This window comes from Notechis scutatus, chromosome 1 (assembly GCF_049901735.1).
Source record: "Notechis scutatus isolate UNSWTSFEM ecotype Mainland chromosome 1, rNotScu1.2, whole genome shotgun sequence".
Taxonomy (NCBI): domain Eukaryota; kingdom Metazoa; phylum Chordata; class Lepidosauria; order Squamata; family Elapidae; genus Notechis; species Notechis scutatus.
In genome coordinates, this window is record NC_142009.1 from 324,079,570 (window position 1) to 324,223,748 (window position 144,179).

The following is a 144,179-nucleotide window of genomic DNA, read 5'->3' on the forward strand; positions in this document are numbered from 1 at the left end:
GCAAGGAATACAAGTAGTCTTCAATTTACAATCTTTTACCTAGCGACCATTCAAACTTTTAAGGGCACTGAAAAGAGTGATTTGCAAAGTTGCAACCAGTTGCAATTATCACAACTTCCCCATGGTCAAAATTCGGGCATTTGGCAACCAGTGTATATTTATGACAGATGCAGTGTCCCAGGGTCATGTGATCACTGTTTGCAACCTTCCCAGCTGGCTTCCAACAAGCAAAATCAATGGAGGAATCTAGATTCACTTAATGACCGCATGGTTCACTTAACAACTGCAATAATTTATTTAACAACCATGCAAAAATGTCATAACATCATACACAACTCACTTAACAAGTGTCTTGCTTAACAATGGAAATTCTGGTCCTAGTTATGGTCATAAATTGAAGACTGTAATTAAAATGTAATTCTTAATTTTATTTTCTGTTTGGATTAAAAAAAAAATGTGACTCGGTATGTCAGATGAGTCTACTGGATATATATATATATATATATATAGCACAGAAGCTATATGAACTATCCAACTGCCTGACAGAAGGATGAAAGCATACTTTAGTTTCACAGCCCAGAGTTATTGTTACCAAGGTCCAGGAATTAATTAAGGCTTGAGGTGGTTTTATGTGGAAGGAAGGAAGGAAGGAAGGAAGGAAGGAAGGAAGGAAGGAAGGAAGGAAGGAAGGAAGGAAGGAAGGAAGGAAGGAAGGAAGGAAGGAAGGGAGTTAGAGGGTGATGGGATATTAAAAAGTTCAGTTGAAATGATACTCTGGAAAAATCCATAAGCAAATCAATGGGCTGGATCTGGGTATTTTCACACAAATGCAAAATGTGTGGAATGTGTGTCTCCAAGAGGTAGCATTAGTTACTTATTAAACACACTAAACATGAATGAGGGCTATATCAATAATTCAAAATAAATAAAGCCTCCAGGTTGGGGAAAGTCTACCTCTAAGTACTGGCAGGTGGAACAAATATATAATGGCTTCGCACAATATATCCTGTAAATGGGGTTCCATGTTGGACAATCTGACCCCCTTTGGAATCAGCACGCTCATCTATCTGGGCACTTTTCTTTCTTCCCGCAGTTTAGCTTATATTCTTAGGAACTTCACACCTCTGCTGGCTTTTCCCATAAAGTTGCAAACTTTTCTTTTCACCAGTTCTGCTCATGTGATTTTCACAAACAGCCTAGTATGTACCACCATTTCTCCAAAGATGTTTTCTTGCTCTTTTGTCTGGGTACCGGGAAAAATCAGCACCCAACTATGGGCTGTGTTCAGATGGAACACAGATGCTGCTGGGCTAGAATCAAGAACTGGGTTCAATGCTTGACATTCCGTTTTGGAGAATCCCAACAAAAATAGCAATTTGCTGTTTATCTTTCCTACAAGTCAGTGCTTCCCAAACTTTTTCCTTCATTACCCCAAAGTGCTTATCAACAAGTCATTTTTACTGCTTAACAGATTGTCCTCATTTCAATGTTCCTGTTGTGATTGGGTAATGGGTTTGTGCAAATTTTGCCCAATTTGGGGTAATTTATCCAAGTTTGGGAAACACTGCTCTAAAGTAATCCTACCATAACAAACTCAGGGGGGATCCAAGTGCCAACATTGTTTTGCTAATTTTTCAACCCAAGACACATACATATTACCAACCTTCTCCCTTTCCAGTTTCCCAAATGGACTTACACTTCGGCAGGATAGAGAAGCACAAGGACCCTCCGGGCTCCTGGAGTGAGGAGGTGCTGTTTACTAAACCCGAGTGCAGCTCAGCAGGAAACCTCTACCTTGTGGAAATTCATTGGACTTCTCCTTCCCTCCCTCTCTCTTTTCAAACAGGCATGTAACCCTTCCCTGTCCAGGTGCAAGCAAATCAGAGAGGGAAAAAGTGAAAGGAAAAATGCCATCCTGTTTTTGGCAATGTGTCTCCAGTCTCATGGTGGGTCTCACAGTCAGCCAGACTGGATTGGGCATTTTTCTCCATCTACCAAATCCTTTCCATGGCTCTGGGATAGGCAGAATTAGTTGTTTAATAATAAAGATATTGTTTCAGGATGTAGGCTGTTCCAAGTAAACCTGCCTTTTTCAATTCACAGGTGGTGATTTTTGTCAATGCCAATAGTGTTCAAGTGGTAGTCCATATGTTTTGGTATTGCATCCAAGGCGCTGATTACTATTGGTGCTATTTTTGCTTTCTTTGCCACATTCTAGTTCTATTATTATTATGGCTGCTTGCACAGTCAGCCTGATGTTTAGACTGAAGTACTCGGGTTGGTCACACAGTCAGCCAGATGTTTATATTGGATTTGGCATTTTTCTCAACCTATCAAATCATGCCCAATAACCTGGGAAAGGTAGATGTACATGACTGGAATCCTCTCCTCTTTCCATTATTCCTCTTTGGCGAGTTTTAGTTAAACTGCCAGCCTGCACAAGCACAGGTGTTGATATGGCATTGCTGATTCAACTAAGACCTGTTAAATTAAATGGATGCTTTTCTGTTCATCTGATTTTGCTCCATCTCTCCTTGCCGTTCGTGTGAATGTCACATGAATGGCTTCAGTGAAAACAAGAAAAAGGTATCAGTCCATAGATCACATCTGTAATCCTACCCAGCAAGTCTGATCTCTCTTCAACAGTTGCTCAACAAGCAAAACTGCAGGAAGATGAGGGTTTCTTCAGGGCTGCATCATCTCCATATTTCTGGAGAAGGTTGGTGGATTGTTCTATTGGGAATCGGAGTTCTTATCTGCTCTACCACAGTGTTTCTCAACTTTTGCACCTTTAAAATGTGTGAACGTCAACTCCCAGAACTCCCCAATTAGCCATCACTGCCTAGTTCTCATTTCTTTATTTTAAAAGTTATGCATATAATGTAACAGTGGAGCAAAGGGGCAAGAATAAACTCTTTCATCAGCTTTAGTGCTGGGTGAATTGTTTTCTGTCTACTTGACCCACCAGTCTTTAAGAGTTATTGTTGTTCTGTGCCTAAGAAAATTGGCAGTTTGCATGAATTGGAGGCTATTTTCTTTTTTTCTTTTTTCTTTTGATGATGATGATCTGATTTGATTTCTTGGTTGTCTACATTTTTCTCCAATTCTAGAATTGAAAAGCATAAATACTCTTCCTATCCTATTTCCAGGGTTATAGAGCAAGTTGTAGAAGAGGCTATTATATATACCTGCAGATAAGCTGAGATTTTTAGGTGCCAAAATGCACACAAAAATTGAGTTCTGCTTATCTTCATATAGGCTTATTCGGAATTATATATATTTAAAGTAATGCGTATCTGTATATACTCTGTATATACAGATAAGCCCATCTGCAGACAAAAAGGCCTTCCTATTTTTAACCAAAATACCATGAAAGATGCAGGTTGACTGCATGCACAGGTAGCACATGTTTCATGGTAAGTTGGTTGAAATGTGAGGATTGGTTTATCCACAGATGGGCTTATCTGTGAGTTTATACAGTATATATAGATACAGCAACTCTGAAAACATTTTCATTGGTTGCTACTTTTTCCCATCTAAAGAGTCACAATTAAATAATGAAATATCACCCCATTATTATCCTTGCTTATTATGTTGTATAAAGCAGCGGTTGCCAACCAGTGGGCCAGGGAGCACTGGTGGTCTGCAGAGAAATGTCACCCCCAAAGCAATTAATCCAGGCTGCGTGGGAACACAAGGCTGCGCCGCCCACATGGCCCATGGGAACACAAGGCTTGCGTTGGTTGCATTGCGAATAACATGAGGTAGTGAGAGGAGGGGGGAAAGGGTGGAGGGGGGGAACTTGCCCCACTCACCCCACTCACCTCGCCTGGCCACTGGGCTGCTTCTTTCCGCCTCTTTCTTCTTCTGCTTTTGGTTGCATGCAAGGAAAGCAGCAAAAGTCTTTCTTTCTCTCCCCCAAACTCTGCCAGAAATGAGTCTTTGGGACTCTGCAAGGCCTCCTACTCCAAGAGGCTGCGATGGCAAAGACTCATTTCTGGCAGAGTTTGGGGGAGAGAAAGAAAGACTTCTGCTGCTTCTGCTGCTTTCCTTGCATGAAGCCAAAAGTCTCTCTCTCTCTCCCCCTGAGAATGGAGCTGGAGACGGTATCCTGCGATCCCAAGTAAAGAATCATCAATCGGTAGGAAAACAGGCTGGGGAATTTTCCTGCAGACTTTTTTGGGATTTTCCCAGGGTCTCTGGTCTGTGGGATTTAAAATTATGAGTTTGGTGGTCCCTGAGGTCCAAAAGGTTGGCAATCCCTGGTATAAAGCAACATGTTGATTAAATTAGTTCCTTAACATAATCAAGGACAGCTTTGTTGGTGCTTCCTCTTGTCAACCTTTATTTCTTCAGTTTGTAAACTATTTTTTATGGGATATGTTTCTTTCTTTAAACTTTCTTCTTTCAAATTTTCTTTCTTCTTTGCAAACTTTTTTCATGTGATATTTTGCTGATTGTAGCCATCCACCTTTTTATCTCCATGCATGATTTTGGACCCCAAGAATCCCATAAGCTCTCTTTGAAATTTAAAAAAAGGGCTATGTAATTTCACCTTTTCAGAAAAAGAAAACAGAGTCAACTGATTAGAAGGGAGCATCCTTAAATTAGAAGACAAATTTAGAAGAAGTGATACAACATCACTTCTTGATTTTAATGGGAAACAACTGCTTTAATTATGTTCCTTTAGCAATCTTTTCATAAAGTGCCAAAAATATGCCCTAAACATTCCAGATGTTTTCACCACTACCAAAAGTGTGGAGCCTTGGGTCACCAACAAGTAGCACTTGAATGTGCAAAAATGATCTTTGAATATTTGAATATTACAAATTAAAAAAGATAACTTATTTCATCACTTCTGCAATCAGCGCACAAATTATGACTGGATCACAAGGATATTTCAGATAAAAGCTGACTATGCCTAAAAAAATCCTTATTGGTATATTATTGGTATATTAAATTGGTATATTAAAAAAAAATCCTACCCATCTTCTCCCCACAGATTTGGCAAATTTGTAACAGGAATCGCAGGTCATGGGGTGCTAGAAGTAGAAAGTTAATTTTCCAACCCCCAAAATTAATCATTTATTGAGAAAACACCTTGGAACAGACTTGGTGCTGCATGGTGGGCAGCAGGAATGCAAACAAACTAAAGCCAGAAAGAAGAAAGATTCCATTTTGGTGGCTGGCTATTCTTCTAGAGGTTCTGAGATCCTTTAAGGAAGAAAATTTGAATCAGGGGTTGGAAACTCAAGATCTGTTTCCTCTACTTTTCTACAGGGTCCTACAATAAGAGAGAAATATTGGATGGTCATCTAAAGCAGTGGTTCTTAACCTTTTTGAAAGAATTGCCCCCGTGAGCCATTGAAGAAGTTATCATCATCCCCCCTCCCCCAACATAACCTCTCAATCACAACACAGGGAAATAATTCTTCAATTTAAGGATTGGAAAAACGATACCGGTTTGTCAGCTTTATCCGAATGAATTCTTACCAAATGGTCTTTCAGTCGGGAAGGCTTCATTGCTTCATTTGAAAATGTTTCCTCACAAAGAAGACAACACAGAAGCTGTACGTTGGAAGGAGATGGAATGAATCCCAATGTCAGGTATTCCGTCGAATATTGGCGACACTTCCTCTTCTTGGCCATGTTGAGAGGTCTTCGAAATGAAAGGCACTAACTGCAAATTAAATTTTTGACTGCACTGGAACACTATAAAACACACGTGGACATCAATAAACCTAGTTTCAACAGTTAACGTTGACATCACAGGGGACAGCCACTCAGCATGCGATGTTTCGAAAGAAGCGCTCACCCCTCCATCACTGCCCTTTCTGCCCAATGGCGCGCCACTGTATGGGTAGAGTGATAGAGGCTGCTGCGCAACGCGCATGAAGATGAGCGATGCGTATTCACATATGTATGGTGTTCTGTACTGAAGCTAGCTGGAGGAACTTTTTAAAACACAGTTCAATCCACTAATGGTGAGCGATCTGATGTTTTTTGTATAACAGATATACAGTGGTTCACTGTATGAAAAAAGTCTCAAAAGTGTCCCCAAAACTTCTCGCTCCATCGCCCCCCTTCCATTTCTTTGCTCCCGCATTGCCCCTTTTTGTTCCATTGCCCCCCTGAAAAACAAAATTGCCCCCTAGAGGGGCGATATTGCCCAGGTTACAAAACACTGATCTAAAGCACGATGTAGAAGGAATAAATCTTTCCATCCCATACCTGGAGCATGGTGCACCAACCTCTGAAGGTAGATGAATGTTCAATTTTTGTTCCTCAAAGTAAAACTATATAGCTTTAGCTATTCTCAAAAAGACACCAGATTACTGGAGTCTGCAAATATTTATTCAGATCTGGGTTGCATCTTCATCTGCCAGGTCAGTTGACAATCCATATAGGATCTCCTCTGGAAATGCATTCACTTACGCTAACTAACTAAACCATAGTTTACTGACCTTAGTCAATGTAATAAATGTAAGGCCCAATAGGGAGTCCATACTAAAAAATCAACTCCAGAGGAAGGCTAAAACTACATTTTAACTAAAACAAGAAAACCTCGTAAGCCTATTTGTGCTATTCCATCTGTTATTACTCCTATTCTTGTAAATTGGGGAGGGATCTGTTTGATCTGCTTCCAAATATTATCTGTTGTGACTTAAAATATATTTCACCCTATTCACCCTAGCAATGGATCTTCATTAAATTCATCTTCCTTACTGTCAAAAATAAACCACAACTATATGTATAAAACACTAAATCATAATCCATGTTTTGAAATCATGCTACAATCACACAAAACACAAACCGATTAGTATATCACCAATGGCATTGGACTTCAACTGGGAAGATCCCTGGGGCAAGTCCCCCTTTGACAGTAGAGTCCAGTGGTGGGATTCATTTTTTTTTACTACTGGTTCTGTGGGCGTGGCTTGGTGGGCATGGCAGGGGAAGGATACTGTAAAATCTCCATTCCCTCCCCACTCCTGGGGGAAGGTTACTGCAAAATCCCCATTCCCTTAAAGAAACAGCAGGATGTAAATGCAAGAAGTTCTTTTAAAATCAAAACTGCTTAGCCTTTTAGGGGAATAACACATTAAAAATCAACCAGGGAAGAGAACCGTCCTTCAGAAGATGGAGGACGGGTTATTGGCTAAAGATGGTTTTAGAAATTTGTGGCAGGATTATCATCCAAGAGATCAATCAATGGCAATGAAAGAGAAGCTGACACCATATTCCTTGAGCACAAACTTCTTGAGATGTTGGGTTCCTGCCATCTCTTTATTTCTTCTGAGGTACCTTGTCAGTTGCTATGAAAATTAGAAGGCCAGGTGAGGCAAACACATCTTAGACCAGGGGTGGGCAAACTACGGCCCGTGGGCCACATCCGGCCCGTTGGTCTGTCCAATCCGGCCCGCCCCTGAAAAAAAATCGCTGGGCGTGGCGTATTGCCCTGCGCCGCATGGCCCCCAAAGCTGCAAAACAGTGCGGAGCGCTCTCGGGGTAGGAAAGAAAAGAAGAACTTTGCAAAGGCCTCAGCTGGGAGTTCGAAATCACCTTCGAGTACGACCTCTCCGAAGGTGAGTCCCCGCCGATCCCCCCCTTTTTTCCGGGGCTTCCAGGCTTAAACTTTGCAAAGGCAAAGTTTGCAGGCGGGACCGTCTTCCGGCCGAGGAGCGGGAAGGGTTCCGCCCGGCGGGCGGGCGGGCTGCTTGGAGCAGGCTGCTTGGAGCCACCTAAAGCTAGGCCGCTGCTGGTGGAGCCTTGCCCTGCCTTGGTGCCCCGTTTCCCAGCTCGGTCCTGCTCGGGCGGCACTTTAAAAGCCTGCTCCCAGCACTCGAGCAACTTCCCAGCAACATGCGGCTTCCTTTTTCCTCGCGGGCGCTCGTGCCTCGCCCCGAGCCGTGCGGCGGAGGGGAAACCCGCAGCACCGCCGGGTCGCCTCCTCCAAGCAGCCCGCCCGCCCACCCACCGGGCGGAACCCTTCCCGCTCCTCGGCGGGAAGACGCTCCCGCCTGCAAACTTTGCCTGTGCAAAGTTTAAGCCTGGAAGCCCCGGAAACCCGAGCAACTTCCCAGCAACTTTCGGCTTCCTTTTAACTCGCGGGCGCTCGCGCCTGGCCCCGAGCCGCACAGCGGAGGGGAAGCCCGGCGGGCGGGCTGCTTGGAGGAGGCGACCCGGTGGTGCTCCGGCAGCAGCAACAGGCAGTTCCGCCCGGGCTCCGCTCAGGTGTCCGGCTGGGGCTGTCAGGAGTTGCTACCGCCGGCGCAGCTCGGCGGCTCCAGTCCCGCGTTGCCTTGGGAAGGAAAAGGCAAAACCAGGAGCCGCTGAGCCTGAGCCTCCGGTGCCGCTGCTGCCGTTGCAAAGCACCGCCGCGGCTCTTCCTTTTTGCCTTTCCTTCCCGAGGCAACGCGGGACTGGAGCCGCGCGAGCGCGCCGGCGGTAGCAACTCCTGACTCAGGGGCCTCCGAGGGGAGGGGAAGGAGAAGGGGAGGGAAGGGTGGGGGCGATTCCCAAAAAATCTTGTGCTGACCCGGCCCGTCTGTCAAATTTTAAAAGTCAATGCGGCCCCCGAGCCAAAAAGTTTGCCCACCCCTGTCTTAGACAGTTTGATTCATTACCGATTAGCTGCAGTTTGATTAATTACAGATCTGTGGGTTTGATTAATTACTGATTAGCTGCAGCTGAGAAAAAAAATGAAAGTATATTCAGAAGTACTATAAGACTTTAGACTGCCAATTGCTGGAAAGCAAGGACCAGTGAAGAACTGTGGCTTTTCTGGCATGCTTGGGAATTTACTAAAATATTTGTTGGAAATTCAATGCCAAATGCTTCAAGGCATTTTTAAAATCTTATAAATATATATGCATAGCCACAGCAGTTAAACAGAATTATGAACACAGTTCATTCTTGATTACAGATAGTCCTTGACATGACTGCTATTACCAAAATTTGCTAAGCAAGGCATTTGTCAAGTGAGTTTTGCCCTGTTTTATGACTTTTCTTGCCACAATCATTAAGTGAACCACTGCAGTTGTTAAGTTAGTAACACTTAAGTTCCTAAGTGAACCTCACTTCCCTGTTGACTTTGCTTGTCTGAAGGTCACAAAAGGTGATCACATAACATGGGGATACTGAAACGGTCATAAACATGAGTCATGGCGATGTTGTAATGGTCATAAGTGTGAAAAATAGTCATAAGTCACCTTTTCAGTGCTGTTGGAACTTTGAACAGTCACTAAATGAATGATTGTAAATCAAGGACTAACTTTACTAGTTTCTGGAGGATAAATGGTTGTTGCTCTGTCTAAGAGGCATCCAAAGGAAAGTTTTTAAAAAGTCCAAGATGGCAGCCATGACCATTTATTTGTTTATTGGGAATGGGGGAGAGTTGAGATTCCCCATCCATGGATGCCTCTACTGTCCCAGTCTTATTTATGGCATTCCCTGACACAGCTAACCAGCTCCGTTTTGCAAGGCTATTGCTATGCTCTAATTGAGAACAAATCTTGCTGTCAATATTACTCAAATGACTTAAATAAAGCTTCCACATATAGAACTTGTCTACCTTTTGTTACAGAGTTTTTCAACCTTGTCAACTTGAAGATGGGTGGACTTCAACTCCCAGAATTCCCCATAGCTGGCTGAGGAATTCTGGCAGTTGAAGTCCACACATCTTCAAGTTGGCAAGGTTGAAAAGTACTGTCTTATTACAGCATGAATGGTCTATTGCCCTTATGCTTCACCTATGGGTTTCTTGGCAGCCTCTGTAAAAAGCAGAACATCACTTTAGGGGGAAAAAAAAAGGCACATCAGTCCAATTCTCTGGAGATGCGGCTGGCAGGTATATTTTCTGCTGGTCGATCTCCTGTCTTTGGGCTGTTTAAAAACAACTCCCCCAGCCATGAGGCAGGATTAAAAGAAAGTATATTGGATCCTCTCCAATTGCCAACTGTCTGTGCCCAGAATACCAGGGTCTGTCAGTCACCACGTTTTTCCACTAGAACGTTCTCTGTGTATAGAAATGCCAGTGTTCACCGCAGGGATTTTTGCTTTTGAGAAGTGGAAAGAGTTCTGCCTGTCATTTGTCTTTCGATGTCGCCACAAACGGATATTCTTAGCTCCCACCACATGCCAACACCGATGCCAAGGAGAACTGCTGAGGGCCCAACAATTAGTATGACTAATTAACTCCCTGCTCATGTTATTCATTAGCCTGGCAGATGCATTTCTAGAAAGTTAATTTGGGAAGTGTCAAGCAAGATGGTTGAGGGAGGCAGCAATCAGGATTCCCTGGTGTCACAAATAGTGTTTCACATTTATTTAGAGCTTTTTGAGGATATGAAGTATCTGTTCGTTCTTCGGACCAATAACACTGTAAAAGCATTGTATTTATGCAGAACAAAAGTGGAATGGCCAGAAATTTTTATTTATTTATTTATTTATTTATTTAGATTTGTCAATCACTTACAAGATAATAGATATAAGTATATACATAGTTATGAATACATAAAATGGGTACATATAAGAAAAATAAAAGAAACAATAGGACAGGGACGGTAGGCACGTTGGTGCGCTTATGCACGCCCCCTACAGACCTCTTAGGAAAGGGGTGAGGTCAATAGTAGACAGTCTAAGGTTAAAGTTTTTGGGGTTTGGGGAAGAAACTACAGAGTCAGGTAGAGTATTCCAGACATTGACCACTCTGTTGCTGAAGTCGTATTTCCTGCAATCAAATTTGGTGCGGTTAACCTTGAGTTTCTATCTATTGTGTGCTCTTGTGTTGATATGGTTGAAGCTGAAGAATTCATTGACAGGTAAGTCATTGCAATGTATAATTTTATATGCCATACTTAGATCAGACCGTAGAGAGGCGTAATTCAAGGTTTTCTAAGTCTAGAATTTCAAGTCTGGTGGCATAAGGTATTCTACAACGAGTAGAGGAGTGGAGTACTCTTCTTGTGAAATATTTCTGGACTTTCTCAACTGTGTTAATATCAGATACGTAATGTGGGTTCCAGACTGATGAGCTGTATTCGAGTATTGGTCTAGCAAATGTTTTGTATGCTCTAGTTAGTAGTGTGATATTACCAGAGAAAAAGCTACATAGGATTAGGTTAACAATTCTTAATGCCTTTTTGGCTATGTAGTTACAGTGGGCTCTAGCACTTAGATCATTAGAGATGAGTATTCCAAGGTCCTTTACAGAGCTTGATCATCAACAAGGTCTTGACTATTCAGCTTGTATTTTATTTTCTGATATTTTTTTGCCAATATGTAAGACAGAGCATTTATTTGTTGAGATTTGAAGTCGCCATTTGTTTGACCATTCTGATACATAGTCAAGATCTTTTTGAAGGGTAGCAGTATTGTCTGTGGTGTTGAATAGCTTTACATCGTCAGCGAAGAGAACGCAGTTGCTCTTAATATGATCACAGAGGTCATTTATGTAGAGTATGAAGAGAGTTGGTCCTAGAACACTGCCTTGGGTAGACACCACTATTGACAGGTACAGAATTTGATAGGACACTCCCAATTTTGACCATTTGTTGTCTGTTTGACAGGAATGCTTCTATCCAGTTATGCAGTTGTCCAGAGATACCATTTTAGTTTTAGGAGTAGTTTGTCGTGTACCACTGAATCAAAGGCTTTACGGAAGTCTATGTAGATTGCGTCTATTGTTTTGCCCTGATCAAGTTGTGTAGTCCATATGTTTTTGCAGTGTAAGAGTTGCAGATTACAGGATCGTTTTTTTCTGAAACCAAATTGTTTATTGGAGAGTAGGTTGTTTGTCTCTCAGTGGAGGATAATGGATTGGTTAATAATTGATTCCATGACTTTACAGGTGATGCAGCATAAGGAGATTGGTCTGTAATTTTCAACTAGGCTGGGGTCTCCCTTTTTGAAGATGGGGATGACTGTGGCTTGTGACCATAGATGACTGTGGCTTGTGACCAAGGAGCTGGACCTGAAAGATTTTTCAAAGATTATGCTTAGAGGTTCATCTATGGCAGTGGATAACTTTTTTAAGAAGTAGGCACATATTCCATCTGGTCCAATAGATAGAGATGGTTTTAGATTGCATAGTGCTTTTTCAACATTGTCTTCTGTAAAATCAATATGTATTAGATCATTGTAGTTTTCTGTGGTTCGGCTAGGAAATACTGGGCATGATCCATTGCTGAGCCAAAGAATGTGTTAAAGATGTTGGCTTTAATGGTGTCGTCGTTGCAGTCTTTACCATTAGCTCCTATCAGGGGTGGGATGGACCTTGAGTCTTTTAGTTTGTTGTTTACAAAATTGTAAAAAGTGCGGGTGGAATTTGTGCGTAGAAGGTTTTCCTCTTGTTTCATGTGATAATTGGTGCATTCAGTCTTTATCTGGTGGCATAAATTTTTGTATCGGCTTTTGAAATTGGCAACGTGACCAGATTTGTTTTTCCACCAGAGTGATCTCTTTTTGGATTGAAGTTTCCTTATTGTTATGGGTAATCTGTTTTTTTGGGGGGGGGGGGTTGTTGTTGGTACATATAGTTTGATGACTCTTTTGACTTCAAGTAAAAATATGTTGTAATGATCTTCAACAGTATTGCATCCAGTGAATAGAGATTGCCAATCAAGGGATGAGAGATCGTTGTCTATAAGATCATAGTTGCCTTTTTTGAAGTTATAATTGGGGATTACGTCATTATGATGATTTTTGTGTGGGCGTATGTTGAGACAAAAGTCAATCATATTGTGGTCACTGCTGGAAAAGGGCTCTTTAGTTTGTATTCCATAAATTAAATTCAAACTATTGCAGAAGATGAGATCGAGGCAGTTGTTTAGTCTAGTATTGTTGGTTACTAGTTGTTCCAGTCCCAGATTTGTAACAGCATTGTAGAAGGTTGCATGCATGGGTTTAGTTGTACATTCGTTTAGGGTCCAGTCAATATGAGGTAGATTGAAGTCACCAAGAAAGATAAAAGCATGTGGGCAGGATGTTGCCCATGTTAGTAGTAAATTTAGCTTATTTATATGTTTGATGTCATAATCAGGTGCTCTGTAACATAGTAAGAATTGAAATGTGATATTTAAGGATAGTTCACAGATGATGGTCTCAGGAAGAGCAAGCTCCTGGGTAACTTGGATGTTTTTTAGATGTAAGGACTTTTTATAGAAGATAGAAACACCACCTCCTCTACGAATTTCATGATCTGATCAGTAAACATGATAGTCTCTTACTGTGGTAATGGAGTCAGGGAGAGATGCGTTGAGCCATGTTTCACAGACAAATATGATGTCGAATTTAGCCATATTTAGTAAGAGGAGAAATTCAGGTATTTTATTCACAAGGCTTCTTGCATTGAGTAGCTTGCATTTAAGGCCAGCAGTAGTTGGAATTGAGGTAGTTAGGGGCCTGCCAGGCTCTGCAGAAATTAACGGCAAATTTCTTACCTCAGAGAGGTAGTTTTCCTTTAATTTTTTTTTATAATGATGATGTTTCCTTTGGAGAAAAGAACTCAGTAAATATTCTGCGCTTCCCTTTTTTATGAATGACTTCATGAACTACTGTGATAAATAATTGTTGTGCTTCTGACATATCTTATAGACTTTGTTTTACTCTCTGATATCAATCATTAATACTTTTTAAAATGGTTTTACAGGTGGTCCTTGTTGTATGACCAAAATTGCGCCTAAAATTTATGTTGCTAAATGGGACAGATGTTAAATGAGCTTTGCTCAAAAATGGGGCAAAGCTCATTTAACATCTGTCTCACTTAGCAACATAAATTTTAGGCTCAGTTGTGGTTGTACGTCAAGGACCACCTATAAAACCATTTTTAGGCTCAATTTTATGACATTTCTTGCCACACTTGTTAAGTGAGTCACTGCATTGTTAAGTTAGTAACATGGTTGTTAAATTAATCTGGCTTTCCCATTGACTTTGCTTGTCAGAAGGTCATAAAAGGTGATCACATGACCCCGGGACATGGCAACCGTCATAAATATGAGTCAGTTGCCAAGCCTCTGGATTTTGATCACATGACCTTGGGGGTGGTCCAATGGCAATAAGTGTGAAAAACAGTCATAAGTCACTTTTTCAGTGCTGTTGTAACTTCAAACTGTCACTATACAAATGAATGTAAGTTGAGGACTTACCTGTATTGTATGGTGGATGTTTTAAATTTTTTAAGCGGTGTAAGCTGCCTGTGTATAACTTGGATATCTATATAAACTTGTTAATAAATACATAAATAATAAACAAACAACAAACAACAAACATTTCAGGTATAGGGGAGCTTGGCAGTGGTGGGATTCAAAAATTTTTACTAACTGTTCTGTGGGTGTGGCTTGGTGGGCATGACAGGGGAAGGTTACTGCAAAATCCCATTCCCTCCCCACCCCACTAACCTGCTTTCCAGCTCCATTCTCCTGTGCAGGACAACAAAAGAAGACCCAGCCAATCAGCTGGGACTCGTGAGGCAGAGAATAGATAGGGGTGGGGCCAGTCAGAGGTGGGATTTGCAGGTTCTCTGAAGTACTCAAAATTTCCGCTACGGTTCTCCAGAACTGATCAGAACCTGCTGAATACCATCTCTGGAGCTAGGTTATGCAAAAGATGAGCTGCAGCATCCAATTAGAATAGTGTTTCTCAATCTTGGCAACTTGAAGAAGCGTGGACTTCAAGTCCCAGAATTCCCCAACCAACTGTGCTGGCTGGGGAATTCTGGGAACTGAAGTCCACACATCTTCAAAGCTGCCAAGGTTGAGAAACACTGCTCTAATTGGATGCTGCATAATCATCTTTTGCATAACCTAGCTCCCCTAACAAAATTAGAGCATTGCTCAAGAGCTCAGTAGCTGTGCAAAGATTCTTAAAGTTTAGGAAGGCATCTGCAAAATCGATATTTACCTAAACTGACACATAAATGAATACATCACACACACACCAGAGGAGCCAAATGACACAAAACAGTAATTGTCACTCATGCAACTAGAACAAGTTTATTTCACACAGAAAGTCTCTCATGGGAGTAAACATTCTTGATGCTTGTTTAAAATATCCATGAAACAAGAGTCCAGAAGATGAGTTGGAAAGGTTATTTCGGAGGGTATCGGGCAAAGGGAGAATCTTCTGCAACTTTTCCCTGTTAAGGAAAATGGAGAGAGGACAAAGATGAAATGGAGCCTTCTCAAATGCCACAGCTATCCAGTTTGTCAACATTTGAAGCCAAGAACAGATTATGAACCCTGAATTTTAGGAAACAGCCTTTTCAACCTTTGTCTCATACCCCACCCTGGAGTACATACCATCGGCACCTCGTCCAGCTTCTTAAAGGCTGGTTCCTTCCGACGGCAGCATTTTATTAAGACTACAACTGTCCCAATGACTAGGACAATGACGAAGAGGCAGATCACAACCACCAGGCCTGGTTTTGTTGAAAATGCTGGTTCTGGGCTAAGCTGTCCTGTGAGAGAGAGAGAAAAGGGATGAAACCCTAGGATTATCAGGTTTTTTTCGAATCCAAACCTGGCTTTAGGGGAGAACCACAGTCAGGAAGGAGGAACATGCAGTCACAATTCCAATCTCAGAAAAGGTGCAGATCGTGTTATCCAGGGGTGGGATTCAATTTTTTTAAACAACTGGTTCTGTGGGCGTGGCTTAGGTGGTGGGTGTGGCTTAGTTGGTGGGTATGGCTTGGTGGTCCTGTGACTGGCTGGGCTTGGCCAACTCAACATCACTCACATTGAGGCACGCTTCTCCTTGCCTGGCCTCTCGTGACTGTGGGGATGCTGCAACCATCGTAAGTGTGAAAAATGATCATAAGTCACTTTTTTCAGTGCCATTGTAACTTTGAATGGTCACTCCACACAAGCAAAGTATCAGCAAAGCAGGACAAAAAACTCCAGAGATGTTCCTGAGACAGGAAGTCTAGTCCTGCCAAGAATGTAATAAGGGTTAACGGAGAGGCAGTTTCTTTAAGCAACACCAGAATGTTTCCTTCCTGCCTTCCTTACAGGATTAGGCCAGTAATTTCTTCTAACAACCAGTTCTCCGAACTGCTTAGAATGTTAACAACCGGTTCTAGCAAATAGGTGTGAACCTGTAGAATCCCACCCCTGGTGTTATCAAATTCTACTTTTCTTTACAAAAATCATCACCATCATCTAGCTTCCAGACCAGTGTTTCTCAATCTCAGCAACTTTAAGATGTGTAGACTTTAACTCCCAAAATCTATAAAGCCTTCGTAAAGCCACACCTAGAGTACTGCATCCAGTTTTGGTCATCATACTATAAAAAAGATGTTGAGACTCTAGAAAGAGTGCAGAGAAAAGCAACCAAGATGATTAGGAGACTGGAGGCTAAAACCATACAAAGAACGGTTACAGGAACTGGGCATGGCTAGTCTAGTGAAGAGAAGGACCAGGGGAGACATGATAGCAGTGTTCCAATATTTGAGGGGCTGCCACAGGGAGGAGGGTAGCAAGCTATTTTCCAAGGCACCTGAAGGGCCAGACAAGGAATAATGGATGGAAACTGATCAAGGAGAGATTCAACTTGGAAATAAGGAGAAATTTTCTGACAGTGAGAACAATCAATCAATGGAACCGCTTGCCTTCAGAAGTTGTGGGAACTTTATCACTGGAAGCTTTCAAGAAGAGACTGGACTTCCATGTGTCAAAAATGGTGTAGGTGGGGTCTGCTTGGGCAGGAGGTTGGACTAGATGGCCTACAAAATCCCTTCCAACTCCGTTAATCTGTATCTATCTATCTATCTATCTATCTATCTATCATCTATATATATATATATATATATATATATATATATATATATATATATATATATATATATATATATATATATATATATATATATATGTTGTTGCTTGGTTCGGTATTTTCCCACGTCATTATAGTTGTGCTTTTAAAGTTGTAGCAACGTTTCAGCAGAATCTCATCTGCCATCATCAGGCTTCTGTATTGTGTCCGTCTGTGAGTCAGACTTTTACAGTGGTTTCAGATTTAAATTTGGGGCAGCCTATTGCTGTGCCAGAATGGTTTTTTCTTCATCCTGATTGGTTGGGAGTCTTGGTCTGTGTTTATTGGTCTCGGAGTTTGCTGTGTTCTGCTTGATTGGTGTCTCTAATATCTTCTGTCTGTTTTTTTGGCTCTTTTTGTATCTTGATTGGCTGGCAGCATTGTGTTGCTTTAATGGAGGCCTTTAGTGCAGCTTGGCTTCGGGTAAATGGACGGCTATCATTAGTTAGGAAGCTGGGTTTCATCTGGGTGCCTGGTTGGGATGTGTTTGAGCTGGAGGTATCAGGGGGATCTGTTTGTGCCCAGGTGTTTGCCTGGCTTGTGGTGTGGAGATTTTTTTGTTTGTGAGTGCAGGCTTCCAAATGATTGACAGCCTGGTGGAATCATCTCTTCTATGTGCATCATGCCCGGCCACATACATTGGACAGACCAATAGAAGAATAAGCACCCGCCTGGATGAACACAAAAATGCAGTCAAAAAGCTGGAACACACTTCCTCACTAGTCCAACACATGGAAGCCACAGGTCATAGCATCAACTTCAATGGCACCAAAACCCTGGCCACTATAGAAAACCCTAATCACAGAATCATCAGAGAAGCCATAGAGATTGAAAAAAGACCAGAAAGCATGAATAGAAGAGATGATTCCACCAGGCTGTCAATCATTTGGAAGCCTGCACTCACAAACAAAAAAATCTCCACACCACAAGCCAGGCAAACACCTGGGCACAAACAGATCCCCCTGATACCTCCAGCTCAAACACATCCCAACCAGGCACCCAGATGAAACCCAGCTTCCTAACTAATGATAGCCGTCCATTTACCCGAAGCCAAGCTGCACTAAAGGCCTCCATTAAAGCAACACAATGCTGCCAGCCAATCAAGATACAAAAAGAGCCAAAAAACAGACAGAAGATATTAGAGACACCAATCAAGCAGAACACAGCAAACTCCGAGACCAATAAACACAGACCAAGACTCCCAACCAATCAGGATGAAGAAAAAACCATTCTGGCACAGCAATAGGCTGCCCCAAATTTAAATCTGAAACCACTGTAAAAGTCTGACTCACAGACGGACACAATACAGAAGCCTGATGATGGCAGATGAGATTCTGCTGAAACGTTGCTACAACTTTAAAAGAACAACTACAATGACGGGGAAAATACCAACCAAGCCGAACACCATACATGTAAGTACCCAACTTAAGAAAACAAATATATATATATATATATATATATATATATATATATATATATATATATATATATATATATATATATATATATATATATATATATATATATATTATATGCAATCAAAATTGGAAAGAGGAGAAAAGCAGACAAAATATACAGCAATGGTAAAAGATGCAATATTTATATAAGGCATAGCCTACAGCTTCTACACATGGCACCAAACCGAGATGACAGAATACAATTTTTATTCTTTGTTATATGATCTGCACAATGCATAGCTTCCTTGTATGTCCATTATTCATGGATTTATCTGTACAAATCTCTTACCAGCACCATGCATTTAGCAAAAAGATGGGGCGCAGATTCAGTGATTTATACTGGTATTCCAAGTGACTCCAGAAAACATTCCTGGATTTAGCTAGTTCATCTGGATTCCCAAAACCTGGATCACATCAGAAGGCAGTGGAGCTGCAATTTTCTGTATTTGCCCCCTACCCCCAATGTTTCAAGACAGTATGGTAGCTCTACCTCATCCTTGCAAACAGAGTCTGTGACTTTTCTTGATTTAACACTTTGGAAAGATGCTTCTTCCATTTCTTCTTTATCCTTTGGATTGGAAAAACTGACATGCTTTTTGCAAAAAAGGCTATTGTCAGACTGCAGTGCCACCTAATGGTTACTTCAATCAGCTTGTTTATATTTCTGCCTTCCATTTGTATAACTATAGCGCAGCCCAAAATTCAGTATGACAGAATCGATTGTGGATCTCCATTACAGGAGAAAATAACTCTATAGGTTGAATTTCTTCAACCATAGCAATAGTAATAGCACTTAGACTTATATGCTGCTTCATAGTGGTATACAGCAGGGGTCCCCAACCACCGGTCCGCGGACCGGTCCCGGTCCGTGGAACAAGTCCTACCGGGCCGCTGGCTTGCTGGCGCCGCCATCTTTTTGATGAAAAGTGCTTCCGGTGAGCTTTTCCGGGTAGAAAGCTCACCGGAAGCACTTTTCATCAAAAAGATGGCGGCGCCAGCTAATGCCGGTACCGGGCCGCGCCATAAAAAGGTTGGGGATACCGGGCCGCGGCATAAAAAAGGTTGGGGATCACTGGTATACAGCACTCTTTAAACAGTTTACAGAGTCAACCTATTGTCCCCAACAATCTGGGTCTTCATTTTACCATCTCGGAAGGATGAAAGGCTGAGTCAATCTTTAACCATTGTTAAAGGCTTATTTTGTGGGTCTATTAAATATTTTATTCAGAGAGAGAGAGTTTTCTATAGTTATATTTTATGCATTTTACACCATTTTAACTAGATGCTAGTTTGGAGATGATAGATAGATAGATAGATAGATAGATAGATAGATAGATAGATAGATAGATAGATAGATAGATAGATAGATAGATAGATAATGATAGCTTGCTATTTAGATAGATAGATAGATAGATAGATAGATAGATAGATAGACAGACAGACAGATGATAGATAGATAGATAGATAGATAGATAGATAGATAGATAGATAATTTGCCCCTTACCGACATACTGATCCATATATCAATCAAATATCAAGTAGAACTTCAAAAGAAATTAGTGCTAGCATTGCTAAGTGGCAAAAATCCACATCCACTGCTACAGGCATTATAGAGGATTTTCCCCCTTTACTGCTGTTGGAAGTAAAATCTGGTCCAGTTCCAAGCTGGGAGAAAGATGTAGGAGAAAATGAATTTGGAGGCAAGCTACAGGAAAGGAGGTCTCAATTTTGTAGGAATCAGAAGCGAGGTGAAACAGCATTAGTTCTGGGACAGCTGATAAAACAGTCTGGTGAGTAGATGGTTTTTTTTTATATGATTCTAGGGCTTTATGGCAGGTTCCTTGTGAAATATACTTTAACCCGTGCTTGTGTGTGCCCTTTAAGTATTCTAATTATTGTTACCTGACTCCCATTGTGGCTGGGAGGTCACAACCCTAACCCTAACTCTAACCCTAACCCCGTCCTTGGAGCTGGGTGGGGAATGTAGATTTTAGGTGACTTTGTCTCTCTGCTTTGTTAATCTGCTCAATCCCAGCCTTCTGTGGAGGCTGTAGCTGAAGGCATTTTGTTTATGAATGGAATAATTTGTGAAACTAAATATCCATTCACAGGGGCTGGCCCACTTGAGTGGTTTTACTTCAGGGAAGACTTTTCTCTTCTGAGGGGTGGGGGCATTTCTTCGCTAATATGGGGACTTCCTTACATTAAAAGGGGGGAATTCTCCCTACACTGCAACTATCTAGTGACCATCCAGATGTTTGCAGTTTAAATATGTTAGCCCTACTGAACTGGAACGAAATAAACGTTTGACATGATGGGAAATTTTGATAAATATAAGGAAGCTAGTTGGAAAGAAAGTTAGTAATTACATATAGTATGTACCATATAGGTGTGTTTCTGGTAGTACTCAAATGAGCATGAGTAGTGCTATTTGCTAAGATGTGCTGTGGTCACGCCCAGTGCTTTGTCTCTCTGTAAAAAAAACAGGGTGGGGTTTTAAGGCACAGGTGAGAAACCAGGAGACCGTCCCACATTAGTCATGAAAGCCAGCTGAGTGAACTCTGAGCCAATTACCAGGGGAATATGAGTTCGAGTTCCCTCCTTAGGCATGAAAAGTGGCTGGGTGACTTTGGACCAATCACTAGAAGACTGTGAGTTCTAATCCTGTCTTAAGCATGAAAGCTGGCTGGGTGACTTTGAGGCAATTATCAAGAGACTGTAAGTTCTGTTCCTGCCTTATACATGAAAGCCAGTAAAGTGACTTCGGGCCAGTCACTGTCTCTTAGTCCAAGCCACCACACAGGGTTCTTGTTGTGGGGAAAATAGAAGGAGAAAGGAAGCATGTTCACTGCCTTGAGTTATTCATAAAAATAAATAAAATAAACAAATGGTTGTGGCCTCCATTTTGACTTTTTTGATGTATGTGAAATGAGAAACCATTTCTCCCCGGTTATTTCAGCCTGTCTCAATAGGTCTGGCAGAGAAGGCCTGCTGTGGGTACCATCAGGTAGGGTTCTATATTTGGTGGGTCCCAGGAGATGGGCCTTCTCTGCCATGGCACCTGCCTTGTGGAACATCCTTCCCTCCAAAAGTAGATTAGTTCCATCCCTTTTGTTATTTTTGGAAGGCCCCCAAACCTGGTTATATTATCAGGCCTTGCAGGATCTTGCAGGAAATGGAAGATTTGCTCCATTGTTGAGGTAGCCATTTTTCCCCTTTGTAGGAAGCAAAATCTGCTCCGGTTCCAAGCTGGGAGAAAGATGGTGGGAATAAAATGGAGGCTGGCAGGTTGGAAAGAAGGTCTCTTCGGATGCCAGAAACTTTAGTGACAGAAGCATATTTCTGGGGTGGCTGATAAAATGGCTGAGTGAGCGGATGGATTTTTATAGGTTTCTGGGGTTTTGTGTTTGAGATGCTCCAGGGTTAGGGTTAGTGCATTGTAGTGAGCTTTGTGTCTTTTGCTATTCTAATGGTGGTGGGTAAATCCTATTATGTCCTAAAGGTCTGTCCTGTCCTTGGAGGAATGTAAATTCTTAATCCCATCAATTCTGAGAGAGCCGGGTTGAAGGCATTTTGTTCAGGAATAGGCTAGCCTGGATTTCTTAATGGACCACAAAATATCCAACTCTAAAGACTTGAGGTTTCTGCTTGAGGAAACTAGGGTTGTTTTCTGCCTTTGTTAAGAATTTTTTCTCTCCATTCTAGGAAAATATAAGATTCTGCCACTTTTAATATTCCCCATAATATTTCATTCTCTAGGAGTGGGAAGGCTTCCCTCACCTTTCTTCACCTAGGGGTTTTTATATTTGTTTTTCATACTATTTATTTAGTAAGTAAGTAAGTAAGCAAGCAAGTAAGCAAGTAAGTACGTAAGTAAGTAAAGGATAGGGCTTCCATCTTAATATAACTTAACTGCTTTGACCCTCTCCCTACAGATACCCCCAGATCTAATCCAACTGACCAGTGGTGGGATTCAAAAATTTTTTACTACCAGTTCTGTGGTGTGGCTTGGTGGGTGTGGCAGGGGAAGGATAGTATAAAATCTCCAGTCAGAGGTGGTATTTGCCGGTTCTCCAAACTACTCAAAATTTCTGGTACCAGTTCTCTAGAACTGGTCAGAACCTGCTGAATACCACCTCTGCAACTGACCCATGATCAGGTTAATAGGGTGATAGGATTACTGGCATTTAGGGAAGATGCTACCACTGTACCATCTTTGTTTTGGGGGGTTTTGTCTCTATTTTTGTTGATATTATCACATTTTCACATTTATGATTTTTATTGTCAGCTGCCCACTTTGCAGAATGAGATGGGTGGCATAGGAATTTAATTAATTAATTAAATGGGTTACAAAATTTCCTCTTACCTGCCTGAGTGCTGCCGTTGATGGACACAGCCATTTGGCTAGTGAGAGGCTCTTTGGATCCAGTAGGAGAAGTGATGTGCCCCCGTGGTGGTGGTGGAGTCATTTGATTTTGTGGTGCTCCCGGTGTCTCCGGTGGATTGGGGCGTAAGTGAGCTGGCTGCCTTTGAGGTGACATCTGTTCTGCTCCCGGTTGTATCTGAGACTGTTAGAGCTGCTGTAATTGATGTAATTGTTGTTGATGTCTCCAGGGGAGTGGGTGTGCTTCTGTCATTTGAAGCAGAAAGGCTGTCTGCAGAAAGACTGAAGAATCAGACACAGTGTACCCAAATCAGTTTCATCACCCGTTCTTACCTGTTATAACAGATTTAACAGATAATCAGTTGGAAGGGACCTTGTAGGTCATCTAGTCCAACCCCCCACCCAAGTGGGAGACCCTACACCATTTCTGACAAATGGCAGTTCACTCTCTTCTTGAAGGTCTCAAGTGATGGCGCTCCCACAACTTCTGAGGGAAACTTCTGTTCCATTGGTTGATTGTTCTCACTGTCAGGCAATTTCTCCTTATTTCCAGGTTGAATCTCTCCTTGGTCAGTTTCCAACCATTATTCCTTGTCTGGCCTTCAGGTGCTTTAGAAAACAGCTTGACCCCGTCCTTTCTGTGGCAACCCCTCAGATATTGGAAGACTGTTATCACGTCTCCCCTGGTCCTTCTTTTCACTAGACTAGCCATGCCCAGTTCCTGCAACCGTTCTTCATATGTTTTAGCCGCCAGTCCCCTAATCCTCCTGGTTGCTCTTCTCTGTACTTTTTCTAGAGCCTCAACATCTTTTCTAGTTTAATGGAGCCTCCAGTCTCAACCACAGTCTATCTTCAATTATTAACTACTGAAGGAGACATTGTTTATTGCCTTTCCCACCTGCTGGTTGGCTTTTTGAAACGTATTATATCTTTACCCTGCTTCAGCTATCTGTTGTAAAGCACTTGTAAGCCACCTCAGTTATCAACTCTGTGCCAGTTATAGCGATAAAACCCTGTCCCGTCCATCAAGTGCATGGTAAAAAACAGTAAAACAGTCTGCAAGCAAAACAAATAGGGCCATCCAAACACCAATGTATGTTTCTTTGGCTCAGTGGAAGAAGTTTAGTTTTCACCTCTTCTTTTAAGCATATTAGGGAGGCTCTTAGAAACGCAGGTAGTCCTCGACTTATGATCACAACTGAGCCCAAAGTTTCTGTTGCTAAGGAAGAGCAGTGAAACGTTAAGTGAGTTTTTGCCCCATTTTATGGCCTTACTTGCCACAAATGTTAAGTAAATCACTGCAGTTGTTAGTAACCCAGTTGTTAAGTGAATCTGACTTCCCCATTGGCTTTGCTTGTCAGAAGGACGCAAAAAAGTGATCACTTGACCCCGGGACACTGCAACCATCATAAGTATGAGTCAGTTGTCAGTTGTCTGAATTTTGATCATGTGACCATGGGGGTGCTGAAACGCAATGGTCATAACCGTGAAAAACTGTCACACTGTTTTTTCAGCACCATTGTAGCTTTGAATGGTCACTAAATGAACTGTTGTAAATGGAGGACCACCTGCATATAAAGGCAGCGACTTGATCATGTGCATTCAAAGTAATAGAACCTTCCTGTGGAGAGGCATGCAGACACTAAGGACAAATAATTGTTTTCTTATTGCTTTCCTTGACTTTTGGGTTTCCTGGTAGTCTTAGCTACTAGAGTCCAAATCCATTCAAATCTTCTTACATAACAACATAAATAAACATATTTGTACCCTTCAGAGCTTTTTAAAAGTATCACATTTCCTTTCCTACAAAAGGCGCCTGGGCTGGTTTTAAAGTGTTTCTCAAGAATAAACAATAGCTTGACGCTAAAATGTGAGGCTTGTTTTGCCGCTGGAAAGAGTGTTTCCAGTTGTGGTGTGGGTCTGTGAACATTGGTTTTCAGTGGGTAGGGTCTTGTACATCAGAATATCACAAAAGGAGGGCTGTGTTAGTCTAGGGTTGCAAAAAATTAAAAAGTAGCTGTCAGCTTTGAAATCCAGCTGCCACATATTTTAGAGAGTTAGAGGAGTTGAAAAGTTCAAGGTTATTCTGTGAGTCGTATTAAGAATTTCCAGTTGCAGTTTATTGGTTCTCGTGATTTATGAAGTGTAGAAGTGGGAGGAAAGAAGGGAGGAGAGAAGGTGGATTCTGTGTAACGCATGAAAAAGCTTTCACTTGGGAAATTGCTTTTGAACATGCTAGATCTGTTCCTAATAAATCAATTGGAGAGATAACGTCTCGGAGTGATTGATATCATGGATACTGTCTGGATGCTTGAAAGTAGCTTCTTTTCTGACAATACTTTTTTAAAAAGATGTAGGCAACTTACGACACATGGAAAAAAAATGGTGAGGCTTCAGACACATGGCTGACATCCCAATTTTTGTGGCAGACATCCTAATTTTTTTTTTTTAACCCTCACCTCATAAACACTCCTGGATTAATTCGGGGAATCACTGTTTAATTAACCATAGCATGTCATGTGAAACACTATATCAGTGTTTTTCAAACTTGGCAACTTTTAAGTTGCATGGATTTCAACTCCCAGAATTCCCCAGGTAGCATGCTGGCTGAGGAATTCTGGGAGTTGAAGTCCACACATCTTAAAGTTGTCAAGTTTGAGAAGCATTGATCTATATGCTTTCTGTCCTGCGGGAAATCCATCCATCCAGAAGGCCTCTTCCTTTCCTAACTAGCTATATTCCAAAGAGCTCTGGTTGAATACATGGATTGGGAAGAGGGTGACGAAAATGCTAGCAAACAGTCCAGTATAAGGCACAATTAAATTCAATGGGACTGGAGAATACCAGCCCCAGGCTTACCAGCCTGGAAGCCATCAGCATACATCTAAATTAACATTAATTAGCATGTTAGTGGCACAAGATAGGGCTTTGAATGTCAGCATAACGAATAAGTGCAGCAATAGTCTGTGACCTTTAACCCTATGATGCAAAAGCTGGCCCATAAGGTCACTCAGTTTTCTTTGTAATGTTGGAGCCTGCAGTTTTTTCTCCAGTGCCCTGCAGTGCAAGAAGCAGGGGAAATGAAAGTTAAAAGTGTGCATTGCGTTAGGGTAGAATGTACCTACTAAGGGCTGCTTTCCTTAGTGCCCTTACTGTACAAATAATACATTTATGCTGGAGATCAAATAGAAGCGCTCTGATTTCCAAGCATGAAGAAAGCACAGTTTAATTAGAGTCTATAGAGATTCTCAGTCATTCAAGACATGGTTGCCCCAAAAGTGCTTTTTTTCAAGAGGCAACTGGACTTTCGTTGCTTTCCTTGAAGGCGTTTTACTTCTCATCCAAGACGCTTCTTCAGTTCTTTAGGACACAGTTTAATTTGCTCCCCAAAGCTTGCTTTCTGCCAAGCGGAAAGCTTTGCTAAAACCAGGTAGATGAATATAATACGATTTGGAAAATATGCTGTACACTTGTACAAAACACCCCTGGTATAACTCAGAAACTGCCTGGTAGTCCTTCTATTGTAGGGCTGTAAAACTCAAGGCCCATGGGCCAGATTCGGCCTGCGAGGTGCTTAGAACTGTCCCACAGGCTCCCAGCCTGGAAACAGCAAAGGATCAGCCTGTGGTGCCTCTACATGGCCCTCCCAAGCTCCGTTTTTGCTGGCAGAGGGTTGCAAGAGGCTGTCACAGCAGAAAATGGAGCCCGGGACCCTGTTTTCACTGGCAAAGTGCTCGGGCCACCACAGGCGCCTCCGACACAAATGAGATCGAGCTGCCCACGCCCACTCTGGCCACACCCACACCAGCCCCCTGAGGTCAAACACAACTCTGATGCGGCCCTCAATGAAATCAAGTTTGACACCCTTGTTCTACAGGATCAGTATATAGTTAGTCCGCTAGTTGTTTTTACTAGTTCCAAGCTCAAAATCCTGAAAATTCCATGAACCAACTGACCAACATTCTGACTGATCAATGTATTATACAGGTAGCCCTTGACTTACAATCACAATGGAGTCCAAAATTTCTGTTGTTAAACAAGACAGTTGTTATGTGAGTTTCCCCCCACCCCATTTTACAACCTTTCTTGCCACAGTTGTTAAGTGAATCACTGGAGTTGTTAAATTAGTAACATGATTGTTAAATGAATCTGGCTTCTCTATTGACTTTGCTTTGTCGGAAGTCACAAAAGGAGATCACATGACCCCAGTACACTGCAACCATTATAAATACATGCCAGTTGCCAAGCATCTGAATTTGGGATCATGGGACCATGAGGATGCTGCAGTGGTGTTAAGTGTGAAAAATGGTTGTAAGTCACTTTTTTCAGTGCCATTGTAACTTCGAATGATCATTAAACAAATGGTTGTAAGTCAAGAACTACCTGTGTTTGAAGCAGGTATATTCTATTGATATGATGAGTTTTTTGAATTTTTGTATGAGTTACATTAATTTTATTACTGTACAAGAAGCAATGGAAGGAAACTAATCAAGGAAAGAACCAACTTACAACTAAGGAGAAATCTTCTAACAGTTAGAACAATTAATCAGTGGAATGACTTGCCTCTAGAAGTTGTGGGTGCTCCAACACTGAGTTTTTTAAAAAGAGCAGGGGGTTGGACTAGAAGACCTCCAAAGTCCCTTTGAATAAAGGGACTTTGGAGGTTCTGTTATTCATTCTTTAAACTCCAGTTTGAATTTTAAAGAAGGATTCAGTGATGCTTATTGCTGTGTAAGGGTATTTTCCAATATGGCGTTTTCTGTACTCTTGGAGAACCATTCATAGGGTGCTTATCCAACAAATATAGATTTATCCAAATGAATATATTTATCCAGATTGTAGCCTCACCTGTAAGTCTACAAATATATATCTGATAGAAGATTACAGCCTAAAGCACATTAGAACTTATCTACATTAAAATTTATCTATTGGTGTTAGTTAAATAATTAACTAAAATAGTCCCATTAGAATTCCAGTTAAGAGCTGAGGGAGACGCCTTTGGCGTAGATCAAACAAAACGTTTCATGCCTAAGGCTATACTATCCTAATGCTTATTGCAGATCATTGTGCATAACAGAGAGAAATGGTCAGCCAGACTTCTATTTATTATCCAAGCCTTTGAGAATTATTTTCTAGTTCCTCCAAGCTCCTATTTCTGCCTCTCCTGCAAACAGGAACAGAATTGTTTACTTCCTCATCTTTCTGAGCAACAGGAAACAAAATCTTACATCCCCTTTTTCACCAGGTGTTGTGGCAGCCGGTTGATTATCAAAAGAAACCAGTCTATTATTGAGTTAAAACTCAGCACTGAAACAGCAGCCACAGTTAATGCTGTGAAAAACCTTCGTCTTCCTAGAAGTATTTTTACAAATCTCAGGAAAGGGGGAAAGTTTTCAGAGCATTCGGATAAACCTTAGCCATTCTTTGAATGCTTTGCTAAAAGCCACAATTACTGCAGTGTGTTGTAAAACTGGCCACTCAACTAACCTTGGCAGGTTAAACTGGCTTTCCTGCAGAATTTAGATCCTCTTGACTTGGGGGTCTCCAACCCCCTGCCGTGGCACAGTACTGGGCCTGCCAGGCCTGTTCAAAACCGGGCTGCAGAAGTGGCGGACATGCAGCTCCATTTGTGTGAGTGGTGTGTGCGTGGGTGTCCACTACTCACACAAATGGAGCTACATGAGCTCACCCACTGCTCACATGCAATCATCCCCTCTACCAATCTGCTGGTCTGCAAAACTGAAAAGTTTGGAGACCGCTGCTCTAGACTAGCAGCCCAATATTCCAGATTATTTCTTGAACAGCCATAAGTGGACAACCATCAGTCATGCTGATTTTTGCCCTGTGCAGCTTCTCCAGGAATCCAAAATCCCAGGAGCATCTTCCTGCTCTTGTTACCTACCTTGGGTAAATGCCACCAGTAAGAACAGCACCTGGAGGGCCATGCTAGCTGGCTCCATTTCTCCTGAAAGGATTGGAGGAAAAGAGCTGCTGGAAAAAGCTTGTCTCGACTACAAACAGGATACAATCCATCTGTGCCAACTCCCAAAGGGGCTGGCATTTAGGCAAAAGTCCAAGCCTGATTTTCTAGACTTAGCAAAATCTTGTTAACAAGATCCATGGCACACCACTACCCTCCCCAGGACAGGTGAGGGAAAGCAAGGACGAGACTTGCCTTATAAAAGCCCTTCTATCACTTTCAGTAGTTCTAATTCAGGTCATCAAATGATTTCCTATCAAGAAAAAAGAAAAAGGAATTTGAATGCCCGAAGCACTTTGATTCTGAGAATGGTCTTTGGTCATAACAAATAACATCTGAGAACAAAGCCATCTGCTCTTCAGAGAGTCTTGTAAAGAATCGATTTCACAGAGAAATGTTATCCTGGAGTGTGTATCACTACAATGTACATGCCCTCTGAACTGGTGGATATGGGGAATGGTATGTTAGCTTGCAAGAAGATTTCTAGATTGGAGTTTTTAACTTGCATAGAATTGGGGAAGCACGCCTGGGCTAAAATTGGGCTATTCGTGTGCCTATGGCCCACTGGCCAAAATGTGCCCAAAATAACTGATAATAGAATGGAGTGGAGTGGAGTGGAGTGGAGTGGAGTGGAATAGAATAGAATAGAATAGAATAGAATAGAATAGAATAGAATAGAATAGAATAGAATAGAATAGAATAGAATAGAATAGAATAGAATAGCTTTATTGTCACTTTGAATGTACATTAATCGGCATATATTAAAATGAAATCACGTTGCATATACCCTGTTTCTCCAACAATACGGCCTCCCCCAAGAGGAAGTCCCAGCATGTTTTATAGGCATGAAATGAAATTAAGCCCCTCCCCCCAAATTAAGGCCTATATTTGCAGGGGGTGGGGGAATTAAGTCACCCCCAAAAAGACAACCTAGCCATTTTTTCAGGGCTCAAAAAAAAATAAGACCCGGCCTTATTATATGAGAAACACGGTAGCTCTCAAAGGGAATATAGTCCTTACTGTGGAAGTTCCTAGTGTTTATACATAGGTATTCAGGTCTTTTTGTTCCTTGTTAGCTTTTTCCTTGTTTCTTTTGAACAGTGTAAAAAGTTGTTTATCTCTAGGTGCCATCAGAATGTCAGCAACCAGCAAATGTAAACATTTACACACCACTAATAACATTTACACAGCATTCAAAAGAGACAAGGAAAAAGCTAAGCAGGAAGCAAAAACAAAAAAAACCAGGCTAGGACACCTCCTTGCCATCAATCAACACACAGATAAGCAGGGATTAACACTAGGATTAATACCAGACATACAATCAAGCAGTAAACAACTTCCAAATCAGGGAACTACCAACACGGACAATTCAATAGTAAACTAATCAAGGATCTATCCAAAGTAAGCAAAAATCCCACCAACACTGATAGGGCAAACTACTATATATAAACAGAGAGCAAATCCCACTTTCCTTTAGCAAAGAAGTTTTTACCAAGTTGGGTAATGAAACATCTGAAAGTAAGTAACCTGGCCTAAGAATTCCAGAGTTCAAACCTGAGTTATAAATATTCTCATCTACCAATAAACTTTATCATTAGTGGGGAGTGTTCTACTGGTAGTCCTGGACTTATGACCACAACTCAGCCCAAAATTTCTATTGCTAAGCGAGACAATTGTTAAGTGAATTTTGTCCCGTTTTACAACCTTTCTTGCCGCAGTTCTGAAGTTAGTAACAGTTCTGAAGTGAATCTGGTTTCCCCCATTGGACGTTGCTTGTCAGAAGGTCCCAAAAGGAGCTCACATGACCCCAGGACACTGCAACTGTCATAATAAATATGAGTCAGTTGCCAAGCAGCCGAATTTTGATCACATGACCATGGGGATGCTGCAACGGCCATAAGTGTGAAAATAGTCACAAGTCACTTTTTCTCCAAAGACATTGCAACTTTGAACAGTCGCAAAATGAACTGTTGTAAGCCCAGGATTGCCTGCATGTGGTATGGGTGCAACAGAGGCACAGCCAGATTAAAATCATATGCTCCAGTCTGAGCTGGCACATAAGTATGTTACTCTTACTCTGGCCTCACAGCAGAGTAACAAGCCAGGGAATGGTGCTGCCCTTACTCTTTTAAATGAGGGACAAATTTAGGGGGCTCCCTGGCATCATTTCCCCTCCTTAGTGAGCGTCATCTACTAGCAGGAAGAACAGCCATCAATCACTGTCTTTAATTTGGAGTGGGATAGGAATGGGCAAGAGGAGAAGGGTACTTAGAATGGCCGGCTTAGCCATCAGTCAAGTTGTCCAAGTAAATTGCTTCTGAATGTTTTAAAGTTATGTCCAAAAATAGCCACGATGACAGGGCACAAACATAGAAGAGGAATGTGCGAGGAAGAAGGGACAACTGTATACCATAGAACAGTGTTTCTCAATGCCAGCAGCTTTAAGATGTGTGGACTTCAATTCCCAGAATTCCCCAGCCAGCACAGCACCAATAATCAATGTCAGTTTTAAAATCACACTCAGCTCTATGATTCTGCGATTCCTTCTAACTCAGCTTTTTTCAATATATATTCAGCATACAGATAAGGGAAGAGTATTAGAGCCTCCTCGCACTCCTTTGCTGGCCTGGAGCCAGCCTGTTTCACTTTCTTCTATCCAGACTGTGGCTTCCTACCCTGTGTGTAGGTTTTTGCATGAGGATAATCAGGTTTTGTTTCGGCAATGTGAAGTTGAAGAGCTGGATAAGAATAAACGGAAGGCTTATGGTGACATTAGAGGGGCGTTGGATGGGGAGGTAAAACCCGTGTACTTTTGTACGCAGGTTATGTCATGTTGCTGAGACCTGCTGGATCGGGGTGTCAAACTCAAGGCCCGCAGGCCAGAGCTTAAATCTGGGGAGCTTAAATCTGGCCTGCGGGGCCAGCCTGGAAATACAAAGGACCGGTCTGCAGTATCTCTGGCAGCCAAAACAAGGGCTGTGCGGGAGTATTTGTGTATTCCACACCCCATTTTTGACCTGAATGGCCTTCTGTAGCACTCTGCCAGGCAAAAATGGGGCAAGGGGGGTTGCGGGGCCCCATTTTGGCTGGCAGGATGCCACAGGAGGCATCCGTCCCATCTCCCCTGCTTCCCACACCCCATTCCGGCCAGCCTGTTGAGAACTGCAATGCTGATCTGGCCATCAAATAAATCCAGTTTGACACCCCTGTGCTAGATAGATCCTGTGAGCAGTACAGGTAGTCCTCAGTTTACGACAGTGGCCCCCACCCTTTGGGACACCAGGGACCGGTTCCATTGAGAAAAGGTTTTTCCTCTGGATCGGAAGGTTTTGCATGCTGCCTAAATCCCATGGATAGAGCTTTGCTTGTTTTTGCAGCCCAGTTTCTGGCATGCCGCAGCCCGGGGCTGATCCACAGACCTGGGGTTGGGGACCCTTCGTTTTCCACCACCTTTTGGCCCACAATTTCCATTGCTAAGCAAGGTGGTTGCTAAGTAAGTCATGCCCAATTTTACAATCTCGTTTGCCACGATTATTCAGCAAATCACTGTAGTTGTTAGGTGAATCATATTTCATTAAGTGATTCTAGCTTGCCCCATTGGCTTCGCTTGCCAGAAGCTGACTGGGAAAGTTGCAGATAGCAATGACCATGGCCCTGGGATGCTGCAATCCCTGCAGGTTGCCAAACACCCAAATTTTGACCACATAATTATGGGGATGATATATATTTATATATAAATACAAACACACAAACACAAACACAGAGAGGGGGAGGGGAGTGCAGTAGTCTCACGATCAGGAGGCTGTGAGTTCAATCCGAGGTAGCAGCAGATATTTCTCTCTCTGGACACAATGAGTTATTATCTGCTGTGAACTCTGCATTGGCGAAAGGAAGGGCATCCAGCCAGTAAACACTCAGCTCCATTCAGTTGTCCCGACTCCACCCCAATGTAAGGGATTATGGGGTCATTAAAAGACAAAAAAATATTATGGGGATGCTAGGAGAGTTATAAATACCAGTTATTAGTAAGGACCAGTTATTAGTCTTTTTTTTCAGAGCCATTGTAACTTTGAACAATTGCTAAATGAATGGTTGTAAGTCAAGGACTACCTATATGGACATCACAATTAATGTCTCAAGGACCTCAAGTCTGTTGCGGCAGAAACGTAAAAGAGAATGAATGATTGTTCATTTAAACTTTAACTGATTCCTTTTCTTTTTCTTGTCTTAGGAATTTTTTATATTTAATAATTTAAAAATTATTATTTTTATTTAGGAATATTTTAAAATTATTTCTTACTCATTTTCTGAGCTTTGTATGGTTGGAAGGTGGAATGTTCTGAGTGTGAGCATTCCTAGCAGCGGGAATCTCACTTGAGCAAAGAATACAGAAACAAATGTTATAATAATAGCAGAAAGGAGATTTATTTACATTATGAAGGTAGACTACACCTAGCATTTGGCTTAACCTCATTTTATCAGGAAGAGAATCAGAAGGACGACTATAACTGCCTGCCTGTGAACAAAGGTAGAAGGATATGACCTCAGTTTTGCAATTTCTTAAACAAAGAACAGGGAAAGTGATGGCCAAAAATATACATTAGGTAAACTTCACATCCTACAGCCTCGGTATGGCCAACAGATCCTCAAGTGCAGAAGAATGAGGGTAATTTCAACACCGATTTCCTGAAAAGGGAGCAGCACAATGGGTATGTTTTCTATGCACGCAGAATGTTGATAGGAAATTTGCCTTGTTTATCAAAGATTATCCAGATAATCTGAATCATGTTTTTAGTTGATAAAATAAATGTTTAAAAAGTTAACCAACTTATTATTGCAACCCTAGATAGGATGAGTTAGACAATGGAAAACATCACCTTTCACATATGTACAGTTCTCAATGGAACAACATCTTGAAAACTCTTGGACAACTAGTAAGGTTCCAGACAACTGGAAAAGAGCAAGCATCATTGCAGTACTCATATATGAGAAGAAGGACTGGAGAATGACAAAACATTTACCTTAATCTGTGTAAGAGAAGAAAACAGATTGGAGTACTTAGGAAAAAATGTTATCATTATTGGGAGCTAGTTTGGATTGACAAGAAGTCATATCAAACTAACCTTATCTCTTTTTCAACCTTAATAGATAGAGGGTACTTGGAAATCAGCAAAGTGTTTGACAAGGTTCTTAGATAAGATGGATAAACATGGACTAGACAGTAGGGGACGACAGAGAATGAGGTGGCTGGATGGAGTCACTGAAGCAGCAGGCATGAGCTTAAATGGACTCAGAAGATGGCAGAGGACAGGAAGGCCTGGAGGAATGTTGTCCAGGGGGTCTCAGTGGGTTGGACACAACTTTGCAACTAACAACAGACAGTACTATGGTTAAATGAATTTCAATCTGTTTCAGACATTGCATCCAAACAGCGCCTGCTTGAGAGTCTAAATTGTCTGGAAGGAAAATATGCAGGGTTCCCCAGGGTTCTAGCCTAGTGCTGTTCAATGTTTTTTAATGAATGATCTACAGCATGGGTGTCAAACTTGATCACGTCACGTGACATATTGTGACAATTTTTGCCTTTGCGGAGCCAGGGTGGGTGTGGCCTGCACATGATGCATCTGGCCCACGAGCCGCCATTTTAGCAGATCTGATTGTATGACAACAGTTTTGGCGGCCCAGCTGGGGGGAGGGGCTTGGCAGCCCAGGCAGGGGGAAGGGATGGTTCTATGTGAGTGGCAGGTGTGCACACAAGAGTGCGCAGGTCCATTTGCACAAATGGTGGGTGGGTGTGCCTGCCACTCTCACAAATGGAGCTTTGCACATGCTTGCTCACCCACCACTCATGCAGTCTGGTTCTGAACAGGCCAAGGCCTGGCAGTGGGCTGCAGCCTGGGGTTTGGGGACCCCTGATCTAGAGAATGTAATAAAAAGAATGTCTAACGATCAGTCCTTCTCTATCTTGGCAACTAGATGTCTGGACTTCAACTCCCAGAACTGGAGATATGATGGGGGTCTACAAATATCTAAGGACTATTATGTGCAAGAGGGGCTCACTGTCAAAACCAAGAAAAAAAAGCATTGTAGGATCAAAGAATGGAGATTAAAAGAAAGGAGATTTGGACTGAATATTAGGAAGAATTTCCTGACAATCAGAAGTGCCAAACGGTGTAACCACCTAGAATAGTGATAGATTCCCCTTTGATAGAAGTTTCCAAAAGAGAGATGGGTTGCTACCTATGAAGATGGTTTACTGGATTCCTACACTGAGCATCAGATTGGACTAGATAGCCTATACTGGGTTCACTATCATTCATTCTGTGGTGCGAGTTATCCATTGGGAATCATGGGAGAAAATGTTGAAAATCTATGAAATTCCCAAGCCTCCCAAACTCAGATGATTTGAAAATTACAGTATAATAGATATTGTTTATTTCAAATTGGAGGTTACAAAGGTTTGCCCCGGCTCCAAATCATGCTGTTGACAATTATGCCTATAATCAAGGTAATATATCAATGTCTCCCAACCCTGGCAAATTTTTACAATGCACAGACTTTTCAATTTCATTGTACACATGTTGTGCATTGACAATAAATGTTTGATTGATTGACTTCAACTCCAGGATGCTGGCTAGGGAATTCTGGGAATAGTAGTCTACACATCTTAAAATTGCTGAGGTTGGGAAATACTGCAATAGATCTTTGGCCATTATGCTAGGAGGTGATTATGGGTGTTGAAGTCCAATTCATCAGGAGTCAATGGAGAGAAGCTGATTTTGATAGGGGTAAGAGGCCAAAAATTATTTCTATCCTTTTATGATCTTAGCCTTTGGTTTCTTGTGCCTGCATGTAAATAAAACTCATACCTCCTTCTTGAATTAGAACATGGAAGGAAATTGTTTGATATCTTTTTTTAAAAAATGTAGATGGATGAAGGCTTCTTAAGCATTGTAAACATTGGCAATTGTGCCTCTGCATTTTTTTCCTCCTAACATCTTTCATGTCATTCTTCTAATTTAATTTTTGGAAAAGTCGATTTCCAGAAGAGGGACTGCAAGCCAACAACTAAATCTGCAATAGGAAATCAGTAAAGTCAAAAAATAAACTGCAGCTATGGAGCTTGTCACTGGCATACTAAAGGTTTTAGGGATTTTTAGTCCATATGCGTTTGGAGAAATAGAAAATGAGCAATAGCTATATTTGGAGTAACGTTTGCAATGTAGAAATAGAAAGTCAGGTGGTGACTCCCATACAAGGAAAGTTGATGGCTTTAACATTCTAAAGCTCACCAGAAAGTGAAGCAAGTGAAAACCCAACAGAGGCACTTTTTTATGAGGAAAAATGAATCCTAGTAATGTTTTCATACCAAATGGCCTTCTTTGCCGTCCACTACAGTGATGTAATGATAAATATAAATGTATTTATATTTATCATTAATAACTTTATATTTATCATTAATAACTATTATAGTTATATTAATAACTATAAATGTAATGTAAGAAAGAGTGCAGAGAAGAGCAACAAAGATGATTAGGAGGCTGGAGGCTATCTGAGCGGCTGTGACAAAGTAGGGGGGGGGGTCAAACTATTTCCCAAAGCACCTGAGGGCAGGACAAGAAGCAATGGATGGAAACTAATCAAAGAGAGAAGTAACCTAGAACTAATGAGAAATTTCCTGACAGAACAATTAACCAGTGGAACAGCTTGCCTTCAGAAGTTGTAGTGCTTCATCACTGGAAGTTTTTAAGGAGACCGGAAATTCACTTGTCTGGAACGATATAGTGTCTCCTGTTTGAGCAGGGGGTTGGACTAGAAGACCACCAAGGTCCCCTCCAACTCTGATATTCCGTTAATCTGATCCCCATTTGTAATTCCCCTGCCATTCCCCACCATTTCCCCCTCTTATAAAAGGATTCTATTAGGATGGCTCCATTGGAAGCATGGAGGTGGTCAGTCATCAAGCAATGTTGGCCACAATTAAGGCCGCGGCTAAGATTCAAGGCCTTTGGTATGCAAATGGTACTGAGACAGACTACTAATGACTATAGATGTTCAATTTAGCTGTGATAATTAAAAATAGATCTCTCCTATTCCACAAATGCATTTCATGCTCTTCAAATCTTCAGCCATCATCACATCTTGGAGAGATTAAATTCCACACATAAATCCTGCCTTGTGAGAAGAGGGACTTCCTTTTTCAAATCCTGAATCAATGATGACCATTTAGATAGGGCTGAAAAGCACCGTGAAGCGGTATATAAGCCTAAGTGCTAATGCTATTGTGTGGGATGGAATCTTGCATTCCATCCTTTCCCTCTGCACAGCCCATTCCACAAATTCTAAAAGAGCTAATGAGCCCTCACCCATCAACTCCCACGTCTTCCATTATACCTTGGATGGGTTTACCCAGGGCTCTGATTTTCCAATTCTCTGATCTTGATTTTTCCCCATCCCAACAGAAGAGCGTCTCAGTGATTTAAATATCTCAAGCTTCTTAGCAGCAAAATAAAAAATAAAAAAAAATCCTTTGTTTGGCTTCCCTTCCCTTCCTTGTTTTTGGCCAATGTCCTTGTCCCCTCTCCTCAAGAAATTGGCAGTCTCTCCCTCTGGTCTTGTTTTAAGACTTGGTCTGGGCAGAGTAAAGCTTTGTTAGTGTCCAGTGAAGGCAATCAGGCCAATGGTGGGGTTGAACTCTCTAGGCCTCGGCAGATTTCAGATGTCCCCTTCCTAGTTTCCATACACGTCTAAAAAGGGGTACCACTTTTCCTCCTTACAGATGCTGTCTACTATAGGGGAGTCTAACCTTGGCATATTGAAGAAGTGTGGACTTTTAACTCTCAGAATTCTCTTCAACTCCATGCTGGCTAGGTTTAAGTCCACCAGTCTTAAAGTTTGCCAAAACCTACTTTAATAGGAGGGAGGGAGGATAATAGCCATTATCAAGAATTCTAGGAATTCACCTATCCTCAAGTTGCTGAGGTTGAGAAACACTGGGATAAATTGACATGGTCAATTCAATACTTGATGGCAGGGGTATCGATTTCATTGAGGGCCGCATCCACATTGTATTTGACCTCCGGGGGCCAGGGTGGGTGGGGCCAACTCAATGTCACTCGTGTCAGGGGCACCTGTGGTGGCCTGATTGTTCTGCCAGCGAAAACGGGCTCCCGAGCTCCGTTTTCGGCTGCCACGGCCTCCTGCAACCCTTTGCCAGTGATGTGGCCTTCCCAAGCTCCGTTTTCACTGGCAGAAGGTTGCAGGAGGCCGTGGCAGACGAAAACGGAGCTCGGGAGCCTGTTTTTGCTGGCAGAAGCACTGTGGGGCAGGCCTCTGCCATTTCCAGGCTGGCCCCGGGCCAGATCTAACTACACCACGGGCCACATCCTGGCCCCCGAGCCTTGAGTTTCACACCCCTGCTTTATGGGTTTGGTGTTCACAGCCCCAAGTCACATTTTAGCCTAGCATGTAATTATTTTAATTCAGTGTGCCATGTGAACTCAAGACATTGGATTAATTCACATCACACAGAGCTTCTTTAACCAACTATGCCCATTTCTGGAAGTAGATCATCACATGTCTGGCTGTGGCATTCTTAAATTAGGTCTCACCTGGAAGAGCAAAATGTGCTGTGTGACGTGTCTGTCCTTGAGCAATAAGCAGGAAATGGCTCAAAGTTTGCAGAGTTACGACTGCTATTGAGCAAGCGAGTTCTTAAGTGAGTTTTGCTTGCCACAGTTGTTCTGTGAATCTGGCTTCCCCGTTGACTTTGCTCTTCAGAAGATTCCAAAAGGGATTCTGGGACACTGCAGCTGTCATTAATCCATGCCACTTATCAAGGGTCCTAATTTTGACCGCATGGCCAAGGGGATGCTACAATGGTTGTAAGTCTGAAAACTGGTCCTAGGTCACTTTTTCCAGTGCCGTTGTAAATTCAAACCATCACTAAACAAATGTAAGCAGAGAACTACCTATACATACCGCTGAGGAAATAGTTAATGCACTGATGAGCTTTGAACTTTTCTTCCCTAGTAATCTTAAAATACTTCCAGCTTTATTCCGATGAACGCTGCTTAACTAACCTCAATCTCTACCAGTTATTAGTAACTTAATGTTTAAGGATTGCTTGACACATTGACTCATAAGCCAGCCATGTCAGCTAGGTTCACCTAGCATGCACACTAAGAGATGCCTGGGTAGCTTATCCAGTGTGATATACAATTACAGCCTGAGATTTTACAAACATGGGAAATAGTTTTTAATTTTAAACTGCTAGATTGTATAATTCCAAATATGGGGACCTACCACTGTTCTCTTGTTTCCCTCTTTCTAACAAGCTTCAGGGAATCTTTTGCAGAAGCAAATATTTCTGTATTTAAGCTTCCAACTGTTAATACATAGAACAGGAGTGTACAGGTAATCCCTGACTAATGACCACAATTGAATCCAAAATTTCCATTGCTAAGCAAGACAGTTAAGTGTGCTGTACCCCGTTTTATGACCTTTTGTGGCAATTAAGTTAATCATGCTGTTGTTAAGCGAGCTGGCTTCCCGCCTTGACTTTGATGCCAGCTGGGAAGTGACCCCGGGACAATGCAACTGTCATAAATACATGTCAGTTGCCAAGTGCCCAAATTCTGATCACATGACCATGGGGATGTTGCAATGGTTGTAAGTGTGAAAACTGTTCAAGTCACTTTTTTCATGCTGTTGTAACTTTGAACCGTCACTAAACAATTGTTGTAACTTGAGGACTACCTGTACCATACCAAGTTATTGCAGTGTCACAGGGGCCTTATTCACAAAATCTTCAGTGCAATGAAAGTTCCTCTAGATAACTGCTATCAAACAGTAACTTACAACCGGCAAAGGTGAAATTAATAAACACAAGAGGATCAAATGTACTAACTGCATTAATTAGCTTGAATTCAAGTTTTTTCTAGCTCCACCCATTTCTTTGGTGCTGGGTCTCTGGTGCGTCACTTAAAATTAAAATAAACCCCTGAAAGTCCCTAAAAGATTGGGGGGGTTTGTAAGCCTTTAAAAATTTCTCTTATCTAAAAATGAAACTTGTTCAAGTCATTCTATTCCATCAGCCATGTCTTTCCTCCTAACTTTTCTGATTAAGAGTTCTTGAGAATTCCTGATGCCTGCCAGAGGTTATTTTTTATATCTCAGTTATTCTAATAGAATAATTCACTTGAAAGCTTGGGAGCTTGTTCACAGTCGAATTAATTTACATTGGGTTTTCATGCCAATAGTTTGAAACAAAATACCGATCAAGATTTCCTCTGTGGCTCTTAAAAGATTTTTGTACCCAATTGTGTCTTTTTTTTTTTTTGCCTTTGAAATTTGCATATGGTTATTACTAAATTTCAGGATTTTTTGTTTTGTTTTTTGGCAAGCCACTTAGACAGATTGGGATCAGAAAAACAGCCTAGTAATCAAATTACATGTGCATAAGAGAAAAAAAAAATCCTGCCACCAACTTTATATTCTGAAAGAGAAAGTTAAACGATGGGACAAAAACAGGAAGAGGTTAACGGTAATTTTTCTTCTTACTAGAATGACTCAAAATATTCAGATTAGCAGCAGACCTGTATGGCTATTAAAAGCATTTAGAAAAATGGAGGTCCCATTTGGTTTTTTTAGCGCATTTTACTTCTTTAGTTTTAGAGAAGAAAGAATCTCTCTTTTAAATTAGAAATTACAAAAGGCCACGGGCCTCTGAATCAAAGCTGATAACCAGCCTCATAGTCCCAGGCAACCAGCTGTAGGACAACTGAATGTCAACAACAAAAGGAATAAAATTGGCACAGAAGAGATTGTTTTGGTACAAAAGCCACAGGCAAGCTTTAGGCAATAATTCAGTCAAGTCCCTTCTATCACTGGCAGCTTTGGCTCCTCCAGCTTCTAAATGTTGTTGGACTGCAGCTCCCCGCCAGGATAGCTTACGCAATTTCTTAAGAATTTAAGACACAACATCCGAGTTCAACATTCTGGGCCCTTAGTTCTTAAAAAACCTCTCCCTGTGTTCATGCAATATGTTTGTCACGGTTTATGGAATTAACATTAAACAATAGCCTGAATTATAAACCAAACACAGGCACCTAGTTAGCACAATGCATTTAAGTTTAAAATGCTGCTGGCCGATGGTAGGTAGTTCACAGTATTGAGCACACACAGCTAAAGTAAGTCTTTGCTCCTTCTAACCAATGGAGCTACATTCTTGGAAGCACATTATACCTTTGTAGTCTATTCTCGTTGTTAGTTGTCCAGTTCTGTGTAAAGATCAGGCAGAGGAGATATTGGATAGGTGGGTTCTAACATGGCAAAGTTTGAATAAATAATTATCAAGCACTTAAACAGTAAATTGCTGGGTAAGATTTTTAAGGAAGTATCTTTGAGGCGCCTTAACTCATCAGGACAGAGAATGACCTTAAAATTTTCCATGCTGGTTGCAAAACTGAAAGTTAAATGTTATTTAAACAGTACTGGGAAGTTCATCCACATGTCTATATAGTGAATATCAAAAGGGATACAAAATTCAAGTGGGTTAAGAGAAGAGCTGTCAAATAACTAGTGTTAATCAAGCTCTTTGAGATATGGTTAGAAGAGCTGGACATATTTACTTTCCCAAAAGGGCTGAACAGAAGATATAGTGGTCTATAAATATCTACTTGAAAGTTGTGGAGTGCAAGAGGGGGAAGGTAGATCCCTACTGAAACTGAAGGCAGGATAAGGGCCAATTAAGTTGGAGTTAAAAGGAAGCTTAAGGCTGGACATCTAGAAGAATTTCTTGAGAATAAGAGGTGATGATGACTGCCCACTCATGAAGGTTTTTGAACAGGAGTTGGGTGAATCACTGCAACTGTTAAGCTGGTAACATGGTTAAGTGAATCTGGCTTTTCAATTGACTTTGCTTGTCAGAAGGTCACAAAAGAAAACCACATGACCCCATCATAAGTATGAATTGGTTGCTAAGCATCTGAATTTTGATCAAGTGACTATGGAGATGCTGCAATGGTCTTAAGAGTGAAAAATGGTCAAAACTCCCTTTTTTCAGTACCACTGTAACTTTGAACAGTCACTAAAGGAGCTGTTGTAAGTTGAGGACTACCTGTAGAGGTGGTTTAGTAGATCCCTCTTACTGACTAAAAGGTTGGTCTTCATGACTGCTAAGGTCCCTTCAACATTCAGTGTGTGACACTGTCCATCATCCTATGTTGACGAATCAGTACAGGTAGTCCTTGACTTATGACTACAACTGGGACCAGAATTCCCATTGCTAAGCAAGTCGGTTGTTAAGTGAGTCATGCCTGACTTTAGGTCCTTTTTGTCACAGTTAAATGAATCACTGCCATTGTTAAGTGAAACTGGCTTCCTGCATTGACTTTTGCTTTTTGGAAGCCAGTTGGGAAAGTTGCAAATGATAATCACATGATCCCAGGTCACTGCAATTATTGTACCAGGGCCCAAATTTTGATCAAGATTGTGCAGATGCTGTGACAGTTGTGAGAGAATGGGTTGTACATCATTTTTTTAGTGCTGCTATAACTTTGATCACTAAATGAATGGTTTTTAAGTCGAGGATTACCTGTCAAAATATCAATTCTAAAGAAGAGCATGCAAGTTTAAAACTGCATAGGATGTTATGGAGTTATCTCCCCTTTTTACAAAATAGAGATTCTTGATTTCTTCTACATAGCGAACCAACAATTGGTCAAGTCAAATAAAAACATAGTTTAACTGTGATTGATGTATAGGTCAGTGGGTTGTGTTAACACAGCTACTCAATAGCCCCAGTCTTTAAAACCAAACACCAATACAAGGCTTACTTGATAAACAACCGTTCTGGCAAAAGATACACCTTAATTTCTTATTCTGAATTTTCCCATTACTATTTTTAAACATCTGCATCTGGACTTCAACTCCCAGAATTCCCCATCCACCATGACTGGGAATTCTGAGACTTGAAATTTAGACAATCCTCAAGTTGCCATGGTTAAGAAATACGATCGAAACAGGACTGAAATAGTTTTCCAAATACATCTGTTTTTTGGCACATTGGTTAAAGGACAAGGTTGACTGGAACTAGAAACTTTAAAAAATGCTAGTTGAGCCAAATTACTGGGGAAGCTTCCATAGAGATGGTTGTCATCCATTTTTTATTGCAGATTCTCATGTGCAATGAGAATAAGACTCGGGGAAGGCATCTGAAAAATGGAATGCAGAAATTCGCAACGCCAGATTTGACAGCCAGCAACAGATGGGAGTTCTTTAGCTTAGAAGATATGAGGAAGCATCATTCAAGCTGATGAAATTGTATCTGGTAAATAAAGAATGGGCAAGTTTTTCTCTGTCTTCCATGCTACAACTAGACACCACTCAATGAAACTGACTAGCAAATTTAAAACTGAGACAAAGGAACTATAGTCCTCAACTTACAACCATTTGTTTAGCAACCGTTCAGTTACAACAGCACTGAAAAGTGACTTACCACTGGCCCTCATATATACGACCATCACAGAACCTTTCCTTTTGCCTTTTTTTCAGCAGCTAACCTCCCACACCTTGCTAAACATTAAGGTAAGTTAAAAGATACTCAGAACTAAGAAACAAATAACTTGGAATGATGGACATGTGTTTACAATAAGGGTCTTCAACCTTGGCAAGTTTAAGACTTGTGGACTTCCAACTCCCAGAATTCCTGAGCTAACATGACTGGAGGAGGAATTCTGGGAGTTGGAAGTCCACAAGTCTTAAACCTGTCAAGTTTGAAGAGTCCTGGTTTACAAGATTATAAGTGACTAAACCCCGTGAGTGACCAACACAAAGAAGCCATGAATGCCTCCCTCCCCCAGCAAACCCTGTGTCCTTCAGATCAATTGGGACTATTAATCCCAAAATTCCTAGTCTACCAGAATTTCAATTCAAGCTGGAAAAAAACCTTTCCCAAAATACAGCTCCCTGTTCCTCAGACATGCACCAGAGGGCACTCACAACACATTTTGGGGATCAGCTGCCTCAAGGGAGCCAGAGACCAAAGTGAACCCCACCCATTCCCTCCCCCCCCCCAAAAGAAAATCAGGCAAGACATTTTTTTTTCATCTCCTGCACAGAATTTTACTGCACTGTGGAATGTGATATATCAAGGGAGGGAGAGAGAGAAAAAAAACAGAGAAGGGGCATAAGAATCCCTCTTCAAAACAAGAGACGAGCAGGAGCCAATATTAACATAAATATGGTAAGGGAGAAAAAGGAAATGCTGCCATGGGAAGAGGAAAGAGACCGAAGCCTGTCTGAGCAAAGTTCAGTCCAAAGTCTATGGCAAATCCCAAGGACTGAGATCGGTGGCTAGCTGAGGAGGAGCCAGTCTAGGCTCTCCAACCACTCCACCTCTGAGATCCTGTCACTTTAAAAAAAAAAAAAAATCATCCCATAAAGGAAGGGTATCCAGAGTTCAAAGGCACAAGACTAGCGATGCCCCGCCCCCTTTCAGACCCCGATTCTTTCTTTCTTCCCTTTGTCGCCCAGGAAGTCCTAGTTAGCAACACTACGGCTGCGTCCATATGCTGTTGCACCCAGTTTGGGAGGGCCATGAAAAGGCTTCCCCCAGCGTCCTTTTAAACCCCCCCCCACAACTTCCCTCGAACTCGTATGAAGGTCCTGTCCAACGTGAGAATGCATGAGGGGCGGGGTGCACTCTCCTCGAAGCGGCCAAGTTCGCAGGTTGCGCTTCGGGGTGGAAGCGGAAGGGCGCGGGGGAGGGGGGGTTCCCACGCGTCTCCTCGGTTCGCGACGCCTCCCCAGCACGAAGAGCGCGCCTGCCGAGGACGGGGGTGCCTCCCTCTGGCGGGTCGTCGAGGCGCGTCGTCGGAGGGCCTCGGGTGGGTCCCCGCGTTGGCGAGCGCACTCCTTTCCCTGCCGAGGGGCCCTTCAGTAGGCCGGGACCTGGTGGGGCTGCTGCTGCTGCTGCGGTAGGAGCTGGCAGCCGCTGTTGACGTGGCTGAGCACTTTCTGCTTGAGCTGCGCCACCTGCTCCCGGAGGAGGTTGGCCGTCGAGGCCAGTTCGGTGTTCTGGTTCTTGAGGCTCTTGACTTTTTCTTCCAGGCGGGAGATGCGCTCCAGCTTCCGCCGCCGACACTTGGAGGCCGCGATGCGGTTGCGCAGCCGCTTGCGCTCTGCCTTGATGCGCTCCTGCGTGTCCATGTCGATGGGCGACAGGGGCGGGCTGTCGCCGAAGCTCGCCACCTCCGGCACGATCTGAGGCTCGTCCTTGAGCGACGGCGGCGGCTGCAGCCGAGGGTGCGCCTGGTAAGCCCCCTCGGACGAAAAGCCGGCCGCGCCGGAGAACGTGCTCAGGTTGGCGTACACCGGAGGTTCGACGGGCGGAGGCTGCTGCTGCTGCTGCTGCTGGGCCAGGCTGGCTGTTGGCGGCAGCTCCCCGCCGACCGGGCCCGCGTTCCCCAGCTGGTTCTGGTTGTGCAGGTCCTCCAAGGCTTTCACAAAGCCGGCAGCAAATTCCTGCTCGTCGGGGGCGCAGCCACCGCCGCCGCCTTTGGGAAAGTGGAACTGGGTGCCGCCGCTGGTCGGCGTCGTCGTCACCAAGCCGTTCGACTGGATGATCAGGCGCTCCAGATCCGGCGAGGCCAACTTAAGAAGGCCCAGATCCGGGGAAGTCAGAAGCGTCTGGTTTTCCCCTGGCGGCGGCGGCGGCTGTTGCTGCTGCGCGGAAGGGGCGGCATGGCCGGAGGGCGCCTTCAGGCCAGACACCACCTGATCGCTCAGGGCCAAGGCCAAGCCGTCTTTTTTCATCATGGTGCCGTCGAAAAAAGGCTGCTGGAAGTTGCTGCTTCGGGAGGAAGGCGCTGTCGTCGATGCTGCCAGAACGCTCAACACATCATCATGGTAGAAAGGTATTTCCATCCTCTTCCCCCCCGCAGGCCGCGGAGGGGAGGTAGCCACCTATGGTCTCCGCAGCGGAGCGCTCGGGAATGTGGGACGGGGGAGGGCCCCCAGTTGCGCGCCCGACGTGAGGAGGAGGAGCGTCAGGCTTCTTCCCGGACAGCGCTTTGTTAGACGACGACGCCGAGAGCCGAGCCTCGTCACCTTTCTCCCCGCGCGCGTTGAAGACGCTCGCCTTCCTCGGGGAGGTCACTTTATACCTTCCGCCGGCCCGATGAGCTCACCGTAGCCGCCTCCCATTGGCTGCAGATGACGTCTGGGATAGCTGTTTTGAATATGGGGGCGGGGCCTATGTAGAACTGCGTCCCGCAGCCTCCTCCTCTCCCCCCCCCACTCTCCTGGCAGGCCTCGTCTCCGAGGCGACCGGCTCCGTAAACTGCATACAACAGCGCGCGGCCTTTTGGGTTGATGTCATCTTGAGGCCGGCCACGCACGCGGCGCTTGGTTCGAAGTGGGGAAGGGGGAGGAGCTCGTGCCGTGATTCTGCTCTCAGCCCCGTTGCAAAGTGAATTTTGTAAGCTCGGTGCAGATCGGCTTTCTTGCAGCTGCACGAACGGAGGAAGAGAAACGAAAGTGGGGGTACGGGGGAGGGTTCCCTGGCCCCAGGGGCTTGCAAACGGAAATCATAACCGCAAGAAACAGAAAAGAGTACTGTTTGAACTGCTGTTTATTCATATCAAGGATGCTTGATTCTCCTCTCTTTTGCGTATGAGGGTTTTTTTTTTGCCCTTATAACTCCCGAATCTTTTTTTAATGGACGGATGTTATCAGATCAGTATGATTCAGTTTCCTTGAATAGCTGAATTTTGTTACAGGGAATCTTTGACTTAGGACTTAGTTTTTTGACTTAGGTTTAGAAAAAGTTGATTTAGGACCGATCCTCACACTTAGGACTGTCGCCACATCTTTGTGTTCATGGGATCAAACGTTGGGTGCTTGGCAGCTGGCATGTATTTATGATAGTTGCAATGTCCCAGGGTCACATAATTATCATTTGTAACCTTCTCAATCAGAATCTGCCAAGCAGAGTCAATAGGGGAAATGGGACTTGCTTAACAACTGTAGCAAAAGAAATAAAATGGGATGCAACAACAACCCCCTTGTGAGGTGAGTTGGGCTCAGAGACAGAGACAGACTGGCCCAGTCATCCAGCTGGCTTTCTTGGCCAAGGTGGAAATTGAACTCATGTTCCCTTACTTTCTAGCCTGGTGTCTTAACCACTAGACCAAACACAATGCTTCAATATTCAATAAGACAACTATGTAAATAAGGGACATCAAATATTACATTTTTATGTAAATAGAAATAAGGGGCATCAAATGGAGGATACCTCAAAAATGAACAACACTGCCATTGTGAATGCCTTTTTGAATTTTTGGATATCCCTAACACTAGGCTACCAGGGATGGTCATCCAAACCAAACTAAGTTCACTGGAATTGTCCTAATTTAAATTGGTTCTTGAAAATGAATCAGGTGCTTCCTGTGCTTTTGGGGGTACCAAAGCATGGATGCCCCATGAACATCTGGAGAAAGAGATGTCTATATATTTAGCTCTTGAAGGTCAATAAGATTCAATAGAATCCCAAGACGAGTCCTCAACCGTTTAGGGTTGGTCATATTGGAAATTTTGAAAACATGGCTGACAGTTTGCACATTCACACAGTGGTTCTCACAGTGAATGCTAGAGGTAATAAATCTGGACTACAATAACCTGAACATCTACTAGATGGCAGGTGAAAGCACCTAGCAGCTGCCTAATCTTATTTATTAGATTTTTATCCTGCCTTTATAAATTTTATAAGTAACTCAAGCCAGCAAACATACTATTCATTCCTCCTATTTTCCTCACAACAAACAACCCTGTGAGGTGGGCTGGGCAGAGAGAGTGATTGGTCTATAATCACCTAAGGTGGACTAGAACTCAGGTCTCTTGGTTTCTAGGCAGCACTTTAACCGCTAGACTAAATTAACTCTCTTTTTAGTCCTACATTAATCATTGGCCTTCAAGATGCCAGCTTTCCTTTCTTCTTTTTTCTTGGCAAAGAAGACTTTCTAACAAAGCACCTGCCATTTTCTTAGAATGCACATGGTGCCCAGAAACATCCTTAAAAATAACAGATACCTCTTGTGGCTGGGACTTCGCTTTATGGCAAGCCATTTGTTAGATTTAAATAATTTTAAATTAGAGCAGAAGTAAGAAACAAGAAAATATCAAAAATATCAAAAATCCTCCTTGGTGCAGTTAAATATTCCATTTTCAGCCTATGCTTTTCTCAGGCTAGCTAACGATAAGCATAAAAATTTAATGTTGGGTCAGATGTAAGGTAAACTAAGAAGGGAAAGTTGAAAACAAATCACAGAAACTGGAGGAGTCAATTTTCCCCACCCCTGAAAGACCAGCAGTATAGAGGGAGGGGTTCCCTTGGGAAGGCTTGAATGATGTGGGGGGAGGAGAAGAGGGTTAACCCATAGCAGATGTGAGGATTTGGCAAAGATCCTCTTTTTCTGCAATTTGAGTCAAAGCTGTCAGCCCTTCTGTGCTATGAATTCATTAGGCAAAAGCACAGAAAGAAAAACAGTGCTGGTACAATTAATTCCGTATGATGGAGAAAGAAGCTCACTCCTCTGTGATAGAGAAGAAAATGTCTTCTGCTGGATTTTAGCCTATGGATAAATGATGGGAATCATCCCACTTTGTCTGGTGTACAAGGTATTGGCTCCCAGTTCTGCTCCGAGTAAATAGATGGGCCCAAGGGGGTTAATAGAGTTGCCTAATGTCAGGCTGCTTACTTATTTTCCTAGAACTCCAGGTCTTGTGGGGAGTTGTAGAAAACACTGCCTGCAAACTTTAGAACTGTCCCCAAAGGAAGATGTGAATCACTCCCACTCATTTGCAGCAGAGATACAGAATTTAAAATGCCATTTGTCTGAAGAGTTAAATGCCCTGAAGTCCAAAGAAATTCATGGATCAAGTTGGAATTGGAACTCATCTTCCTTGCACTGCAGAAGACCTGCCAGTTTTGTTGAGAAGGTGTGGAATGTTTCTTGAGCATGGGGGAAAAGATTGTGGTTTATAACATTTTGCATGATTCGGAGATCATGGCTCACAGTGACCATTAATGGCCATTTTCAAAACAACGGAATTTAGATCACCAGATTAAATTGGGAGGAAACTCAAAGCAGAAAACAGTGCAGTGTTTCAGTGCATCATTAATTAATGGAATTCAGTTCTACATGCTATGTTGAGGACTACCAGCTCAGATAACCTGATAGAGTATTACATTAATGGAGAACTCTGCTTTTGGTCTTTCCAAGAAGGATTAGGCTAAGATAGATGGAACCATGATGCTAAAATGAGTAGCAGGTGCCCCAAATTCTCATAAATTGTGACAACTACTCATACTCCTTCCCTATAATTACTATCACAGCATGCATGTAGTGTAGATAGTACTTCTGAGGTTTAAAATGTAGGTAAATTGGTATAGAGGAAGCAGATACCCTCAACCTTTTATATATAACCCTAATTCTGTACAGTATCTCCTACCTTCTTCTTCCTTTGTTCTAATTTTGTTGAAGACTAAGAAATGACACTTTGGCAACTTTGGAAATGGTAAAAGTTTTTCTTCTCTCTAGCAACACAAACATTGTCAAACTGTCCCATATCTAAACTGCATTCAGGTTTAAAAGGAAATCTCCAAAGGTTTCCTAGAGCTTGCTTCATATTAAACCAAGAAATTTGCTAAGTTTCAGCCTGGTGTTGTCATCTGATGAAAGTAGAACTGCCAAGTTATCAGCAGATGGTTGTTGGAAAGCAGCATAATTCATACAAGGGGGGTAGGCACTCTTTCAGTAGATGGAAGCTTTACTAAATTGGATGCAATCTGGAAAGAGACAATAGTGCACAATGGGCATATTTTCACTGTTTTATTTGAAGAAAACATATTTTTGCTGTTTACATTAATTGAATTTACACTGTAGGTTTAACATGTTTCTTACCTCAAAGGATATTAAGAATGTTCACTGCCTTAAGTTATTTATACGAAGTGGAATAAAAACCTAATAAATTAATAAAATAGTGCGACCCAGTGAGACTGAAACTTAGTGGTATGGTTTAAAGGGGAATCGGGGCTGCAAAGAGAAACTTCAGAACAGGTGGTTACTGACTGCTGATTCCGGCAGATCAGGTTACTAGTTAATTTTTTTTTTTTCAGAATTGGCAGTAGTCTTACTCAGCTCATCATAATCCTTCCAACCAGAGGTGGTATTCAGCAGGTTCTGACCAGTCCTGGGGAACTGGTAGCAGAAATTTTGAGTAGTTCGGAGAACCGGCAAATATCACTTCTGACTGGATATTTTACAGTATCCTTCCCCTGCCATGCCCACCAAGCCATGCCCACAGGACCGGTAGTAAAAAAATTTGAATCCCACTACTGCTTCCAACGCATTATTTGGATGCGCTTGGTAGAGCTGGTTTTTGTATTCTTGAGATTAGAAACTTATTTTTAAATAAAAGCTGGAATTTTCTGCCTTTAAATAGGCATCCAATTAAACACAGATCTAGAAATATTTTCAAACATACATACAGCCCTTTATTTCGGGGGTCTCCAACTTTTAAGACTTGTGGACTTCAACTCCCAGAATTCCTCAGCCAAGTCCACAAGTCTTAAAGTTGCCAAGGTTGGAGACCCCTGCTTTATTTTTAAGGCAACCAAGTCAAATGGTTGCTGGCCACTTCTTTTTTTGGTGTGGAATTCCACAAACTAGGAGGAGTGTTCTTCGAACTGCCTTAATTTGCCAGACTTGTCTAGTACAGGGGTCCCCAACCACCGGGCCGCGGACCGGTACCGGGCCGTGGAGCACTCTTTACCGGCCGCAAAGAAAAAAAAATTAAAAAATGGCGGCTTTCTTCGCCTTCGTGAATGCTGCTGGGATCGGGATCAAGGACACAAATGAAAGAAGGGGAGGGAGGAAGCAACCGAAGCCTGTCCTGCTCTCTGGCTCAGCTCTCTCAGTCGCTTTCTCGCTCCTCCACCAGCCCAGGAAGAAACTGCTTCAAAGAAGCCGGGGGCTTTTCCTGCTCGCCGCAGCAGCTTCCCAAGCGCCGTTTCACCCCCCACCCGCCCGCCCGCTCGCTCGCGGTTCAATCCACAGTGCTCCGTTCTGCCTGCCTGCCTGTCTGGTTGTTTGGGAGCAGCTTCGGCTGAGAATAATAACTATTCGCCTCTTTTTATCAGCCGAAGCTGCTCCGAAACGAAGAAGGCAGGCAGGCAGGCAGGTAGAACGGAGCACTGTGGATTGAACCGCGAGCGGGCGGGGCGGGCGGGGTGGGGTGAAACGGGCGCTTCGGGGAAGCTGTGGCGACAGGAAAAGCCACCCCACCCCCACCCCCGGCTTCTTTGAAGCAGTTTCTTCCTGGGCTGCTGTAGGAGCGATAGAGTGACTGAGAGAGGAACGAGGCAGACACCTGAGGGAGGGAGGGAGGGAGACACCAGAGGGATGGGGCTGAGGGAGGCAGGACCAAGGCGCTCCCTGAACTTGGTGGTTTGCTGGCAGACGTTTTATTACCCGACTAGGTAACAACATCAGATGTTACCTAGTCAGGTAATGAAACGTCTGCAAGCAAACTACCAAAGTCGGATTCTCTCTCCTCCCCCCCCGTCCTTGAAAAAATGTTTCTGCTTGAAACCGGTCCCTGGTACAAAAAGGTTGGGGACCACTGGTCTAGTAGACAAGGACAGAAGTGATCTTTGTAGGCCCATTTGAAGCCAACTGCACTCTTCTAAACCATCTGCTCCCCTTGGCTCGAGGTGTGTGGCTAAGACAAAAGAAAAGCCAGAAGCACACAGAGAGGTGGCATTTGGTAGATTGGGTGGGATGGGGAGTCTTAAACCAGCTGCCTCATATGGTACTGATTAGAAAATATCCTGGACTGATTGCCTTTATCCAGACAAAGAGGAGCAGTCTCTAGCACCATGGACAGTCTTGGGGGAGGGGATTGAAAGGCTTACTTATCTTGGAAGAAATCAGGGTGTGCATCCAAAAAACATATGTTTCTCTTTGGGGAGTTTTGGTTGTCTTTGAATATTTCTTTCAAACCAGCCAAAATCTTGAGAGATAGCCAATAAAATACAGCATGCTGAATATTATATTCTGCCCTGTTGGTTGTGTAGGTCAGTTTCACTGAGAATGATTCTGGAGGATCTGTTTAGATGTGAAATTGTGTTGTGTAATTAGGTGGCATTTGGAGGACCTCTGGTTTCAGGAAATTCATTCTCCCCCACCCCCTCCCACCTAACTCCAGGAGATTTTGTATTTCCCCCAAACTCAGACCACATGTTCTTTTCAGTGGGGAAAAGGTAATCTCTTCCTCCTCCTACACAGGAACAGCGGCAATGAGGTCTGTGTGCAAACACGGGTTTGGGTGAGCAAGAGCATAAATGCCCAGAGAGATCACCACAAGTTCCCATGCTCAAACCTTGCTTAAAACATCTCATGTGGAAGAGGGGAAGTTCTGCCTCCCTAAATGGCTGAGCAATCTGCCAGTCAGAACAAACAGTTCTGGACAAGATAAACTCGTGGTTGGATTTGCAATGAAATAGTTTCATGTGCATGATACACACAGTAACATACTGTTGCAGGAATCTTACTGGCTAATGTTGGCTAATGCTAGATCCAGGCTTTTTTTTTTTTTTTAAAAAGGCAATTAGTTTGCTTCAGATGTTGTGCTAAAAGATGCCACATCATGGTTAGGAGCAGACATTTGTGCCATGTTTTCTGTTGGCTTAGCACATTATAGTAGTACCTTGGTACTCAATTGCTTTCAAACTCATCAGATTTGGTACTCAATGCATTTTGATGTGAACATTTTATCCCGGTACTCATCATTTGTTTGGTACTCAATGCACCAGCTATAACTTGTTGGCGTCAGTGTCTTGTGACTCACTACATTATTCCTTATGGGTATAATGCAAGGCTGGCTGAGGAATTCTGGGAGTTGAAGTCCACATCTCAAAGTTGCTCAAGTTGAGAAACGTCGGCTCAGTATTTTCAGAGAAGCAAAGCCCTGGTGGATTATTTAATACACCATTATTAAAAACCTTGGGTTACCGTGCTACTTCAATCTGCTGCTAAAAGAGGGGAAGGCAGAGTTGTTTGTCGAAGTGCTTCACACTACCCTTCCTTGGTTCCTGAATAATCCCATCCATCAGCTTAGGTTGCCAAGTCACAGGCCTGTTAAAGGGCAAGACCAATCATGTCACCTTTTATTGCCATTCACTTATAGCCATCTGTGAATGGACTGATGCCAAGTTCCAGACTATCTTTTCACTGTGTGTGATCTGCTTTTTAACAGGCACCAATCCAAGTTTGGTCCCTGTAGGCATTGGTGCTTGACATTTTGTCTGTTCTGCAGCCATGAAAGCTTCCAGAGCCCAGCCAAAGACAATCACCTTCCTAAATTGTAACTTTAGCAGCTTAAAAATAATGATTTGTGCATTGAAAAGAATTAAACAGAAAGCAAGGCCAGCTGTGGCAGTAGCAGGTTTTTCACTGTCTTGAGTGGACATTGCTAGCTTGGAATGAGCTCTTGGCCTGATGGGTGGAGGGCACTGCTCTTCCCTCCCCCATTGAGGTCAGGTTCCATCAGGGGCCTCTTTGCAAAAAGATCCTGCCCCTGATCAGTTTAACTCTTTGCCAGCTGAAACCCCTGCTCTGGTGCAGGAGAAAATTAAGCACAGCACACCTTTTGGTCAGGAAGAAAAAAAGTAGTGGGCGTGCATAAGCACCTACTGTCTCTGTCCTATTGTTTCTTTTTATTTTTCTTATAGGTATCTACCTCATGTATTCAAAACTATGTTTATTCTTATACCTGTATCTTGTAAGTGATTGACAAATCAAATAAATAAATGTTAGCACAGATGTCAGCACAGTATGTTTACTCATATTCTGGTCAGCACGAAACAAAGATGTTGAAACACTAGAAAATGCAAAGAAGAGCAACAAAGTTGATAAAGGGTCTGGAGGCTAAAATCGTATGTTGAACAGTTGAGGAACCTAGCTTTGTCTAGTCTATCGAAGAGAAGGATTAAGGGAGACATGACAGTTGTCTTTCAATACCTGAGGGGCCATCACAAAGAGGAGGTGATTGTCTTATTCTCTAGGGTCCCTGAGGGTAGGACAAAAAGTAATGGGTAGAAGCTTGTCAAAGAAAAGATACAGTCTAGAACACGGTTGTCAAATTCACGGCCCGCGGGCTGAATGTGTCATGTGCTGGCCAACCTGCATGGTTTAGTGACGATGCCATGACAACATGAGTTTGACATTTTCCCACAGAGCAATTAATGGAATAGCTTGCCTCATCCTGGTTTACTCACCCACTGTGGGTTTGTACAACAGACTACCATAAATGGATTGCACATAGTGAGTTCAGTGTAATTGGCTTGTTGGCAGCTCATTGGCTGTGTTCACAAGACACCCTGAATCTCACACTGAATCATAAATGAACCTCATGGGCTGACTTTGCATGACAGATTAACTAGTTTGTGGCTTAAATAGAAAGTGTGCTACAAATTAGCTGGCCATATTTTAGCCCAATGTTTCTCAAATTTGATAACAAAAGAGCCAATATGATCTATTGGTTAAGGGACCAGCCTAGTAACCAGAAGGCTGTGTGTTCTAAATCTGCCTTAGGCATGAAAGCTAATTGGATGACTTTGGACCGGTCACTCTCACTCAGCCCAATCCACTACATAGGAGGAATATTAGGTATCTTCACCACCTTGACTTATCTATAAAAAAATTAAGGAGGGATAAAAATATTTTTTAAAAAACTTTTTAAAGACATGTGGACTTTAACTCCCAGAATTCCCTAGCAGATTCTAGGATTTAAGTCCACATATCTTAAAGTTGCCAAGTTTGAGAAACACTTGTTTTAACAAATAGAGCAAAATCAACCCTTTCGTTTGTCTATGGTTGAACTGCATCATGCAAAACCAGAACGTTGGGATAACTGTGAGTAAACCATGATTTAGTTAACTAGGAGAAAACATGTGAACTTAACCTCAGCTATCGCAGGGCAGTAAACTGCGGGGGAAAGAGGGGGGAAAACCCAAGAGACCACAAGGAGTTGGGAGTTAGCAACCTCAGTGGTACATTGTTCAATTATGATTAGAATAGCACTATTCTAATCATAGAATCTAATCATACAATAGCACACTATTAGTAGTTACGCTCCAAAAAACAACAACGCAGCAGCATCCAAAGACGATAACATGCAAGGAATCCAGCCTGCTTACAACTCCGGGCAAAACTTTAAAAACTATCTGTTACATTTCTCCGTGCGATCCATGGATCCTGGGACCATTAAAAATATTCGCGGGGGCGGAAGAAGTTCGCACTGTGTCATCTCCTTCTCTCCCCCCCCTCCCCGCCTTAACAGGTGTCCCGAGACTTTAAAAGCTGAGCGCCATGCAAGCAAGGCGGCTCTCTCGCTTTGTCGGGGGTGGGGGAACCCCCGGTAAAAAAAAACAAATAAATAAAACGTAAGGCGGCCACGAAGAACGTCTTTCGCACAGCTGCTGATCTCCACGCTGGGTCGGAAGAGAGCGGAAGGAAGCCTTTATTTAGGCCAACCCAGCGGCTTGCGAAGGAGCCAAAAGGGCCGAGGACGTCGACAGAACGGAACGGCTCCGAGATGGACGACCAACGACGGAAGGCCGCCCAGGAAGAGGTTAAACGCAGGTTGGCGCGTCAGAGGCCGGAGAGGGGAGGGGAGGAGCGCGAGTGTGGGGGGAAATGGCGGCGGATGAGGGGGAAAGCGTCACTAGTGACGTCAGAGCCCGGCACTGAACTGGGGGGGGGAGGAGAAGGAGGTGGCGCGTTTGCCGTCCAACAGATCTGTTTGGCTTGGCTGGGCTGGTGCGCTTATAAAAAGAGGAAGGCGGTGGGGGGTTGTCCCTCACTTTGGAAGATGCGGCCTATTATTTCCCTTATCTTTCCCTTGCCCACTTCTCCAACTTCCTATAATAACCCGACAAGGGAATAACATAGTTTATTCAATTCATTTCTGCAGGGCTGGGTTTTGCAGCCCAGGGACTTGACTGGCAGTCAGTCAGTCGGTCTTGCCGCAGTGCTTTTTTCCCTTCTTTTTTAATTTCTCAATTTTTTTTTCTCAAAGGGTCCCGCGAGACCGCGGTTGTTTTGGCTGCAAAGCGGATTTTAAAAGAACGCAGCTGCAGGCGCAGGCCTCTCTCCTCCTCTCCGGAAGTTGCCCTTTTCGGATTTGGAGGGGGAAAAAACGGGGGGGGGCTGACTGAAGGGCGGTGGCGCAGTCGGTGTTTACGCGCCTGCACGACAACGCTGGGCTAGAAACCAGCCAGCTTTCGGCCTTCCGTCTTTTGCAGGCTCAGCCCACGCAGCTGTTTTATAATTCGAGGAGTAGCGCAGACGTAGAAAAAGGTCTCTTTGTTTAGGTAGTGGCCGTCGTGGTTGTGGGCCTCTACCCTTTGGAGCAGGGTTTCCAACAATGGCTACTTTAAGCCTGGAGGACTTCAACTCCCAGAATTCCCCAGCCAGCTTTGCTGGCTGGGGAATTCTGGGAGTTGAAGTCCTCCAGGCTTAAAGTGGCCATTGTTGGAGACCCCTGCTTTGGAGCATCATCTTCCCCCTGAGGTCATATTGGCCCTGACTTTATTGCCCTTCAGGAAGGAGTGTCTGTGGAGAGTCATCCATGGTGCTTTTCCAAGAGGCAACTGGACTTTCTGGTTTTTTCTTTGAGGATGTTTCATTTCTTCATCCAAGAAGCTGCTTCGCCTCTGGCTGGATGGTGGAGAAAGGAAAGAGGTATACTCCTTGGAGTCAGCTGGTCATTTGCATCCTTTTAGAGAGTCATTGAGGTGGTTTAATCAGTGAGCCATGTGTAGATCTGTACATTGGGGAAACAAAACAACCACTTCATAAACTTCGTGGCACAACATAGGTTAGAGGTAGGGAAACTTGGCTTTTTTTATCATTTATGGACTTCAACTCCCAGAATTCCTGAGTGAGCCATAAAAGGTTCCCCATCCCTGGCCTATGTCCTACATTTGTATATTAAACAGTCCCATTCAAGTCAAAAATCGATTTCCCCCACAACTGAAAAACCAGTAGGCCAGGGATGGGGAACCTTTTATGGCTTACTCAGGAATTCTGGGAGTTGAAGTCCATAAGTGATTTTAAAAAGCCAAGTTTCCCTACCCCTGACATAGGAGAACAAACCCATTGGGACAAGATTCAGCAGTCCATCTGCATTTAAAAGACAAAGGCTGCTCTTTTGAAGACAGCAAAGTCCACATTTTGAATACAGGACGGCTGGTTTGAAAGAGGGGTCAAAGAGGCCATCTATGTCAAAATTGAACAGCCCTCTTTCAACAGAGGGGGAGGGATAGGACACCATCCATCTCCAGTCTCCTTTCAACCTTTCCAAGAAGGCTCCACACCCATCTGCACCACTCAGGTTACCCTGAGGATGCAGATAAACCTCTTAAGTGCCTCGATGACCCTCTGAAAAAAATGGAAATGATCAGCTATCTGCAAGGATATCCTTCCATTTCCTACCTCCAGTCAGAAGTGAAAAAGCTTCTTGGATGAAAAGCAAAACATCTTTAAAGAAAAACCAGAAAGTCCAGTTGCCTCTTGAAAAAAAAATCCCTTTGGGACTTCAGGAAGGAGCTTTGCCATCTGGCCTGGGGATCCAGCTGTATAGTATGGAGTCCGCAAAATGACTACAGGTAGTCCTTGACTTAAAACAGTTTACTTAGTGACTGTTCAAAGTTACAGTGGCACTGAAAAAATGAATTATGACCATTTTTCACACCACCATTGCAACATCCCCATTATTATGGGATCAAAATTCACGCGCTTGGCAACCGACTCATAATGGTTGCAGAATCCTGGGATCATGTGATTACCTTTTGTGACCTTCTGATAAGCTAAGTCAATGGGGAAGCCAGATTCATTTAACAACCCTGTCACTAGCTTAAGAGCTGCAATGATTCACTTAACAACTGGCATGAAAGGTAGTAAAATGGGGCAGAATTCACTTAACAAATGTTTCACTTAGCAACAGAAATTTTGGGCTCAATTACGATTGTAAGTCAACCTGTGTACTATTAGTGAGATTGATCATACAGTCCTGCAGTTTATGTTGTTTATTGGCTTTTGGTTTTTTATGATTTTTGATTATATTGTTTTTTTGTGCCTCCATCATATATATGAGATGGGTGGCTAAATAAATAAAAGGTGTAACTTGTTTGGTGTAACTTGTTTCTTCATATACTTAAGGTACATTTAGCAGTGTGTCATTGTTACTCATTAGGATAAGGGTCTTCAACCTTGGCAAGTTTAAGACTTGTGGACTTCAACTCCCAGAATTCCTGAGCTAACGACTGGAGGAAGAATTCTGGGAGTTGAAGTCCACAAGTCTTAAAGCTGTTAAGTTTGAAGAGGCCTGCATTAGGAGAACATTAAGTATCTACAGGAAAACATCAAAGACCGAAGTGAAGCAGGATTCCTTTGAAAAAGCAGATAGCTTTATAAATCCTACAAAAGAAATGCTCTTTTAAAGGAGTAAGTGAAAGGTCCCATGGTTCCCTGAGGGAGAATCTTCCCTTTTGGACCTCTGTAGAAAAAAAGGTTGGATCACTAAATTTCTTAAAAACCAAAACTGAAGCAGATGAACAGTTCAGTTCCAATGGTAGATGTGAACCAAAAGGCCTCAAGGCATGCTGCTGTTCACAGTTCAGAGGTAAGTAACCTGAAACCCCCAAACTACACAAACGTACAAAACCAAAACCCTTGAAAATCACAACCAGGATTTCTGATAACTTCGAGGAAGGAGACACACAGAAATGAGCATAAGCCCTAAACGAGAGCTAGTGCTGCCAGCTGAACCACTTTTTGCTGAATTCATCCAGGCTGCCTAGCTTTCCTCAGTGCAGTGAACTAACGACAAAGAGGTCTGGCGTAATGCAGACTGGTGTTTATGACAAATATGGTCCAGAGTTATCCATGCTTTAAAGCATTAAGCCATTTTGCATGACATATTGAAAGCTAAGCACATGGGCTGATTCATGCAACATGCAAATGATGGTTACATCGGCCATGTAGCTCAGGGTGTCTTCTGGAGATCTGACCTGCCTAATGTTAAATGTACAATCACACACACATACACACAGTTGTGCTTATTCTCCAGAAGAGGCCATATGTTGAGTTGCTGCTTTGAATCCCTGCTAGCCGGCAGGCGTGTTGCTGTGGGAAAAGGGTGGATGTGAGATCATATCGCAGCACGCAGGCCAACTGGCGGGTGGGAGGCCTTGGCAGCTGGCTTTAATCCGAGGCAGCACACACCCAGAGTTAAAGCATGGAAAATCTATGGCGCCTGCTTGCTTTCCAAGGGAGATGGAAAACAGGCAGATGCCTGAGAAACAAGGCACCAGCTAACAGAACTTTGTTTCACAGCTCTCTGGGGAATCACATCAGTTGTTAATTCAGCAAGTCTTAAGTTGGGGAGTTGTTGAAAGAATATTTCCTCTATCCTAAAACAGCTTGTTTCTAGGAGAAGTTCTAAGGAATGGTGGGATTCTTACGTCTTGAGTTCCCAAATCAGTGATGTGAAAGGAGCAGTGTTACTATACTCCAGGAAGGCGGTGACAGTTTGTGCAGCTGTATTTTTATCAGGAATACTACTGACTTCTACTCTCAGAATTGCTACAAGAGGAACAAGGACCTCAACTACAGAATGACTGGCTGGATTTGTGCATTGAGCAATGCCATAACGTGATTTTGGTTGACTTTTAATTAATTATTTTGATATATATGGCCATCCATTTCTAATGCATCACTCTGAGCAACTAACATTAAAATATGGAGTATATAAAGTACACAAAGTCTTTGACTTACAACCATTCATTCAGCTACTGTTTGAAGTTACAACTGCACTAAATGAAATGACTTACGATCAGCCCTCATATTATGTCCATTGCAGTATCCCCACATAATCACAATTTGGACATTTGGAAGCTGGCATATATTTATGACAGTTGTAGCATCCCAGACAGCTTCCAATAAGCAAAGTCAATGGAGAACGCTGGATTCACTTAGCCATGTGATTTACTTTAACGCCTGCAGTGATTTGCTTCACAACCATGGCCAAAAAAGGTCAAAATTTTACCATGACTTAGCCACCTTACTTAGCAATGAAAATTTTGGTCCTAATTGTGGTCATAAGTCAAGCACTACCTCTAATCCAGGAGTCTTCAAATTTGACAGCTTTAAGACTTCAACTCCCAGAATTCCTCCTCCAGTCATGTTAGCTGAGGAATTATGGGAGTTGAAGTCCACAAGTCTTAAACCTGCCAAGTTTGAAGACCCTTGCTCTCATCCTTAAAATGCAGTGACTAAACCCTTCTACAGTATAAAATCCCTGAAGTTCTGAGAAGAACCTGGGAGTTTGTCACCTATAAATTCCATAATCCCCAGTCTTTCCATAATGTAATTTTGGACCTGTTTACAGAACTACAATTCCCAGCGGCATCAATTAATGTAAGTCATGAAGGAGGATATGGAAATTTGTAATGCAGCCACATTTAATGGTTCTCAGGTTTCCAATCTTGCCTTTGAAAAAGCTTTCTCAACTTTGGCAACTTTAAGATATGTGGACTTCAACTCCCAGGATTCCCCAACCAGTGCAGAGTTGAAGTCTATACACCCTGAAGTTGCCAAGGTTGAGAAATATTACATTAGAGCAGGCTTGTCCAACCCGCGGCCCATGGGCCGCATGCGGCCCAGGTCACCTCGTAATGCGGCCCAGTGCCCACCCCAACCTTCTGGCAAGAGCCAGCGAGGAGGAGGAGGAGAGGCAGGCGCGAGGCGAGCGCCACGCCAAGCAGCAACAGAAAAGGCGGGCGCCGCCTTTGCTGCTTCTGCCCCCGCCGCCGCTTCTGCCCCCGCCGCCGCCACCGCTTCTGCCCCCGTCGCCGCCGCCACTTCTGCCCCCGCCGCCGCTGCTGCACCGAGCCTCCCAGTCCTCGCCTTCCAGTCCTGCCGCATCCAGCCAGGCCATTTGCAGGAGAGGTAGGCGTGAGGCGGGCGAGCTTTCTTCCCCCGCAAAATTTGGCCGGAAAATTAATAAAAATAAATATTTTTAATAAATAATAATAAATAATAAAAATAATTTATTATTTATTATATCATTTTATTATATAATTATTTTATAATAATTTATTATATGTGCGGCCCAAACCAAATTTTCATCTTCTAATGTGGCCCAGGGAAGGTGAAAGGTTGGACACCCCTGCATTAGAGGAACAACAGTTTAAAATGCTTATAAGCAGGTAATATGCTACTGGCTGGTGTTTGTTGGCTTTATTATTTATATGCTAGTGGTGATTATGATCTGTTGAGCAACCATGAAATCTGACAGAAAAGTATTAGGCAATAATTGTATTTTTTGTAAAAAAAAAGCATGATTTGTGTTCCTTGTGAAACTATTCTTGGGAAAAGAGAATCCTGTAGTCATATGTGGAAGATCCTTGCTCCGGCAATCCAGGCATGTGGTGTGCCAGATGTTATCTCAGCAGCCCTAACGAAGATGAGAAATTGTAAGGGATACTCAGAATTATAGCTCAACATCTGGACAAAATGTTTTCTCTCCAGAATTGGACTGGACTAAGTGGGGCTCAGATTTTATTCCCTCATTTCACATACCAATCAGAAATATATATTTCATTTACCTTAGGCACGCACCTTATATGCATCCTGCTTACAGCAGTTTGTTGAATAAGCTGCAACTAACTCATACTAAACCACAAACCATAGTTTATAAATTCTTGGTGATATGTAAGGGCAGCCAGAGAGTGAGATAGTTTTAGTCCAGGGGTGTCCAACCTTGGCAACTTTAAGACTTGTGGACCTCAACTCCCAGAATTCCTCAGCCAGCTTTGCTGGCTGAGGAATTCTGGGAGTTGAGGTCCACAAGTCTTAAAGTTGCCAAGGTTGGACACCCCTGTTTTAGTCTATGTTGATGATTAGATCAGTGTTTTTCGATCTCAAAAGTTTAAGATGGGATTTCAGCTGCTAGCTGGGGAATTCTGGGAGTTGGAAGTCCATCCATCTTAAAAGTTGAAACAACTGGGTTAGTAGTCCCTTCCAACATACAATCCCAGGGTAGATATGTCAAATTTTATTTGAAAGGGTGCATGGAAAAATTAAAACACACTTGCAAGAGGTGTGTCATAAATATTCTAATTTGCTGAGGGAAGCCCAAGTAAAAGATGGCCACAATCTCTTAACAGGTTGTGAGATTATCAAAATCTTGGGTGGGGCACATCATCTCTAAAAACCTGCAGATCTTCTTTGCTCCAAAAGACAAATATACTGTATTTCTCCCCATCTTTCCATTCCAGAGGGGTGGAGGTGAGATGGGGAATTATGTTGGACCTATTTGTTCTATGCCCTTTGGAGTATTTTTCCACTTACAGATTCTAAGAGAATAAGGAATCAAAGGACACAGGCAAGACTCAGCCATTTAGGGCGAGGAAGTCCTAAGTCCTAAATAAAGCCTTCCCAGGCTCCACCCTTGTTCTGGGGAAAATACCAACTACTCCATAATTAGTGAGCTAAGACAGGTTTTGTGGCCGGACAGACAGGTTCACACTTTCCATGTGATATAAAACAGTCCCCTACCCTGCCCCCCCCCACCCCCAAATGTACCTGTACTGGTGTTTAGCGGGCAAAAAAGAAGATACTGTACCATTTCCTTGCCTTCCCAACCTAAAAATATCCCATTTGTGAGTCTTGTACTAAAGGTGTGGCTAGAAAAAGTCATTTATGCATACTTGGATGGACCTTACACAAAGGTTTTTTTTTTTTAAGGCAACTTCTAAAATTTATGTACTGCTTGTCAAGTTATCAGCTTTCCCAGATCTTCCTTTGCCCATGTGGCAATCCGTTCCTGTTTTGTGCCTGATATAGGACTGGTTAGCATCCTGCAGGGATCTTACACTATTACGCAGCCCTTGTGTTTTTCATCAAGATTAAAGGGAAGGAACATGGGGAAGTTAGACATGGAAACTGAGGCTGCTGAAACGCTGTAAAAAGTTTTATGAATATGCAGGAGAAATATATACCAAAACTTAATCAAGAAGCCTTTGTTATCTTTCAGAGTTTAGATATTTGTGATCCTTCTGCACTGTCAATCATCGGTTGGGGAGCTTTGTGGAAATACTAAGGTAGCTTGAACCAGAGGCCGCCCTTAAACCTTTGTGACATGTGGGGCACACCCACAACTTGCCTTAGAGGTTTCGGGAGGGCCCCAATTGCTGTTGCAGGAATGTGGGCCTCCTTTTAATGTGGGATACCACCCCCGTTAAGGTATTCAGATTCCAAATGGATGCAAGTGTTCCAGCCCCAATACACAGTATCCTGATGCAAGTTTTCAAGGAGCAACCTTCTCCATGGCAAATTCTCACCCAGCCTTGGGCCTCCTTGTGCACATGTTGCACCAGCCCCCTCCCTCCCAGTGGAGGTGGTTAAGAGAGCTTCCAGGGCCTTTAATCTGTTGCAGGCCTCTCTCCTGGATTGCTGCCAGGGATGAGAGCAGTTGCGATGGGAGGGAGGGAAAGCCGGCCTGGCTTCAATCAGAATTCTAGTTTTAATTGCAGAGGCACCCAGTAATTAAAACACAGGCGTTTCCAGCTCAACCCTCCCCCCATCTCTCAAAAGTTTGGCAATAATTGGTGATGGTGTCTGGCAAGGTTCTATTGAAGCCATAAGGACCTCTTGGGATCAAATATTGCCCCAAGCTGTGACGTTTTGGGAATCCACCATAGGCACAGATACAAAGTTCTAACATAATATTATCATGAGACAATATGGGTGGTCCTCAATTTATAACCCTTCGCTTAGTGAATGGCAGTCAGATGGCAGTCAAAAAAACAACTTACAACCAGTCCTTGCATTTATGACCATTGCCACATCCTCACAGTCTCTTGATAAAAATTTGGGCACTTGGCAATCAATGTGTATTTAAAATGACTGCAGCTTCCTGGGTGATTTGATTGTTGTTCTGACCTTCCCAGCTGGCTTCTAACAAGAAGTGTTAATTGGGGAAGTCGGATTTGCTTAATAACTTCAGTGATTCATTTAACAAACATGACCAAAAAAGTCATTAAAAAGGTCATTCCCCTACTATTGGTACTATTATTATTCTGGTGCTTTGCAGCTTCTGTACCAGAGACAAATTTCTTGTGTGTCTATTCACACTTGGCCAATGGTGGGATTCAGCCAGTTCGCACCAGTTTGGGAGAACTGGTTATTAACTTTCTGAGCAGTTTGATGAACTGGTTGTTGGAAGAAATCATTAGGGTAGAGAACCGGTTGTTACATTATTTGAATCCCACCACTGCACTTGGCTAAATAAAGCATTCAATTCATAAAATCAGGCACAACTCATTTAATAATGTCCTTGTTTAGCAACATAAATTCTGGTCCCAATTGTAGTCGTAAGTCAAGGACTATCTGTACAGCAGTTTGTAATTTGGAACTTTTAAGACATGCAAAATAAATCTTGGTAATTAAGCCCACGATGAATATTTTTATTTTTAAAATGTATTTTCAAAAAGTTAACAAAAGGTAGTAGGTGCTTGCAGTTCACAATCAATGTCATTTTCTTCTTAAAAAGTTTCCTATTGGGCCATCAGAGCCAAATCCCTACTTTTCTTTCTGTATGTTACGGATGTTGGATTGCCGCTCATGAATGTGATAACACACATAAAATATGCAACATTTTAAAGGCTGATTCAAAACTGATTAATAGTAAGGATAAAACAAGAGCAAATGAACTAGATAACCAGTTCTTAGAAATTCTGAGTCAGAAAACATGAGAGCTAGAAACTTAGGCAATAGACTATCTGCACTGCTTCTCCCAAAGACCTTTAAACAGTACCTGACAAGCATATATCAGTGCCACACCACTGCACTTTGGAATTAAAAGGGATATTTTAAAAGTCTGCTCTTAAAATTGGGGTTGGGGAGTTGCAAAGAAAAACAGCAGTTCAGAAATTCATGTTTCTGCGTTTCTTTTAAAAGATTTTTCACCTCATCCTATTTTCTAGAGCAGTTTGTTGAACTAAAGCTCTACTGTATTTCATTCATTGATTGTTTCAGTAATTTGGTGCTGGTCAACAGAAAGACAACGCTACTGTGTGGAACTCCAAAGGCAAACCTATGAACCTTTTTTGTCTCAAAGCCAAAGGGTGCCATGTCATATGCCTTTCAAACCTCATCATCCCTCCAGTTCAGTACCAGCCCTAAAGGTTATTGGAGCCTTGTACTTAGTTGACATTTAGCCAACTACTGCACTATACTTAGAACTGGATATAAAAGAGCTGGGTGTGCTCTTAGTCACCCCTTTGATTTAAGATGCACACATTCAAGGTTAAGAGCACAACATGGATGGACTTACATGGGAAGGCTGCTCAAGAAATATAGCCCTTAGGAGGGGTCCCTGAGGTCACCCAGCTACCTGTGTTTCCCCAAAAATAAATGGCTTGTATATTAATTTTTTGCTTCAAAAGACGCATTAGGGCTTCCAGTTAGGTCTTATTTTTAGGGGGGAAATACGGTAACTAAATGCAGTCCATCTGGCTGATGATCTTAACCAGGGTTTATTTTGTGGGTAGGGCTTATATTACGAGCATCCTGAAAAATGTTAGGTCTTATTTTCTGGTTGGGTCTTATTTTCGGGGAAACACAGTATCTGACTGGCTCGGGGGTTGTCAATAAATCCTTCTGGGACAGTTAAATCCAGTTTTTTTGGATTGGCAAGACAGAAATGTACTCTTGACCAGATCTCCAACTTTTTCCTGGTGTAAATGCATCTATCTTTACTTGAGTTGTTAAAAGATCCGTTTTCCGCATCACAATTTAGAAGCTGGGACAAGGGCTAGCTTCACACCACTCCAGACAGCTTGTCCTCCATTGTTCAACCCACCTGGATGCTTCAGTTAAACTTAAAAACTTACTGACCAAACAAGGACAGTTCAACTTATGCTTTATTTTCAACATCTCTCTACCAGAGAGACCATTTTACAGCTGGTTCACAAGTCCTTTTGCTTGTGTTCCTTCCAGTATTCTTAATTTGTGCTGTACTGGCCTCCAAGGAGTGCAGGAGAAAAAGGAGATTACTCTGCTGACTACTAGTATCTTGAAGGAAATAAATTTTGGTTTTCTACAGGTAGTCCTCGATTTACGACCATAAATGAGCCCAAAATTTATTGCTAAGTGAAATATTTATCAAGTGAGTTTTGCCCCATTTTATGATCTTTCTTGCCACAGTTGTTAAGTGAATCCCTCAAGTTATTAAATTGACAGTTGTTAGGTTGCAAAAGGGGATGACATGACCCCAGCAATGGTCATAAATATGAATCAGTCACCAAGCATCTGAATTTTGATCATGTGACCATGGCCGCAATGGTTGTGTGAAAAACAGTCATGTCACTTTTTAGTGCTGTTGTAACTTTGAAAGGTCACTAAAAGAACTGTTGTAAGTTGAGGGCTACCTGTACTGTCGTCAACAAGATTTGAGAACAAAGGGAAATAATCCAGCTCTACTCAACAGCCTCTTAAATTCTCCATCGCTAACCCAAAGGGGCTTTCTTCAAGAGGCAACTGGACTTTCTGGTTTTTCTTTGTGAAGACATTTTGCTTCTCATCCAAGAAGCTTCTTCAGCTCTTCTTGGATGAGAAACGAAATGTCTTCAAAGAAAAACCAGAAATTCCAGTTGCCTCTTGAAAGGCACCTTTGGGGCAACCATGACCTGGATGACACTGAGAATCTCCATGTTTGCATTTCAGTTGCTAGAATTTCAACAAAGGGAAATACTTTTTACAAGCTTGATGCACCTGGCCTGACCAACGCTGAAGAAAAGATGCTTGAAGTGGCCAAGCAAGGCTTCTTCCCAGGTGGAGGAGGCCTGGAAAACATCTTACTCCTTGATTTAAGCGGGTGGCCTCTTCGTGTATATAGCAACATCCACCTGCTGCTTTTGTGGGCATCTCATCAAGACAGGCAAAGCAGCTGAGGCTGAGCAGGTGCCAAGAACAAGGGCAGAACTCTCTCTCTCTCCTGCTGTACTCCAAGATTCAGGGTGAGCTTTCTACTGGGTATTTTCAAACTGCAGTTTCCTTGGAGCACAGCCTGAAGGCTTTTTAGGCTGTGGCGGCTAACCACAATGCATCAGGAAAGGAAGAACAACATTAATAAAAATAAGGGAGGGAGGGAAGGATTGAGACACAATTATTTTTAGTTACTTAGCGCAGGCTTCCAAGTATTTGTACAGCTCCTCCTCTTGTGCAGCTATTCTAGACGCAGATCTGGGGAGGAGTGAGTGAGTCATAGCATAAGCTGAGCCAGCACCGGGCCTGCAAAAGCAAGTGTGAAGAAAGTGCTCTTGGGGGAGGCACCTATCCCCCCCCCCCCAAAAAAAAAACCCAAAGGCCAACTGTCTGTTCACCAGCCATGGAAAGAACAACAGAGAAGCTGGTTTTCCTTGAGTGTCATGCCAAGTGGTGCAGTTTGCTTACAGGAGAGAGACCGTATTGTGCCTGGAACCCCATTGCCTCGCACACAGAAACAAGGCCTTCCAGGTTAAGAGAACGGTAAGAGGTGGTAGCATTTGAAATGTGGATTTACGGACGGCTGTTACACATAAGCTGGCTTGACAAAATCAGAAATGAAGTGGTGATAAGCCGCCTGGGAAAGCCAAGGGAAATCATCCAAACCATAAAAAAAGGGAAAGTTAAAATATTTTGGACATGGGATGCGACATCCAGAAAAATACGGCCTACTTCACTTAGTCCTCCAAGGAAATAATGAAGGCAAACGAGGTCCAGGCAGAAGAAGATCATGGCTCCCAAATTTAAGGGACAAAACTTAGCAGCACTTTTTCATGTGGCTGCTGATAAAAACAGGATCGCCAACGTCTGATGACGGGTATGGCACAACACCAAGAAATGGTGGCAACACCAGATTCTGGCTGGGAAAGAATGAAATTTTCTGCAATCATTATTTGCATTTGCCCTGCCAACCCCCCGCCCCCAACCAAAAATCATATACAGATAAGTCAGTCCCCAACTTATAACCGTCATGGAACGGAATTTTCATTGTATGTCATGACGGTTGTAAGTAGACACACTCATGTGACCAACCCTGTTTTAAAGTTTTTTTTGCAGTGGTCATTAAGCAAACCCATTTTCCACAATGGGTGTTGTTTTGCCAGAAACCAGTGGTAGATGCCGGTTTCCGGCAAAAAAAATAAAAATAGTGGTCATATGAACATTAAGATGCTGCCAACGACTAGGCTAGTTGCTAAGTGCCCAAAATTCAGTCAGGTGACTGGTGGGGTAGGAAGCAGCCATTGGAACTTCAAATCCGGGTCATAAAAACCATTGGGGTGGGGGTAGGGTCCGTTGTGACTGGCCATAAGTTGAGGATTACTTGTAATAACTTTCACAGCAAATAGACTCCCAGGTGAATCCTGTCTTTCCCATCCGTAAGAAAAGGTGCCGTCCCATTTTCCTACAGAAGTAAAAGGAGGCCTTAAAAACAAGACAACATTCCCTTGGAGTTTTCAAACGAAAGAAAGCAAAACAAGATCTGTTCCAAGAGGAAAAAGATGCTATGCAAGAGAAGAAATCCGGTACAGGCCAGAAAAAAGGAAGTTTGCCTGTTCTTGAGTGTGATTACTATACCTGGATAACATTTTCACAGGCCCGCTCATTAACATTGCCACCCCCTTTTCTAAAACATACACACACAGTAACAGATAAAATTTTATTCCACCTGTAACAGACAGCAGGCCAAAAACATTTAAAAATGTTTTTACCCAAAATATTGCAGCTGCTTTTTGTTTTTGTTTTTAAATCAGTATTGACTAATGGGTTATGTTAAGTGCTGCTTCTAAAATGGTATTTTTGAAACTGTCATCTGAACTCCAATCTTTACCTCCCTCTTCAGCTGAGGCACCTAATTCCATTTAGGACACTTTGAAGCGTATTGTGTGTGTGGAACTTGTGAAATTTCACTTCCTATTATGTATGGATCGTTAGCAAAATTAGTCAGGACAGATGGAGCCCAGCATCTTGATCCAAACCTTTGAAATACAGCTTTTTCTAAATCTTGCCTTAGTTTAAGGCTTGCCATGGGTTACGGGTGTTCTCTTTTTGGGCTACAGAAAAGCTGCTCCATGTGGGCAAGGGAGGCCACATTTCAGTTGTTTAAAACAGAAATTCAGCACTGAAAACAGTCTCTATAGGTCACTGAAAGTATTATTTCTCAAACTGGGCGAAAAAGTAAGCTTTTGAAAGGCAAAGTTGTTGAATTCCCTCTTCAAAGTAGTCCAATTCTTTAAAAAATTATCTCGCTAGACAATAAAAAGATCGCGAGGTAAGTTGTTTCATTGCTTTAATTCTTCACCCCAGCTAGGAGGCAAAACCAAAATTCACTCCCCAGCTGCTAAATTCTGGGAATTTTGGCTGCCAAGAACCCAGGATTGCAAATCTTCACAACACAATCCATTTTTTGCTTGCTTAAATGCATTTCATGGTTTATCAATTAGAATGAAACTGCTCACACACAAAAAACTGCACATTATCTCTCCAATTTCAAAAAATGTGAACTTGGCTAAGCTAGTCATTTAGTAATTCCAAGAAGAGGGGAGTCAGTTGAGCCCTCTCCATCGGTGCCCACTCAAACAGAAGCTAAACTACATGTTTGAGTGGTAAAACACGTGTAAACCCTCATAAGATGTCCAATATCCCAGTTATTCACATTTTTTAAAAAGTAGAACTTTGTTTTGTTAAGGGGAGACAGCAAACTAGTATGTCCCAATGACACAGCATCTGGGCGGAGAGCACTCCCTGGCCACCGTTCAGGTTCTCACTGCTTTGCTGCTTGTCTCCCTGGCTTCTTTTCTTGCTGTCCTCGGCCACTCCCTGGGATTCCTCCTCGACCACGACCTCCAAACACTCCTGTAAACAGAAAGGGAAGCATTATCTCAGGGAGGGACTTGGAGACAATACCACCCCACATCACACACCATGAGGAGCAAGTACATATCAACCAGAGCTCTCCGAGATCAATCTCTGCCAGGTTTTTATGACCGGTACTGATCAACACAGTGTCAGGGTTCAGGCGCTTTGTTTAACAATTGGTTGCTGAATAAGCCACTTAAATTTATTTTTTATCTCGACTTTAATTTACTTTATGAGTTACTCAAGGCAGTGGGCATAAATATTCCTCTCTTTTCCCCATAACAACCGTGTAAGGTGGGATGGGTTAAGAGAGTGATTGGCCCAAAGCAATCCAGCCAGCTCTCATGCCTGAGGCAGGACTAGAACTCACCATCGCCTGATTTCTAGGCCAGCACTTAGCAATGCATGCTCCATATTGTAGGAAGAATTTTGCTGGACCAAAAAAATCCAGTAAACCTGTTGCCAATAGGTGTCAGAAACATGCATCCAGGCTAAAGAAACTCCTAAATCGCTGCCTCCTCCTACTTGCTCTCCAACTTTTGATATTAAGAGAAAGAATGCTCAAGCAAGAGACCTATACTGTTCTGGATAAATGGCTGCCCAGTCATTTTAAGGAGAGAAGCACCCACAGCTTCTGGAACTAAGCTATTCCACTGATTAACTGATTGATGAGAGCTTGAGCCAAATTATCAGTGCCATTGAGAGTTACTGCTCTTCTAATGTCCTAGGAAAGTAATGTGTGATCTTCCAAATGCCTCCAGGGAAGGCTTTTTGAGTTAGGATACTAATGATTTATCTTTTAAACAAATCTTATGCCGATTATATGCAGCTAACAAAAAGGCAGGAATGTACTCTGCCTTGAAACTTGCAGTACATTGGGGGGAGGGGGGGATGACAATTGGAAGAACATTTGCTTTGCCCTCTCAAGTCTCCTCAGAGGAAATACGGCCAAGCTGAGACACAAATAGATACAGATGATTTAGGGGATGGAGTAAATAAAAAGGTCTTCCTCTTCTTCAAATTATGTCTAGTGAAGAGAAGGACCAGGGGGGACATGATAGCAGTGTTCCAATATCTCAGGGGCTGCCACAGAAAGGAAGGGATCAAGCTATTTTCTAAAGCACCCGAAGGCCAGACAAGGAATAATGGATGGAAACTGAACAAGGAGAGATTTAACCTGGAAATAAGGAGAAACTTTCTGACAGTGAGAACAATCAACCAATGGAACAGAAGTTGCCCCCGGAAGTTGTGGGAGCGCCATCACTTGAGACTTTCAAGAAGAGATTGGACTGCCATTTGTTAGAAATGGGGTAGGGTCTCCTGCTTGGGGAAGGGGGTTGGACTAGATGACCTACAATGTCCCTTCCAATTCTGATTATCTGTTATCTGTTATGATGATCTGATAAACTGCTGGCAAGTAGGGCAGATGAAAAGGAACTTCACACAGCACTTCACTTATGGAGTTCACGGTTGGATGACTTTAATATTTATGGAAATCTTCTGAGAAGTACTAACAGAACACTCCACCTCTCCTGACAACTGCCCTAAATACTAAAAAGGTGAAATGTAATATATTCCAGATGTAACATCAGCTAGGTTACCAAGATTTACTGAAAAGTTGTATCCTACACTTTGGTATAAGAACTGAAGCAAGGGGAAAGTAAACCAATCCCTTACATTGGCCAGAGCCTGAATAGCTGCAGAATTGCTTTACCATTCTGAGCCTGAATTGCATTCCTGCTATGGAGCTAAGCTCCTATTGAAACAGAGGTGAATGGGTAAGACTTATAGCTTTGCTTAGTCAGGCTTAATTTAGCCAGAATTTCCTAACTAAACCACGTTATGGCTTCAAACAAAATCCTACCTAAAAGCAACACATTATGGCTTAGTGTAATGTTTGAATGGGATCATTCAGGAAGTTTTCAACCCCACTGCTCCAAGTGTTGAGATTTTAATGACCAAGGAAAGCAGTTTCCAAAGATTAAATAGAGGACTTACCTCGCCCAGGGCCACCAATGCCACGACCTTTCTGCTGCTTCTGTTGCTGCATCCCACCACGGCCCCTGCCTTTGGAGACCACCTCTTCTTTCACCATATCTATGATCTCATCAGGAATTCGCAGGTATTTGATGGTGCTGCCACGGATGTAACATTCAGGCATCCTCCAGAATTTGTCTCCATCCTTTCCAAGAAAATACACAAGGAAGAAGGATGCAGCATCAGACTATTGTCAACTCTCAGCAGCCTGAGAGTATTTTGAATGTTGAATTATATGGATTTATATTCCTTATCTTTTTACAAAACAATGGTCTGATTAAAAATCAGTATCGTGGAAAGATACGCCAAATATTTGAGTTCTCCAAAAATAAGAATGTTCCTTATGTCAGATGTATGTTGAAAGTTGTTTTTTGACATATTAAAAAAATGGCTTAAAGAAGTTATTTTACAGTTATTTTAAAGGGAGAATTCTCACGGCCTTCCCACTGTTTGTGACCCATTAATATTATGTTTTCTTCTTTCTGAACCAAATGTTGTTTTTCCCTCTCAAATTTCTCTCTGTCGAGAAGCAAAATGTTTTTTTTTCCCCCCAAAAGGCTATCAAGGCCAGGCCAATTTGGTATCTGGAGGGAGAAGTCAGGCTGACAGCACCACCTAGTGGGCAACTAGCAAATATAAAATAAGGGGTCCTTGGTGCTCTCAGCGTGCTTTTCTTGCAGACGTTTCATTACCCTAATCAGGTAACATCATCAGTGCTAGTAAGGAGTGTTGTTTGCTGTGAGTTTATATTTTGTCTGTGTGGCTGTTTACAGCCCAACCATAGAACCTCTAAGACAGGGGTGTCCAACCTTGGCAACTTTAAGACTTGTGGACTTCAACTCCCAGAATTCCTCAGCCAGCAAAGCTGGCTGAGGAATTCTGGGAGTTGAAGTCCACAAGTCTTAAAGTTGCCAAGGTTGGACACCCCTGCTCTAAGACTACCCACACAGAATATAAACTCCTTAGCAAACAGCACTCCTTACTAGCGCTGATGATGTTACATGGTTTGGATATTGAAACATCTGCAAGTAAATAAGCAAGCTGAGACAGCACCAAGGAGATCTCATTTTAACCCTGAGCTACAAATGTTCTCCTTTATTGGTACAAATATAAAATATTCAGAAACAGAACTAGGATCACCAAGACTGAGTTATAGGTAGCATTCGACTTATGCCTTATTTGCTTAATATGACCAAAGTTAACATGGCACTGAAAAAAATACGATGTACAACTGGTCCTCGCACTTACTAGTGCCCTCGTGGCACATGATTGCATTTGTGACTTTCTGAGCCAGCTTCTAACAAGCAAAATTGATGGGAAATGGTGACCATGGTGATCTGGCTTAACTGCAGCAACAAAGGTCAAAGTTCAAGCAATTCCTAAAACCCATATAATTGTTTTCTACACGGTCATTCTTCTGATTTTATTTCTGTCCTCCTACTTTCTAAAAACTGGCAGTCGTCATCCATAACAGAAAAGCATAGCTGTCCTTACCCTTGATGTACAGATAACTTCTCGGAGATTGATGTTCATCCAGTTATCACAGCTAACCAAGTGACCGTTGTAAGTTTCACCATTTTTGAGTTCCACCAGCTGGAAAAGCAAAACAGACAATATAAGAAGAAATTCAGTTTCAAAGGAGTATTTAATTAGAGGGGTGACTTTAGAACAACTTTGAATGTTCCAGTCCTGAAACAAAACAGGCCATGTGCATCAAGGGTGCATTTTTTTTTTTTCAAAAGGCAACTGGACTTTTCCTTGAAGATGTTTCACTTCTCATCCAAGAAACTTCTTCAGGAGACATTTACGTCAATATACTATAATTTTTAGTGTTTTGACTGTTTCACATACTGCAATTGGATTTTTAAATAGTATTTTTTCAGCCTAGTTCTTGTCATTGCTTCAGAGTGGATGGGAACACCTGGAACTTGGGAGTGCTGGTACAAAACAGCATAGGGCCCAGTGAATATCCACGAGGGACTAGTTTCTAAAGCTGAAAAAACAGGGACACATATACATAGGACTATGCATTTCATTTAGTGGTTGTTAAAAGTTTGTGAACTCTTTTGAATTGCCAATATTTCTGCATAAATGTACCTAAAACACGTATTCTCCATATTTTCTAAAACTAAAGAGAACCCAACAAATGAATCCAAAACATGACACTTGTCCATTTATTTATTGAGGAAAATAATCCAAAGCTACATATCGAAAATTCAAAAAGACTCACAAACTTTTAAGCACCACAGTAGATTAACGCACAACAACTAGGATAATGTTGGTTGGGTTTGGTGAATTTGAGAGATGCTTTCACAACACACGTAAAAATATAATAGCTGCGCATTTGTACTACTAGACTGATAAATTTAACTGACGTGTACAGTCTGGGCATGCTTTTGTACCTCATCAGCAATTAAGTATTTTCTAATAGCTAAAAGCCCCCTCTATCTGTAAGCAAAAGAAACAGTGAGGACCAATATAAGGATTTTGTTTGGCTGTCCCTGGTAGGAACTGTACTGGCTGCCAGATTTAGTTGCAACTGAAGGCATTAGGTGTCACCTTTAAAGACTTGCATACCTCCAAGCTGAATCTGGCGAGGGACTCACTGGGGGTTGAAAATGGATCTATCTTTGATAACTTCCTATATGGTGGATGGCAGCAACCTGATATCTTAGAGACTTTTCCAGAAAACTGGTACTGCCACTAGAAGCAGTATCTTCTGCTCTCTTTATGCTTTTTCCCCCCGGATCCACTGAGAAGCAATACCTCCTGCTTTATTTATGTTTTTCTCTGGATGGATCTAATAGGTCAGATTAGTTTCAGACTGGAGTAGGAAAAACTCTTAGGTACACAAATGCAGATCCATGCAAAATTTTATAGTTCAAAACCAGCATCACAAGTGGCATTAACACTGCAAGCCATTCAAAATCTCTGGGAATGGAACAGTTTATCAGTTATAACACCACTTAAATTAGCATGCTTTCAATCACACTATTAAGCACCTTTTATTATTTGAAAATTGTCCACCTATGGGCCACTAAATGAGCAAGTTTGATATTCAGGAACACTACAGTGTATATTATATATTAATATATCATTAAAGAGTATTTTCATTTTAACATTTTCAGATTGCTTCTCTTTGTTATAATTAATTCTGGAAACTTTGTTCTCCTCTTTGAAAAGATTAAAAAAAATTGTATTATTGGTCTTCTACATGTTATATATCTTTATATTTTAGATTACCCAGCAAAATATTTGTAATATAGCATATAAAGAATGGTTTAAAATAAATGCAGAGTGCTTACATTTTAAAAGTATTTTATATAAATGCATTGCTTTGCTTATTTATACTATTGAAAATCTTTACAGGCCAATAGATATGGAAACAGAATGTACAATAAATTGGCCAAAGGAATACTGTTTTCTAATATTGTACTACTACATTTTTTTCCTTTGAAAAAAATCAAAGCACTGTTAGCAAATTTCTATTTTTAGACACTAATTGGAACAACAGCTTTGCTAAGCATTAAATATTTGCAGGTCATTATCTGATCCTAACATAAGTTATATAATAGATAGAAGTCATAAAAAGCATCAAGAGCTACAGCAAATACAAGTAGTCCTCAACTTACAAAAGTTTATTTAGTGACCGTTCAAAGTTACAATGGCACTGAAAAAAGTGGCTTATGACTGTTTTTCACTCTTATGACTGTTGCAGCATCCCCATTCTCATGTGATTAAAATTCAGATGCTTGGTAACTGGCTCATATTTATGATGGTTGCAGGGTCCCAGGGGGTCATGTGATTCCCTTTTGCGACCTTCCGACAAGGAAAGTCAATGGGGAAGCCAGATTCACTCAACAACCATGTTACTAACTTAATGACTGCAATGATTCACTTAACAAGTGGCAAGAGAGGTTGTAAACCAGGGCAAAATTTATTTAACAAATGTCTCACTTAGCAACATAAATTTTGGACTCAATTGTGATCATAAGTCGAGGACCACTTGTACTTTGAAACTTCCCAAAAGCTTTCTTTACAATTAAAAGACTTACACTTTGATCCTAATAACCAAGTCTAATAACTTACCATTGGGTGGTTCTGTGCCGTTTTCAGCAAGGATAGTGGAAGCTGTAATAGAGAAATTGCAACAGCTTGAGAAACATACCCAGTGTATAAATAAGCTGCCAGAGCAATTTCATCTTATGTAGGTTTTTTTTTTTTTTTACAATATTTGCTGTCCCTCTTGTAAGGAGACTGCCTTACACTGTGAAGTACTCCTCCTGCTCTCAACAAAAGTAGAAATGGCATCTGGATCAAAAACCATCTTCCTATTGTAGCCTATTCCCATTATGCTCCACAAAACATCAACAGCATCAACATAACAGAAAGATAATTGCCTTGTTTTATTGTGTGTTCATCAGCAGCACGTTGTTTTCAAATGGACTATCTCTGAAGATCAAGGTTTTCATGGCTAGCAACCACTGACAAATTCTTAGTTTGAGGTATTTTAAGATGGAAATAAGTTTCAACCAATCCCTCAGCTCTAATGTTTATGAAAAAAAGATCCTTTCACCACTTTCCTTTAAGCAGCTAGCTAGACTAAAGAGTTCTCCATAAACCAGCAGATCAAGCCTTTCACTGCCAAATTCAGTTAGCCATAATGGTATTAATCCAATAATAGTTTTTATATTTTGAAAACTAGATCAACATAGTCTCAATTTCTAGAACCATATTGGAAGAAGTCAAATTAAGAACGATGGACGACCAAAATTGTATTTAATCCCACATCAATAGTATTTCTTTGGCCAACAGACCAAAACTGCATTTAATCCTACATCATAAACAGATGATGATGATATGAAGCTTTACAAACACCATCTTTTTGCTCATGCTAAGGCAAGATATATTTCCAGAAAAACCCTTCAATTATCTTCATTGTAAACCATAAAATAATCAAGAGTAATATTAGCAGGTACAGTAACACTAATTTTAGATGCTTTAAACGAATCTCTAATAGACATTTCTTCCAGTCAAGGCTTTTTATAACTATAAAAAAGCAGCACCATAAAAACAAACAGCTATAGATCAAATTAAATATCTACAGTTTAATAACAATTTCATTTTCGTGATTCATGCAAAAAGTACTCTCTTTCACAAAACAAGCTGGCCCCCGATTCTTTACCCTGCTTTTAGTTCCATAATCCTAGCCCAAGCTCAAACTCAGCAACCCATGCTGCTACTCAGTGAATCCTACTCACGAAGTAAGAAAAACAGCCTAGCCACATTTTACAAAGGGGCGATCCTAAATTCATGCCTGGAGAGCAAGCTTCCTTAAGGGCAGCACACAATTATTCTTAACCTAAATGGTGCTGGGATAAGTAGCCCCAATTATCCTTAAGTAACCGTGAGGCTCGATAAGTTTAATTCGTATTCTTAAGCCTTGTGCTAAAACAGAAACATATATATTTTTGGCTCCCTTTTCCCCATTCGCAAGTCTCACCATCCTTCTATCTGCGATGCCACAGTAACGTCAACTTCTACTTCCGCCTGCTGGACTTCCGCCCGCCTTAAGCCAAGACTTAGTTCTACAGCCAATCAGCATATAATGCCGGACGACCAATGAGAAGCTTCCGTCGAGGCTCCTGAAATCCAACCCTAAAGGAGCCGTACAGTATTTTATCTCTACTGTAGCGCTTGCCTCGAAGGGAGGGAGTGGGGTGTAATAGTACCCACAATGCAATGCAAGCCATAACTGGGATCTTCTGTTTCCCTCTGGCGGAGCAAGGATTTGCGCTTGCCTGCCAGGGCTTATTTTATACATGTGCAATATCATTTTTTTGTGTGTGGAGAGTTTCTGTGTTTTCTCTTGCCTGCAATCAAGCAGAAAGTTTGTTTAACTTTAAATAACACTGTAATTTCTGTAGTCGTGTATAAACAATGATGTGCATGCATATTTTGAGGTAATTCTATACATTATAGGATTTATAACATTACTTTGTAAGAATCGTACAGGTGAAAACTTCCGAGTTTTGCAACCCCTTTTCTGTGACAAAGGAAAATAGTTACAAATTTGCTATGATGTCATTCAACATAGTCTGGCATAATAAAATAAATATAGCAATAATTTAGCAGAAATGATGCATACAGTATTGGAAATTAAAATTGAGAGAATTTATCCAAAATAACGATGCATGTGCTGCTTTGGATCAGAGATCTAGCATTTTTTATTGATGTCTTAACATTTCACTCTAACCTTGATAATCAAACTATCTCTTAATATGGTGCATATAATATCACTAGCTGGATACTTGCGCTTTGCTATGAAACTGTGTGAAAGGGCTTAGTTTTTGGGGAGGAAAATAAGGAGAAAAAAAATCTGCCTCTGCCTACCAGCATCCATTGGTATTCATCTGGCTAGTGTCCTGTCAGTGTGTGAGAAAGAGCTGCTTGGAAACTGAAGCAGTATTTGCTATGTGATCAAGGAGCCTGGGCGTGGCTTAGGTCAACTCTTCAGTACTAAAGCTGCTTGTTGCTCTAAAACTAAAACTGAAACTCTGCTTGTGTTTTGCAGGTGGGGAGGGGGAGTAGAATTCCTTAGCATCAGAGTGTGTTGATATACAAAATATTATGGTCATTTTGAAAAATCCTTTCTTAGTGAGCACCTAGAAACCAAGTGGAGCATACATGCCAAATTTCAAGTTTGTAGGCTTTACAGTTCTGGAGATTTTGTGATGATGTGTGAGTGGTAATTTTGCTTTTATATATATATATGGTATTTTGCTTTTATATATATAGATTAATGCTTTTAATGATATTCTCCAAGAATGCATCAACCCCCCTTTAAAGACTTGGGTTATCTATTCAGTCCATGAAAAGAACGTCGGACTGCAAAAAATGTAGTGGAAATGTCTTTCTTAGATTTATATATATTTAGACAGCTGCAAAAGTCAATCAACTTTGGTTTATTCATAGAATCATAGAAAAGAAAAGGGTCACTGAAGGTGGCTTTTAGTTCACTGTAGGAATCCAAAGGAAAAAAATTCTTGACAGATGGCTGTCCAGCTGCTGCTTGGAAAAAAATTCAGTGAAGAGACTTCAATGAAACACTATTTGTCTTGGTAACTGATTCTCCTCTCAACTGCATTCTCTAATTAGGATATTTTTCCCCAATAGTACCATTCAACCAAGAGCCATTTTGGTGTAAAATAGTGTAAAAGCATAAGGGCACAACCAGACAATGTTTTTTCAACCTTGGTAACTTTTAAGATGTGAGGACTTCAACTTCCAGAATTTCTCAGTCAGCATGGGAGTTGAAGTCCCTACATCTTAAAGTTGCCAAAGTTGAATAACACTGCTGAAGATTCATTTTAAGCAGAAAGCCATTTGTGGACTTGGGGTCAGGAAAAAAAGCAATGACAAACCAAGTCCAAACATATTGCCAAGGCTAATCCCAGCAGTTAACAGGAGTCAAGACTGACTCAAAGACACACACTATACATCACCTATTCAGCTGACAAGTGCTTTCACCTAAATTTAATAGCATTTTTTTTAAAGTAACACAATTATATCCCATCTCAGTCAACTTTTCAAAAAACTAAAAGCCAATCGTACATATGGCTTATTGTTTTGTGTGAGCTGAATCTCACTGTTTAGTGGGAAATTATTTCATAATGGGTGGGTGAAAACATTAACAACAGGTGTTTTAATAAAGAACATTTCAATATCTCTGTTAGAAATTGCCAATCTTTACAACCTTGATTTAAGACATATGTTTGCAAAAGTTGCAGTGTGAGAAGAACTGGATTCTAGTGTACTTTCCCTGGATGGAAGGGCCCCATTGATTTATCTCAGCATAACCTTTTAGGCAGATTTGTTGTTCTGGAGAAAAATAAGAGGGCCTGTTAAATATATCTTACTGTCTTGAGCTCTTAAATGAAAGTTTGGAAATAAACACATTTTACATTTAGTGCAAACACCTGAGAAGATCTTTGCCAGAGAAAAAGGATACATATACAGATTAAACATCAGGCAGTTTTTCCTGGAAAAAGTAGTCAAGCAGATCAATGGTATCTGGTAATTGTTTGCTTCAAAATATTTTTCAGACCATATACGCTAATAGTAACAGGAACTCAACCTTTGTTCTTGCTATGATATTGGCTGGGTTTCATTACATAGTTAGCTGACTCAGCTGCTTATTACAAGCACTGTAACTAAGATAAAGTACAGACAATTGTGACAAGTTTGATTTCTCTTAGGTTAGCTGAGCAATACAGCATATACTTTGCGTGCAAAAGGTCTACCTTATAAAGCTTGGTGGGGTTTAGAAAATATTTATCCAAAGCTTTAGAGAGATGCTGCCACTCTCTAAGGGTAACAATAATGAATAATTGTACTGATATTCTAACTTGGCAAGAATACAGCTGAATAGATCTAGGCTGCAAAAAGAACCAAGAACAATATGCTATTCATCTGAATTTTTGAAGCCTAGATCTGATAGTATGTGGATAAAGGCATTCCCATACATTTATTTTTTTTAATTTTTCTTATATGTATCCATGTATTCATAACTATGTTTTTACTTATACCTATTATCTTGTAAGCAACTGACAAATAAAAATAAATAAAATAAATAAAAATGGTATTAGACTAAAGGTTAACTACAACTCCCAAGGGACTTTGGTCTGGAAGTCATGGCCATTAATCGGTGCAGTTTAGCATGGACGATGTGCTGATGGAGCAGAACCTCTCCTATCCTTCTGTACTGAAGTGAAGGAGATTGAGAAAGAACGGGCACTATTAAAAAGCAAGGGAATAAGTGTGCTGTGCCACTCTAGCCTTGCAAACAATCTTCGTCTGTGGTTTTTCTTCCTAGCGCTGTGCCTCCGCCTCTTTCTGCCCGGAGTGGGTGGGGCCTGGGTGTGGTCACGCGATCTCCTCCAATGGGCGGGGTCTAGGCCCTGAGTGGGGCGGGTTTGCTGCTCGCTCCTTCAGTCAGTCGCCTCAAGTTGGTCGGGTAGAAGAGAGCGAAGGAAGCAAAGCCATGGAGAAGACCCGGCGGCCCGTAGTGGTGACTGGTAAGGGCGGGGGACAACAGGAAGGGGGAGGCTGTGAGGAGTGGGATCATTCCAAAGGGGGAGGGAAGTGGAAGGTTTGAGGGTTGAGGTTCGTCTTCCCCCCGCATTAAGTAACCCCCCAAAATAGTTCCCCTTTTCTTTTGGTCCCAGCATGAACCTGACATTCCTTGAACCTGCTGGTTCGGGGAGATGTATAGTGTAAAATACGCCCCTTCGAGTAATTTGTTCCTCCTTTATTATTCCTCAAACTTTCTCTTTTAAGCATATAACAGTGGGTTGTCCTGGTTTTGTTTGTTTGTTTGTTTGTTTGTTTTAAACTCTGGATCTGGTGTTTTCTGCTTGAAATATTTCCCCCTTCCCTCCTGAATGTTTCGTTCTCCGGATTATTGATACTCCGGATTAACTGGACCGAGCAATGCAATCTTCCTTAAAAACGGTCCCGTTTGATTTATCTACGAATGTACCCAGCCCATGACTTGCTCCCCTTGTTCCTCTTTCAGTGCCTGTCTCTCCCGTAAATCTTTTATTCTCTTTTAATTTTCCTTAGCCTTGCTAACTCTCCCTCTTGTAATAATGGCCCCAGAGACTGTTGCCAACTAGTGGGAAGCTTTTTGTCATGTTTGTTTATACTTTTTTTATTCATAATTCTTCATCTGTTTTCTACAAAAACTTGAGTTTATTGGAAATGAATGTTTGAGGGCGGATGAGCAAGGAGGCTCCTTAGCAAGTGGTTGATGAAGGGAGAGGAGAGGAGTAGTAGAAAGGATCCCTCTGTGTGTAAGATACACATAAAATGTGTGAGGATCTTTTGGTGCTAGTTCTCACTGCACAACCTCTGGTGTGACTTGTTTAGCAGAAGGTTAGGGGTTATTCTGATATAAAAAGTGTGTTGCCATCATTTCAAAGTGGTGCTACTACTTGTTGGTAATATGGTAAATATTGTCCCTCCTCCCAATGTTTTAAGGGGGAAATACCTGATTGTTCTCCTGGGAGAAAAATCCCATGAAATGTGAAGTACAGCACTCTGTGTGGACATTTGCCTGTGGGGGATCTGCATATTGGTTTTGTGTGACAGCTTTTCCCCCCTCCCCTTCTACCCCTCTCTGCTGTTGGACACCTTCCTTCTGTTCCCAAAAGACAAGTCTGATGGCAGCTGGTAAATCTGAAGTCATTCAAGAGGTCTTGAAGTCACATTCTCTCTCCCACCCACCCCCGCCCCCATGTGATTCCCTCTGGGTCCTGAGCTCCTAAATCAGTGTAGCCCCCAAACCACACCCTGGTAACAGTAGGATTACTTTCAAAGGAAGAGTGACTGCTTGAAGCTTGCTCAGAGCCCTGCAGTGGTTATTTGAAACAGCAAGTTGGGCTAGAGAGGAGGGGCGACATGAAGTTGCGGGAAGGAGAGGCCCATCTCTGAAAGGCTTGCGGGGCACAAAAGGGGGTTGCTATGAGTGGTGAACAGTCTTTTGACTGAAGGATGCAGCTCCACCTGCCCTGCCCATCAGTGGCTGGAGTTGTGGCAGTAGGGAGACGCCCTTGGGATTTACTGATACAGCCTTAGTTGGAGCTGAAAGAGTCCAGTGAACTCTTGGCAGGGGTGCCAGGCGATGATGTCTCCTTGCAGAGGCTGAGATGCGAGCTTTCTGGCAAGCCGCAGTTCATGCTCCATGGCATGCAGTAGCCACACACCTGTGGAATATAGGATGCAAAGCAGTTTTTTCCAGACCCGTTGTGTCCTTATCAGGATAAAATCTTCAAATAGTCTGACTGGTACCTATGTCGTTGGCATGCTCCGATGCATCAGCTCATGCCAAGTGCCCTGAATAACATGTGCATGTCCGTGTAGCTCCCTTCAGGATGAAGTTAATCCCATAAAAATCTGGCAGCTGGGAGCAGCTGGTTTCCTGCTAATTAGCCTTGGTGGCTTCTAGTAAGAAGGTGCCCAAAGGGATTCCAAAATACTCTATTGAATTCTTATCTGATAGCAACATCATTTGGTTAAGCAAGAAAGAAGGGAGCACAAAGGAGCCTTCTGCCTGGGGGGGGTGGGGGTTGAGGGGAGCAAGGGGGGCTTCTCTTCATTTCTTGGTGCCTTGTAGCCGGCACCTGTAGAATGTCCAGTTCCCTGGAATTATAGATGGCGTTTACAACTTTATATTTTCAAAAAGAGGAAAGAGTCTTGGAACATACCTTTTTAGAGAATTAAAAACTTTGATATCAGAACAGATGTACCCAGTTTGTCTTTAAGTGGTTTTCTCTGGTGAGTACAATCAGGCACAGAAACCTTGGTGAAAAACCTTTTTTCCCCTTCCTGACAACAAAGAATATGGAGAACGATATATAGTGGGCATGCTGGCAAAATACCGCCATTTGGGGAATGTCTTTGAGGGATTGGCATATATTGACGGATGTGACTGGGTCAAATAATAAGTCTGACTGAGTTCACATGTTGCACTAAATGGAATTAGTTTAACCATGGTATAATCAATGAACCACAATAGGTTTAATTTACACCACATGTTGAGCCATAAATTGTGCTTTACAAAACGCAGCGGCTGAGTTCACACAACGGCAGCAAAATGATTCAAACCACATTGCAGTATAGTATGTGCAACCCCTTTTCTCTAAATGTGTCTTGCTTTTGTCTTGAAATCTAATGTTAGAAATCTTGTTTTTAATTATTCGGTATCTCTTCGCTCTAACATTGATACAATCCAGATAAATTGCTTCTGGAATTTATACATGCTAGTTTCCATATATCATTGGGACATGAAGAACTTACTTATTTTTTGGTGTTTATTTGTAATAGTTTGTAATGGAAATAAGGCTTTGTGTCTTACATACCTGACTTAGAAACCGTGTTCAACTATGATGGATAAAAATGCTGTTGTTGGTAACCAAGAGTTTTGTGTGGTAAAGTAGGAAAAGTTTTTTTTTTTTACATGTAGGCATTTTTAATGCCTGTCCATTATTCTGATAGGCTATTTTTTCTTTTATTCTTCCACCTGGTGCTCTAGGAGCAATGGGGCAGCTATTCAAGCATAATACACACAGTCCTCAACTTATAACCACAATTGCTACCAAAATGTCTGTTGCTAAGCAAGGCAGCTGTTCAGTGAGTTGTGTCCCATTTTATAACATTTTGCTAGAGTTGATCAGTGAATCGCTGCAGTTGTTAAATAAATCTGGCTTTCCCCCTTTGACTCTGCTGTCTGAAACTGTCTGGGAAGATGACAAATGGTGATCACATGACCTTGGGTCAATGCAACTGTCATAAATATGTGCCAGTTGCCAAGCACCAGAATTTTGACCACATGACCATGGGGATGCTGCAGCAGTCGTAAGTTTGAAAACTGGTCCTAAAGTCGTTTTTGTTTTCAGTGATGTAACTTCGAACAGTGACTGAATGTCTGGAACATTTTTACCTTTACTTGGGGTAGAACATCTACAAATACCAGTTATGGCTTGCTGGTTAACAAAGTTATTCATTAAAAAGCCAAAGCATGCCATTCTTGCTTTGAGTTTCAGATACTGTATACCTATATTCTTTTGGAAATCTGCTTTTCCCCAAGAAAGTGCTTAGTGTGCAAAACCCGATATGGAAGACTTCACACCAGATAGATTTAAGGAAAGGTTTTGTTTTCTTTGACAAACTGCTGAGCAACAAATTCTCTGGGAGGTTAGAAATAGTTAATACAGAAATGCATCCTAGAGATATAAACTGGGTTTATACACTGTATTTGCTAACCATTGTTTGCTGAATTAACTAAAACATAAGCCCTGACTTATAAACTATGATGACAAACTGAATTATGTCTTAGTGCAACTGGAAACCTTGTCACTCTGTACCTCAGTTTTACATAGTTTGAAAATCTTTGAAGCGGAAATAGACTGACCTCTTGTAAATGCTGCCAATCTCTTGGGCTGGGAGTGTGATTGATCTTATTTTATTTATATTTATTAACTTTATATCCCATCCATCTCACTGTCCAAGGCAGAAGGACAGTGGGGAGAGAGATCAAAGCAAGAAAGTTGGGAAGGCAACGAAAGTGAGCAAGATAATTCACCTATGATATATGTGCAATACTTTGAAATAAATCCCATGGAGATTAGTGTATTTACTTCTGAGTAAGCATTCATAAGAGCGTGCAGAATGGATAACTGATCCAGCATAATATCAAGATATATTTATGCTTATGTGAAAAGTTATGCTGAGGACAATACATTCATTTTAATTTTATATTGCTCTTCCTCCCGAAGACATACAATATAAAGAAGTACAATATAGAACAATGCTGTATATTTATTGGACTTTAAAGAACCACAACATTTAAAAAAAAAATAGACTCTTCAGGTTGTGGAAGAAGAAAAAAAACTAATTTGGATCTTTGAGGGGAAATGTAATAAACATTCAAAAATATTTTTCAATCCATATCAGGTGACTTTGAACCATGATGTATAAGGAGCTGTGTGAGATCACAGCAAACTATTGATCTAATAATGGAGAATATTATAGTCCAGGGTTGGAAATACCTAGGTTTGGTAATGAAACGTTTGCAAGAAAACAACCAAGCATCAAAGACTCTGAAAACTATTGATCTGTTTGGGCCAAATCTGTATATACTATCTGGTTAACAGATCTCCATGATTTCAATTAGAGAAAATCACTTTGTTCTCCTTGAGCTATGTAAAGTCCTTTCCTTCTTGGAAGCTTCAGGCATCGATGCTTATATATTTCCTTAATTTGTAGAAATTCCCAAGATAGTTAGAGCTATGCCTGTTTTCTTAAGTTTCATTGAACAAAGTATCCATTATTTTTTAAGTACTGCAAGCATGCCCACCTGCCCAGGACCAAGGTTGGGTGTGTGTGGGTAAGTAGGTTTAAGGACAACACAGACCATGTAAGTCTGGTCTTCTGACTAAATTGATTAACCAGGAAAAGACAACTGCCTGTGAAATTAATTGGGCTAATAAATAAGTCTCTGTTCATGTGCACTTGTGTAATCTGAATTCCATCATGTTCTTGGCAAATCTCTGTAGCTGGTTCTAACTAACTTGTTATCAATCACATTTCAAACAGAGTAATGGAGAAAAGGTCTGGTTTTTTTTCAAACTTTTAAAATGGGTCTTTAGCAAAAGTCATGGGTCAAGGAACTGTGCATGTCCTATCTGGTTCGCCCGTCATAGTAAGCTGTGATTTGCTTAATTGTAATAAAATCCAATTGTGTGTATGAATTTTGTGACCAAGTTCATACAACACAAGCCAAAAGCAAATTAACAATCCCTTGCACTAGTATAGTACGTGAACTCAAAATAGTGAGAATTTCATGGCGGTGCAAAAGATGCAGGAAACTCATCTTCAAATCCTTAGAGAAAGTTCATTAGGTGCCTATTCTTTTTAACCTCCTTTAAAGTGTAGTTTGGAAGTTGGAAGAGAGAACCAATCCTGGTGAGAGAAAGGATGTACAATGACCTACGATAATTACATGGTGTATATTGATGTACATGATCTATAAAACGGCCAATTTAGACTGCTCGTTAGTGCCTAAAAACAAAATGCCATCATGGTAAAAAGAAATCTTTTTCTATGATTTCAGGGTTCGGTCCATTTGGGGAGTATTCTGTCAATGCCAGCTGGATCGCAGTTCAGGTAAAAGACATATTTTCAAATGCTTCAGTCATAATAGCATTACTTTTTAATAACTCATTTCTCCAACAATGGTCCATTAACTATTTAAGCTGGATTCCAAGGAGTGATCCTTCTTGACTTTAAAAAAAACAAACCATAAAGCCAGCCTTAAAGTTGAATTTGATTAGTGGTGACTGTATCCATTCGGTTTTCATGACAGAGTTATGGTTGTGCTTTGTCCTTGCCTCCTTCTGGCCTGTCGTCTTGACTTCACAGTTTGGAGTTTTTTCAGGAACTTGCTGACTCCTCTAGAGAGTAATACTGTAATGATTTCTAGGGGAATGTTTTCTGTCCTGTGTAATGATTATCTGCATACATGAAGATTCTTAACAGAAGTTAAGATTCTTTCAGTTACTTAAAATAATCCCAACCAAATTATTAACTAAAACTCATCAGCTAAAACACTTTAATGAGCCAGTGATTCCAAAGGGATAAATCAGCATTTCCTGTTTAGATCATATTTGCTGATAGCATTTTTGAAAAATGATGGCGGAATATTTGCAGAGGCTAAGGCATAGGCAGAGATGAATGAATGTTCTTGCAGATCAGTGTAGATCAGGTATATAGCTGAGGAATTCTGGGAGTTGAAGTCCACAAGTCTTAAAGTTGCCAAGTTTGGAGACCTCTGGTGTAGATGAAACTGACCAACTCCGTGCATGAATATGTGGTTTTCTTTGTCTCTGTTACACAACTGTGTAACATCCACCTCTGCCAGACAGACACCTGTTGTTGTCATGAAGATGATTTGTGCTCCTGATTGTATGTGCGTGTGTTGTGGGGAAGCGGAGGAGGTAAGGTTCAAAGTTCTTTCTTTGGAGACACTTGGCTACTCAACTAGCCACATTTGAACATCTGGCACAGCCAGCTGTTAACAGTTGGCTAAGAACTTTCCTGTAAGGTTGAAAGCGCCATTGATGTGAAACCGAATGATGTTGTTTTGTCAGGGTTACAAGGATCTGTTGAGAAAGCAGCTTCCCCAGGGGTTGCTCTGTGGGAAGACTGGGTACAGGAGCATGACTTTGATTGAACAGCAACTTAACAATTTGGGGTGGGTGGAGGAATGTAGTTTTGCCATGATCTGTCATAGAAAATTATGCCTGAACTCAGCAACCACATCTGTGCAAGAACAGCCCAGTAAACATAATTAGAATAGCAATAGAATTTAGACTTATATACCGCTTTATAGTGCTTTATAGCCCCCTCAAAGCGGTTTACAGAGTCAGCATCTTGCCCCCAGCAATTTGGGTCCTCATTTTACCCACCTCGGAAGGATGGAAGGCTGAGTCAAACTGGAGCCTGGTGGGATTTGAACTGCCAAATTTTAGGCAGCTGGCTGCAGAAGTAGCTTGCAGTACTGCACTCTAACCACTGCGCCACAGAGGTTCCTTATTGTTATTGCTCCTTAGAATGCTAATATCGGAACCCTGAAGTACAGGTAGTCCTCAACGTATGGCCACAATTGAGTCCAACATTTATGTTGCTAAGTGAGGAATTTGTTTTTGTCCCATTTTACAACTTTTCTCGTCCCCATTTGTTAAATGAATCATTGCAGTTCTTAAATTAGTAACACGGTTGTTAGGAGAATCTGGTTTTTCCCCATTGACTTTGCCGGTTAGAAGGTCGCAAAAGGGGATCACATGACCCGGGGATAACAGCAACCGTCATAAATGTGAGTCAGTTGTCAAGCATCTGAATGTAAATCACCACGGAGATTCTGCAACGGTCATAAGTGTAAAACATGGTCATCATCTATGTAAACCTCTTAGAGAGGGCTGTAAAGCACTATAAAGTGGTATATAAGTCTAAGTGCTATTGCTATCATTCACTTCTTTCAGTGCTGTGGTAACGTCTAATGGTCACTAAATGAACTGTTGTAAGTCGAGGACTACCTGTCCTTGAAGGTACCATAGATAATGCGCTGTCTTAATTGTCTTGGCGTCTAACTTCCTGGAAATTCATATATAATGTAGACTGTCAATGCTGCCAGTCTAAGCTATGCATGAATTGTTACTGTAGCCTGATGCTGGCCTTACCTTGAAGTTAAACAACTGAACTAGCTAGGATCCCATTACTAGATTTCATGTGCAGTCCAACACTGGGGGGGTTTTAGGAAGAGATTGGACAACCATTAGTCTTAAAATGGTATGGGGTTTCCTGCCGGAGCAGGGGGTTAGACTAGAAGACCTCCAAGGTCCCTTCCAACTCTGTTATCCTGTTGTTATTAATTTTGCGTAGTTCCTTCTTGGAAACGTTCTCAGTTGTCTCACTTTCCCAATACCCATTTCTTTCTGGGTGAATTCAGAGCATCTGTCAGATTTACAACTACACCAACTCGCCTCTATTCCAAGCTCTATTTTAAAGTTTTAAGATATTTTTCCTGAACCCCCCATCCCCAACACCTCCCCCCCGTCCCCAAAATGTCATCCTGCTGTACCTTTTTCTATCCTGGGTGTAAATCCTGTTCTCTTCTTTCCCAGGCTTGGTGTTCAAGAGGGGCAGGAGGGGCTTTTGTGCCATGCATTTCCTCCTGAAATTCTCTGCCAACATACATGATTATACCGGTAATAATCCCTCAAAATTTCCATGATCCTGCCATTAAAAAATGTGCGTTTGTGTGGTTGTGCCTCAACCAAAGAATAGACACACCAAACCATCTCGCTTGCCTTCAGTTTCCACTGCCTATCCTGCTACCTTCTGAAAGTCTCAGGAGGCATTGAATCATTCAATCCAGGATTTTTTTTTTGCAAATAGAGCAATAAAAGTAGGACTTTATATGCAGCGGAGATCTCCCAGCGTTAGCATTCTGTGCGCAGTGCTGTCCATAAGAATTAGGATAAATGGAGAATTTGGAAAGAATGGGCAAAAAATACAAATACAATGATTTAAATTAAAATGAATTAAATAAAATAGAAATAAGAAGCGTGAAAAGCGGGAGAAGTTATATAGAAGATATAGAATGGTAAATAAGATAGGTAATGGTATATAAGATGAGCACGAATTTAATTGAAGTCCATACAAAGGGAGGTAATCTGGGGCCAAACTACTTTCTTAAAAGAAGTTTTATATTTTTGTGTTTTGTGTGTTCATGTTTTGTTTGAGAATTAATAAAACCTCGGAGGAATGTTGGATGAGAATAACGGTAACCAAGTCAGAGAGAAATGTAGATGATGATTGTAAACTGGATAAATATAGAAAATAATAATAATGAAATTGAATACGAAAAGAGAAATAATGAGAAATTTGTTAAGAGATATCTATATGTCCATATTGAAATGGTGTAAAACAGAATTACGTTGTATAAAATAATATTTTACTTGACTTGTAAAATTAATAATGGAAAGAGGTTTTATGTATTTAATGGTCAATGATGGTTTGTTTGTCTTTAAAATCAATAAAATTTGTTTCCAAAAAAAAAAAAAAGAATTAGGAATTTGCATAGGGTGAGCTTTTTCCTTTTTTTTTTTCTGTTTAGTTTGATATGATATGTTAAATGTGATCCTCCCTGGAAAGACCATTTCAGCCTAGCTCACGGAGTGACCTAAGGAAGTATCTCTTCTCCTTCCTACCCCTGTCTGTTTGCCAGTCCCCTCCCCTTCTGGGTTTGGAGCTCTGGGAATACTCTCCTCAAGTGCTTTTAAATTAACCCCCCCACCCCCAAAACTCTAATCAATTGCTGCCAACTAATGGCAAGCCAGATGTCTGGCTTGCAGCTGTCTACGTTTGTGTCTGTACCTTGTTCTTTTTTTAAAGCAGCTAGTTGCGTTTGACATGGTCCTACACTGTCTCTAGGGTGGAGGTGAGTCTCAGTTGAGATCATCCTGGCTACCAGCATGGATTGTGAAAGAGAAGAGTGTCCATTGAATACTGGGACTTGGTGAACTGTGACTGGACTCACAACTTTGGAGCCCAAATTAGATGCCTTTTTTTTTATTACTGTACAGCACAAATGTGTGCTGGGTTTTTAATTGTGTACACTAAGTCAATAAATCTTTATTTTTCATATCCAGGGGAGAGGGGTTTTTTTGTATGTGTGTAGTCACACAGCCCTGTTCTTACATATATTTCCTTGGAAAGTAGTTTTTCAGGATTCAGGGCGACTTGCTATCTAGGGAAGTGTGTGTAGGATTGTTTGCCTTAGTTAATTGTAGGGGATTTTTTTTTTAAAGTGATTTGAATAGGTTTAAAAGTTGCCCGAACTTGCATAAGTGTGCTGATAATATAGATGTTATTCTTTGGAGCTTTACTTAATTACTTAAGATGACATTTTGGCAGGCATTTTTGTTGAAGAGTTCAGTGATTTTTCTTCTCCTGTTGACTAATCTGGGATGTATGACCAAATGCTTCCTTTTAAAATGATTTTTATTGTAGGTGCATTTGTAATGGTGCATCGCTCTGAAAATTTTGTGTATAAAGTACAGCGTAAAATAAATCTTAAAAGTTTGGAGGATTCTTCAAACTTCTTGGTTTCAGAGGCTTCCAGAGGAATCCCAGACCTATCTGTCTCTTAAGCCTTCGTATGAACCGAAGGTCACAAAATTCTTGTTTGCTGTATTTTGAAGGACACACAATTGTAGAGTTAAGGGAAGGTGCAGAAAATGGACAATCAGACCAGGCAGTTGATGTGTTGAAGGACAAGCTAGTGTGTGTGAAACTTTTCAGTTTAAAAAAATAAAAAAAAAAAAGGGGGGGGATGGTTGGTTTTTTGGGTGTGGGGGGGGGGGGGTTTTTAGGGGGGGGGGAGAGAAAATTGGGGTTTTGAGGCTATGTCGGGTGGTTTTTTTTTTTTTTTTAAATTTTATATTTTTTTATTTAATGGATGATTTTTTTTTTTTTTTTTTTTTTTTTTTTTATAAAATTTTATTATAACCTAAACTTAATTTTGAGGGCTCGAAAAAAATAGGGGCGGTAAAGCCATGATTGGTATAAAGAGATTGGTGGGAGGTAGAGCCCACCCCTGGTTTAGAATATTGTAATTCCTGACTATCAGAAGTTATCAGCTATGAAAAGTATATGTAGAGCCTCCATATTTAAAGAAGTGTACCTCAGATATGGATTTCCTGCTTTTAAGGCATGAGCTAGAAGACAGTGCCACATTCTTCCACGTTTCAGACCATCCCTAAGGGCTTGGAGTTTTGGTGCGGGGACCTTTTAGCTTCCTTTTTAAAGTGACAGCTGAGATTCTGATATGATAATGATAATTGAGATTCTGACATGGATAAGTGTGTTGTGCAAAGAGTAGGTGACATTGCAAAGTTAATTGGGTAAATTAATCATGGTCCTTCCAGAGATATCTTGCTGACCACGAGAAATCGTGTGCTGGATTAGGCATCTCCTTTCTTCTGGGTGAGAACTTCCTATGCTTTTTGGTGAGAATTGTGGAACACAGTATGTGCATCGTGTGTTGCTATTGCTGGCTGGGGCTCCATTCTGTCTTCCTCATTCCTGCCTGCATGACAGTAGGAGGAATGCTGAACATTTCTTCATATTTGTATTTCTTCTATGATTTTGGAAGACTTTATATCTTAAAATGACTGTCTAATTAATTGAGAGCATTTCCTTAATTCTTCCATTTTCTTCCCCCTCCCTTAACTGATTTGTGGTTGCAGTTCACTGCACATTTTCCTGGAAGTCAAGGCTACCTACTTCTGAGTAAACTTGTGAAGGATTGTTGGGTTTCCTTGAGTTTCTGCTCAATTTAAAAAGAAACTTCGACTCGTTCTTTCGTTCTTTTTTTTTTTTCTTCTTTCTCCCCTCCCAGCCTGCAGTTTCCCCTGAGCATGTTTGTGTGCAACAAACTGCACACAATTCTGTCCCCAGCCTGAAGAGGCCCAGACAAAAGAAAGGGAACAGCCTGCCTTTGAACGCATGCAACTAAAGCATTGTGCCTTGTGGCAGACAAGACTTCATGGAGCTGAGTGGACACAAAGACCTGTGTCTGAGTTTCTGAGTTCCAGACAGTGTGATCTGCATTTTAATAGACAAAAAAATCAATTAAACAATCTTTGTAAATCCTCCCCGGTTTGAGGAAGGCTAAGCGGACTTGGTTTATTGCGTCTTGGGCATTATCCTGCATCCTAAAGCTTTAAAGGAAGAAGAAGGGGGAAAAGAAAGAAACCTCTTCCCCCCAATTCCTTTCTCTTGTCGAAGGATTTCTTTGCCACTGAATACATGTCCCGGACTGTCCGACTTGGAAATGCTCCAGGGGACATGGAGAGTGGGTGGATGATGGAAACAAAAAAAAAAATACACGGCCGAATCTTCAACAAAGCCAAAGAGGAATGGGCCTGCAAATATTAAGCAAAGTTATTTTCACGTGGCTTAAAAATATAGCGGTTTTGAGTCGAACGCGATCTCTCCCGCTGGAAACAAAAACCCGTTTGAGCGCCTGTCCACACCGCCTGCACAGACACACAGATGCTGATAAAAGGGACGGTTTTTCCAAACTTGAAATGCTTGTATCCCCGCTCTTCTGGGGCTATTTGCTGTTTTGGAGAACTTGCTTTCCAAGTTGCTTTTTTTTTTTTTTTTTTAAAGTGGGGGGTAACTTTGATTTCCTGCCTGCCTCCAGCAGGTTGCTTAGAGGCCCAGGTGTGCCCTCTAGACTGTGAAGTTAATTGGCTCCTGTCGCCTTTTATTCAATCCCCCCTCTCCAGGCTGCCGAGGAGTGAGGTCAGAGCGCGTCCCGACATCCGCACGGACAATTGCTGTCAGAGTGTCTAGACAGGCCAGATAAGGATATTAGAAACTCACAAAGCAGCCCATTGTGGAGGGCCAGGGAATCGGTCACACACGTTCAGTTTTACTGTTTGTCAGGTACACAAGGCAACAGATAATAAGTTTGTCTGACTGGAGGAGGGATTTGTGGTACGTTTCTCCCCTCCCCCTTTATAACTGAGTATAATTCCTATAGAGAGAGAGAGAGAGAGAGAGAGAGAGAGAGAGAGAATGTATAATATGTAGAGTTGCGCATCTATTGCAATATTTTTTTCACAGAGAGAGAAAAAGTAAACTTTTCTTTTTAAAACGCCTTCAGACTTATTGGTGTGCTGATGTTTAATGTACAGCTGCTTTCAAATGAAAGTTTTTTAAAAATACTTTTTTTAAGCTTTGATGGTTGAAGTATAGCTACTTCAAAGGAAAGTGTTTCATTTTAAATATATACTTTTGGACTTCTTAGATTGCCCCCTGACCATCCTACCCACCCCACTGGGAAGATATTTCAGAGGAGCAAGATTACGTAGTTGCTCCTTGTTCAGGTTATGCTTCATTGTCATACCACAATCAATGTTTTGAAATGTAAGAAGGTGACAGATCTGAAATAAAATAATTGTTGAGCTAATCCATTACCCTGGTTTGCAGTTGATTGGTGGCACTGGCCAGGTGGAATCAGACAAAAATCTCTCTTGTCAGAAATACCCCTCTCTCTCTGTCACTCATTTGCTACATGGTCAGTTACCTGTATGACCTATTTTGTCTCCAAAGCATCATCTCTTGATTATTAACTTATAAGTACCCCAGGAATATATTTTTGTAAGAAGTTGCATTTGTCCCTTGTGGAAATTGTATCTGCTTGATAGGCTAAACCATTCATCTTTCTGAAAAACTATTCCACTGATTGTTTTTGTTTTGTTTTGTTTTGCTCTTCTGTGTCAATCGTATTTTTAACACTTTTCCTCTGTACCAGTTACAAGTGTGGCTTCACTGAGGCACAGGGGAAAAGTAAGTGATTTTTCAATGTTTTTTTTAGACCTCAGTTGTCAGATTTAATAAGGAAGGGAAGACTCTGGTCCTGTGATGGCGAACCTATGGCACGCGTGCCAGAAGTCACACGCAGAGCCACTTCTGCCGGCATGCTCTCACCCGGAAGAGCCCCATTGTGCATGCGCATTCCCGGTTGCCTGGAAGAGCCCCATTGCGCATGCGCATTCCCGGTTGTCCAGAAGAGCCCCATTGCGCATGCCATTCCGGTGCCTGGAAGAGCCCCATTGCGCATGCGCATTCCCGGTTGTCCGGAAGCCCCATTGCGATGCGCATTCCTGGTTGTCCAGAAGAGCCCCTGCGCATGCACATTCCCGGTTGCCGGAAGAGCCCCATTGTGCATGCGCATTCCCGGTTGCCTGGAAGAGCCGCATTGTGGATGTGCATTCCCGGTTGTCCAGAAGAGCCCCATTGCACATGCACATTCCCAGTTGCCCGGAAGAGCCCCATTGCGCATGCGCATTCCCGGTTGTCCGGAAGAGCCCCATTGCGCATGCGCATTCCTGGTTGTCCAGAAGAGGCCCATTGCGCATGCGCATTCCCGGTTGTCCGGAAGAGCCCCATTGCGCATGCGCATTCCCGGTTGCCTGGAAGAGCCGCATTGTGGATGTGCATTCCCGGTTGTCCAGAAGAGCCCCATTGCACATGCACATTCCCAGTTGCCCGGAAGAGCCCCATTGCGCATGCGCATTCCCAGTTGCCTGGAAGACCCCCATTGCGCATGCGCATTCCCGGTTGTCCGGAAGAGCCCCATTGCGCATGTGCATTCCCGGTTGTCCGGAAGAGCCCCATTGCGCATGCGCATTCCCAGTTGTCCGGAAGAGCCCCATTGCGCATGTGCATTCCCGGTTGTCTGGAAGAGGCCCATTGCGCATGTGCATTCCCGGTTGCCCGGAAGAGCCCCATTGCGCATGCGCATTCCCGGTTGTCTGGAAGAGCCCCATTGCGCATGTGCATTCCCGGTTGTCTGGAAGAGCCCCATTGCGCATGTGCATTCCCAGTTGCCCGGAAGAGCCCCATTACGCATGTGCATTCCCGGTTGTCTGGAAGAGCCCCATTGCATGCGCATTCCCAGTTGCCCGGAAGAGCCCCATTGCGCATGCATTCCGGTTTCCTGGAAGAGCCCCATTGCGCATGCGCATTCCCAGTTGCCGGAAGAGCCCCATTGCGCATGTGCATTCCCAGTTGCCCGGAAGAGCCCCATTGCGCATGTGTGCATGCAACACGCCCGACAGCTGATTGTCAAGTATCTGGCGTGCATGCACAGAGATGCGCAAGGGCGCAGGGGGGTGTGCATGCGTAGGGGGCATAGAGGGCCGCACGCATTGTCTTCTGGGTGCTGGCATGCGAGCGCGCACACATACACAATTTTCAGCAGAAGGAGCCCCAAAAAGGTTAGCCACCCCTGTTCTAGTCCTTGTGGCTGAGATATGAGACTGAATACACATATAAGCGAAGCTTGGTAGGATTACAGAAAACAGAAAAATATCGGAGCTTGACTTCCAGCTGTCAGAGACAATCTGTATGTATCTATTTACTTTGTGGCAACATGGTATGTAATTAGCTAAAATAGAATTACCAGCTGTAACATGAGCAGCCAGTACGAGTTATTTATATAAATCATGGGAAGACTTAGCATGGTTTGGAACAGGGGTGTCGAACTCAAGGCCCGCGTGGATCTGGCCCGTGGGGTACTTAGATCTGATCCACAGGGCCACCCTGGAAACAGTGAAGGACTGGCCCACGATGCCTCTGCCCGCGAAAATGGAGCTTGGGAGGTCAAACACAATCCTGACGCGGCCCTCAATGAAATCGAGTTTGACAGCCCTGGTTTGGAAGATAGCAATAGGAACCGATGCATGGGAATTAACACTAATTTTAGTTTATGTTCTTGCTGCTTTGCTCCATGTCAACATCCTCTGTGCGGGCACCTGATCTTGGACTCTTAGGTCTCTTCGAGTGCATTTCACACCTGCCTTTTGCAATAGGCGAGATTTCCAGGGTAGGAGGTAAATTTCAGCGGTATCTCTTGAAAATGTAACAAGTCCTGGAATCATGCTGGAGTTGAGAGAATGCCCAGTTAATGGGACTGGGGTGATGCACCCAGCTCTAGTTTGCAAGAAAGGTAGATAACTCCCACACAAAGGTTTTGAAGCTGGTGAAAACAGTTTGTTTAGGTTTGGTTTCTCTCCCCCTCTCCCTATGAGCTTCAAAGGGAAATCAGAAGTGAGGACTGCCTCGAGGGCTTCCCCCCCACCCACCTCCCTTGTATACAGATTGCTAGTGTGTTATGTCTAGTACTTTCTACTTTCAGATGAAATGTCTGTGCTGCAATTTGAGACATCAAGAATCGAATCTTGGAGCATTTACTTTCAAAGGGCCGACTCTGCCTGGTGCTTCACCAGGATCATTTCCCTCCTTCATCTCTCCTGCTTCTATCACGGTGTTTGAACGGTTGCCTTCCAGCCCCTGCCTTTGCTAATGAATCCCAAGCATTTCAGACATGGATCAATAATGATGCACTGTTAAGACCCAGAATTGCCTTTGGAGCATTGGCTCAGCCATGTGATTTATTATTGTTGCTTCTGGAACTTGCCTGCTTGAGACACCCCCTGCCTCTCCTGCCTCCAGTAGCTGGTAACCCTGTTTTTCTAGGGGTCTCTACTTAAAAAAGAAGAAGAAATCAAATGTTCACATTTTGATTTTTTTAAAAAAAAGAAGAATGTGTTTTTCAAGTAAACCAATTTAAAACTCACTTTTGTGCAAATCCTAGCTTTCCCTCCAGACATACTGTGTTCTTCAGTCAAAAGAAGAAGAAAAAAGAACAGTACACATTATAAGGACTAGGGTGAAAAGAAAGGAAAGAACTAAGACAGCGGTAACTTAAAAGTAACCCAGCTGTGTCAGACGAAAGAGGCTCATCTAGTCCACTTCTGATGTCCAGAAGGAGCTTCAAAGCCCTGAATTGTTCAATTTATCTTGTTTGAACAGTGCACTGAACTTGTCCTCTACCACAAATATGTTGCATTGTGAATTTCATGCTCTGGTTCTTTGTATTCCACATATCCAATTTGCTTTTCTAAACTCAATGTTTAGGATCGAGTACTGAATTTCCAGTTCTGGAATATTGTACGAACCTTTAAATGTCCTGAGCTGCATCTGAAAATTGCTATTTAAGCCAAGAAACATTATATGTTTCATTATATGGAGAACAATCCTGCTTGTGTATGACCTGTTTCCCCGAAAATACGACCTACTCTGAAAGTAAGTCCTAGCTTGATTTTACACATGTGCCCAATATAAGCCCTATCCCCAAAATAAGCCCTAATTAAGATCCTGCCCACTCCAGAGTGGATGGGTAAAAATTAAGGTGGGGATGGGAGTGGTGGAGATGCCCTACTACTTACCTTTGGACAGTTGTAGCCAGGCCTCACACACCCTGACACCTGCCTTGCCGGCCCATTTCTTCTGCAGCCCGCAAGGCTTTCCTGAAGGCCTCTGTAGCTGATAACAAAACTCTGGATCGATCTGGAGTTCTGTTATCTGCTGCAGAAGCCTCCAGGAAAGCCTTGCCGGCCGCAGAAGAAGAAGTTCCTGAAGGCCTCTGATAAGCAACGCCGGGGCGACACACGCAAGTGAGGTTAGTCAGTGGATGACATCCCCCGAAAATTAGACCTGGTGGCTTTTTTTATGTATGTATGGTATGTATGTATGTATGTATGTATGTATATATATGACGGTCTTATTTTCAGGGAAACATGGTAGATGTATCTAATTTTATTTAAAACCCATATTAAAACAATATTTGCAGCCCTGCTTACCTTTTAGAAGGACAACCTGAGGGATCCTTGGTCCTCTGAGCCTGCTTGTTTCCTTTCATTACCCAACCTAGGTAATTCACTGATGATGTTATCTAGTTTGGTAATGAAACGTCTGCAAGAAAACAACTCCGCACCAAGGACCCCCATTTCAGTCCTGAGTTACTCTCCTTTATCGGAACCACCCAACTTGAGATGTGATGGTCAAGCATAATCTTTGGACCCTGAAAAGATGCACAAAAGATGGGGTTCAAGTATCCTTAGACAATTCAGGGAGGACCATTAGGGAAGATTTAAAGAGTTGTAAAACCTAACAAAAGAATAGTTGGTATACAGAAAATCCTGATTTTAGTTCCAACAACCTGCCATTAACCCAGCAATTGAGAAGGTTTGGGTAGCAGGAAATGGAGAAGAATTATCTCTTCTTGGATAATCAAAATAGGCAGTGTTGGGTGAAATCCTCAAATGGTCTGATTTTTAGTAAGGCAGTTTTTGTTCTGTTTTATTTGTAGTTTCTTCCCAACTTACTGCTTGGATCCCAGCTGTTCTTATCTATTGTCACCCAAGCATATAATCCCTGGTTTTATAGAAGAATCCGTTTAGAACAGAGGAAGTCTCAAATTAGAAAAGGATGAACTTGAAATGCAAAAAGTTAAGAAATTTGTTTTTTCTTCCTGGGAACTTGCTTAGTTTTTCCTATGGAAAACATTGGAAGAAAACTGAAAAGCAGCAAATCTATTTTACATGAAACAAAGTCACATTTAAGAATAATGCAGTTTAATGTTTGCAGTGTTAAATGTTAACTTGGTATCCAGGTGCTATACATCACTAGTTCTTAATAGTGCACTAATGAGAATAAAGTTCTTTAATAATGTATTTCTTTTTGCTTATCATTTCTGTTTTCAATTTTTTTCCTTACATCATAGATGGGCAAAATGAACACTTTTAGCATTTTGACAGAGCATCTATCTCTCATTTTGGCCATATTAACAATTCTGGGAGTAGAAAACCAAGGCATATTTTTATTTTTAACAATGCAACAGTGATTCACAGGGAGAAAACTGCCCTCAAAAAGCTTTGAATAAACATAATGTTCCTTATCAGAAAAATATTTAAATACTTTAAAAGAAAAATAAAACTGCTTTGTGAATTTAATAATTGAAAGTCTGTGGAGATTATCATACAGACAGATTTTAACCATAGTTTCAATTGGGAAAATGTGACCACCCTAGAGCAAACCAAGTCCAAAAACGGTAGGGAATTTCTAGAACAGGGGTGTCAAACTCAAGGCCCATGGGCTGGATCCAGCCCTCAGGGTGCTTAGATGTGGCCTACGGGGCCACCCTGGAAACAGCAAAGGGCCTTCAGTGCCTCTGCCAGAGAAAATGGAGCTCAACATCACTCATTGAGGTTCTCTTTTCGGCTGTGACGGCCTCCTGCAGCCCTCTGCCAGCAAAAATGGAGCCCAGGGAAGCCATTGCAGCCGAAAACAAGCCTTGATGAGTGATGTTGAGTGGGCCATGCCCACTCTGGCCACACCTACCCCAGCCATGCCCCCCTCCCCCTCCCAAAGTCTGATGGGGCCCTCAGTGAAATCAAGTTTATATGTTAACATCTATGCCAGTGGTGGCTAATCTTTTTGGCTCCTGTGCCAAAAATAGTGCATGCACTTGCATGCTCGCTCTCGTGTGCCAGAACCCAGAAGGCAATGCGCGCAGCCCCCCACATCCCCTATGCATGCGTGCGCAATCCCCACCCACCACCGCCCCTTACCTGCACTGTGCCTCACAGCTGATTTTTGGCCGGTTTGAAGCCTTTTTCGGCCTCCCAGAGGCTTGAGGAAGGCTTCTACAAGCTTTGTAGGCCAAAATCCAGCCCCATTTTGTCACTTCCGGTATTTTCGGAAAAGCCTTTGGGAGGCCGAAAAAGGCCTCAAACCGCCCAAAAATCAGCTGTGAGGCGTGCACATGCGCAGTGAGGTAAGTTTGCCAGCAGCTTGCGTGCCAGCACAAATGTCTCTGCATGGCACCTGTGCAAAAGAGACTATCACCCAGCCCAAAAGGGAACGGAAAGACCCAAGCACCTCCACCAGCAGTCAGCGTAGTTTAACTCCAAGATTAACATGAAAACCAACCATCAAGTAAACAATGCCCCAATCAAGAAACTGCCAAAGAAGCCAACAGTACACAGCCCGAACAAAGAACCACCCCCACCAACACAGGCAAGTCACCAGAATATAAATTGATAGAAAGCTGCATTCCTTATCAGCACTGATGATGTTACCTAGTTTGGGGAATGAAATGTCTTGCAAAAAAAACAAGGAAGCTCAGAGAGCACTAAGGACCCCACATAGAGATTCTCAGTCATCCAGGTTGTGATTGTCCCAAAGGAGCTTTTTCAAAAGGCAACTGGACGTTCTTGTTTTTCCTTGAAGACGTTTCACTTCTCATCCAAGAAGCTTCTTTGGTTCTGACTGAATGGTGGAGAATGGAAGGATTTATGCTCCTTGCAGTTATCTGGTCGTTAGCACTCTCTCTGAGAATCGTCGTGCTTTGCTGGACCTTGAGGTTCCTAACCACTTTGCCCCCCGATCAGCCTTTCTGTGTCTTCTAGATCTGTTCCGGTTTTAAAATCTCCACTGTGTTGAGTTTGAAGTCTGAACAACTTTGTCCTTAAGTCCACCTGGTGTTCTTGGCAGCAGTCCAGAAATGGTTTGCCATTGTCATGCTGGAATTCATAATATTTTTCAATTTCCCAATCTAGCCTTCAGCGCTGATTCAGCACTGATGTTTCTCATCGTCTTCCATCCACATATGTGCTTTGGAGACCGCAAGTCTGAGACTCTGCATCAGAAGTGGGCAACTGTGACCCCTTTATGACCTCGGACTTCAACTCCAAGAATTCCTGAGCCATTAGCTGAAACCTCCTATTTCAGGAATTCTGGAAGTTGAAGTCCACAGGGTGTAAAGGGACCATAGTTGCTCACCCTTGTTTTGGAACAAAGATAACAAACAGAATTCTGGGAGTTGTAGTCCAAGCAAATCCAGATTGCCAGATGAATGAGAGGAAAGGCTGCCTTGCACCACTGACCAGATGTTGCAAAATTATTGTTTTTTAAATCCTTAATTCATCAGGTCTGGCAATTCTGGGTCGATAGTTTCTCTCTCACTCCATTTTTATACTTACGTGTTGTTTCCCTTTCCTGAAATAGTTTTTAACTAGACACCCTTATTAAAAATATAAGTGAATCCTGTGTGGTATATTTACTTCCATTCCCAGGGAAATCTATGGAGAACTCATGAGGTGCGAGGTTTGGAGTAGTTCTGTGGGTGTGAAAATAACTCAAAATGTTTTGGAATTTCTCTGCTTCCTGCCCTGCACGCACAGTCTTTTATGATGCGTTTTAAATCTTGTCGAAAGTTCAGGCAGAGCATTGCTTTGGCAGGCTGGAGATAGGAAAAAGTGGGTTGTAGGTTGCTTCCCATTGAGCTGATTAGACAAGTGTTTTGCATTAGATACTGAGGCTGCTCATGCTGCAGCCACGCTAGTTATCCTGGATACTTCCAGCTGCCTTGAAAAAGAAAGTTAAGACTTTGTCAGGAATTGGCCATCTGCAAAGATGTTGATGAGTCTTAACTTTGGCTGGTCTTCCACCTTCCTTCTCCATGATCCTCTTCTGGAAAACTGGAAATACTAGATGCAACAACAGGTGCTGTGTCTGAAAAAGTTGTGCGCATACAGAATCCAAGACTCTGTAGAAATGAGAAGTAGAAGGCCAATGGGAGAGATATCCACGTTTTCCAACCTGTTATAGCTGAGGAATCTGGGAGTTGTGGTCTCAGAGGGCACTTCCTCTTGAGGAAGATGACTTCAGTGTTCTTTAAAAAACCTTTCCTGGGTCTGGGATACCATAGGTTATTTGAGTTATTTATATTCTAGTAAACATAATAGATAGAGGCGCAATGGCTCAGTGGTTAAAGATGCTGAGCTTGTCAGCTGGAAAACTGACAGTCCGGGTTGGAGACCTGAGTGCCGTAGGTTGGGCTGAGCTCCCATTCCTTGCCTCAGCTTCTGCCCATCTAGCAGTTCGAAAGCATGAGAATGTGAGTAGATAAATAGGTACCACTTCAGTGGAAAGGCAGCAGCATTCTGTGTGCCTTGGTGTATAATCATGCTGGCTACATGACCACGGAAGTGTCTTCAGACAATGCTGGCTCCCTCAGCTAAGAAAAAGAGATGAGCATGCCCCCTGGGCAGGAGAAACCTGTACCTTAAACACAACAAAATATAAGTTATCTGAGGCAGTGGTCTCCAAACTTTGCAGCTAGGTGGCCCAGAGCGGGGAGGAGAGGGGAACTGGGCCATCTGAGCGGTGGGCCAGTACGCACACACGGAGCTTGACATATGCAAGCGGCGGACTGGTACACATGCAGCTCAACATGCGTGCCAGCCCACCGCTTCCAGGGTCCAGTTCCAAATAGGCCATGGCCCAGTAGTGGGCTGCGGCCCAGGGGTTGGGGACCCCTGATCTGAGGGACTGCCTCTCTCTGATTACAGATCCAGCATGTGTCAGCTTTGGAAGCCATATTAGCACCAGCCACTTCCACACTGCCACATTCTTGAGCCTGGGAAAATGGGAGGGGGGGGGATTTCTTGGAGGGTATGTGGTTAGACACAATAGCATTCTTCTAAGTCAAAGTCATGTTATTTCTGCACCTGGTGGACGGATGGTGATTGGGGCATGTGATGCGATGATGGGTACAGGGGGTGGATTTGTAATTTTTTACTTATTGCAAGGAAACCTGGAACTTTCAGATTCAGGATTTCCCAGATGTGCCAGTTTACTACTCTTAATAAAAAGGACATTGGAGAGGATGTCTGGGAGTTATTTGTTGGAGTGGAGGTTTTCTGGAATGTTGACAGCATGCTGCAAAGAGGCATGCTATGGGTCCCATGTCTCAGGGAATTACTCTAGAGCAGTGGGCTGGATCTGGCCTGCAGGGGCTGCACTGAAAATAGCGAAGGACCGGCCCGCGGTGCCTCTGCCAGTGAAAATGGAGCTCAGGAGGGCCACATGTGGCCCTCCCGAGCTCCGTTTTTTCTGGCAGTGTCTTATAGCAGGGGTCCCCAACCGCCAGTCCATGGACTGATACCAGTCCGCGGAACAAGTCTTACCGGGCCGCTGGTTGCTGGGCGCCGCCATCTTTTTGGTAAAAAGTGCTTCCGGTGAGCTTTTCCGGTAGAAAGCTCACCGGAAGCACTTTTTCATCAAAAAGATGGCGGCGCTGCGCTGTGAGCTTTTCCGGGTAGAAAGCCATTTCACCCGAAAAGCTCACCGAGGAGCTATGCCATCATTTTTTGACGAAAAGTGCTTCCGTGAGGTCACCGGAAGCACTTTTTCGTCAAAAAAGATGGCGGCGCCCAGTTGATGCCGGTACCGGTCGCGGCGCCCAGCTGATACCAGTACCGGGCCGTGGCGTCAAAAAGGTTGGGGATCCCTGTCTTATAGGACGCCATCTTAGCCAAAAATGGAGCTTGGGAGCTCATTTTCACAGGCAGAGCACTCGGACCACCACTGGCACCCTGACATGAGTGACATCGAGCTGGCCACACCCACCTGATTCCCCAAAGGTCAAACACAACCCTGATGCTGCCCTCAAATGAAACCGAGTTTGACACTCCTGCTCTAGAGTAGAGCCTGAGGGGCTGGGCCTCTTCTGCTGTTGCACCTGCCTTAAGGGATATTCTCCCTGAAGTGAAGGTCACTCCATCTCAATCTTCCCGAGGTCCTTCCAGACCTGGCTATGTCACAGGCCGGGGAGGGGAGGGGTGTCCCAGGGTACCGATGAGATTTTGAGGTGTCTCCCTTGCTAATCTAAAAACTGTTGTGTGCCTCACGCTTTTAAACCTCTTTAATACTGACCTTTTTTTTTTTTTTTGACATGTATGTTTTATTTCTTTGTTGTAACAATAACTTCTTGTGAGATAGGCAGCCATGTAAATTTGAAATATAAATAAACAAAACCTTAAACATTTTGAAATAAAGTGTAAGGGGGGAAAAAAACCACAATTTTTCCTAAAATGGTGATCCAGAGCTGCCTTTTCTAGCCTGAAGATATTCCGAAGTGCTGGAATAGAATTTCCAGCTAGTTCTAAGATTTATACTCTCGTAGCTTAGTTCCAACCCCTGAGAGTTGTATTTGATTGTGGTGAGATAATCAAAATCGATACATTCTGGAAGTTACATTGCAGCAGGAGAGCCATGTTCGTCTCTGGTACAAATAGTCCTTAGGATTGTAATTATAAAGCAGATCATCACATGACTACCCCCAATTTTACTAACTTTTTTGTGGTGTTTGTTAAGTGAATTCGGCAGTCATAAAGCAAACTTAGCAATCATTACACAAATCCATTATTTGCTATAGGGAGGGGTTGGGGTTGTTGTTGTTTTTTTGTTGCCAGAAACTGGAAGTAAACACCAATTTCTGCCAAACGTCGTAAATCATGATTGCATGACCACCTGGTTTACATGCGGCAAACCACCATAAACGCGGGCTGGTTACTAAGCACCCAAAACATGGTTACATGACTACGGAGGGGGAGGAGGCAGACATTGGAATTTCAAAACTGAGTTATAAGTCCCATTTTCATTGGTCATAAGTAGGGGACTACGTGTAGCGACCAAGATGAAAGCTGATGCCTTTTAATGCAATAGCCACAAAAGGTGTGCTTCATTTTCTGGAACTTGTAGTTCTTATTGTGACAAGACTTAAACAGTGTTCCCTTGCTCATAGAATTAAAAATGAAGGCAAGCGAATCTTTTCACCAACTCTGAAGCCCATAAGCAGCAGCAGCAGCAGCAGCAACAGCGTTCCTTGCTCTGGTCTTCTAAGGTAGACTGCCTCTGAATATAGCTTCCCTCTAGTTTTCATGGTTAATGGCTGCTAATATACCAAAGTGGTCCCCCAGGCTACTTATTCTCTTTCAGCTCTTGTCAACCAGATGCCTCTAGAATTAGTGATTTTTCCCCAAAATCAATAGAAGATTCAGAGCTCATTAGATTAGGCTTTTTTTGCAAGAGAAGGGGAAGTTTAACCCTTTCCACTGCCCCCAAACTGCTTTCTCATTTATTTTTCCCACTTGCCCTCCAAACTATAAAATCTCTTTTTTTAATCACCCATCCCTAAGTCTCTAGCTATTAATGTGGCCTCCAGTTTTAAGAGCTGAGCATTGTCCTTGCATCCTGTATCAGGATAGATCCTGAGACATGTTTGTAATTTGTACCTCTTTGATTGGCGGTGGTTTTGTGGCTGGCGAGGGCTGTACTTTTGACTTACTTTTTTATTCGTTTTAGCTGCCCCCCCCCCTGCGTTCCAGGCTGGTGACAGGATAATCTGAAGGGCTTGTCCAATGACCGTTGCATTTTGCTATTCACGTTAGTAAGACGGGGGTGGGGGGAGCAAGTGAGCAGATTTGTTGCTGAGCAATGTGATCCAGTTTGATTTGTGGGCTGCAGCATTGAGGCTGGAGAGCTTCCCATTCTGGTTCAGTCCATAAGCCAAGTCTTTTGAGACTTGAGTGGGTCATGTAGAAAATAAACTAGCCCAGGGTTTCGCTTACTATTTCTAAAGCCTGCATCTTACAGGGCAAAAGCACCAGGGAGGGTGTCCCTTACAGGTAGACCTCGAGATCTTTCTGTTTATGTCCGTCCGTCTATCTACCCACCCACCCACCCACCCATCTGTGTGTGTGTCTGTCTGTCTGTCTGTCCCATACCAGAGGATCTTTATGGCCATCACTACTACTTCTTCTACTTCTACTTCTACTTCTTCTTCTTCTTCTTCTTTTTCTTTTTCTTTTTCTTTTTCTTCTTCTTCTTCTTCTTCTTCTTCTTCTTCTTCTTCTTCTTCTTCTTCTTCTTCTTCTTCTTCTTCTTCTTCTTCTTCTTCTTCTCCTTCTCCTTCTCCTTCTCCTCTCTCCTCCTCCTCCTCCTCCTCCTCCTCCTCCTCCTCCTCCTCCTCCTCCTCTCTTCTTCTTCTTCTTCCTTCCTCCTCTTCTTCCTCTTCCTCTTCCCCTCCTCCTTCTTCCATATCCATCATCGGATGTTGGTGATCCTATTTTTATCAGCAGCCACACAAAAAATGCTGCTGAGTTTTGTCCAAACTGGTCCCTTACATTTCAGGTACTTCTTGCTGCAGTTAACGCTGCTATAATTTTTTTTACTGTGTGCCTCTATGGCAGGTCTCCAACCTTGGCAACTTTAAGCCTGGCGGATTAACTCCCAGAATTCCCAGCCAGCAAAGCTGGCTGGGGAATTCTGGGAGTTGAAGTCCGCCAGGCTTAAAGTTGCTAAGGTTGGAGATCCCTGCCCTATGGGATAAGTAAAAAATTACAGCCTCCCTTAAGTTGAATATAAATCCTAGTAACTTCATAGAATGCCCTTCTTTGTAGAAGAAAAAGATAGTTTTCCTTATGGTGAGACCTGCTTCTTTCACTTCCCGGTTCTAATTATAGCTCTGATCTTTCCTGGGCATCTCTAGCCAAATCCTAATTGGGCTGAGCCCTATTTAGGTAGTGCCACCTGCTGAGACCAGCAAGGGTATATTCAGCATAGAACAGTCCTCCTGGCTCAGCATTTGATCATTAGAAATAGCCTGCCACTGAATATTACGAGCCTATATACCCAAATAACTACGATTGGACCTAAGTGAAAGTCACTTGTTTATTTAAGGAACTTGTATGGGCATGTCTCTTGCAGAATGATCATATGTGGCTCCCAGTGACCAATAAAAACAACAACATAAAAATACATTGTTTTAACCCCCTGAGTCAACCCCGTCCTAGTCCAATGCTTGGGAGAAGGCCCAGGTTTTCACAGCCTCCACACATCCTCTCCCCCAATCTCAGGTGAGGGGTTCTTCCAAAGGGCCAGGGCAGCTACAGAGAAAACACATTTCTGAGATCCTTCTAGATCAGGGGTCCCCAACCACCGGTCCGCGGACCGTACGTCCGTGGAACAAGTCCTACCGGGCCGCTGGCTTGCTAGGCGCCGCCATCTTTTGATGAAAAAGTGCTTCCGTGAAAGCTCACCGGAAGCACTTTTTCATCAAAAAGATGGCGGCGCTAGCGCTGGTGAGCTTTTCCGGTAGAAAGCCATTTCTACCCGGAAAAGCTCACGAAGCGTATGCGCGCCATCTTTTTGATGAAAAAGTGCTTCCGGTGAGGTCACCGGAAGCACTTTTTCATCAAAAAAAGATGGCGGCGCCCAGCTAATGCCGGTACCGGGCCGCGCCATAAAAAAGGTTGGGGATACCGGGCGCGGCGTAAAAAAGGTTGGGGATCACTGTTCTAGATGACAAACTATTTTGAAACCTCTTCCCCCCTTTTTTTCAGGAGCTGGAGAGAAATGGGCCTCGGAGAGGATGTGGATTTACATGTCTATGAGATTCCTGTTGAGTATCAGGCTGTGCAGAGGCTCATTCCCGCCTTATGGAAGAAACACAGCCCACAAGTGAGTGAAAGGAAGTGAGAATGGCGGTGAGGTTGAGGGAGACCAGTGTCAGGAAACTGGCTCAGTTTGCAAACCCTGATTTTGAGGCGAGAGACAATCATGGGGGTCAAGGGAGAACCCTGACGGGAGGGACGGCTGTGGCTTCTCACCCACTTGGCAGAAGATGGAGGCAGGTTTCCTGTTTGTCTTACTCATTCCTCCAGGGTAGGCATATTCTCCTTTATCCTTCCCATTCTGGCAATGCATCGGGAGAAGACCAGAAAGGAACTACCTTTTGGTGACTGAGGGCAACATATTTTTTTTTTACTTGGGGGCAAGAATTAAGCATTTCAATGGGCAGAGCTGGAGTCTACCACCACTACCATTCCCTGGATTTGTTCTTCTACCTGTGCTGTGTATGTTTTAGAAAGCAGACAGAATTTGATGATTTTTAAGAGGAATGGGACCAAAAACAACAGAAGGTGAGTTTGTTGGGAGTTATTAGCTGTTGTATCTAAAATAAACCACCGGTCTCAGTTTGTCTCAGAGCTGGGACCAGGAATGATAGGAAGCAAGTTCTGTTCCACCTTACTTTTTAACATCTGGGCCTGAGTTAGCCTGTAGGTCTACCAACTGCTCACCTACATAGATCCATGATTTGATCCAGCAGGTCTCTTGCAGTATTTCCAGCATACGAGCAGCAGTCTGCAAGCATATGACTTAATTTGCTTGTTTGCGCTGTATGTTTACATACCATCTTGCAAAACAGCTACATTTGTAAACTTTTGCTAGAGCAAGACATTAAACCATCCTAAACCTGAATATACTGTAAAACCCAGTAGCGGCAATGTTAAACAGAACAATAGAGAAATATGTTTGAATTTAGAACCCATAGAGAAATCAAATAAACATATAAACAAGGTATCTAGCATTCAAAGGGAGTAATCTGGCAACCAAGGTAATCTTTTCTAACAAAATTGTTGAGCATAATTTTAGGTTCTGGGTCTCTATATAAGAAAGGAGGCGAAACTTAAAGTCATCTGGCCCAAGCTAATTAGGACTTCAAGGGGTAATAGTGGCATTTTGAATGGGCTTTAAGTTCAAATAACAACCTCAAAAAGGAAAAAAAACAAGTATATTATTATTGCATTTCTCAGCTATATTTAAAGGCTGGGGGAGGAGGAGAATTTGTTGTAAGGGTTTAGGCTGATGATTATCCACCTTTAAGAAAGAAAGAAAAGAGAGAGGGGGAGAGAGAGAGAGAAAGAAAAGGAAGGAAGGAAGGAAGGAAGGAAGGAAGGAAGAAAGAAAGAAAGAAAGAAAGAAAGAAAGAAAGAAAGAAAGAAAGAAAGAAAGAAAGAAAGAAAGAAAGAAAGAAAGAAAGAAAGAAAGAAAGAAAGAAAGAAAAAGAGAAAGAAGCTAACAGAAATACTGCAAAGAGGGTAGGAACATGGCACATGTATATAGGGTGGCTGTATTTTCTTGGTGGTAGAGGGAGGCTGAGTTTTGTTTCTTTTTTAACCAAGATCTGTCTCTTTAAGGATATGCACTATGATTATATGCATATCCTTCTTCCAGGTGGGAGGAATGTACACTCCAGGGATTATTTGGAAAAGATGTAAGGGCATGCTGACCTCAGGTCACTAGTTTGGCTCTCAACTATGGCAGTTTCATGAACCCGCTTTTCCACTTCTGCAACAGAAAGCTTTTGACTTGTTTTCAAAACAGCTTGTAGTTCACGTGGGACTGTCTGGCATGGCCACAACGGTGACGTTAGAAAAATGCGGCCACAACGTGGGATACCGGGGTTTGGACAACTGCCACTTCTGTCCAGGTTCCGAATGCTGCATTGAAGGGGGCCCGGAATGCATCGATTCGATCATCGACATGGATGCCGTGTGCAAGAGAGTCTCTGCATTGGGACTGGATGTCACCGTCACGATATCAGAGGACGCTGGGCGGTATGAAGTGGAGGGCAGAAGGGAAGGGGAAGAGTGGGGGTGGAAAGAGGCAGTTTGAGGTATAGGTAGTCCTCGACTTACAACCATTCGCTTAGTGAACGTTTGAAGTCACAACAGCACTGCAAAAGTGTCTTTAGGACTGTTTTTCACACGACTGTTGCAGCATCCCCACGGTCACATGATCAGAATTCAGGCGCTTGGCAACTGGCAGGTATTAATGACAGTTGCAGTATCCTACGGTAAGGTGATCACCTTTTGTGACCTTCTGACAAGCAGAGTTCATAGCTGAAGCCAGATTTACTTAATGACCATGATTCACTTAACTGTGGTAAAAAGGTTGTAAAAGGAAGCACAACCTACTTAACAGATGCTTTGCTTAACAGCATACATTTTGGGCTCCATTGTGGTTGTAAGTCAAGGACTACCTTTTTTTGTATCTTTCCTGGCTGATTTGTCTGAAGGCCGAGCTTCCAGGAATTCCCTAGCATTTTTGGAATGGGCTTGGTCTAAGATGCCAATAATTTCCCAGTTGAAACTCCGGTTGAGTCTGTCCATGTGCTGTGAGATTGAGGAGTCACCTTATAGAGGAGGTGGCTGGCACAAAAAATCAATACATTTAATACAGGAGTTTTGGTCATGAATTCTGCCTGCTAGTTGCCATTCATGGATGCGCTTGGATTGCTTACATTGCCTGTTTGGGCAATGAAACCATTTCAAGCAAACAGACAAGCTTAGAGAGCACCAAGAACTCCACCATTCAATTCCTGAGCTACAGATATTCACCTGGAAAGAGTAGAAGGATGAAATACCGCAATTCATTTGACTGTACTTTTGTAGGCTTTCAAATGCAAGGGCTTATAAACTTTGCTCCCCCTTCCCTGGCTGAAGAATCTCATTGTTCTTGCAGGTATCTGTGTGACTTCACATACTACACTTCCTTGTACCAGAGCCACGGGCGATCTGCATTTGTCCACGTGCCTCCCTTGGGAAAACCATACAGCGCAGAACAGCTGGGTCGTGCACTCCAGGCCATCATAGAGGAAATGCTCAATGTCTTAGAACAATCTGAGAGCAACATCAACTGTCACAACGAACATTGAACTCGGGCCAAAGTCCCCGCCTCTTTACTTTCCTCATGGTTGCACTTCCAGAAACTTTTCTCCTGTTCTTACAGAATCCCAGCTGGCAGGATCCACGTAGAAGATTGAGAGAACAGAAATGGATTCCTGACACTCTGAGGAGATACATTTTGGGAGATCCTCCTTTGCTTCTCTTTCGATTCCACCCAAACTAGCTCTCGCTAGCTTCTTGGGGGGGTCCCCATTGGTGTTCAGGTCCTGCAAAGATTGTTAAATGGATTGAGAGGATTTGCCGGTTAGGCAATTGCTCCAGTTGTCCGATGTGCTCCAGTTCAATTTTGCAAGGTCTTTGTGTTTTCAGAAGGACAGTTTGATGGTTCCACTCAACTCGTAGCAGTGCTTTCGGTTCAAAAAGTAGGACCCTTGCAGGAAGTGCTGTTCCCTTTACAGGAAGATGTATTGTACATTTACCCAGAAGCTTGGAAGTTTTTTTTTTTCCTTCACTGTTTAAAACAGATTCCTCCAATTTATATGGTAGAGTTCTGCTCTTCACGAGGAACGCTTGGGGATGGAAAGAGAGGCGGGAACATTTCCTTTAATTGACACCTCATGCCAAACCTGTTGGTGATTCTTTAAAAAAAAAAAAAGACCAGATCTCTTTGGGTTTTGCCTTTCCTGACTTCCGTAGCCACCCATCGGTCTGAAATGTAGAGTTTCTCTTCTCTTCTGGCCTGCTGGCTTAATGTGCCCTAGGAACTAGCCCTACCGTAGCTATCTTTCCCAGTGCCTCAAAGTGAGATGCTGCTCAAATATCCTTTTGTACCTTCAGAAAATAACACGGTACATATTCTTTTCTAAACTTTTCTGCTCTGCTGGGGAGGGATGAGACCCTGGATCGAGATTCAGATTTTGTCATTTCTGCTTGCTAGGAGAAGGGGGTGAAGACTTGCTGGCACCACCTCCTGCCTGGTGAAGGCCTCATTTTGCTTCAGCTCCTGCGTCTGGGTTGAAGTCCCCATGATTTCAGCAGAGTAGTTCTCCAGGAATTCCCCCCTGGGCGCTCCCCTCCATAATGCTTCCCTGATGGCGGCCCTCGCCGGCTCTGTAGAAAACGATGCTGCACTTTTTACCTAGATGGGATTAGAGTATAATATACATTCAAAAGATTAAAGACTGTGGGATGTATTTTGTTTTCCTTTTAAAACGAGCAGTGTTCAACTTCACTCTAAACAGGAAGACTTTGGGGATGAAGCAGCAAGGAAGCAACTTGTATGGCAGAATGGAGACTTGGCCAGTCTAAAATCTTGGACAATGGAATTGCCTGATAAAACTGAACTGGTCACCAAAAAAAAAAAAAAAAAAGCAACTTTTGCTAAAAATGGTCTGGCTTAAAATGAAACCGCTTCTTCGCTGTAAAATCATTCTTGTTTGGATTTCTCTCTCTCTCTTTTTAAAACTAATTGATCCTGCTTTTATAGTAACTCTCAGTGAGAGCTGCCTTGTGCTTGTCAGCTTGCTAAACCCAGTGGTAATCTGGTTGCAAGACAAAGGGCTGCTGAGGTTTGAATGCATGGCCGTATTTTGAGACAGTCTTATGGGAACCTCATCTGTACCCCTTTTCGGGTTGCTAAAATTGCTCTTAAAAGTTGTTTGCACACCAGCCTCTTACTTGCATTCAAATTCCAAGCACCCTTGGGTGTGTGGTAAGTCAGCCAATTTCTCCTGTTTCATTTAATAATTTATTTTATTTAATATTTTTTTTGTCCAAATGTGAAGGCTTCTGTGCTTTTCCCCCTGGTCCCCACTCTAGCAAAGGTGGGCTCATGTTTTTTAGATTTGCAAGCAGTCTTCTTCCTTGGAACACTTTGTAAGATGGCAAACTGTGCAAGGGCCATTTGCCCCCTTTTCTTTAAAAAAAAAAAAAACCCAGCAACAATGCAGTTTGAGAAACAGAAGGCTGCTGTTTTTAGCTCTAATAAAGTGTAGCTGTGAAATTTATATAATCTATTAGATGGGTGCAGATATGCACATTGTATAAAGGCTATCTCTCTTTGAAATGATAAGAATAGGTGAGCTGGATATTTTTTCTTTAAGATGTGAAATGGCTTAACATTTAAATGGAAGGAAAGGTGGGTTGTTACAATTAAAAACCTCCTTTTAGGGGACCAGACTTTTTTTTTTAAAGAGATGGTTACCCTTACTGGAAATTTCTCTCCCTCATTCTTCCTTTCTTAAAATTATATTTTCTTTTTATCATCTGTTTGCTTAGGGAATGGGATTTTTCAGGCTTCACTGCAAAAAGGTTGGACTGACTTGATTTCAAAGAAAGCATCTTGAAACGGTTAGAAGATTTGCCCGGTAGCACTGTCTCATCCTATGGATTTGACAACACTTTCGTTTGCAGACAGTCACCTTATAGCAGTATTTCCCAACCTTGGTAATTTTAAGATAGCATAGCAATAGCACTTAGACTTATATACCGCTTCACAGTGCTTTACAGCCCTCTCTAAGCGGTTTACAGAGTCAGTATATTGCCCCGAACAATCTGGGTCCTTTTTTAAATTATTATATTCTTTATTGTTTTTTTCAAATATATACCCATATTGTGTGTGAACAGAGTTGGTTCTGGGTATCATTCATATAATCCAATTCGCAATAACAGTATAAGTTATCTCTATCATATTGATCAAACTTAAGTTATCCTCATGTTGTTTAAACATACATAAACAAATAACAGTCCTGATTTTACCAACCTTGAAAGGATGGAAGGCTGAGTCAATCTTGAGCCAATCAGGATTGAACTCCAGGTTGTGGGCAGAATTAGGCTGCAGTACTGCTTTCTAACCACTGCACTACCGTGGTATGCTTTCTGGGGAATTCTGTGAGTTGAAGTCCAGATATCTTAAAATTGTCAAGGTTGGGAAATGGTGCCCTACAATAACCCCATTTCTGACAATATGAGTTCAAGGAAGAGCATCAAGCGTCCTGGTCTGTCCATATTGACACAAGGACTCTTCTGCTAGTCCTCCACCATCTCTTGTGTGTTTTTCCTTCCATGGAACTTTTAAACCCTAATAATCACACCATGGACTGGCTGTGTTCAGAAACTTCTGAATCTGTACCTTTTCTAGAGATCACGATGCTCTAAACATGGATTCTGACTTAGAATGTGTATCAGATATATACAGATTGTTCTTGACTTACGGCCAGAATTGGGACCAGAATTTCCATTTCTAAACAAGGCAGTTGTTAAGAGAGTCATGCCCACTTTACGACCTTTTTGGCCATGGTTTTTTAGCAAATCACTGCAGTTGTTCAGTGCATCATTAAGCAAGCTGGCTAGGAAGGTTGCTTATGGTGTTGATAAGATCCCAAGACACTGCAGCTGCTGCAAATACATACCAGGTGCCCCAAATTTGTTGACGTGACCCTGGGAATGTTGTGGTGTGAGAACTAATCAAAGCCCATTTTCAGTGCTGTTGTAATTTTTGAACAGTCACTAAATGAATAGTTGTAAGTCAAGGGCTATTAGTATTTAGTACAAATAGATTAAAAATTATTACTTATTCATTTTGCATCCCTCTTAATTGACAGTTCAGTTACTGGGATGTGAATTATTACGATGGCAATCTGAAACATTTTTTAACCAGCTGTTTTTAAAGCAAAATTCTTTGTGTTTAGTGCAGCACACATAATTCGTTAGCATTGTGTGCAAACAAATGCAGAGCTTTGCTCAGAAACTTATTTTTACTGGGAGATTGGTAAATGTGTGAACAGACTATTCAATAGTATATATTTAAAGTGTTTAAAACAGTTGAGAATGTTGAATTTGGCACAGGAAAGAGGTGTGCACGTAACCTAAAGAGACCTTTTGCCCAGAATTTGGGGAGGGGGAAGGGAAAATCAGACTTTGGAGTGACGTTTTCTGGTGGGTGGTGGGTGGCATGGCTCGGAAAATAGCAGCCCAGAAGACAGTTGCTTCTCTTAATGCACAATATAGGGTGCTTCTATATAAATCATTAAAAGCCTTATTGTGGTATTGGCCCAGCCAAAGCCCCACAGAATGCAAAAGCTTCCCCCATGGACTTTGCTTGCCAGAAGATGGTTTGGGGAGGTTGCAAATGGCAGTCACATGACCCCCGGGATGCTGCGGCCATTGTAAATTGATGTCAGATTATTAACACCTGAATTTTGTTCGCATGACCATGAGGATGCTGCAGCAGTCATAAGCAGGAGAACTGGTTGCAAGTCCCTTTTTTCAGTGCCGTTGTAACTTTGAATGGTCACTAAACAAAGCCAAGAGCTGCCTTTATATATATATATATATATATATATCACGCAAAGAGTCCATTGCTCAAAGAAATGGATGCAAAGCAGCTTACCCCAGCTGGCCATCCGTTTAATTGATGTTCTATTAACACATCAAGGAATTCTTATTCAGGGGCTCCAGTGAGGGTCCAAGGTTGGACAGACCCAAAAGTACCCTTTGCATTTAGGGCAGGGGTGTCCACCCTTGGCAACTTTCAAACCCTGTGGACTTCAACTCCAAGATTTCCCCAGACAGCCATACTTGGATACCCCACCTTTAGGGGCTGGAGACTGACTGTAGCAGCCACCACCTTGGATTTTTGACCACATGAGCTGCGATGGCGCAGTGGTTAGAGTGCAGTACTGCAGGCTGCTACTTTTGCTGACTGCCGGCTGCCTGCAATTTGGCAGTTCGAATCTCATCAGGCTCAGAGTTGACTCAGCCTTCCGTCCTTCTGAGGTGGGTAAAATGAGGCCCCAGATTATTATTGGGGGCAATAGGCTGACTCTGTAAAGGGGGCTGTAAAGCACTGTAAAGCAGTATATAAGTAAGTGCTATTGCTATATGCTGCAAACACCCCCCGGATATCTGTGTTTAAGATGCTTGACTCCAGTTCCAGAGGATTCAAGCAAAGTTCCCCTAACCTCTGGGAATACATCCGATTACCTCTCAAAACACCACCTGGCTCATGTGCCTGCCCTTCGGGTCTGCAGCTCCTTGGAGACTGACCATCTGCTAAAACTGCCGAATTTTGCCAAGGTCCTGACCTCTGAATCGCCCGAAATGGTTTTGTTTTCCTTTGAGTTCTCTGACTTTGTTTTCATTCTGTTTTCATCATCTCAGGAATCTCTTTTCATTAAAGCTCCGGACCTTTGTTTCACCTTCCCCTTATTACACCTGACTAGGACATGTAATTTATTCTATAATTTCCCGGTTTTTTTGCAAACCAGTAAATTTTACGGGACGGTCGTTGTTTTTCCACAGAACCACTGTCTTCAGTACTAAGCACCTGCGTATTTTTTAATGGTTGCATTAAACTCATTTTATTTAATCAATTAAAAATTAAGTGTCCTTTCTGTTTTTCTGCTTTGCCTCTTTCTCCTGCTCCCCCAGTTACATTGACCAGTTCTTAACATTTCAGACATTTTCTTCTCATTCATAAACCGAAAGAGGCCACTTGAGGAATGTTGTCGAGGAATTGCGCAGCGACTGTCCAAATGAAGTCTGAGGCACTGACAAAAAATTAACCTACCGTGTTTCTCATATAATAAGGCCGGGTCTTATTTTTTTTTGAGCCCTGAAAAAATGGCTAGGCCGTCTTTTCGGGGGTGACTTAATTCCCCCCCTTGCATCTTCGGGCGGGCGGGCAGCGACGGCTTGGATGTTGACCTCGGCGTTGGTGGGGCACTTCGTATTGGGGTCAACGCAGGCAGCACCATATCTGGGTGTGCAACAAAAGTACTTCCTAATGGCAAGCCCCCCCCCACCATTCCTCCCCCATTTCGCATGTTTTAATATAGGCCTTAATTTGGGGGGGAGGGGCTTAATTTCATTTCATGCCTATAAAACATGCTGGGACTTCCTATTGGGGGAGGCCGTATTGTTGGAGAAACGGTATTTACAGCAGACAAGAAAATCGGGAACATGAGGTAAATCAAACAGCATACAGAACACACAGGAAAAAAAAGCAGGGGAAAGAGAAACTCCCCCCTTTATACTTGGAGCATCCAATCAGAATTCAGATTGCCTCATGCATAGTTCTCTCCAACCAATCAACTACAGCTGTGTGCTCTGGCCCACGGCACACTTCACTATTCCAACTACTAAACTTAATATCCTAACAAATGTTACATTTGTTTTGAGGTGCAGGTCAAAAAGGGCTATTAAAAAGATTCATTTAAAAAAAGAATTATCCATTTCGTTGCTGTCCGATGCTTAGTCAACCTAGAATTTGCAGTGACTTAATGGAAATATCCATGTAGTTTATAGGTGCAGAAACAGTTCATCACTTTCAGAATGTTTTTCCAGCTACTTTGGCTAGTCCATAGCCATGGGATTTCCTGTGTGTGCCTCCGTGTGTCTGCCCTGTCTGATCACGTCTGATTCTGCTTAGTTTTGGAGATCAGCCAAGGTCAGCCAAGTGCTGCTACTTAGCAGAATAACAGATTTGGAAGGGACCTTGGAGGTCTAGTCCAACCCCCTGCTGAAGCAGGAAACCCTATACCAGTGGTAGCTAACCTTTTCGGCACCAAGTGCTGAAATGGGACTGTGCGAGCGCGTACATGCACGCCAGAAATCAGAAGAGCAGTTCCTTGCTGTGCATGTGTGGGAGTGCCGGAAACTGGAAATTTAGCTTCCCAGTGCGTGCATGCACACTGGTCACTTGGTCTTCCGGTTTCTAACATGCATGCATGTGCGAAGACCAGCTGGCCGGCGTGCACATGCGCTCCAGGAAACTGCTCTTCCGGCTTCCCGCTCCCATGCGCAAAGACCAGCTGGTTGTCATGCATGTGCATGCCGGAACCCGGAAGAGCAACGGGCGATGGCGTGCCTGGAGAGAGGGCTCTGCATGCCACTTCTGGCACGCATGGCATACGTTCGCCATCACGGCCCTATATACCATTTCAGACAAATAGTTTTCCTAACTCTTTTTTTAAACCCTCCAGAGTTGGAGCACCCCCAAGTCGTTCCACTGATTAATGTTCTCCCTTCCAGGAAATTCCTCCTTAGTTCTAGGTTGCTTCTCTCCTTGATTAATTTCCACCCATTGCTTCTTGTCCTGCCCTCAGGTGCTTTGGAGAATAGCTTGACTCCCTCTTCTTTGTGGCAGCCCCTGAGATATTGGAACACTGATATCATGTCACCCCTAGTCCTTCTTTTCATCAAACTAGTTATACCCAAATCCTGCAACTGTTGTTCACATGTTTTAGCCTCCAGTCACTTAATCTTTGTTGCTCTAGTTGTTACCTAGTTGGACATGAAGCTATTAGAATTTGATGGTTGTGTTGTTGAAGGTGTCCAAGTGGCTGAAATAGGGCAGAAAGGGAAGGGAGATGCTTGTCCCCTTTTTCTCCTTTTCTACACATGGCACCCCTGTGGAATGTGATCCTGAAGCTTCCCCATTGATCTCCAGAAGGTAGCAGTCTATGGAAGATTGCTCTTCAGCACAAGTGATTAATGACATACTTTTAAACTGGCCCCAGGTTTTGTAGAAGAAAATTTCATTGACTTCACTTGGAGGGAAACTGCTGAGATTAGCTGCTCTGCCTGGGCTCCTGCAGCAGCAGCAGCAGCAGCAGCATCTTGCAGTTTGGATCAAGCCATAAATTGTTGGAGAGCCAGTTTGGTGTAATGGTGAAGGTACCAGGCAGAACTTGCCATTGTGGTTCTCCACATTACAGTCAAGCGCATGGGTGCTCCTCCATGCTGTGTTCGATACAGTGATGGTTGCCACGTGCTACCGGCGTGGTCTGGGATGTAAAGTAGCGTAGCATCATTGTGCATTAGGTGCCTTTTTATGGCAGGTAAGACAGCTTGTCACTTGTGACCTGGAAGCTGATGCTGAATCTGGAAAAGAATGGCTTCGTTGCTCAGCCTGTTGCCCAACTACTCCCTAGCTCCTGTTTACTAGCAGTGGAAGAACACTGTTAAGAGAGATGGGATGGCGGGGTGGGGGTTATCCTTAAACCTGCCTCCAGCACTGGAAGAAGGCATGGACAATGCAGCTTTCTAAGGCCAACCATGAGAAAGGTATCTTGCTCCATTGCCTCTCATAACTAGTATGAATCTGCAAGGCTGTCAGAAGTACAGAAATTGAGAATTGCAGCCCCTCTCCTGAAGTGAGCTGACTTGCAACTACAGGTCTTGGCTTGGTCCTGCCGAAGACATGATTTATTTTGCTTGATTCTTACATGCGGGTGTGTGTGTGTGTGTGTTTCTTTATGCAGGGGTCCAGAAGTCTGGTGTGTTTGAGATGAACCATGGTTAAACTAGAGAGTTGGAAGGAACCACAAAGATCTAGTTCAGGCCTTTGCAAATGTGCATGAGAACCATCTAAGAGAAGACAGCCAATGACAGATAGCATCACCAAAAGATGTGCTGTGAATACCTAAATAGCAAGCCCAAGTATCATGTTCTGTCATTAATGCAGGCTTCTATCTCTTGCCTCAATGTGCACTATTGGGAGAAGGAAATCTTATTTTGCCAGAAACCTTTTTCATCCATTCTCCTTAGGCTTGGAATAATTTCCTCACATTTGCCCATTCTTAAAATCTGGGTTTTCCCCACCAGTGCGTGAAGGACTCGTCCAAACATCCACCTTGCCCCATTATGCAACTGACCCATTGCCTGTTCCTCAAAGACATGTCATCACAAACCAGCCTCCATCTCATTATCAGCCAGCCAGTATCCCATGCTTTATGTGTAACCACGGAAAAGTGACATTTTCCCTGCAGTCAGGTCAGGCAAACCATCCTGGGCAGATGTTCAACATCTGTGTAAAAAGATGACCAAGCTCAGAGAAATAGGAAGAACCCAACTGAGGAAGGTATGTCTTACACAAGTTTACTCTCATCACAGCATTTCTCTTCTGGCTACGGGAAATCATTCAATAGTTTTCTTGAATTTTTTTGAAACAAAAATAGGGCTTAAAATGTCGAATCGTGATTTTCAACCCCCCCAGAACCAAAGCTGATTGGTGGGAGAAAAAACTCCTTCCATAGAGTTGCCAACTTTTAATCTTTGGCTGGAAAGCTGCCAATTGCTGACCTCTATCCATCCCTCACAGTGAAGGGTGCATCAGCCCACATGGTTTCATTGTTCAAGTGGTCTAAAAAGGCACAGATCCTCAACGTCCAACCACACTTGAGCCTTACATTTCGGTTGCTAAGCAAGGCAGTTGTTAAATGAGTTGTGCACCATTTTACAACCTTTTTTTGCTGCAGTTGTTAAGCAGATCACTGCAACTGTTAAGTGAATCATGCAGCCATTAAGCAAATCTGGCTTCCCACATTGACTTTGCTTGTTGGAAGTTGTCTGGAAAGGTTACAAATAGTTATCACATGACCCTATTTCAACTATCATGCAATAGTTGAAAGTGTGAAAAACAGTCATAAGTCACTTTTTTCAGTGCCATAACTTCAAATGGTCACTAAACAAATGGTTTTGAATCAAGGACTGGCCTCACCCATTTTCCTCCCCTTTTGGGAAAGAGGGCGGAAGTCTATTCCTCTTGTTGTTTGGATGAGCACACAGCTACAGTTGGATACTGTGTTTTGTGGTTCAGAATAATCGTGGTACAATGCTTGGCCGTTGCACACGATGTGCTTGTAGAACGGTGTTTGATTAACCCCAGTTTAGAATTTAATAGGTGAATAGGTAAGACCACACTTGGCATACTGCACCCAATTTTGATCACCACAATATAAAAAAAGATGTTGAAACTCTGGAAAAAGTGCAGAAAAGAGTAAGGAGGATGATTGGGGGAGAGGGGCCTGAAGGTTAAAACTTATGAAGAATGGCTGCAGGAATTGGGTGAGAAGAAGGACAAGGGGTGACATGATAGCAGTGTTCCAATATCTGAGGGGCTGCCACAAAGAAGAGGGAGTCAACCCCAAAGATGCTTTTTCAAGAGGCAGCTGGACTTTCTGGTTTTTCTTTGAAGGTGTTTCGCTTCTCATTCGAGTGGTGCAGTGGCCTAGAGGTGGAGCTCTCTCCTCACAATCAGGATGCTGTGAGTTCGATCCTAAGTAGAGGCAGATATTTCTCTCTCTGGGCATGTTGAGAATATATCTGCTGAATATAACTCCACATTGGTGACAGGAAGGGCATCCAGCCTGTAAACACTCTGCTCTGTTCAGTTGCCCAAACTCCACCTTGCAAGGGATTTATGGGATCGTTAAAAGGAGATGATGATGATGATGATGATGATGATGATTCGCTTCTCATTCAAGAAGCTTCTTCAGCTCTAAAGAAGCTTCTTGGAGGAGAAGCAAAACATCTTCAAAAGAAAAACCAGAAAATCCAGCTGCATCTTGAAAAAGCACCTTTGGGAAAACCATGACCTGGATGACTGTGAATCTCCATAGACAAGAGGAGTCAACCTATTGCTTCGTTTCATTTCATGCAAGCTTACATTGGAAGGCCATCCTGAGCCTGAAGCCATAGTTGCACTGATTAGAAGAGGGGTGTGGAATTTCTGACTCTTCAGTTGTTTCTGGCACGCTGACTGTGGCTAGTGCCTTCCAACAAAAGCTAGAGATTGCACACTTCCCATTTTACCTTAAAAGGACCTTGGGGAAAAGTCAGTGCTTGCTCTGTTTTGAACTAAAGTTCCCACAATCCCCTGCCCTTAACTCTGAAGAGCAGAGGCTGGCTAATTCAGAGACTGTCCAGCATCTCTGAATTATGCCAAGTTGCTGATGTTGCATATTATAGCATAGTCCGTATGTTGCACTTGAAGCTCAGCAGGTGGTGCCATTGCACACGGAATGCAAGCTCCTCAGTTTGAGAGGTCCTGATTACATATTTTCCTACCTGATTCATGAGAATGAACCTCTAGGGTTTAAAAGAGAAATTCTCCAGTCCATGGTGCCTGCCTTAAAATTGTGTTACATCGCAGAAAAATGTATAAATCTGCCTGTCTAAATGCTTTGGGGGGAAAAGGGAGACGCATCATCTGCCATGGTAAGGAGAACCTACGGGATCTTGGCTGATCCCAAAACCTGTGTAAGGCAAAATCAAGTTAGTACTTGAAACCATTAGGATAAATAGGGTCATAGGCTAGCCGGGGAAGTCAGAAAATCATCCCAGAAGAGCCATATTGGAAGAAAATTTTTTACCTTATAGACATTTGAAAATCATATTCTGTAATTAATATTGGAACATATTTTTCTTATTTTGGCATATCTATAGAACTTGCAACATCAATTAACAATGGTTGAGGCCTCTAGAAGAGCAAGAGCCAGGACTTTGCATCTCTCTTGGCATCTGAAATGGTAGAAGATGAGAAAGAAAGAGGAAGACGACTTGCGTTTTAATTTCTAACCCAAGTGACGTGACATCTCTCTCACGCTTTCTCTCCCCCCCCCATCTCTGTCTCTCTCTCTCTCACACACACACACATTGAGATGGGCAGCTATAGAAAGCAAAAAAATAAATATGCCAGCTGGGCTCAAAACTTAAATGCAAATTCTCATCATGCTGTTTTCCAGAGGCCCAGAGACATTTTTTTAAAAAACACAGGTTTTAGAACCTTCGTTAGTTTCTTCCAATGTTACATTTTAAAAGCACCCATTAAAAAAACCCCAATTGCTCTGTTGCCTTATGAGCAAAGGTGAGAAGCAAATTCCATCTGTCTAAGAGAAACTTGCATGCCTTTGAATTAGCCTTCCCCAAAGAAGAAGAGTTCAGAAAGAGGGAAAAGAGGAGACACAAAATGTTTCAAGTATATTCCAGAACCTGATGGCCGTAAATGTTTCAGGTGAGGGAGAAGGCAGACTGAATGAGCCAGTCTTCAGCTGGTGTTTTCAGACATTAGTGCCCAAAATGGTGGGGGGGAAAAGCTGCAGCTATACGTAGTCCATGCTTCACAACTATTCATTTAAGGATGGTTAAAAGTTACAATGGTGCTGAAAACTGACTAACAATCAGTCCCTGCACTTATGACCGTTGCAGCTTCCCTGTGGTGTAATGATCAAAATTCAGGCCCCTTGGCAACAAGCATGTATATGTCATGGTTGCAGTATGCTGGGGGCGCATGATTGCCATTTCCAAACTTTCCCAGCCAGTTTCTGACAAGCAAAGTCAAGTGGGGAAGCCAGATTTGCCTAATGACTACAGGATTTGTTTAACAATTAATAGTAATAGTAGTGCAGACTTTGTAAATAGTTAGACAGTGTTGAGGGAATTATTTGTTTAGCAGAGCGATGGTGTTTGGGGAAAAACTGTCCTTGTGTCTAGTTGTTCTGATGTGCAGTGCTCTATTGTGTCGCTTTGAGGGAAGGAGTTGAAACAATTTATGTCCAGGATGTGAGGGGTCTGTAAATATTTTCACTTAGTGTTACTAGTTACTAGTGTTACTAATTTAACAACTGCAGTGATTCACGTAATAACTGTGTCAGCTGGATCTCCAGCCTGGGTTTTCCCTTTGATGCTTGCTTGCTATCAGCTGCCATAGTAACGGGTGGGTGTGGGGGGGGCGGCAATGGAGTTTGGGAAGTGTGCTGGTGTGAAGAAAACTCATGTGAACTAAAAAGGGAGGTTTGCTCTGAAGAATAACTGTGCTGCTGAATGGAGTTGTTTACACCCAGTCAAGGCCAACCATCCTAGAACTCCAGAAGGACGAAAACACCTGAAGATGTGCCCCACATGACACTATACGGGATGTGTATTGGACATTCGGCCTGGGTCCCTGGGGGGAGGGAGTTGGGGAAACTTTCAATATGTAACTTTCACGCCTTTTGGCTCAGATCTTGCTTTTCTTTGCTGCTATCATTTCAATCTCAGTAAAAGTGCCTCTTCTCTATCTGAATGGAGTCGGGGATGTGTGTGTTCTTTCTTGGGTTTTGAATGGAGGGAGGCCTGACAAACTGTGGCAAGAAAGTTCATAAAATGGTGGCAAAACGCACTTCACAAATGTTTCATTTAGCAACAGAAATTTTGGGCTCAGTTGTGGTCATAACTCAGTTGTGGTCATAAGTTCCTTCCCTCTTCTGAAATATTTCATAGAACCAGAACAAAAGGGGGCTATTGAAGTCATCAAGCTCAACCCCCTGCTTACAGGTAATCTTTGATTTACAAGCATTTGTTTAACGATGGTTCAAAGTTACGAGGGCCTTGGAAAAAGGGACTTATGATTTCTGCTTGGTCATGTGATTGTGCATGATTGCAGTTCTAGCACTTGGCAAATGGCTCACATTTATGACCAGTTGCAGCATCCTGCAGTCACACAATCACAGTTTGCAACCTTTTTTTTTTTTTTTTGACAATGTCTGGCAAAAAAAACACCCATTGGGGAAGCTAGATTTGCTTAATGACTATGTGATTCACTTAATAGCCATGGTAATTCACTTCACAGTCAAGATGGTTCGCTTCATGACTGCTAAAAAAATTATTATAAAATCAAGTCCATCGTGACTTATGACTACAACAATTTACAATGGTGATTCTGGCTTGGATTGCAATCATAAGTTGAGGACTACCCATAATGCAAAAATTCAACTAAAACTTCTCATGAAGATGACTGCCTAGTCTTCCTTTGAACATGTTCAGTGAAGATAAGAATTAGCCTCCAAAATAATTTTGATCATATTTTCAAACTACTGTTACCGTAAAGCAGGGGTGGGATTCTACCGGTTTGGACCGGTTATGTAGAACTGGTTGTTATGATTCTGTGCATTTCAGAGAACTGGTAAATCGTGGCCCCAGCTGGCCCCGGCCCTCTCCACCCACCCCTCCCCGCCCACTCAGTCCTTATCGTGCATGGGCAACATCGCACAGTCGCTCCTTAAGGTATTTTCTTCCCATCCTGATGATCAGCTGTTCCTATGATCAGCTGTGCCGCGATTCCCCTTGATGTCATACTGCTTTGCCCAGGAGGCTTCCCTGAGGCCCAGGAAGGCAAAAAATGGAGGGGGGGGGGTGCAGCACCCTCCACGCTCCATTTTCTGCCTTCCTGGGCCCCAGGGAAATTTCCTGGGAGCAAAAACATCCCTGGGAGGCTTCCCTGAGGCTCCAAAGGCCCCAAAATGGAATCTGGGGGTGCTGTGCGCCTCCCCAGACTCCATTTTTTTTCCTTCCTGAACCCCAGGGAAGTTGCCTGGGAGCAAAAATGACCCCCCCCCCCCCAGGCCCAGAAGGCCCAAAAAATTGGGGGGGGGTATTTGCTGCAAAAAAGCCACGCCCACCCAGTCATATGGTCATGCCCACCTAGCCACGACCACCTAGCTACACTCAGAAGTGATTGTTCAAAAAATTTGAATCCCACCCCTGCCATTAAGGGATTTTTTTTCTAATATTCAGCCTTTGTCTGCTTTCCGAGTTTTGCACCTGCTGGAAAAATTGAGATTCAGTCCTCATCTTTTTCTGGGTGACTAAGATATGTCAAGAGTGCCATTGTATTCCCTTTCTGTCCTTGTTTCTCACTGTGAAACATCCACAGTCTCTCCTCAAAAGACTTCATTTAAGCCCCCAATCATATTTACTGTCCTCTGAAGACATTCCAGTTAGTCTGCATTCTTCTTAGACTTTGATGATTCAGACAATAAGGTGGGGTTTGACTGATAGCACTTCAGGCAATTTGGAAACAATACTTCAGGCACTACAGCCTGTAAGTGCATTTGCTAATTTATTTATTTTTGTAGCTACATCCTATTGACGGCTTATCTTAAATTTGTGATCAGCTACCGGTATCTCTTGATTGGTGCAGTGAATGTATCCCAGGAAATAGTTGCATTATTTGAATTCCCACTATTGGAAGTGATATTTCTATGGTAAATGGTTCCACTACGATGGAAAAAAGGCAAGGAAAGATTTTAAACATAGTTTTTAATAAATATGTTAAGGAAATATGACAGTCAAGGATAATATAATATACTTCTGATTTAAATGTATACCTTGCTTAACAACCAGTTGCTCTGGGTCCATTCAAAGTTATGATGGACCGCACAAAAAGTACTTACAATCCAATTTTTAAGTTCCAACAGCTCTGTGGTCATGTGATCATATTTTGGGCACATGGCAACCAGCTCATCTGTATAGCCATTTTCAGTGGCCCTGCGATCACGTGATTTTCAACATTTTTTGGACACTTTCTAGAGTTTACTTCCAGTTTCTGGCAAAAATTCCATTGAATGAAATGGATTTCCAAATGAAATATTGTCCATAGCATTTGCATAACAACCCCTTCAAAAAGGCCATAAAATCAGGTGCTGTCACATGTTGATCTGCTTAATAACCACAATGACTTACAACTGTAATTTTGGCCTCAATTCCAGTTGTAAATCAAGGACTAACTGTAGTTTAACAAACTCACAGAGTAGTTCTAGAAAGCAATATAAAAACAAACCAAAAAAAGTCCATCTACTGTAGATTCAGCCATTCCAACATCTGGTCCTTTCTATTGTTGCTGTGATGTCCTTCAATTACAACCAATTTTTGCTGTAGTTAATAACAACTTCATTTTTGATTAGATTTTTGTTTAGATTTGTACTATTTTCCTCTGATGGAATGTTCATTTTCTCCATTTTGCACCCCTGAAGATGAACAGCATCTAAAACCTCAACCACAATTCACACAAAATTGAACGTAGCGTTCTTCAAAGTCATACTAATTGTTACCTGCCTGAATTCATTCATCTTTTTTTTATATTGCCAACCCTAGAAAGCACCATTTGGTACCTATGAATGAACATGATTTCCATTTCCTAAGTAAAGCACTTTGCATTTGTCTCTGTGAAAAACCATTGTTATTTTCAGCTAGTTCCTCTAACTTAATGTTGGCAACTTTTAAGGTGTGTGGACTTCAGCTCCCAGAATTCCCTAGCCAGCCATGCTGGGTGGGGAATTCCAGCAGTTGAAGTCCATACATATTAAAATTGTTGTTAAAAACCCATCCATAAATAAAATGGTTAATATATTAAAATTGTTAGCTGCATACAGACAGTTCTGAATTTGTCTTCTAGGGAGTTACTCTTTTTATGACATCTGCAAATACCGTAAGCATTCCTTCCATGCTTAATCATAGTCATGAATAAAACAACTGAAGAACACCAGGCCCAGAATATAACACTCCAGATTCTTTCCAGCTATTGATGTCAGACTAACTGGTTTACACTTTTGCAGAACTCCCTTCTCTTTTTTGAGGATGGGGTTAACATTTGTCATCCTTCATAGGTCTGACCCTGTGTAACCTATTCTTCAGAAAAGTATGTAACTCAGGTCTGTCTTTTGCCTTAAATTAAAGTTGGAGATTCCGGATTAAACAAGGAAATAGGCCAAAGTTTCACTTTAGGTGTTAGCAAAACAGTATACTTTTGCTCAGAATTTAAATACAACTCCAAATGAACAACCAATCACACAACCAACTGACCACACTGGCACACACAAGACATTTTACAAGTTAAGGAGAATAGGACAAGAAAATCCTACTGATGATGTTACCAAGTCTGGTAATGAAACGTTCAGAAACTATATTGAAGCAAGCTTGGAGATCAAACCACTGCCCAAATCTGAAACCGAGCTACAAGTATTTCCTATTATTTCGAAACAATATAGTACCTCTCTTAGACAAAAGGTCTCCCAATTTGACAACTTTAAAACTTGTTGACTTCAGCTCCCAGAATTCCTTAGCTTCATGCTGGCTGAGGAATTCTGGGAGTGGAAGTCCACAAGTCTTAGAGTTGCCAAGTTTGGAGAGCCCTGCTCTAAAGAAACTCCTAACTTTTTAAGATCATGTAGGACACCAACCTTCAAAAGAGTTAGTGGAACGTCCCTACAAACAAAAATGGAATTTAACGAAAATGAAAGTAATTAAATGTCATTAAGGTGATTATTTGACACATTTGACATTCCCCTATCACATTAAAAATTACAGTTCTGCAAAAATACATGGAGGATCTTTGGAGAGCTACATCTGAGGCCTTGGAGGGGAGTGGATTCTGCATTTCTGCTACAAATACTAAATTACATTAAAATAATTAAAATCAAATTGCATTAATTAAAATAATGACATTTAATTAAAATAGTCCTGGTGGACCCTTAGCATTATAGTGGGGCTGAGCAGCTGTTTTCCATAACCGCCTTATAGAAATGATCCTTTAGGCTTAAACAAAACCTCAGTGAACTCTTTTGCTTGCATTCTGGGTATTATTTTTTCCCCCTGACAAATGTTATGCTTGAAGCTATCTGAACATTTCCAAAAGATCTGAAGTGCTAGGACTTCTTTCAGCAATCAAGGAGAACACAGAACGTAGAATCAGGTTGGAAGGGACTTCAGAAGTCTTCTAGTCCAACTCCATGCTCAAGGCCTTACACCATCCTACTCAAATGGTTTTCCAGTCTATTTAAAAAAACAATCAATAAAACTCCAGTGATGGAGCACCCACAGCTCTGGGAGGTAAGCTAGTCCATTGATTAATTGTTCTCACTGTCACATTATTTCTTCTAGACAGGATCTCTCTTTAACAAGCTTTCCACCCATTACTTCTTGTCCTGACCTCTGGTTCCTTAGAGAGGGTCCACCAGCAGCCTGTGGAGACGGCAGCAGAATCGGACAGTGGGGGAAGAGCAACAAAAGCTAATTTGACATTATAGCAACAGCACTTAGACTTATATACCGCTTCACAGTGTTTTACAGCCCTCTAAGCAGTTTACAGAATCAGCATAATTGCCCCCAATAATCTGGCTCCTCCTTTTACCCACCTTGGAAGAATGGAAGGCTGAGTCAACCTTGAGCCTGGTGAGATTTGAACTGCCAAATTGCAGGCAGCCGGCAGGCAGCAGAAGTAGCCTGTAGCAGTGGTGGGATTCAAACTTTTTTTTTTACTACCGGTCCTGTGGGCGTGGCAGAGGAAGGATACTGTAAAATCTCCAGTCAGAAGTGGTATTTGCCGGTTCTCTGAACTACTCAAAATTTCTGCTACCAGTTCTTCACAACTGGTCAGAACCTGCTGAATGCCACCTCTGGCCTGCAGTACTGCACTTTAACCACTGTGCCACCATGGCTCATAATAAGTCAATCCTTTCTTCTCTGTGACAGCCCCATAAATACTGGAAGATAGTTATCGTGTCCTCGTTAAGCCTTCTCTTCAATAGGCCAGACATACCTAATTCTCTTAACTATTCATCATACGACTTAGCCTCTAGAACCTTTATCATCAATCAGTTCCATTCAAAGTTCAGGCTGTGGCTCAAACATTCCCCTTTCACAAGGTCCATTCCCGGGGGCTTCCTCCACCCCTGCAGATCCAAATGAAACCCTCCAGACACAGGCTTCAGCTGCTGATTGTGGGAGAGGGGTGGGGAGGCCAGTTTTGCAGAAAGGTCAGAGATGCTGGACTCTGGAGTTCCCACCACATCTGTGACCTTTTGCAGCCAGATGACGCTGGATTTTGGAATTCCAAGCATCCACTTTCTTCTTCATTTTTGGCATTTATCTTTCCTGTGGAAGGAAACTGTTATGAACTAACAAAAACCATTTAATAAAACTTATTAACATTATGTTAAGCAGGCTTGAAATCCTGCACTTTGGATTGGCCCACGAATAGCGAACTGGGATTGGTCATCACGGAGCAACCTGATTGGCTATTAGTTAACATCTTTTCATTGGGCAAAAGTTAAGCATGTGGACACAGGTCATTGGTTAACAGGTCAGTAGCTAGCTCTATAAAAGGGCTACTGCTGTCCAAGAGTTTGCTCTCTCTCTCTCTCTCTTGTTCTGATTCTTAATAAAGAGTTGAAGTTCACTAAGTCACTGACTCGTCTCAATTACTTGCACCCATGCCCAGAATATAACAGAAACCATTTCCATGCTACGGAATTTCAACAGCTTCTTTGGTGCTAAGCAGCAGATGCTTATTTGACATTATAATTGCTTTTTGACGACTTTTTCGGGAGCCACAACCAGGGGTGGGCTGCTGGGGGTTCACAAAGGTACGGGAGAGCCCCTAAGATTCGGTGCAGTTTGGAGAACCCCCAAATCCCACTCCTGGCTGACCCCACCCACCCCTCCCCGCATCTCCCAGGAGTCCCAATGCGGCCCGCTTTGGAGGCAGGTAAGTGCAGGGCGCACCTGGAGCCTCAGGGAGGGCGAAAAACAGACCTCCCAGAAGTTTGGGAAGGCCGAAAATGGGCCCATTTCCAGCTTCTAGAGAGCCTCAAACTAGAGAGTCCAGGGAGGCCATTTTTGCTTCCTGGAGGCTGGAGGAAAACCTCTGGAGCCCAGGGAGGGCAAAAACACCCCACTACTACCATGGTGCAGGAGGCCAACTAGGCCAAACCCATCATGCCCACCCAGCAACTGGGCAGAGAATCCTTTGCTAAAATTTTTGAAGCCCAACCCTGGCCACAACCAGTTGTGATCTCATTCTTTGCACCTTGTGTCTTCTTAGTACATAGAATCACAGGGCTGGGAGGAATCTTAGTACATAGAATCAGGTATTCTACAACGAGTAGAGGAGTGGAGAACTCTTCTTGTGAAATATTTCTGGACTTTCTCAATTGTGCTAATATCAGATACGTAATGTGGGTTCCAGACTGATGAACTGTATTCGAGTATTGGTCTAGCAAATGTTTTGTATGCTCTGGTTAGTAGTGTGATATTACCAGAGAAAAAGCTACGTAGGATTAGGTTAACAACTCTTAATGCCTTTTTGGCTATGTAGTTGCAGTGGGCTCTAGCACTTAGATCATTAGAGGTGAGTATTCCAAGGTCCTTTACAGAGCTTGGGTCATCAACTTCAAGCTCTTTATTTCATGTATAGATCTGTACAAAATCTTGGAGCCGCGGCAGCCTTTCATATAGGGATTGCTTGTGACTCGCCGGCCAATGACAGGTCCTTGAATCTCCCACAATTGGCTCGGCCAATCATGTTTGATTCTTAGCGAACCAATCACTGCCGTTTAGTTGACCAATCATAATGCTGTATGTGTGGACCAATCAGAAGCCAGTATTTGGAGTATGTTAATACAGAACAGTCTGATACTCCAATCCTAGAAGAGTTAGGGTGGGGAATGGAAGGATTGTATTTCTTTGCAGTCACCAGGTCGTTAGCACTCTCTGAGAGCTGTTGAGGCCACTTGGGGGTTTATCAGGGGGCGCTTGTTTGTGGAATCTTCTTGGAACTACTTCAAAGGCTGCATTGCAAATTGGAGATATGCAGTGTCTTATTCCTCCCCCTCTGTTGAGGGAGGGATGTTCGGTTCTAACACGGATGGATTATTTTACCTCTCTTTCAAACTAGTCCCCTCTACCCAATATGGAAGAAGAAGAAGAAAAAGCACCTGTGAGAGATTCTATCTTAATGATAAAAATTGGGACCAGAATTCCCATCAATATGGGAATTGTCCCATCCAATATTTGAGGGGTTGTCACAGAGAGGAGGGAGTCAACCTATTTTCCAAAGCACCCAAAGTCCACAGAAGGAATAATGGATGGAAACTGATGGAGAGATGCAACCAAGAAATAAGGAGAACTAGGTATGCCTAGTGTAGTGAAAAGAAGGACCAGGGGTGACATCCAGAAGGCAAGACAAGAAGCAATGGATGGAAACTAACCAAGGAGAGAAGCAGCCTAGAACTAAGGAGAAAATTCATGACAGTTAGAACAATGAAACAATGGAACAACTTGCCTTAGGAAGTTGTGGGAGCTTCATCACTGGAGGCTTTCAAGAAGAGACTGGGCAGCAAATTGTCAGAAATGGTACAGGGTTTTCTGGGGTCTCCAACCTTGCCAACTTTAAGCCTGGAGGACTTCAACTCCCAGAATTCCCCAGCCAGCTTTGCTGGCTGGGGAATTCTGGGAGTTTGAAGTCCACAAGTCTTCAAGTTGCCAAGATTGGAGACCCCTGGACTAGAAGACCTCCAAGGTCCCTTCCAACTCTATTATTCTGTTCTGTTACTCTATTATCTGCTGCTGAAAGAGAACTCAAATATCTGTTTTTGGACCCTGACTTAGAGCCATTCCACAATGATGCTGTTCCAGTCCACTTGCTCTTCTTTCCAATATGCTAGGAAGAAAAAGAAGAAAACCAGAGTGAGTTTTGTCACTTGGTTGCATTGACGTCACCTCACCTCATCAAACTATTTGTCAAAACTTGAGTCTTAGGCAAGAGTTTTTGACCAAGACAGAGTCAAGTGGAGCTATTATTTGTCAGTTGGAAAGTATTTTCTTACGGTTGCAGCTTAACGTTATGTTTCCCTTTTTGTAGCTTCATCACACAGCTGACTCATTTTCTGTATATAATCCATTACAAATCCCTTTTCACTCTTCAGGTTCTCCTTTTTCTTTATTTGATTTCATTTTTCTTAAATGAACTTTGCACGGATCTCTGTTGAATGTTATTTTTAGAAAATGCTCATCTTTGACAGGATTAAATTATAGAATTAGACACTCCAAATATTCTGATTTCATCAGAGTCTCCAAACCTTGAATGAAATGCAACTCTATTCAGAATTTTTGATGGAATCTCACTCCAATTCAAACCCCAAAGCCTCCACATTTTGGTGAGATGTTCCTCCCCATTCATCAGGCAGGCTCTGATGGAACACATAGCACCTGACTGCTAATTGCTACATGAGACTGGGAGTCTATTAGCCCCATGTTCTATATTATTTTACTGGAACAGTTTACAATGTTCCTTTTGATCCAAAAAACCTAAATGGTCTGGGACCTCACAACCACAGGGTCCACTTCTCTCAATATGAATCTGTTTGGTTATTAAGGTAATCAGGGAGACTTCTTACATATAAGCCTTCAGTTTCCATCCCTCAATTTCTACCCCAAAAAGGATTTCCTCTGCTACTCCCAGAATCTGTTTCCATGGTAGTTGCACTCAGCCTGCCATTCTCTTTACCTTGTTTTAAAGAGCCTTTATCCAGGCTTTTGTTTGAATTACTTGGTAGTTTTATTTTGCTAATTGCTTTATCAAATTGTAATTGATCGGTTGCATTTACAAGACACACTTAATTTGATTACTGCAATAATCTATTTTCTGGGTTTGCACAATGGACTGTACTATAAAATATCCCACCATTCCCCAACTTGGCAACTCCTAGTCATTTGGACTTCAACTCCTGAAATTCCCTGCAGTGGCTAGCTGGTTGGAGAATTTTAGGATTTGCCCAGGTTGGGAAAGGCTGATCTAAACATACAGGGAAAGTCCTCATTCCTAAGAACCTAGATTAACCTTGTTAATCTAACCAAGCTATCCGTTTATCCATCGTGGGCAAACATGTTGCAACAACACAGCCGTACTGTTTTGTTTTTATAATTAGCTCCCTTCGATGCCCTATGGCAGGGGTGTCAAACTAGATTTCATTGAGGGCCACATCAGGGTTGTATTTGACCTTGAGTCGGGGGGGCAAGGGTGGATGTGGCCGGGGTGAACGTGGCCAGGTTGACATCACTCATGTCAGGGGTACCTGTGGTGGTCCGGGAGGGCCTGGGGAGACCCACTTTGCTAGTAATTTGTTTTACTAGCACTCTGCCAGCAAAAACAGAGATCTGGAGTGGCGTGTGTAGCCCTCCCAGGCTACATTTTTGGCTGTGACGGCCTCCTGCAGCACTCTGCTAGCAAAAACAGAGCTCGGGGCGGGGGAGAGCACGAAATTTTTTCGCTGGCAGAGGCACCATGGGCCGATCCTTAGCTGTTTCCAGGGCAGCCCGGCAGGCCAGATCTAAGCACCCTGTGGGCCACATCTGGCCCACAGGGGTTGAGTTTGACATTCCTGCCCAATGGACAGAAAGACAGGGTATAAATTGAAGAATGTTAATCTGCCACTCATAAACCACCAGCTCAGAAAATATAACCAGATCATTGGGGGTGGGGGGAGGGGAGAAGTGGAAGGATGAAACTAGCAATTATTTATTGCATTTATTTTACGTTAAGTATTTTTGTTAGAGAGGTTTTTTATGAAAGTACCATCCGCTGATAAATTTATTTTGCAACATGCTATGAATAAACACAGATCTTTTGTTCGTTAACTTCTCTCTACTCTTCCCCTTTCCTCAGCCTTCTTTCCCTGAACTACTTAACATATGCATATTTTTAAAAAATTGACTGAAGATTATTTTGTATTATTTATTATTTTGTATTATTCAACTATTTACAAAGTCTGCACTACTATTACTGTTAATCTTCTCATCACTCCTTATCACCCATCCCCTCCCACTTGTGACTGTATGACTGTAACTTTGTCGCTTGTATCCTTACAATTTATATTGACTGTTTCCTAGTATGATTTGATTGCTTATTGTACCCTATGACTATTATTAAGTGTTGTACCTTATGATTCTTGACTCTTGACCAATGTATCTTTTATGTACACCGAGAGCATTTGCACCAAGACAAATTCCTTATGTGTCCAATCACAATTGGCCAATAAAGAATTCTATTCTATTCTATTCTATTCTATTCTATTCTATTCTATTCTATTCTTAAATTTATATGCTACCCATTTGGCTTCAGGAACCAAAGTAGGTTGGTGACCTTCTCACCCATAAAAAGTGCTATAAGAATTTTAATTGATTCACTAGCCTAGCCTAGGTGGCAACCCTGGCCAAACAGGCTTGAAGATGCTGAATATTTGAATAGATGTTCCTCAAAAGTTATCAGAGTTGTAGACCAGTATGGTCCAAGGCGTCCTCTGAGCTTGGTGGTTTTCTTGCAGATGTTTCATCACCAAAGTAGGCGATATCATCAGTGTTATGGTTGTGGTATTACCTTGATGGTAATGAAACATCTGCAAGAAAACAACCAAGGACTCCACAGTTCAACCCTGAGCTATTCTTTTCTTTTCTATTGTAGACCAATAGATTTTACTCAGCCTGCAGCAGTTTTAAGATGTGTAGACTTCAGCTCCTAGTATTCCTCAGCCAGCCATTTTGTCCAACCCCATAATGGAAGAGCTGCTGCAAAATTACCATGTTGCCTTTGTAGTTAATTTTTTTTAAAATTCCAATCACACAGTGCTTGTTCAGCACTGCATTTCAAAGAGAAATTAAGGCTCTTGGGAAAATGTACAAACCTGCATAATGTAAGTCAGTGTTTTTCTTTTTTTTTAATAATGTTTGTTGAAAATTTCATACAATAACAAAAAAAAACTGTGCAAAAGTGCAAAAAAAGAAAAAGAAAAGCCAAGTTAAGAAACTATATATGACTTCTGACCTTTTCAACAGATAATTATATTCTTGTTGTCCTGCCTCCCACAAGTCTCTTCACCCCTTCATTAGTCCTCATCTTTCTGTCTTCAAATTCATAAATCATCTATTCACTTTTTTTTCTTCTTTCAGAGAAAAGTTCATATAAGGTTTCCAGCCTTTCAAAAAAGCTTTTGTTTTTTTTGTTCTGTGACCAAACAAGTCAGTTTCACCATTTCTGAAAATTCTGACATTTTCACAATCCATTCCTCCATAGAACAACGTTTCTCAACCTCATCATCTTTATGATGCATGGACTTTAGCTCCCAGAATTCCCCAGCCAACATGCCAGCCAGTCCACACATCTTAAAGCTGAGAAACACTGCTTCAGACAATAGCAGAAAGATCAGTATTCAATATTCAAAAAGACCACAGAGTTTTTCAAAACTATTCTACATGGATGTGTGTCCATAAATACAGCAGGGGTTGAGCTGAACTCAAAGGAAGCGTCACTATTTTTATGTAATGTCCTCTCCCGCCCTCAGCCAGGAAAGAAAAAGCAGGTGTTGTTTAAAAGAAAAATGGAATTTTCAATTTATACAATAACTGGTTGCAACATAATTTCCTCTTTTTCAATAATCATGGGTTGGATTTCTATCCAAAAGCCAAATAGCAATTCATACATGAAGTCTTCACCTGCATGTATCTGTAGGAGGAGTGGCTGAACCTGGGGGTGGAGTTAAAAGAGGGATCAGCCTAGGATCCCTGCATAGGCATAAACAAAGTCCAGCCTCCATAGAATTCCATTGACTCTTATCTAACTCCAAGCAGGTATTTATTTATTTATTTATTTATTTATTTATTTATTTATTTATTATTTATTTGATTTGCCAATTGTTTACAAGATAATAAGTATAAATGTATACATAGTTGTGAATACATGAAATGGGTACATATAAGAAAAATAAATGAATAAGAGAAACAATAGGACAGGGACGGTAGGCACGTTGGTGCGCTTATGCACGCCCCTACAGGCCTCTTAGGAAAGGGGTGAGGTCAATAGTAGACAGTCTAAGGTTAAAGTTTTTGGGGTTTGGGGAAGAAACTACAGAGTCGGGTAGAGTATTCCAGACATTGACCACTCTGTTGCTGAAGTCGTATTTCCTGCAATCAAGTTTGGTGCGGTTAACTTTGAGTTTGTATCTATTGTGTGCTCTTGTGTTGTTATGGTTGAAGCTGAAGTATTCATTGACAGGTAGGACATTGCAATGTATGATTTTATATACCATGCTTAAGTCAGACCGAAGACGGCGTAATTCAAGGTTTTCAAGTTCTAGAATTTCAAGTCTGGTGGCATAAGGTATTCTACAACGAGTAGAGGAGTGGAGAACTCTTCTTGTGAAATATTTCTGGACTTTCTCAATTGTGCTAATATCAGATACGTAGTGTGGGTTCCAGACTGATGAACTGTATTCGAGTATTGGTCTAGCAAATGTTTTGTATGCTCTGGTTAGTAGTGTGATATTACCAGAGAAAAAGCTACGTAGGATTAGGTTAACAACTCTTAATGCCTTTTTGGCTATGTAGTTGCAGTGGGCTCTAGCACTTAGATCATTAGAGGTGAGTATTCCAAGGTCCTTTACAGAGCTTGAGTCATCAACAAGATCTTGACTATTCAGCTTGTATTTTATTTTCTGATTTTTTTTGCCAATATGTAAGACAGAGCATTTATTTGTTGAGATTTGAAGTTGCCATTTGTTTGACCACTCTGATACATAGTCAAGGTACTATCGGTGAAGAATAGTCAAGGTACTATCGGTGAAGAAGATTCCTGTGTGTACTGTAGATATGATTAGCAATAGATCAGTTTAATTGGATCTTCATGTATGGACCTGATCTTTCACTCCTGACTTCATCAATACCTTAAGAAATTTCTCTGTAGTTTGGAGTTCTCATGGGTTTGGGGACAGCCAGGTTTTCCCCCAAAGGTTCCTGTGACATCTATCACAATCTTTATAATTTGAGTCATCTGTTGTGAAATCCCATTGCTTTAACAGTATCAAAGAGGTGTCAGAATTTAGAAATCAAGTTTCTTTTCTCAGTCAAAGTCTGGTGAGTTATAAAAGGCCTTCCTCACATGACAATTTAGAGAAACCCAGAGTTTTGTTGTTGGAAGCTGCGGAACTTTATGGCTCTGATGACATACAAACCTGATCTAGAAAGAACACTCGGGGAAAGAAAGGAATGGGAATTTCGATTCTAGGATAGTTTGAAGCCCCAGTCACACCCAGGAGCTTGCATGAACAACAAATTATCAGCTCAGCTTCTGCCGTAGAAGAAATGTCACAAAGCCAGTTTTGCATGGTTTCCTCCAGCATTGTGGTTGCACGGTGGTGAGAACTCTCACATTCTGATTGTTGGGATTTCCTGTCCTCTTGAAACCAAAATGATGTAGTGTCTTACCACCATTTCCCTGTTCATTAAGAGCAACAAGTCTCTCTCTCTCTCTCTCTCTCTCTTTGTCCACTCCCCCTGCCCATCTATAGCCAACGTAAAATGCTAAAAGAAAACAAGTAGGAAGGCAAGTTGAAAGCAGATTGTTTTCAACTTGCATTCAGCTAATTTAAAAGAAAAACACACACAAGTCCAATATAGCTCTTTGTCCAATTGTATCTTTACCAGGGATCCCAATATATAACACAGTTAAAGTTGTATGACCCCCCCCCAAAAGGTTGGACATTTCCTAAATGAGGTCAAATATTCTACCAACTTCCCACTACAGTGCCTCCAGAAACTGAAAGATCTAATAATAGGAGATGAAATTATGATTTCATTTCATGCCACAGCACTCTTCACTTCCATAGATCCAAAACAAGCAAAGGAGTCCATAACAGCAGTACTATACAACACACTTGACCTAGACAAACAACTTAAGATCAAAATACTCAGAATCATGAGCCTCATCAGCCTTTGTCTCCTCCGTTTGATGGACAAATATACCAACAAATCAGAGCAACTTCCATGGGATCAGCACTCGGAGATTGTAATGAAGCATTTAGAAACTATAGCACTTCCACATCAACCTATGGATTCAGTATGTAAATGACATCTTTGTGTCATTAAAAAAAAAGCAACTAGAGAGAACATCTCCAAATCAGTGGTGGAATTCAAAGATTTTTACCACCAGTTCGGTGGGTGTGGCTTGGTGGGCGCGCTTCATGTGCAAGCCAAATGTGCACTTTGTGCAGGCGCAGAGGCATTTGCGCAGGTGCAGAGGCATTGCAACACACCTCCTGCAAGCCTGCACTCTCCCTGTTGCTTCAGCAGCTGCCGTGCGGCACTCTGTTGTGCCGCCCACAGCAGCTGCACTTCAAAAGCAGAGGAGAAAGGTGAACATGGGAGCCTGGGGAGGCCCAACAGCAGAGTAGGAGAGAGAACCGTTTTGGTTTCTGCTGCTCATTGGCGCTACTGACTCGGCCGAACCGGGCTGAACCAGTGGAATACTACCACTGCTCCAAACAAATACAATTCACAAGGGAGGAAGAAAACAGCAGCCCACTACAATACTCTTCCCGAATATCCTCATCAGCAGGGAAAATGATGGCAAAGTAGAAACACAAATCTATCAAAAAAAAACAACTCACATTATCCAAGAGCTCCACTACCAAAGTAACAATTCAGGCTCCCACAAGAAGAGCTGTGCAATAAGAACATTATTTTCAGTTCAGCACAAATGCACTGCAGCAACCCAGAGCATCAGAAAAAGGAAATAGATTGCCTATACAGCACCCTCCAACAAAATGGATACCCAAGTAAAAAATGAAAAAGGTTTTCCCTTTCTGTTGTTGTCTCTGATTCTAGGGGGCAGTGTTCATCTCCATTTTTAGCTGAGGGAAGCTACATTGTAGGAAGACATTTCCATGGTCATGTAGCCAGCATGGCAATATGCCAAGACACATATAATCGGGGTGGGATTCAAAAATTTTAACAACTGGTTCTGTGGGCGTGGCTTAGGTGGTGGGCGTGGCTTGGTGGCCATGTGACTGGGTGGACATGCTTGGTGGTCACGTTATTGGCTGGGCATGGCCAACTCAATATCACTCACATCAAGGCACGCATCTCCTCGCCTGGCCTCTCATGACTGTGGGGATGCTGCAACAGCTGTAAGTGTGAAAAATGGACATAAGTCACTTTTTTCAGTGCTATTGTAACTTTGAATGGTCACTCCACACAAGCAAAGTACCAGCAAAGGAGGGGGGAAAAACTCCAGAGAAGTTCCTGAGACAGGAAGTCTAGTCCTGCCAGGAATATAATAAGGGTTAATGGAGATGCAGTTTCTGTAAGCAACACCAGAATGTTTCCTTCCTGCCTTCCTTACAGGATTAGGCCAGTAATTTATTCTAACAACCGGTTCTCCGAACTGCTTAGAATGTTAACAACCGGTTCTAGTGAATAGGTGCAAACTGGTAGAATCCCACCCCTGCATGTAATGCTGTCACCTTCCCATCAAAGTGGTACCTATTTATCTACTTACATTTGCATGCTTTGGAACCACTAGGTGGATAGCACTGGGGCAAGTACCAGGAGCAGCACTCTGGTCTCAATCCCAGGCTGTCAGCTCGGCATCTTTAACTGCTGAGACTCATGTAGATTTATCAAAAAGTAGAAGACCATTCAACCCACTACAGCTGTGATGGTGAATCTATGGCATGGGTGCCAGAGAAGGCACGCAGAGCCCTCTCTGTGGGCATGCGAGCTGTTGCCCAGCTCACCTCTGCCACGCATGTGCGTGCACGCCTCCCGCCGGCCAGCTGGTTTTCAGGTCTCTGCCACACATTTGCAGGGGGCGGGGCGCATGTGTAGGCAGGGCACATGCACAGGGGATGCAAGGCACATGCATGGGGGATGTGCACACATGTGCGAGGGGTGGGGCACATGCACAGGGATGCCTGCGTATTGCATTTTGGGGGTGCACACATGTGCGCTTTGGGCACTTGGTGCCAAAAAGGTTAGCCATCACTGCACTACAGCATAACCAACACAAGCTATGAAAAGAATAAAACTACCATACATTTTTAAAATATCTCAGAAACCACCAACAGACTATTACAACCACAAGGCATCATCGTAACACACAAATCAGCAAAAGCCTTCCCAAACATCCTAAGTAAACCATAAGATCCAGAAGCTCCAGGAGAAAAAAGCAGGAATCATCTACAACAGCGGCCCCAGGGGTGGGATTCTACCAGTTCGCACCCATTTGCTAGAACTGGTTGTTAACATTCTAAGCAGTTTGGAGAACCGGTTGTTAGAATAAATTACTGGCCTAATCCTGTAAGGAAGGCAGGAAGGAAACATTCTGGTGTTGCTTACAGAAACTGCCTCTCTGTTAACCCTTATTACATTTTTGGCAGGACTAGACTTCCTGTCTCAGGAACATTCTGGAGTTTTTTTCCCTTCCTTTGCTGGTACTTTGCTTGTGTGGAGTGACCATTCAAAGTTACAATGGCACTGAAAAAAGTGACTTATGACCATTTTTCACACTTACAGCTGTTGCAGCATCCCCACAGTCATGAGAGGCCAGGCAAGGAGATGCATGCCTCGATGTGAGTGATGTTGAATTGGCCATGCCCAGCCAGTCACATGACCACCAAGCCACGCCCACCCAGTTACATGTCTACAAAGCCGTGCCCACCACCTAAGCCACGCCCACAGAACCAGTTGTTAAAAAATTTGAATCCCACCCTGAGCGGCCCCTAGACTCTTGGGCACCAAGGACCAGTTCCAAGGAGAAAGGTTTTTCTGTGGGCCAGGGGTTTTGTGTGTTGCCTGCATCCTATATGGATGGGATTGTTTGCATGTACTGGTTACTGGCATGCTGTGGACCAGTGCTGCTTCACGGATCAGTTGGGGTCCCTGATCTACAACATACAATGAAAGTACTGCTGCAGCCACTATGCAAGACAAAGAGGCAGAAGACGAACAGAGTGCATCCATAAACATCAACTAGCAGCCAGAAGGTATGATGACAGCCTCTTAATTTCATAACACATGAACAAATTTAACCATAGTTTCAACTGGGAAAGTCTGAGCATCTGAGACCAAAATCAAAATCCAAAAATGCTAGGCAATCCCTGGAAGCTTGGAATTCAGATAAATCAGCCATCAATAGAGGCATAGAGATAGAGCATTTATACAGCATTCAGAAGAGACAATAAAAAATTCGGAAGGAAGCTAAATGACTAGAACACAGCCTCTGCAGCAGCCATCACCCAATTAAACAGGATATCACCAAGCAAACCAATCAACAGAAAACAATACCCTAATGAAGGAACTACTAATGCGAAAACAACACCTTCATTAGCAGGTCAAGGTACTGTTTATAAACAGACAGAAAATCCACACTCCCCGGTACTGATGATGTCACATAGTCAGATAATGAAATGTCTGCAAACTAACAACCAAGTTCAGAGAGAGCACCAAGGACTCCATAATTCAACAACTTTGCTATCTACCACAATCCTGAACTAAAGAATGCATTGCATTTTGAAAAATATCTTCCTAAACCATTTGAACTAGTTATTTCCGCAACTCATAAAAATAACTAGAGAGATTGAATGTCTTCCATATATAGACCCTGACAAAAACATCTGGTAGTATTTTTCCCCCAAGTATTTTTTTAAAGAGGTTAGCTTTTATGAGATGTAGCTTATACCTTTTAACAAAAAACATGCTACCACATTCCTCCTGATCTTTTTTGTTGCCAAAGAATTACAAATTTATGAACTCTTTAGTTTTTTATTGTGGGACTTATTATACATACAACTTCCCTTTATGTGGTCTGAGAAACTCCCAAATACCAAAGCCTCACAAAATCATTAAATCCAATGAGGTTTTGGTGGGTTCCCAACCTGGCAATTTGAGATATTTGAGGCAAAAATGCCCACATATTAACAAGATTTACCCAAAATATGCCAAGTCTAATGAGACTGTTATTTTTTTAAAAAATTGCTTTGTTTTGTTTTTTTAAATGTGACCCACAAATATAACATCCATGGAATTTCCATAGACTATCACCATATATTAGGAATCATCATTCTGTTGTATTGATTAATGATGATAACAACAGTGACAGTGATTATGATAATGATAGGTTTGATTTTCAAATGTTGGTCAACAGGCTTAAAAGCAGGATTCCCCAATTACCTGTTCTCTTAGTGGAAAATCATTTAAATATGAGCCAGCAGTCTACTGCAACTGACAAAAAAGCCAACACAATCCTAGATTGCATTAACAGAGGGATACAATCAAGATCACATGAAGTGTTAGTACCACTTTTTAATGCTTTAGTAAGACCACACTTGAAATACTGCATCCAGTTTTGGTTGACATGATGCAAAACAACTTTTGAGACTCTGTCTAGAAAGAGTGTAAAGAAGAGAAACAAAGATAATTAGGGGATTGGAGGCTAAAACATATAAAGAACAGTTGCAGGAACTGAGTATGTCTAGTTTAATGAAAAGAAGGACCAGGTGTGACATGATAGCAATGTTCCAATAACTAAGGAGCTGCCCACAAAGAAGAGGAAAGTCAAACTATTCTCCAAATCACCTGAGGGCAGGAGAAGAAGCAATGGGTGGAAACTAATCAAGGAGAGTAGCAACCTAGAACTAAGGAGAAATTTCCAGAGAGTTAGAACAATTAATCAATGGAATTAACTTGCCTCCAGAAGCTGTGGGTGCTTCAACACTGGAAGTTTTTAAGGAGAGATTGGACAATCAATCATTTGCCTGAAATGGTACCAGGTTTCCTGCTTGAGAATGGGGTTGGGCTAGAAGACCTCCACGGTCCCTTCCAACTCTGTTGTCTTCTCTATTCCAGCTATTTGGCAGACAGAAGAGAAGGAGCATTCTTTCCTTCTGTATGTGTCAGAATGTTAAGTGGATTTTCAAAATATTCAGGCCTGATTTTCATCTGAATGTTTTTATGAGGTTTCAGAAGCCCTTGTAGTTGAGCCACTTCCAATATGGTCAGTTGGTGAATGCTGTCATGCTGCAGAATGTTCTTTCTGAAAAGGTCAGAGCCAACTACCCAACACCTCAGGAGCTGACAAGCAAGGCATGACAATAAAACAAGATGTGACCGTATGGAATGAAATACCACCCAAACAGTGGATCAAAACAACTTTGTGTAAAATCGTTCCTTTGATTAGAAAGAACTCACTGCTCCCTTTGGATCCCTACACGGTCTCTTCAACAACTAATAGCTTATGATCCAGAGGTGGTATTCAGCAGGTTCTGACCGGTTCTGGAGAACCACTAGCGGACATTTTGAGTAGTTTGGAGAACCGGCAAATACCACCCCTGACTGGAGATTGTACACTGTCCTTCCCCTGCCACGCCCACCAAGCCACGCCCACAGAACCAGTAGTAAAAAAATTTGAATCCTACCACTGTTATGGTTTGATTTTGAAGGAAGGTTTACCTCACCACTGGCTGCCTCCAGTCCATGTGAGACAAAAAAAATTCCTCACCATATTTGATACAAGAATCTAAACCAACTAAAAACATTGGAAGCAAATAATGAATGAATCACCTCTGAAAGAAACTAGAATTATTCCTTTTAGGGCTGGGATGAGCTTTATGTCCTATTGTGACTTTTCCCACTTTGGTAATGTGCTTTTGGACAAACGGCAGACACAGATATATGCTATATATTCTACACTAGTGTTTTCAAACTTGGCAACTTTAAGATGTGAGGTGATTCTGGGAGTTGAAGTCCACACATCTTAAAATGTTGTCAACTTTGAAAAACTGTTCTAAACAGAACCATTCTGCTGTTTTAGAGATTTGTGACGGATCATTTCTAGTATTTCCCAAAAAATAGATTTAGCAGAAAAACAGTATGCTTTATTGCAGAGGTCTTCAACCTTGGCAAGTTTAAGACTTGTGGACTTCAATTCCCAGAATTCCTGAGCTAACATGACTGGAGGAGGGATTCAGTCTTAAAGCTGTCAAGTTTGAAGACCCCTTGCTTTATTGCATGAAAAGGAAATGCAAGCAGTCCTTGACTAATGACCACAATTGAGCCCCAAGTTTCTGTTGCTAAGCAAGACAGTTCTTAAGTGGGTTTTGCCCCATTTTATGATCTTTCATGACACAGTTGTTGAGGAGATCACTGCAGTTCTTAGTAAAATGTTTAATAAATGAATCCAGCTTCTCCATTGACTTTGCTTGTCAGAAGGTTGCAAAAGGTGATCATATGAACCCAAGACACCTGTTGCCAAATGGTTGAACCAGTTGAATTTTGGGATGACCATGGGATGCTGCAACCATCATGTGAAAAACGATCATGTCACTTTTCAATACCGTTGTAACTTTGAACAGTCATTTAACAAATGGTTGCAAATCAAGGACTACCTATAATTATGTGTAAAATGCC

At 42.4% G+C, this 144,179-nt stretch overlaps 4 protein-coding genes and 2 long non-coding RNA genes across 7 annotated transcripts; 3 read left to right on the forward strand and 3 right to left on the reverse strand.

Annotated features, from left to right (window-relative positions):
* Positions 1–14,967: 14,967 nt before the first annotated feature.
* Positions 14,968–28,704, reverse strand: CIST1 (colon, intestine and stomach enriched 1). The gene is given in 5 exon segments (XM_026670966.2): positions 14,968–15,136; positions 15,300–15,457; positions 22,633–22,708; positions 22,710–22,921; positions 28,553–28,704. Coding segments are annotated over 5 exon segments (552 nt in total). The 5' UTR covers positions 28,611–28,704; the 3' UTR covers positions 14,968–15,088.
* A 15,025-nt stretch (positions 28,705–43,729) lies between these two features.
* JUND (JunD proto-oncogene, AP-1 transcription factor subunit) lies at positions 43,730–49,670 on the reverse strand. The gene has a single exon (XM_087952559.1). The coding sequence runs from the start codon at positions 45,557–45,559 to the stop codon at positions 44,570–44,572; it is 990 nt and encodes a 329-aa protein (XP_087808685.1). The 5' UTR covers positions 45,560–49,670; the 3' UTR covers positions 43,730–44,569.
* A 1,651-nt stretch (positions 49,671–51,321) lies between these two features.
* LOC148133513 (uncharacterized) lies at positions 51,322–53,506 on the forward strand. The gene is made up of 2 exons (XR_015746937.1): positions 51,322–52,492; positions 52,952–53,506. It is a non-coding gene; the product is annotated as an uncharacterized LOC148133513 (long non-coding RNA).
* A 1,447-nt stretch (positions 53,507–54,953) lies between these two features.
* LOC148133514 (uncharacterized) lies at positions 54,954–69,158 on the forward strand. The gene is made up of 2 exons (XR_015746935.1): positions 54,954–55,338; positions 66,490–69,158. It is a non-coding gene; the product is annotated as an uncharacterized LOC148133514 (long non-coding RNA).
* LSM4 (LSM4 homolog, U6 small nuclear RNA and mRNA degradation associated) lies at positions 68,454–77,415 on the reverse strand. Of its 2 annotated transcripts, XM_087952558.1 has the most exons (6): positions 77,207–77,222; positions 76,104–76,177; positions 75,793–75,834; positions 73,198–73,296; positions 71,665–71,848; positions 68,454–69,663 (listed from the first exon to the last, which is right to left on the reverse strand). In XM_087952558.1, exons 3-6 carry the CDS (start codon positions 75,793–75,795, stop codon positions 69,572–69,574), a joined length of 378 nt encoding a protein of 125 aa, XP_087808684.1. In that variant the 5' UTR covers positions 75,796–75,834; positions 76,104–76,177; positions 77,207–77,222; the 3' UTR covers positions 68,454–69,571. The 2 variants fall into 2 exon arrangements, with proteins under 2 accessions (XP_087808684.1, XP_087808683.1); XM_087952557.1 differs by lacking the exon at positions 76,104–76,177 and having other exon boundaries at positions 77,207–77,415.
* A 3,234-nt stretch (positions 77,416–80,649) lies between these two features.
* On the forward strand, positions 80,650–115,946 carry PGPEP1 (pyroglutamyl-peptidase I). The gene is made up of 6 exons (XM_087952560.1): positions 80,650–80,780; positions 86,378–86,430; positions 97,175–97,184; positions 107,450–107,556; positions 109,264–109,496; positions 110,404–115,946. The coding sequence occupies exons 1-6, from the start codon at positions 80,747–80,749 to the stop codon at positions 110,594–110,596; spliced, it is 630 nt and encodes a 209-aa protein (XP_087808686.1). The 5' UTR covers positions 80,650–80,746; the 3' UTR covers positions 110,597–115,946.
* The last annotated feature ends 28,233 nt before the right edge of the window (positions 115,947–144,179 follow it).

Excerpts from the sequence above, each read along its gene's own strand:
- JUND (XM_087952559.1), bottom strand. The coding sequence starts at position 45,559 with ATGGAAATACCTTTCTACCATGATGATGTGTTGAGCGTTCTGGCAGCA.
- LSM4 (XM_087952557.1), bottom strand. Across the intron at positions 73,297-75,792 it reads CGGCACAGAACCACCCAATG|CTGGTGGAACTCAAAAATGG; the intron begins GTAAGTTATTAG and ends TTGCTTTTCCAG. Across the intron at positions 71,849-73,197 it reads AAGTTATCTGTACATCAAGG|GATGGAGACAAATTCTGGAG; the intron begins GTAAGGACAGCT and ends TTTCTTGGAAAG.
- PGPEP1 (XM_087952560.1), top strand. The coding sequence starts at position 80,747 with ATGGAGAAGACCCGGCGGCCCGTAGTGGTGACTG. Across the intron at positions 80,781-86,377 it reads GCGGCCCGTAGTGGTGACTG|GGTTCGGTCCATTTGGGGAG; the intron begins GTAAGGGCGGGG and ends CTATGATTTCAG. Across the intron at positions 109,497-110,403 it reads ATATCAGAGGACGCTGGGCG|GTATCTGTGTGACTTCACAT; the intron begins GTATGAAGTGGA and ends TTGTTCTTGCAG.